At 40.1% G+C, this 122609-nt stretch overlaps 11 protein-coding genes across 11 annotated transcripts; 4 read left to right on the top strand and 7 right to left on the bottom strand.

Moving 5' to 3' along the window:
• Positions 1 to 1519: 1519 nt before the first annotated feature.
• Positions 1520 to 8314, top strand: LOC310928436 (interleukin-1 beta-like). Its single transcript, XM_083890977.1, has 6 exons — positions 1520 to 2154; positions 3917 to 3974; positions 4675 to 4861; positions 5206 to 5379; positions 6752 to 6876; positions 7940 to 8314. The coding sequence occupies exons 1-6, from the start codon at positions 2120 to 2122 to the stop codon at positions 8147 to 8149; spliced, it is 789 nt and encodes a 262-aa protein (XP_083747103.1). The 5' UTR covers positions 1520 to 2119; the 3' UTR covers positions 8150 to 8314.
• Positions 8315 to 30768: 22454 nt separating this feature from the next.
• purbb (purine-rich element binding protein Bb) lies at positions 30769 to 33478 on the bottom strand. Its single transcript, XM_083887169.1, has one exon. The coding sequence runs from the start codon at positions 33277 to 33279 to the stop codon at positions 32326 to 32328; it is 954 nt and encodes a 317-aa protein (XP_083743295.1). The 5' UTR covers positions 33280 to 33478; the 3' UTR covers positions 30769 to 32325.
• Positions 33479 to 36044: 2566 nt separating this feature from the next.
• ved (ventrally expressed dharma/bozozok antagonist) lies at positions 36045 to 38563 on the bottom strand (the record flags this gene model as incomplete). Its single annotated transcript, XM_083900757.1, has 3 exons — positions 36045 to 36407; positions 37073 to 37329; positions 38338 to 38563. The coding sequence occupies 3 exons, from the start codon at positions 38561 to 38563 to the stop codon at positions 36045 to 36047; spliced, it is 846 nt and encodes a 281-aa protein (XP_083756883.1).
• Positions 38564 to 49265: 10702 nt separating this feature from the next.
• gnsb (glucosamine (N-acetyl)-6-sulfatase (Sanfilippo disease IIID), b) lies at positions 49266 to 58494 on the bottom strand (the record flags this gene model as incomplete). Its single annotated transcript, XM_083907321.1, has 13 exons — positions 49266 to 51531; positions 51914 to 52024; positions 52328 to 52438; positions 52716 to 52817; positions 52908 to 53011; positions 53117 to 53235; positions 53897 to 53979; positions 54058 to 54225; positions 55383 to 55481; positions 55591 to 55656; positions 55837 to 56040; positions 56586 to 56645; positions 58264 to 58494. 13 exons carry the CDS (start codon positions 58492 to 58494, stop codon positions 51382 to 51384), a joined length of 1608 nt encoding a protein of 535 aa, XP_083763447.1. The 3' UTR covers positions 49266 to 51381.
• A 1244-nt stretch (positions 58495 to 59738) lies between these two features.
• On the top strand, positions 59739 to 63386 carry polm (polymerase (DNA directed), mu; the record flags this gene model as incomplete). The annotated part of the gene is made up of 11 exons (XM_083893645.1): positions 59739 to 59926; positions 60259 to 60439; positions 60533 to 60631; positions 60709 to 60879; positions 60976 to 61047; positions 61758 to 61878; positions 61975 to 62107; positions 62406 to 62508; positions 62598 to 62921; positions 63076 to 63159; positions 63300 to 63386. 11 exons carry the CDS (start codon positions 59739 to 59741, stop codon positions 63384 to 63386), a joined length of 1563 nt encoding a protein of 520 aa, XP_083749771.1.
• A 1136-nt stretch (positions 63387 to 64522) lies between these two features.
• ddx55 (DEAD (Asp-Glu-Ala-Asp) box polypeptide 55) lies at positions 64523 to 69141 on the top strand (the record flags this gene model as incomplete). The annotated part of the gene is made up of 14 exons (XM_083892746.1): positions 64523 to 64734; positions 64840 to 64890; positions 65232 to 65318; positions 65436 to 65527; positions 65639 to 65701; positions 66186 to 66335; positions 66425 to 66614; positions 66695 to 66777; positions 67377 to 67508; positions 67596 to 67688; positions 68013 to 68127; positions 68257 to 68425; positions 68514 to 68800; positions 68971 to 69141. The coding sequence occupies exons 1-14, from the start codon at positions 64627 to 64629 to the stop codon at positions 69139 to 69141; spliced, it is 1791 nt and encodes a 596-aa protein (XP_083748872.1). The 5' UTR covers positions 64523 to 64626.
• On the bottom strand, positions 69110 to 74376 carry eif2b1 (eukaryotic translation initiation factor 2B, subunit 1 alpha). The gene is made up of 9 exons (XM_083892757.1): positions 74160 to 74376; positions 72875 to 72976; positions 71466 to 71602; positions 70726 to 70842; positions 70275 to 70387; positions 70115 to 70183; positions 69966 to 70041; positions 69590 to 69715; positions 69110 to 69411 (listed from the first exon to the last, which is right to left on the bottom strand). The coding sequence occupies exons 1-9, from the start codon at positions 74170 to 74172 to the stop codon at positions 69256 to 69258; spliced, it is 909 nt and encodes a 302-aa protein (XP_083748883.1). The 5' UTR covers positions 74173 to 74376; the 3' UTR covers positions 69110 to 69255.
• Positions 74377 to 76461: 2085 nt separating this feature from the next.
• On the top strand, positions 76462 to 82583 carry bcl7a (BAF chromatin remodeling complex subunit BCL7A; the record flags this gene model as incomplete). The annotated part of the gene is made up of 6 exons (XM_083888342.1): positions 76462 to 76600; positions 78320 to 78401; positions 78912 to 79008; positions 80178 to 80330; positions 81222 to 81325; positions 82509 to 82583. Exons 1-6 carry the CDS (start codon positions 76509 to 76511, stop codon positions 82581 to 82583), a joined length of 603 nt encoding a protein of 200 aa, XP_083744468.1. The 5' UTR covers positions 76462 to 76508.
• A 5686-nt stretch (positions 82584 to 88269) lies between these two features.
• On the bottom strand, positions 88270 to 110531 carry clip1b (CAP-GLY domain containing linker protein 1b). The gene is made up of 23 exons (XM_083888402.1): positions 110441 to 110531; positions 107246 to 107445; positions 106582 to 106947; positions 106273 to 106406; positions 105445 to 105569; positions 105151 to 105355; positions 104816 to 105013; positions 104532 to 104635; positions 104094 to 104154; positions 103180 to 103284; positions 102022 to 102183; positions 101807 to 101902; positions 100525 to 100582; positions 100334 to 100431; positions 99568 to 99642; positions 94024 to 94130; positions 92034 to 92079; positions 91256 to 91299; positions 90809 to 90914; positions 90544 to 90709; positions 90407 to 90459; positions 90176 to 90288; positions 88270 to 88954 (listed from the first exon to the last, which is right to left on the bottom strand). Exons 2-23 carry the CDS (start codon positions 107352 to 107354, stop codon positions 88720 to 88722), a joined length of 2766 nt encoding a protein of 921 aa, XP_083744528.1. The 5' UTR covers positions 107355 to 107445; positions 110441 to 110531; the 3' UTR covers positions 88270 to 88719.
• Positions 110532 to 112241: 1710 nt separating this feature from the next.
• On the bottom strand, positions 112242 to 113228 carry LOC310941947 (hydroxycarboxylic acid receptor 2-like; the record flags this gene model as incomplete). The annotated part of the gene is made up of 1 exon (XM_083907206.1): positions 112242 to 113228. One exon carries the CDS (start codon positions 113226 to 113228, stop codon positions 112242 to 112244), a length of 987 nt encoding a protein of 328 aa, XP_083763332.1.
• A 404-nt stretch (positions 113229 to 113632) lies between these two features.
• denr (density-regulated protein) lies at positions 113633 to 118910 on the bottom strand. The gene is made up of 8 exons (XM_083900563.1): positions 118746 to 118910; positions 117597 to 117709; positions 117476 to 117495; positions 117294 to 117377; positions 116357 to 116444; positions 116049 to 116165; positions 115813 to 115952; positions 113633 to 113952 (listed from the first exon to the last, which is right to left on the bottom strand). The coding sequence occupies exons 2-8, from the start codon at positions 117697 to 117699 to the stop codon at positions 113908 to 113910; spliced, it is 597 nt and encodes a 198-aa protein (XP_083756689.1). The 5' UTR covers positions 117700 to 117709; positions 118746 to 118910; the 3' UTR covers positions 113633 to 113907.
• Positions 118911 to 122609: the final 3699 nt, after the last annotated feature.

Here is a 122609-nt window from a genome sequence, read left to right as displayed (position 1 = left end):
AATTAATGAAAAAACAAAAAAAAATGTAAAAAGTGTCTCTGAAAACCACCAGACATACCACCAGACATAGAACCCTCCCTGACATATGTGTCATGTGTCATATGTCATATGTGTTAACAGATTAGTCATTATAGTATGATATCGTACAATCAATTCAATATATATATATATATATATATATTTTTTTTTTTTTATTATCATCGACTGATCTAAACACCGTTTAAACTTTCTACACTGGTCAAAAAATGACAAACAGAAAAGTAAATCAAACACGAGGCTGTTTGTGATGACTTCCTGTCATGGAAACTACACTGTAGTTCCCCCACTCTGTGTGGTTGTGTGGGCAGCTTTATTTCATCACTTCCACACATATTTAATATACTCGCATTCACTCGTCTTCTACTGATAATGAATGACTCTTCAAATAAGTGGTGGAAAAGGGTGGATGAATAAAAAAGGAAAAGGCAGCAAGTTCTACGCAAACATAAAACTTACTTGCTCTCATTATTTGGTAAAAGCAATATATTGAAGAAAAAATATGATTATATTTGGGTTAAGAATCTGGGTGTCATCCTCGACAGCACACTATCATTCCAATCGCACGTCAACAATATTACCCAATCTGCATATTTTGACCCTGACTCGCACATCAGGGTCCTGTAGTATCTGACTTCACCACCGGGTGGTCGGTACAAGTCTGGAACCCCCCGGAATAGGATGCATTCCTACCAAAGAAGAAGAGAACAATGCTACAGCTCCTCCTCCCCCTCCTTCCTTCCTTCCTTCCTTCGCAGCAGATCCACCGCTGTTGCATTTACGCACAGGAGATGAAACACGCCATGTTGACTTCCGCGCTCATCGGGACGTCGCAATGCGCCGAATTCCTGGAATTGCTGTCGCGCGGAGCTCCGCTTTGTCAAGTAAAAACGTGCGAGAGTGCTGGCGAGGGCAACGGTATCTCGAAATCGGAAGTCTGCGAAAAGTTCTATTATTCTTGGCTCCACAGTGCAGCACAGAGTTCTACACAAACTTCCAGACAGAGTGGACGATTCCAGTCAAGACACACGCAAACATGCGAAACACGCGAGAGTTCTGGCGAGGGCAACGCTATCCGAAAACCCGGGAGTCCGCAAAAAGGTTCTATTCTTGTGCAGCACAGAGTTCTACACAAACTTCCAGCCACAGAGGATTTATCTGTCCAGTGGATACATGTTATATATGACGGCAATGTGCCTGCTAGAGCCTGCAAATGATCACTTTTCCAAATGCTAACTGCTGTTAGCTCTCCGTAGCCTCTGTGGCTGATGTCATTTCCTTTCCCTGAAGTTTTGTTTTACTTTTATTTTAAGGTGGACCTTTAAGGTGGACCTAAAGAGATACTACTAAACAGAGCGTTCTGAACAGGGCTGTTTTTGCAGGGTGACTGAACTGCTGTGGTGCTTCATCCTTATGGTGTTTTTACCAAAGCATGTCACAGACATGTTCATTAGGACACCAGGGAACTAGGTTAACTTGGAGAAATATGGGTATAATATGACCCCTTTAATACTACTTATGTCCTTATAGTGTACATTTGTCAAAATCAGTGACTGAATAAGGAACAGGACTGGAGCACAATGTTTATTTTGGCCTGACCTGTATCACTGAATAATCATCCAGAATCAATATCAGCAACAATAACCACCAAACCAGATTTTAAAATGTCAAAAAGCAACAAAAATTTAACAGCGGCACACAATAACTCTACATTCACATTCTCCTAATCTTTTCAATAATAATTAACCTTTAATTGTTTTTGCCCGTTTAAGGCTTTTCTGAAACGTAACAGAGTGCTACACAATTTGAACTCGTATCTGAACACGTATCTGGAAATTTAAAGACTTCAAACAAAAAAAACCGTCTGTGGAAACGTGTCAGGTGTGAAAGTGTGGTTTCTCTGCTGTGTGTGTGTGTGTCTCTCTGATGTCATCGGGTGTGAAGTGAGAGCGTATAGGAAGCTGCCGATAAAAGGGGAAGTCTGAGACCTCGGGCGCTCGGTGTGAATGACCGGAGAGAGTGAAGAAGTGAGGCGACAGAGTTGACACCGAGCTGACCCGTCTCGATCTATCACATCGAGACAATGAGCGACTTTGATTTGGCTCAAGCTCTGGAGAGGTAAGTTTGAGATCATCTAAAGAAATACTCATTGATACGCTTTAGAAAAAAAAAAAAAAAAACGCCTTAAAGCTGCTTTTAACATCACAGCAGTAATGCTGTTTTAACGGATTAAAAACATTAATACGTGCTATTTCATTTAATGGAGCTTAAACAGTGTGTGTTATAATTTTTTTTTTCCATCCAGCTGTTGAAACAAGCTGATTTAAAAGTTCCTGAATGTAATGAGTTCACACAACGACATCATGAGTTACGGGCTCCAAAAAGGAAATAGCCAGTCTGTGGTTAGTCTGGCACTGAATTACACTTATTGGTAACGCTTTCTTTTACAGTCCCGTAATTACCATGTATTTACCTGGTAAATTCATGGTAACACAAAAGTGTTACTAGGTAATTACCAATGGTAATAAGAAAGAAAATACAGTGAAACTGTTGCCAAAATACTGGGCATTTACCTGGTAACTATATAGTAAATTATAGTGTGTTATTGTGTAACTACTGCTGTTAATAAGAAGGTATGTACAGCGAAACTATGGCCTAAATGCTGGTATCTATATGGTAAATTTTAGTGTATTATTGGGTTATAAACTGGTAATAAGCAAGTACCTACAGTCCCCTAATTATTAGCTATTTACCTTGGGGGTAACCTAACCCTAACCCAAACTAATTACATGGTAATTACATGGAAACAAGCTTGACTTTCTTTTACAGTACAGTTTTACTTTACTTACCGAGTACATTACCGTGCATTACCCAGTATTTTGGCTACGGTTTCACTGTATTTACTTTCTTATTACCATTGGTAATTACCTAGTAACACTTTTGTGTTACTATGAATTTACCAGGTAAGTACCTGGTAATTAGGGGACTGTAAAAGAAAGCGTTACCCACTTATTTTATCAGATTAAAAAAAATTAAACGCACACAAGTTGGACAGAATTAGCCAAAGCCAGTGTGTATCTTTATATGGACATTGTAGACTTATCAGGAATATAACTGTGGAGTAAAGGGTCATTAAAGATTGGTCCATGTAGTGTATGGTCTTCAGTGTTGTAAAGGTGCAATTTAGAACAGCTTATAACAACAACTAAAAACTGCCCCACAGCAGAGGATTTTCAAACCTGACTTGATTTGAGCACAGAGTGGACGATCCAGTCGAGAGACACACGCAAACATGCAAAACACGCGAGAGTTCTGGCGAGGGCAACGCTATCCGAAAAACCCGGAAGTCCGCAAAAAAAAGTTCTATTCTTGTGCAGCACAGAGTTCTACACAAACTTCCAGCCTCAGAGGATTTATATTGTCCAGTGGATACATGTTATATATGACGGCAATGTGCCTGCTAGAGCCTGAAAATGATCGCTTTTCCAAAATGCTAACTGCTGTTAGCTCCCAGTAGCCTCTGTGGGCTGATGTCATTTCCTGTCCCTTAAGTTTCGTTTTACTTTTTTTTTAAGGTGGACCTTTAAGGTGGACCTAAAGAGATACTACTAAACAGTGTTCTGAACAGGGCTGTTTTGTCAGGGTGATTGAACTGCTGTGGTGCTTCATCCTTATGGTATTTTTGACCAAAGCATGTCACAGACATGTTCGTTAGGACACCAGGGAACTAGGTTAACTTGGAGAAATAGGATATAATATGTCCCCTTTTAAAATTGTGTCTGTTGACAGGATCATTTGGCCAGATAATCTGTGACAGAATTGTATCTGGCTAATTATCCTTGTGGCAGGCAAATGATAATTATTTTTGTATGTGTTTCAGCCCACTTGACTGGACTGCAGAGAAAACGGGGGGTGAACCCTGCTGCACTGACGTGCAGGTAAGATGAATTATTGTTCATACATTTCTAAATAATCATAATAATAAAGTCCATATTGTTACCGTGCACACTTTGAGATCATTTACCGATGTGGAATTGCCTTATAAATAAAATGTATTATCATTATTGCATTATCAGCCAATCGGAGGCACAGTCTTAGAAATAAAGGTGCTAAGTAGAACCAGATAAGGTTCTTCGGCTTGTCCTCATAGGAGAACCCTTTTGGAGGGTTCCACCAAGAACCCTTTTTAAAACCCTTTATTCAGGAAAGGGGTTTTAAAGGGTTCTGTGGATCAAAATGGTTCTTACTGGAACCATTAGTGTTACCAAGAACCCTTGAAAAACCCTTTTTTTCTGGGAAATGGTTCCAGGTAGAATCTCAGCCCTTGTAGAAGGACACTTTTGGAACCCTTATTTCTTAGAGTGTAACTAGGGTGGGTGCTTGGCTGAATTCCTAGTGATAAAATCTTTAAGAAATACATATCCAATTATAAAAGGGAGGTAAATACAGAGATAAATTGGGTTTTAAAAACATTCAGAGGGAAGAAAAAGTCAAGGCTAAAACTGTAATAACACTTTAAGGTGCATTAAATAGCTAATCCTGTGTGACACATATCAGAAGCAGCAGCGACCACAGAACGATATAATGCGTGGTGTTGTTTCCCCCCCCCCCCCCCCCCCCCTTCCTTCTGCTCTGTAGTGTGGCGCAGATGAGATTTTCAATCTCGACTTGGACCTCGGGCTGGTGGTTTCCCAAAACCCAGTCCCCGTGCACCGCGTGGTTACCCTGCTGCTCACAGCAAAGAAGATGAAGAAGTATCTCAAGGGTAAAGGTCGTGGCCTCAGTGACGACCAGGTCTGCAGGATCATCATGGACAGCATAGAGGGTAGGTGGTGACGACAACAACAACAACAACAAAAAACATGTATATCTTGTAGATATCGTGTACTGTATGTATATCTTCATACCTCCAGTGTATAAAGAGGTTTTGGGGTTTTTTCACTTTCACGATACACAAAAGTGAATGTCAGGAAATCACGTCGAAAACCTCCAGTGACAGAAAGCGAGAGACTGTTTTGAGTCAACAAAGCCACACTGAAAACCTAAACAAACAAACATAACGTCATTTGTTTTGTGACATTGATTATTATACCATACATATAATATATATACATACGTATATGTATATACATTACACGTAACCGCCGTTTTCTCTTCTCTTCTCCTCAGAGACAGTCGTGGAGAGGGTGTGCGCGTCCTCGGAGAGAATCCCCTTGAGCCGCCTCAGAAGTTGGGAGTGCGATCTGACCGACTGCGAGAAGAAAGACATCATCTGCACGTCCACGTCCGCAGACATGGAGCTGTGCGCTGCGACCCTGAAAGGAGGGAACCTCAATCACAAAGGTACAAGCGATCACATGTCAGAATGTCAGAATTCTGAGAAAAGTCAGAATTACTTTTACTCAGAAATCGGACTTTTTGAATTCTGACTTTTACACTTAGCGGCGCTGGATCTGTGCCGCAGGTGCTGTGGGAGTGATACACAACTCCTTATATGGACATCCTGTGGGTGTGTGTTTATAGGTCATATATTCACGCTTTAAAAAGTGTTTTTTTTCCCCTCTTCTTATTCGTTATTGAGGTAAAGTTATGATTATTTTTATATCACATTTTTAGTGGTGATATAAAGTAGCAATAATTGTGCAGAAGTCACAAAAATAGACGAGCCTCATAAAAACAAGCAAAGTGAACTTTGGACTGTGACGTATTTCCACATTTCAAAAAATTCTACTTTTTGCTCAGGTGTGTTTATATAGTTGGTGAAAATTCCATTATTTATTTCATCAGATTAATTTTCGATGAGCATTAGCGTTAGCTAGGTGGTTTCTGCACAGTGTTTGTATTATGTTAGCCCTATGCTAATGCTAATCGTAGCTTTTTTGGAAACAGGTTCGTTAAATTAGCCCAGCCTCTTCACTCCCACCTCCCTATTCTAGACAGCGCAGCTGCTGCTGATGAGCCGCTGCTTGCCTGGTAACAACAACTAGCTATGCCAATGCTAATCAAAAATAAAACATTTGCGTTGTGCCTAATGAAGTTGCACGGTGTTTGTATTATGTTAGCACCATGCTAATGCTAATCCTAGCCTTGCTAGCTTACTTTTTGAAACAAAGAAGTAGCATTCTAATGCAAAAATAAATATGTGCTTGCGTATTGGTGAATGGACACCGACTTCGTCGTTTCAGTATAACACCATGTTCTGCGGTGAACCGTGTGAAAATGTCTCACCCACAGTGAGGACAGCCTCTTCACTCCCACCTCCCCGCTCCAGACAGCACAGCGGCTGCTGATGAGCCGCTGCCTGCCTGGTGTAGCGTGATAAATCAGCGAAAAATACTCAAAAAAAATGAAAATCAAGGATGCACACCATCGGGCCATGCTCACCCCACATCTAAAATCTTAGGGCGATCTGACTAACGATCAGCGAGATATGCCCGTCACAGACAGACACAGCTTGCTTTATAGATAGATGTGATGCATTATGAGTACGGTTGCCACCCACATGAAACAGCGACACCAGCGCTGCCACAGATGACACCATGGTAAACCATGATAAACAGATTTTTTTTACCACGTAACCAAAGGGAAGAGGATCAGGGCCACGTGCGGAAAAGTTTTAGAAACTAAAAAAAGACAAATCAGTCAGAATTCTGAGATCTCTAACGAAGCATCATATGGTTGTTGTTTTTCTGTGTGTGTGTGTCCCGTACATTAGTGAAGTTTAAAATGGCGTCGTACAGCCCCTCTGGAACTGAGATGACTGTGGCTCTGTCACTCATGCAACACAAACGGTACATTTCCTGCACCATGAAGGATGAAAAAGCTGTGCTGCGTCTGGAGGTACAACACACACACACACACAGCAAATTTCACTTCCATTTTTGTTTGTTATTGTTCACTTTTTATCTCATATCCCGCTTTGTATCTCACTTCCTTAACGTTATGTCTTACAATATAGCATCCGTTAAGAAATTATTATTTTTTAAACACAATAGTGTTTTTAAACCCCTTAATTTCGAAATAGCATCTATTTTATAAATTACCTTTTTTTTTTTACCTTCATTTTTATTTTTTTAATGTATGTTGTCATGTTGTTATTTACATAAAATAAGACCAATTGATAAAATTCAAAAGTTACTTTAAAGTTTTAAATTTATTTCTTTTCTTCTTTATTTAAATAGAAAAATAAATACTTCATACCTAAAATCGACACACGGTTGCTATATTTTCAAACTGAAACCTATATAATGCCATATTATAATAGTTATATAATTAATAATTAACCCATAACTGCTTTATTGTCAAATTCTAAATGTTAAAGGGGACATATTGTGCAAAATCTACTTTTCTTAATAATTGAAATCCTTATATTTGGGACTCTGGAGGCAAAAAGTTCTATTCTTGTCTCCACAGTGCAGCACAGAGTTCTACACAAACTTCCAGCCTCAGAGGATTTATCTGTCCAGTGGATACATGTTATATATGACGGCAATGTGCCTGCTAGAGCCTGCAAATGATCAATTTCCAAATGCTAACTGCTGTTAGGTCCCAGTAGCCTCTGTGGCTGATGTCACTTCCTGTCCCTTAAGTTTCGTTTGACTTCTTTTTTTTAAGGTGGACCTAAAGAGATACTACTAAACAGAGTGTTCTGAACAGGGCTGTTTTGGCAGAGTGATTGAACTGCTGTGGTGCTTCATCCTTATGGTATTTTGACCAAAGCATGTCACAGACATGTTCATTAGGACACCAGGGAACTAGTTTAACTTGGAGAAACAGGGTATAATATGACCCCTTTGAAAAAGTTTTGACCTAGATGTGATCACTGTATTTTTTTTTTGCTTTATTTGTTGCCTGATTTGGAAATTAATTCCCGTCTTATTGTCTTTATCCTGTGGGAATGCAGACATGTGAAAAGAAGGATTTAATGGCCATCGGCTATGAGAGTGACATGGAGCGTTTCCTCTTCTACGTCGGGGGGGTCAGCGGCACCAGGTTCGAGTCGGTGAAGTGCCGCGGTTGGTTCATCAGCACGTCCTACGACGAGGAACTCCGGCCACTGGAGATGTGTAAGGTGGACGCCGTCAACCGCGAAACCACCTTCAGAATGAAGTGAAGACACAGCATGTGTGCTGAACCATTTCCTCTACTTGACCATTAGGTGGAGCTGCTCCTAACAGTTTGATGATGCTCTGTGAGGTTGTGTTTCAATGTAACTCACTAACAAATCTAATATTGTTTTCTTGCTGTGAGAGATGTATCTTCTATGCCGGAGTGTTGTAACGGGATATTCCTTTGTTTATTGTTGTTTTCTTTTAACTGTGTGTATGTAAATGATAAGTAAAACTTATCTTTTATCTTTTTTTTACTTCATTTAACCATAAAAGGACCAGAGAATGTCCTGTTACTCAGTGTTTTTTTTCCAGAATAACTTTCAATATCTGGCAGGTAATTACAATTTACTGTTAAAATGCTGTTTTAACGATTTAAAATGACTGATGATTTTGGAAAAGACTGCAATTGTACACGAGCAACAGATTTTGCAAGAACAAAATGTATAAAATGTATTTACAATAACATTTTTCTCACTCTCTCACTCTGTCAGTGCACAAAAACGCACGAAAAAAGACGCAGATTCTCCGGCTTCCTGAAACAGCCCGAGTGAAATTACACGTAATAATCCCACGCCGGTTTTGACGTGCACGACTTCGCAGCTTTCAGAAACCGGCAGAATTTTTCTGACAGCACAAAACCCGTCGCGTAACTACGGCAATGCAAAGTGCGCTTGTGCAAACGTGTCGTCAACGATACGATCGGTGTTCAGCGGTAGACAAACCGTCATTGTTGACGTTACAATATATTTACACCTCAATGTGGGCGGAGTCATCACTGCACGACTGCATGAAACTGCCGTTCGTTTCACACGTGACACACAAACTAGTGACTAGTGACTGGAAGCTGCCCCACTTTGCACACTGGTTATATGTAAGTTTTTTATGGTCTAATACTTTAGCATAATAGTTGAAATGCATTACTATGGTTTAAAGGGGCCATATTATACTATTACTATTTGGCTGGAAGTTTGTGTAGAACTCTGTGCTGCACTGTGGAGCCAAGAATAGAACTTTTAGCCTGCAGAGTCCCAAATATAAGGATTTAAATGATTAAAAAGTTGATTTTGCATAATATGTTCCCTTTAATGTAGGCCTAATGTCAGAATTGTTTACATTTTGGGCGACAAATGTATTTATTTTAATTTTAACTTGCATTTTAAGCTTCATTTAAAGCAGGGACTCGACTTGACTTGAGAGTTAAAGGTTCCATATTATACCTTATTTCTAGTTAAGCTAGTTCCCTGGTGTCCTAATAAACATGTCTGTGACATGCTTTGGTCAAAATACCATAAGGATGAAGCACCACAGTAGTTCAATCACCCTGTTAAAACAGCCCTGTTCAGAACGCTCTGTTTAGTAGTATCTATTTAAGTCCACCTTAAAGGTCCACCTTAAGAAAAAGTAAAATGAAACTTAAGGGACAGGAAATGACATCAGCCACAGAGGCTACTGGGAGCTAACAGCCGTTAGCATTTGGAAAAGTGATAATTAGCAGGCTCTAGCAGGCACATTGCCGTCATATATAACATGTATCCACTGGACAGATAAATCCTCTGAGGCTGGAAGTTTGTGTAGAACTCTGTGCTGCACTGTGGAGCCGGTTTTCAGATACCGTTGCCCTCGCTAGCACTCTCACATGTTTTACGGACAAAGCGGAGCTCCGTGAGACAACAATTCCGGGAATTTAGCCTCTTGTGATGTCCCAATGAGCGCGGAAGTCAACATCGCGTGTTTCATCTCCTGTACTTAGACTGAGGAGGACCACGAAAACATGAGTGAGTCATCTTTTTTCACACTTTGCCGCCTGATGGGGCCAAATATAAGGATTTAAATGATTAAAAAGTTGATTTTGCAAAATATGGGACTTGCTTTTGACAGCATACACATAATGTCACCTTGTTTCTGCTCATGAAGACCAAACAGAGGCAAAATAACATCCGCCACACAAGTCACATACTGCAGCTTTACATTTAGCTGTGTCTCAGCCATTTTGCTGGTCGACAATCAGCTATCATACGAATTCTGAATATGTTAAATAAATGTGCACACACGCACACCGACAGAGCAGTCCACGCTCCCGAGTTTCTCAGCACTAATCAGATTATACTCGGCCAATAAGAGACGAGTCAGAGGAAGAGGACGTCTCCTCATTGGTGCAGCCGGCTCAGGTTTACATGGTGACACCTTGGGTGACAACACGGCAGTGATGTCGAGCTCTGCTCTGCAGCGCTGAGGTGCAGATAACAGTGACTTGTGTGCATGTGCATATGCATAATGTCGTCGTCGATGCCTCAAACATACATAACAGTATTCTTTCAGGATCCCTTTTCAGCCAGTTTTGTAGGAAATATTTCAGTTTTAGGGTCGCTGGAGACAATCCCAGCTGGACACAGTACACCCTGGACAGGTCACCAGGTCTAACACACAGAGAACAACCACCGTTCTCTTTAACATTCACACCTGCGATCAGTTTCGAGAGTCCAGTTTAACTATTCTGCATGTTTTTGAACAGAAACACGCAAACTCCAACACAGAGAAACAACAACATCGCTAGCCACGAATCTCGCTATGTGGCTCCAAATCAGTGTATTTCTACTTAAAATGGGACTTTGCAAGTCCGGTTGCTTTTTCCACCTTTTTACTTTACATCGCTCCCCAGGATTTTTCACCCTAATGTAACAGCTTCGGAGTCACTGTGAGGGTTAAATGTCTCCACTGCCCCCTACTGTCTGTTAGCGGGAAAAAAAACAGCTTTGCGTGATCAGGGCTGGTGCCGACCTTGAGTCCTCAAAGTCAGAGGGTCTTTCGAAGTCTCGGGTCTCAAGAGAAATATAAATTGCTTCACGCGTCCCAGACTTGTACCGCCACCTGATGGTGAAGTCGGGTACTACAGGGCGTGCAGTGAAGCGCGTGCGGCCTGTGCGCGGAAGTTTACCAGGGTCTTTTACGAAGTTACACTTTAAATAATTTTGGTTTAGAAACGTGAAAGCTACAAATCCAACATATGATATAATTTTTCTATCTATATTTTCTATATTTTTCTATGTAGATCAATACAAAAAATGTTTTTTATGACACATCTTGCAATACCATTCACCCAGTCACTCATTGATATGATCCTGGATAGTTGTGTTTGCACATGAATACAAGCAAGCATTACGTACAACAGCTGATATGTAAAGAGGAAAGTAAGAAATGAATGGAATGCAGATGATGTCATGTCAGGAAATTAGACAAAAAAAACAAAACAAAACATCAATCAATGAGTCATTAATCTGCAAACACACTCACACGAGCAGGGCTGCGTTACCACTACTGAACCTATTGTATAGGGGGTATGTGATTGAGTGTGTGTGTGTGTGTGTGTGTGTCTCCCTCTGCCATGCACATTCCCCGCACATGGCAACAGAAGCTAAATATAGCCGCGGCAGCCCAGCTTCACGGGGATCATGCTTCCTCTATTGTAGAAGCGCTCTGTGCTGCTGATGCACTCTCCACTCTCAACCTCCCTTCCTTCCTTCAGCTTTTTCTCTGCTTTATTTTGTCACTTTTATCTGCCGCCATCCCCCCTACACCCCAACCCCCCCCCCCCCCCCCGATTAAAAAAACCTCTTACAGACCATGTTTGTTAATGCATTACATTTGAATTACACAATCAGATTTCAAAAAGAAAAACCGTAAAAAGCCTTTCTGCATGTAGTTTCCATGTTCTCCCCGTGTGTGTGCGTGGGTTTTCCCCGGGTTCTCCAGTTTCCTCCCTCAGTCCAAAAACATGCAATATGGGGATTAGGTCAATTGGACACTCTGAATTGACCTGCCAATCAGCTGAGATTGGCGCAGCATCCTCCATGACCCTCATGTGGTGGATAAAGTGGTAGAAGATGGATGGATGAATAAGCCCAAGCTTACGTATATGAATGTGCTGTTAAGTCATAGCTACAAGACAATGATTGCATGTATTCAACACTGATTTGTCGCTATTCATGTGGGTCAACTGTTAAGGCTGCTGCTATTGCTTAAGTCACTAATATCTGAAGTATATGTTAGCCACTTAAAGGTCCCATATTATGCAAAATCAACTTTTTATTTGGGACTCTGGAGGCCCTATCAGTCGGCAAAGTGTGAAAAAAGCTCATGTTTTTGTGGTCCTCCTCAGTCTAAGTACAGGAGAGGAAACACGCGATGTTGACTTCCGCGCTCACTGGGACGTCACAATGCGTCAAATTCCCGGAATCGTTGTCTCGCGGAGCTCCGCTTTGTCCGTAAAACACGCGAGAGAGTGCTGGCGAGGCCAACGGTATCTGAAAACCGTAAGTCCGTGAAAAGTTCTGTTCTTGGCTCCACGGTGCAGCACAGAGTTCTACACAAACTTCCAGCCTCAGAGGATTTATCTGTCCAGTGGATACATGTTATATATGACGGCAATGTGCCTGCTAGAGCCTGCAGATGATCACTTTTCCAAATGCTAACTGCTGTTAGCGCCCAGTAGCCTCTGTGGCTGATGTCATTTCCTGTTCCTTAAGTTTAGTTTTTACTTCTTTTTTTTTAAGGTGGACCTAAAGAGATACTACTAAACAGAGCGTTCTAAACAGGGCTGTTTTGTCAGGGTGATTGAACTGCTGTGGTGCTTCATCCTTATGGTATTTTGACCAAAGCATGTCACAGACATGTTTATTAGGACACCAGGGTTAACTAGGTTAACTTGGAGAAACAGGGTATAATATGGGATCTTTAAGTTTGCCATCAGCCTTTTCTGGCTGGGAACATAAGCTGGTGAAACACTCACTCGTGACGCGCGTGTGTTGATGAGCGCGTACCATTTGTTGTGGGTGCGTGTGCCATTTGCGGTGGGGGGGGGGGGGTTTCTCCGTATATGGGCATTGCAGTGGGGGTTCATGAAGGGTTTATCATGGGAGCCTTATTCTAACATTCTTAGCAAGTATATTTTGTATGCGAGAATAGGATGTAAGTTAATTAAAGGCGTCAAAACCCCTGCTCTGTAACAAAGGCAAGCGTTAAAGAGCTTAGGATGTATTCTCTTCAACACCTCACTGTCTCAGGGCAAGGTATGGGAGCCGTATTCTGTTATTGGTGGAAGTGGCAGACACAGACGGGGGGGGTTGATCGTGTATGACATCCTATGGCATGGAAGTGTTATATAAGGAAGGGGGTGGGTTTTGGTGAGGGGGTGATAAAAAGACTCAGGAGACTTTAAGGATTGTAAATTAAAACATCAATTGCATCTGGCTCTGAGGATTTTGTTTATTTTATTGACTTTATTGGACTCACTTCCCCACTAACTTCTTCTTGTTTATTTATTTTTTTTCTCATTTTACACAGTCGCACTGTTGTAGTGAAGGACACGCAAGAGCCTCCTGCTGGCTGCTGCGCTCATGTGACTACTATATAACTGAGATGCACAGTCAGAACAGCAGAAAGTGACATCTGATGCAACACTGCAATCGGTTTGCAGAGCCGAACTGGCAGACACACGCTAAAATGTTTCTTGCGTGCGCGTAGAAAAGGCAGATTTACATAATTTGTGAATAAAAATGCAAATGTGGAACAACCCACCAGCCTCGCTAATCTGCATATCACACATTTAGCAGAATTGGGCTACTACTCATGTTGCTGTGGGTGATATTTGAGAGGGGGAGTAAACCTGATTTCAACATACAGTATGACAAAGGCCGAGGCAGTGATAGATTTCAACATCAACATCAAGCCTCCCTCTTCACAGGTTCAGCTTACCTGTCGTGAATGGCACGGAAACAGCATTTTCACTGTAGCGTTTCAGCTCCCTGACTTCCATTCATTTGTTCTCGGCAAGGTTTCATTGTGAGCATCATTTGACTTTAGTCTCAAAAACAAAAAGTATCTCGGAATGACTTGAAATTTACCATCATAATAGTCGACATTGCCCTGAACAAGGCTCCGTTGAAAATATTTGCAAATCTCTTAAGGAATAATTTTCATGATTTTTTGAAATTCAGGAAATGATCCATTTGCCCTGATGCACTTTGACAGTGAACTGACTTAAGTCTGAAAATCAAAAAGTATCTCGGAATGACTTGAAATTTGCCATCATAATAGTCGGCATCGCCCTGAACAAGGTTCCGTTGAAAATATTTGCAAATCTCTTAAGGAATAATTTTCATGATTTTTTGAAATTCAGGAAATGATCCATTTGCCCTGATGCACTTTGACAGTGAGCTGACTTTCTTCAAAAAAACTAAAAGTATCTCGGAATGACTTGAAATTTACCATCATAATAGTCGGCATCGCCCCGAACAAGGATCTGTTGAAAATATTTACAAACCTCTTAAGGAATAATTTTCATGATTTTTTGAAATTCAGGAAATGATCCATTTGCCCTGATGCACTTTGACAGTGAACTGACTTAAGTCTGAAAATCAAAAAGTATCTCGGAATGACTTGAAATTTGCCATCATAATAGTCGGCATCGCCCTGAACAAGGTTCCGTTGAAAATATTTGCAAATCTCTTAAGGAATCATTTTAAGTAACTTTTGAAATTCAGTAAAAGATCCATTTGCTCTGATGCACTTTCACAGTGAGCTGACTTTCTTCCAAAAAAACAAAAAGTATCTTGGAATGGCTTGAAATTTACCATCATAATAGTCGGCATCGCCCTGAACAAGGATCCGTTGAAAATATTTGCAAACCTCTTAAGGAATAATTTTAATGATTTTTTGAAATTCAGGAAATGATCCATTTGCCCTGATGCACTTTGACAGTAAGCTGACTTTCTTCAAAACAGTAGTGTTTGTATTATGTTGTAATACGTGTATGTTATATGTATTATTTTTGTCAAATTTTGGACGACATACTAACTAATTACTTTTTTGTAAAATTTTTGACGACATACTTAAGTATGACTTTATTGTCAAATTTTGGACGACATACTGACTCATTACTTTTTTGTCAAATTTTGGACGACATACTAAAGTATGACTTTTTGACTCTGATCTTGCAAGGATGGTTTTTCGCTAACAAAAAGTAGGGGAAGTGGAGACCGCTCCCCAATCTCCTCACACCAAGACATTTAACCATCATAATGACACTCTGAAGCTGTTCAGTTAGTGTAAATAGCCTGCATAGTTCTGCTTCAATCTCTGCTGAAACATTTTTAGTCATTTTATAACTCAACACAACATGTTTTGTGTTGTGTATAAAATTGAAATTAGTGACTTGAACCTTAACAAAACCTGACCAGTCATCACAGTTTGCTCACTACTAGTACCTGCATGTGCATAACTGTGTGAGTTTTTCTGTAGGACGCTTTGCTGTGAGCCACATGTGAGCAGATCTCAGCACAATCGAGCCGTTGTGTGCGACCATGTGTGTCCCCAGGCAATGAGGTTCTAATGGCACAGCTGACTCCTGGACCAGGAATGTCAAGTCTGTCGAGGCCTCCCACATTAAAATAGCCAATGTGCCCTGTCAGCAGGCCCTTTACGGCGGATGCTGCTGAACAGCTGCCAAACTCAGAGCTGCTTAGTCGGTGGGGGTTTTGTAGGAGAAGAACAAGAAGAAGAAAAAGGAGAAGAAGGGTTCTGTGCAAAGTCAAGGAGGCTCCAACAACAGAAGAACAGATCAGCATGCGAAGGGGGAAGATGAGGGAATTGAATTACCCTTGAGTCTCATTCCCTCACATTAGAGACTGAAAAGTTCAGTTGTGTATTTCGGCACAATACGTCCATCTGATGAAGCCGTTACAGAGAGCAGACGGCTCCGTGACTGAAACAACATGTCATTTTGATTTTGCACGACTGTGGATTAAAGCAAGCTCTTCTTGTGCGGAGCCATTTCCTTCAAAGTCTTTATTAACTTTAGGGACAGCTGCTGTGTCACAACTCTCTATATCTCTCTGTCAGGACAGCAACTGTAAAGCAAATGCTCCAAGCATCTGATACTCAAGTACGACCCCGGCTGTAACTAACTAATCATCTTCATTATTGCTTCATTTACAGATACCTTTGAGCAAATCCTGTCATTAAATATTGAAAAATGTCTACTATCATTTCCCATGGATAAACAAGAAGAAGATGAATGAGAATTAAGAAAAGGGAGAAGAATCAATAAGGAAGCATTCATTCATTCATTCATTCATTCATTCATTTATTCATTGGGCTGCTGGAGCCAATCCAATCACATTTTGGACAAAAGCATTTTTCCCATTTAGGCAACACACTACAGGTAGACACAGGAGGGATTTGAACACATGAACTTCCACTTGGCAAGCCAGTGCCTTAACCATTAGGCCACTGTGGCTCCTTTTATTTAATACACGTGGTGGAGATGTGACATTGTGGACTCCATGTCACAGTATGTCGTTTTTGTCAAATTTTGGACCAATTTTTTTTTTCAAAAAATGGTCACATGATGGACGACATAGTATTGTAGGACGTACTACATAGTATAATATGACGTTTTTGTCATGTTTTGGACCAAAAAAACGTTTTTCAAAAAATTGTCAGATTTTGGACGACATAGTATAGTATGTCACTTTTGTCAAATTTTGGACCAATTTATTTTTTTCAAAAAATGGTCACATTATGGACGATATAGTATAGTAGGACTTACTTCATAGTATAGTATGACGTTTTTGTCAAGTTTTGAACCAAAAAAATGTTTTCAAAAAAATGGGTAGATTTCGGACGACATAGTATGTCCTTTGTGTCAAATTTTGGACCAAATTTTTTTTTTCAAAAAATGGTCACATTATGGACAACATAGTATTGTAGGATGTACTACATAGTATAATATGACGTTTTTGTCATGTTTTGGACCAAAGAAACGTTTTTCAAAAAAATGTTCAGATTTTGGACGACATAGTATAGTATGTTGTTTTTGGCAAATTTTGGACCTAAAACTTTTTTTTCAAAACATGTTGGACAACGTTGTATAGTATGTCGTTTTTTGTAAAGTTTTGGACAACATAGTATGTCGTTTTTGGAAGATATCATATGCTGTTTTGGTCAGAATTTAGACAATACAAAGCTTTGACAATGAGGGGTCTTGAACCCATAACCTTCAGCTTGGAAAACCAGTATCTTAACCATTAAGCCACTATGGCACCCCACTTGTTGACATTAGTGTATTAGTTACACTGTGGACAACATAGTATAGTAAGACATTTTTGTCAAGTTTTGGACCAAAGAAACGTTTTTCAAAAAAAAATTCAGATTTTGGACGACATAGTATATAGTATGTCGTTTTTGTCAAATTTTGAACCAATTTTTTTTTTCAAAAAATGGTCACATTATGGACAACATAGTATTGTAGGACGTACTACATAGTATAGTATGACGTTTTTGTCAAGTTTTGGACCAAAAAAAGTTTTTCAAAAAAATGGTCAGATTTTGGATGACAGTATATAGTATGTCGTTTTTGTCAAATTTTGGACCAATTTTTTTTTTCCAAAAATGGTTACATTATGGACGACATAGTATAGTAGGACTTACTTCATAGTATAGTATGACGTTTTTGTCAAGTTTTGGACCAAAGAAACGTTTTTCAAAAAAAGGTCAGATTTTGGACGACATAGTATAGTATGTCGTTTTTGTCAAATTTTGGACCAAATTTTTTTTTTCAAAAAATGGTCACATTATGGACAACATAGTATTGTAGGACATACTACATAGTATAGTATGACGTTTTTGTCATGTTTGGGACCAAAAAAAGTTTTTCAAAAAAATGGTCAGATTTTGGATGACATAGTATATAGTATGTCGTTTTTGTCAAATTTTGGACCAATTTTTTTATTTAAAAATGGTCACATTATGGACAACATAGTATAGTAGGACGTACTACATAGTATAATATGACGTTTTTGTCATGTTTTGGACCAAAAAAACGTTTTTCAAAAAATTGTCAGATTTTGGACGACATAGTATAGTATGTCGTTTTTGTCAAATTTTGGACCAATTTCTTTTTTTCAAAAAATGGTCACATTATGGACGATATAGTATAGTAGGACCTACTACATAGTATAATATGACGTTTTTGTCATGTTTTGGACCAAAAAAAAGTTTTTCAAAAAAAATGTCAGATTTTGGACGACATAGTATAGTATGTCGTTTTTGTCAAATTTTGGACCAATTTTTTTTTTTTTTTAATGGTCACATTATGGACGACGTATTATAGTAGGACGTACTACATAGTATAATATGACGTTTTTGTCATGTTTTGGACCAAAAAAAGTTTTTCAAAAAATTGTCAGATTTTGGACGACATAGTATATAGTATGTTGTTTTTGTCAAATTTTGGATCAATTTCTTTTTTCAAAAAATGGTCACATTATGGACGATATAGTATAGTAGGACCTACTACATAGTATAATATGACGTTTTTGTCATGTTTTGGACCAAAAAAAACGTTTTTCAAAAAAAATGTCAGATTTTGGACGACATAGTATAGTATGTCGTTTTTGTCAAATTTTGGACCAATTTTTTTTTTTTTTAAATGGTCACATTATGGACGACATAGTATTGTAGGACGTGCTACATAGTATAATATGACGTTTTTGTCCAAGTTTTGGACCAAAAAAACGTTTTTCAAAAAAATGGTCAGATTTTGGATGACATAGTATATATAGTATGTCGTTTTTGGCAAATTTTGGACCAATTTCTTTTTTTCAAAAAATGGTCACATTATGGACGATATAGTATAGTAGGACCTACTACATAGTATAATATGACGTTTTTGTCATGTTTTGGACCAAAACAAACGTTTTTCAAAAAAAGGTCCGATTTTGGACGACATAGTATATATAGTATGTCGTTTTTGTCAAATTTTGGACCGAATTTTTTTTTTCAAAAAATGGTCACATTATGGACAACATAGTATTATAGGACGTACTACATAGTATAGTATGACGTTTTTGTCATGTTTTGGACCAAAAAAAGTTTTTCAAAAAAATGGTCAGATTTTGGATGACATAGTATAGTATGTCGTTTTTGTCAAATTTTGGACCAATTTTTTTATTTAAAAATGGTCACACAATGGACAACATAGTATAGTAGGACGTACTACATAGTATAATATGACGTTTTTGTCATGTTTTGGACCAAAAAAAACGTTTTTCAAAAAAAATGTCAGATTTTGGACGACATAGTATAGTATGTTGTTTTTGTCAAATTTTGGACCAATTTCTTTTTTTTTTAAATGGTCACATTATGGACAACATAGTATAGTAGGACGTACTACATAGTATAATATGACGTTTTTGTCATGTTTTGGACCAAAAAAAACGTTTTTCAAAAAAAGGTCAGATTTTGGACGACATAGTATATAGTATGTCGTTTTTGTCAAATTTTGGACCAAATTTTTTTTTTTTCAAAAAATGGTCACATTATGGACAACATAGTATTGTAGGACGTACTACATACTATAGTATGACGTTTTTGTCATGTTTTGGACCAAAAAAAGTTTTTCAAAAAATTGTCAGATTTTGGACGACATAGTATAGTATGTTGTTTTTGTCAAATTTTGGACCAATTTCTTTTTTTCAAAAAATGGTCACATTATGGACGATATAGTATAGTAGGACCTACTACATAGTATAATATGACTTTTTTGTCATGTTTTGGACCAAAAAAAACGTTTTTCAAAAAAAATGTCAGATTTTGGACGACATAGTATAGTATGTCGTTTTTCTCAAATTTTGGACCAATTTCTTTTTTTCAAAAAATGGTTACATTATGGACGACATAGTATAGTAGTACGTACTACATAGTATAATATGACGTTTTGTCAAGTTTTGGACCAAAAAAACGTTTTTCAAAAAAATGGTCAGATTTTGGATGACATAGTATAGTATGTCGTTTTTGTCAAATTTTGGACCAATTTTTTTTTAAAAAAATGGTCACATTATGGACAACATAGTATAGTAGGACGTACTACATAGTATAATATGATGTTTTTGTCATGTTTTGGACCAAAAAAACGTTTATCAAAAAAATGGTCAGATTTTGGATGACATAGTATAGTATGTTGTTTTTGGCAAATTTTGGACCTAAAACTTTTTTTTCAAAACATGTTGGACAACGTAGTATAGTATGTCGCTTTTTGTAAAGTTTTGGACAACATAGTATGTCGTTTTTGGAAGATATCGTATGTTGTTTTGGTCAGAATTTAGACAATACAAAGCTTTGACAATGAGGGGTCTTGAACCCATACCCTTCAGCTTGGAAAACCAGTATCTTAACCACTAAGCCACTATGGCACCCCATTTGTTGACACTAGTGTATTAGTTACACTGTGGACAACATAGTATAGTAAGACGTTTTTGTCAAGTTTTGGACCAAAGAAACGTTTTTCAAAAAAAAGGTCAGATTTTGGACGACATAGTATAGTGTGTCGTTTTTGTCAAATTTTGGACCAATTTATTTTTTTCAAAAAATGGTCACATTATGGACGATATAGTATAGTAGGACTTACTTCATAGTATAGTATGTCGTTTTTGTCAAATTTTGGAACAATTTTTTTTTTTCCAAAAATGGTTACATTATGGACGACATAGTATAGTAGGACGTACTACTTAGTACAGTATGACGTTTTTGTCCAAGTTTTGGACCAAAAAAAGTTTTTCAAAAAAATTTCAGATTTTCAGATTTTGGACAACATAGTATAGTATGTCGTCAAATTTTGGACCAATTTTTTTTTTTCAAAAAATGGTCACATTATGGACGATATAGTATAGTAGGACCTACTACATAGTATAATATGACTTTTTTGTCATGTTTTGGACCAAAAAAAACGTTTTTCAAAAAAAATGTCAGATTTTAGACGACATAGTATAGTAAGACGTTTTTGTCAAGTTTTGGACCAAAGAAACGTTTTTCAAAAAAATTGACAGATTTTGGATGACATAGTATAGTATGTCGTTTTTGTCAAATTTTGGACCAATTTCTTTTTTTCAAAAAATGGTTACATTATGGACGATATAGTATAGTAGGACCTACTACATAGTATATTATGACGTTTTTGTCATGTTTTGAACCAAAAAAAACGTCTTTCAAAAAAAATGTCAGATTTTAGACGACATAGTATAGTAAGACGTTTTTGTCAAGTTTTGGACCAAAGAAACGTTTTTCAAAAAAATTGACAGATTTTGGATGACATAGTATAGTATGACGTTTTTGTCAAGTTTTGGACCAAAAAAACGTTTTTCAAAAAAATGGTCAGATTTTGGATGACATAGTATATATAGTATGTCGTTTTTGTCAAATTTTGGACCAATTTCTTTTTTTCAAAAAATGGTTACATTATGGACGATATAGTATAGTAGGACCTACTACATAGTATATTATGACGTTTTTGTCATGTTTTGAACCAAAAAAAACGTCTTTCAAAAAAAATGTCAGATTTTAGACGACATAGTATAGTAAGACGTTTTTGTCAAGTTTTGGACCAAAGAAACGTTTTTCAAAAAAATTGACAGATTTTGGACGACATAGTATATCGTATGTCGTTTTTGTCAAATTTTGGACCAATTTTTTTTTTCAAAAAATGGTCACATTATGGACAACATAGTATTGTAGGACGTACTACATAATATAGTATGACGTTTTTGTCAAGTTTTGGACCAAAAAAACGTTTTTCAAAAAAATGGTCAGATTTTGGATGACAGTATATATAGTATGTCATTTTTGTCAAATTTTGGACCAATTTTATTTTTTTCCAAAAATGGTTACATTATGGACGACATAGTATAGTAGAACGTACTACATAGTATAGTATGACGTTTTTGTCCAAGTTTTGGACCAAAAGAACGTTTTTCAAAAAAAATTCAGATTTTCAGATTTTGGACAACATAGTATAGTATGTCGTCAAATTTTGGACCAATTATTTTTTTCCAAAAATGGTTACATTATGGACGACATAGTATAGTAGGACGTACTACATAGTATAGAATGACGTTTTTGTCCAAGTTTTGGACCAAAAGAACGTTTTTCAAAAAAAATTCAGATTTTCAGATTTTGGACAACATAGTATAGTATGTCGTCAAATTTTGGACCAATTATTTTTTTCAAAAAATGGTCACATGATGGACGACATAGTATTGTAGGGCGTACTACATAGTATAATATGACGTTTTTGTCATGTTCTGGACCAAAAAACGTTTTTCAAAAAAAAGGTCAGATTTTGGACGACATAGTATAGTGTGTCGTTTTTGTCAAATTTTGGACCAATTTATTTTTTTCAAAAAATGGTCACATTATGGACGATATAGTACAGTAGGACTTACTTCATAGTATAGTATGTCGTTTTTGTCAAATTTTGGACCAATTTTTTTTTTTCCAAAAATGGTTACATTATGGACGACATAGTATAGTAGGACGTACTACATAGTATAGTATGACGTTTTTGTCCAAGTTTTGGACCAAAAAAAGTTTTTCAAAAAAATTTCAGATTTTCAGATTTTGGACAACATAGTATAGTATGTCGTCAAATTTTGGACCAATTTATTTTTTTCAAAAAATGGTCACATTATGGACGATATAGTATAGTAGGACTTACTTCATAGTATAGTATGTCGTTTTAGTTAAATTTTGGACCAATTGTTTTTTTTCCAAAAATGGTCACATGATGGACGACATAGTATTGTAGGACGTACTACATAGTATAATATGACGTTTTTGTCATGTTCTGGACCAAAAAAACGTTTTTCAAAAAATTGTCAGATTTTGGACGACATAGTATAGTATGTCGTTTTTGTCAAATTTTGGACCAATTTTTTTTTTTTTAAATGGTCACATTATGGACAACATAGTAAAGTAGGACGTACTACATAGTATAATATGACGTTTTTGTCAAGTTTTGGACCAAAGAAACGTTTTTCAAAAAAATTGTCAGATTTTGGACGACATAGTATAGTATGTCGTTTTTGTCAAATTTTGGACCAATTTCTTTTTTTCAAAAAATGGTCACATTATGGACAACATAGTATTGTAGGACGTACTACATAGTATAGTATGACGTTTTTGTCATGTTTTGGACCAAAAAAACGTTTTTCAAAAAAATGGTCAGATTTTGGATGACATGTCGTTTTTGTCAAATTTTGGACCAATTTATTTTTTTCAAAAAATGGTCACATTATGGACGATATAGTATAGTAGGACTTACTACATAGTATAATATGACGTTTTTGTCAAGTTTTGGACCAAAGAAACGTTTCTCAAAAAAATTGTCAGATTTTGGACGACATAGTGTCGTTTTTGTCAAATTTTGGACCAATTTTCTTTTTTTTTAAATGGTCACATTATGGACAACATGGTAAAGTAGGACGTACTACATAGTATAATATGACGTTTTTGTCATGTTCTGGACCAAAAAAACGTTTTTCAAAAAAATGGTCAGATTTTGGATGACATAGTATAGTATGTCGTTTTTGTCAAATTTTGGACCAATTTTTTTTTTTTTAAATGGTCACATTATGGACAACATAGTATAGTAGGACGTACTACATAGTATAATATGACGTTTTTGTCATGTTTTGGACCAAAAAAACGTTTATCAAAAAAATGGTCAGATTTTGGATGACATAGTATAGTATGTTGTTTTTGGCAAATTTTGGACCTAAAACTTTTTTTTCAAAACATGTTGGACAACGTAGTATAGTATGTCGCTTTTTGTAAAGTTTTGGACAACATAGTATTTCGTTTTTGGAAGATATCATATGTTGTTTTGGTCAGAATTTAGACAATACAAAGCTTTGACAATGAGGGGTCTTGAACCCATACCCTTCAGCTTGGAAAACCAGTATCTTAACCACTAAGCCACTATGGCACCCCATTTGTTGACACCAGTGTATTACTTACACTGTGGACAACATAGTATAGTAAGACGTTTTTGTCAAGTTTTGGACCAAAGAAACGTTTTTCAAAAAAAAGGTCAGATTTTGGACGACATAGTATAGTGTGTCGTTTTTGTCAAATTTTGGACCAATTTATTTTTTCAAAAAATGGTCACATTATGGACGATATAGTATAGTAGGACTTACTTCATAGTATAGTATGTCGTTTTTGTCAAATTTTGGACCAATTTTTTTTTTTCCAAAAATGGTTACATTATGGACGACATAGTATAGTAGGACGTACTACATAGTATAGTATGACGTTTTTGTCCAAGTTTTGGACCAAAAAAAGTTTTTCAAAAAAATTTCAGATTTTCAGATTTTGGACAACATAGTATAGTATGTCGTCAAATTTTGGACCAATTTTTTTTTTCAAAAAATGGTCACATGATGGACGACATAGTATTGTAGGACGTACTACATAGTATAATATGACGTTTTTGTCATGTTCTGGACCAAAAAAACGTTTTTCAAAAAATTGTCAGATTTTGGACGACATAGTATAGTATGTCGTTTTTGTCAAATTTTGGACCAATTTTTTTTTTTTAAAATGGTCACATTATGGACAACATGGTATAGTAGGACGTACTACATAGTATAATATGACGTTTTTGTCATGTTTTGGACCAAAAAAAACGTTTTTCAAAAAAAATGTCAGATTTTGGACGACATAGTATAGTATGTTGTTTTTGTCAAATTTTGGACCAATTTCTTCTTTTTTTAAAATGGTCACATTATGGACAACATAGTATAGTAGGACGTACTACATAGTATAATATGACGTTTTTGTCATGTTTTGGACCAAAAAAACGTTTATCAAAAAAATGGTCAGATTTTGGATGACATAGTATAGTATGTTGTTTTTGTCAAATTTTGGACCAATTTCTTTTTTTCAAAAAATGGTCACATTATGGACGATATAGTATAGTAGGACCTACTACATTGTATAATATGACGTTTTTGTCATGTTCTGGACCAAAAAAAACGTTTTTCAAAAAAAGGTCAGATTTTGGACGACATAGTATATATAGTATGTCGTTTTTGTCAAATTTTGGACCAAATTTTTTTTTTTTCAAAAAATGGTCACATTATGGACAACATAGTATTGTAGGACGTACTACATAGTATAGTATGACGTTTTTGTCATGTTTTGGACCAAAAAAAGTTTTTCAAAAAAATGGTCAGATTTTGGACGATATAGTATAGTAGGACCTACTACATAGTATAATATGACGTTTTTGTCATGTTCTGGACCAAAAAAAACGTTTTTCAAAAAAAGGTCAGATTTTGGACGACATAGTATATAGTATGTCGTTTTTGTCAAATTTTGGACCAAATTTTTTTTTTTTCAAAAAATGGTCACATTATGGACAACATAGTATTGTAGGACGTACTACATAGTATAGTATGACGTTTTTGTCATGTTTTGGACCAAAAAAAGTTTTTCAAAAAAATGGTCAGATTTTGGATGACATAGTATATATAGTATGTCGTTTTTGTCAAATTTTGGACCAATTTTTTTTTTAAAAATGGTCACATTATGGACAACATAGTATAGTAGGACGTACTACATAGTAAAATATGACGTTTTTGTCATGTTTTGGACCAAAAAAACGTTTTTCAAAAAATTGTCAGATTTTGGACGACAAAGTATAGTATGTCGTTTTTGTCAAATTTTGGACCAATTTCTTTTTTTCAAAAAATGGTCACATTATGGACGATATAGTATAGTAGGACCTACTACATAGTATAATATGACGTTTTTGTCATGTTTTGGACCAAAAAAAACGTTTTTCAAAAAAAATGTCAGATTTTGGACGACATAGTATGTCGTTTTTGTCAAATTTTGGACCAATTTATTTTTTTTTTTAAATGGTCACATTATGGACGACATAGTATAGTAGGACGTACTACATAGTATAATATGACGTTTTTGTCATGTTTTGGACCAAAAAAACGTTTTTCAAAAAATTGTCAGATTTTGGACGACAAAGTATAGTATGTCGTTTTTGTCAAATTTTGGACCAATTTCTTTTTTTCAAAAAATGGTCACATTATGGACGATATAGTATAGTAGGACCTACTACATAGTATAATATGACGTTTTTGTCATGTTTTGGACCAAAAAAAACGTTTTTCAAAAAAAATGTCAGATTTTGGACGACATAGTATGTCGTTTTTGTCAAATTTTGGACCAATTTTTTTTTTTTTTAAATGGTCACATTATGGACGACATAGTATAGTAGGACGTACTACATAGTATAATATGACGTTTTTGTCATGTTTTGGACCAAAAAAACGTTTTTCAAAAAATTGTCAGATTTTGGACGACATAGTATAGTATGTCGTTTTTGTCAAATTTTGGACCAATTTCTTTTTTTCAAAAAATGGTCACATTATGGACGATATAGTATAGTAGGACCTACTACATAGTATAATATGACGTTTTTGTCATGTTTTAGTATGTCGTTTTTGTCAAATTTTGGACCAATTTTTTTTTTTTTTGAATGGTCACATTATGGACGACATAGTATTGTAGGACGTACTACATAGTATAATATGACGTTTTGTCAAGTTTTGGACCAAAAAAACGTTTTTCAAAAAAATGGTCAGATTTTGGATGACATAGTATAGTATGTTGTTTTTGTCAAATTTTGGACCAATTTCTTTTTTTCAAAAAATGGTCACATTATGGACGATATAGTATAGTAGGACCTACTACATAGTATAATATGACGTTTTTGTCATGTTTTGGACCAAAAAAAAAGTTTTTCAAAAAAAATGTCCGATTTTGGACGACATAGTATAGTATGTCGTTTTTGTCAAATTTTGGACCAATTTTTTTTTTTTTTTTTAAATGGTCACAATATGGACGACATAGTATTGTAGGACGTACTACATAGTATAATATGACGTTTTGTCAAGTTTTGGACCAAAAAAACGTTTTTCAAAAAAATGGTCAGATTTTGGATGACATAGTATATAGTTTGTCGTCAAATTTTGGACCAATTATTTTTTTCAAAAAATGGTCACATGATGGACGACATAGTATTGTAGGGCGTACTACATAGTATAATATGACGTTTTTGTCATGTTCTGGACCAAAAAACGTTTTTCAAAAAAATTGTCAGATTTTGGACGACATAGTATAGTATGTCGTTTTTGTCAAATTTTGGACCAATTTATTTTTTTCAAAAAATGGTCACATTATGGACGATATAGTATAGTAGGACTTACTTCATAGTATAGTATGTCGTTTTTGTCAAATTTTGGACCAATTTTTTTTTTTCCAAAAATGGTTACATTATGGACGACATAGTATAGTAGGACGTACTACATAGTATAGTATGACGTTTTTGTCCAAGTTTTGGACCAAAAAAAGTTTTTCAAAAAAATTTCAGATTTTCAGATTTTGGACAACATAGTATAGTATGTCGTCAAATTTTGGACCAATTTATTTTTTTCAAAAAATGGTCACATTATGGACGATATAGTATAGTAGGACTTACTTCATAGTATAGTATGTCGTTTTAGTTAAATTTTGGACCAATTGTTTTTTTTCCAAAAATGGTCACATGATGGACGACATAGTATTGTAGGACGTACTACATAGTATAATATGACGTTTTTGTCATGTTCTGGACCAAAAAAACGTTTTTCAAAAAATTGTCAGATTTTGGACGACATAGTATAGTATGTCGTTTTTGTCAAATTTTGGACCAATTTTTTTTTTTTAAAATGGTCACATTATGGACAACATAGTAAAGTAGGACGTACTACATAGTATAATATGACGTTTTTGTCAAGTTTTGGACCAAAGAAACGTTTTTCAAAAAAATTGTCAGATTTTGGACGACATAGTATAGTATGTCGTTTTTGTCAAATTTTGGACCAATTTCTTTTTTTCAAAAAATGGTCACATTATGGACAACATAGTATTGTAGGACGTACTACATAGTATAGTATGACGTTTTTGTCATGTTTTGGACCAAAAAAACGTTTTTCAAAAAAATGGTCAGATTTTGGATGACATGTCGTTTTTGTCAAATTTTGGACCAATTTATTTTTTTCAAAAAATGGTCACATTATGGACGATATAGTATAGTAGGACTTACTACATAGTATAATATGACGTTTTTGTCAAGTTTTGGACCAAAGAAACGTTTTTCAAAAAAATGGTCAGATTTTGGATGACATGTCGTTTTTGTCAAATTTTGGACCAATTTATTTTTTTCAAAAAATGGTCACATTATGGACGATATAGTATAGTATGACGTACTACATAGTATAGTATGACGTTTTTGTCAATTTTTGGACCAAAAAAATGTTTTTCAAAAAAATTGTCAGTTGTGGACGATATAGTATAGTATGCTGTTTTTTGTCAAATGTTGGACCAAATTTCTTTTTTCGAAAAAATATTCAGACAGTGTAGTATGACATTTTGGTCGACGACATAGTATAGTATGACGTTTTGGTCACATTTTGGACGAAAAAAATTGTCATCAAGGTCAAAAGGTCATCTTAATTTATATTTTTAAGAAATCTATTCAAAAAGTAAACCGTGAACTGCCTGGCCAAAAGTCACCACCAAACAAAAAAGGGTCACACACTCTAATATTCTGTTGTTGCGTTCATTTTTCACAAAGATCTTGTATCGACGATGGGAGAGTGGTACCACTGAGCAAAGTCTGGACTCTGTGGTGGCCACTCCATGTGTGAAAATGATGTCTCATGCTCCCTGATCCACTCGTTCACATTTTGAGCCCGATGAATCCTGGCATTGTCGTCTTAGAAATACGCCCTGTGGCATCAGGGAAGAAAAAAAATCCATTGATGGAATAATCTGGTCATTCCGTGTATTCAGGTTATATTCAGATTCTTTGGGCACATAATGTTGGTGAACCCTAGACCTGATCAACTGCAGCAACCCCAGATCATAGCACTCTCCCCCACAGGCTTGTACAGTAGGCACTAGGCATGATGGGTGCATCACTTCATCTGTTAAATCCTGATGGCGACTTGTTTTTGACCAGGCAGTGTATAATTAGCATCTCCAAATCTGTTTTGCATAATAACCGAGTGTCAAATGAAATAACTTTCATTTTACACACCAAATGGTTGATGGAAAAGGGAACTTTAGCCCCGTTCAGTTTGTAGCTGAAGCATTTACTACAGCATCTTTTTAATCCCTTTTGCTGACCTCTTAAATGAAAGCACAATAATCCTGATCTGGATTTGACTTTGCAGAGTCTCTCAGAAAAGGGTTTCTGTACTCTGTGCATCACGCAACTTTGGAAAAACCAGTCGTCACACAAACACAGGACAACTGATTTGATTAGGAACCACTAATCTCTCTGCCTTGGGGCCAGCTCTGAGTATCAGATATCGACAAAGTCCAATATCATGCATCCCTAGTTTATGAGGCAATCTTTTTTCCTTTTCTCCTCGCTGACTGTTTTCACCGAGCACATGAGATTAAATATGTAAATACCTCATACAACAACACTTCAGAAAACCCTGAACCATCCCTTAAAAGGATGATAGATTGTGGTTTTATGGTTAACGATTGCACTCATAATCAATTAATCTGTCAATTAAAATTAAAATGTCAGATATGTTGATCAGTTTACCAAACCTGGAATTGATGATGTTCTCAAATGCCTCTCAAACAAAAATGAATCAGTTTGAATGAATTCTTTGTTATAACGAGCAGGGAAAATATTTAAGATGCTAAGACATCAGGAAGCTCTTTCCATTGTATAAATAAACTAGTGCTGGGCGTGTTAACGCCTGACCGGGAAAAGACGCGTGACGTCATTTATTAAAATGAGTCTCTAAAGTAACACTAAACTTTAAAAACAGAGGCACATAGTATGAGGTTTTTGTAAAATTTTGGACATAAATTTTTTTTCCCAAAAAATTGTCAAATTTTGGACGACATAGTATAGTATGACATTTTCGTAAAATTTTGGACCACTATTTTTTTTCAAAAAAAATGTCAAATTTTGGAAGACATAGTATAGTAGGACGTTTTTGTCAAATTTTGGGCCAAATTTTTTTTTCAAAAAATTGTCAAATTTTGGACGACATAGTATAGTAGGACGTTTTTGTCAAATTTTGGGCCAAAATTTTTTTTTCAAAAAAAAAAAAGTCAACATTTGGATGACATAGTATAGTATGCGTTGTTGCCAAATTTTGGACCAAATTTTTTAATATTTTTTTTAAATGTCAAATTTTGACTTCAATCTTAGACAACTAATTTTATTTATATTTTTAATTGTCAAATTTTGGAAGACATAGTATCGCATGACGTTTTTGTCAAATTTTGGATACGCAGTACACAGATACGCTGGTTATTCGTAGCGCTGCTCTTTTCTTTTAATAAACAGACCGCTCCAGTTCGACTGTAGGCGCGCTAACCGGCGCTAAAGGAGCTAATGTGGTAAACGGTGCCTGGACTCCAGTGTCGCGGCACGTAAAGCATGACGTCACTCGCGTCACGTTTTTCGGTCAGTCGTCATGGAAACGCGCCGTGCGTTTACCTAGTGCCCAGCACTAAAATAAACTCAAAACCGATGAATCTATTGTCAAAATAGTTTTCGGATTAAGTAATTGATTAATTATTGCAGCATTTTACACATAACTAAACAATAGAATCAATTCATTGGCTGATTCCTATTCTATTGACATCACAGCAGTAAAACAGCTTTGAACATAAAAGCATGAAATCACAACATGGATTATTGCAATTAAAGTCATTTTAATTAAGGAAGTGTTATATTTTCAACTCTTGGCAAAAAACAAAAATGAAAAATAGCCCGGAGGTTTGAGTCACAACTTTGTTTCTAAGAAATTAACATTTTTCTTTTATTTATTCTCGAAATTAACTTTAGACAATATGTTTTTCCTTATAAGTATTTCAAAATATCTTTTGCTGGTTTGTTCGGTTATACCTTTCCTATAAGTAGAATCTCATTTCAATATAGTTCTCTTTTGAAAAGAAACACACACACGCACGCGCGCACACAGAGAAACAAACAAAAAAGGAAACATCCATGGATGCGTTTCTGTCCAGGGTGTCTGAATATGTTGGTGTTACAGATTAGGACAGACGTCCTTGTCCGGCGTCGCAGAGCCTGATGGTGGAGCCCGTCGACATCGGATGAAGCTCCGATCGCGTCTTTATCGCTCCTGGTCCAACAGTGTCACGTGGGAGCAAAAATCGTTAGAAGTCCCTTCAATGAACACATAAGACATTCCCCCCTTCTCCTGCTGCTGGCTCTCCAAAAGCCACTGTTTTTCCTGCCCAAACGCCAGGGATGCTCTGGTGTCGGGGGGTTGAAAGAGGTCAACTTTCTCTCTGCGTGTGAATTCCTACTTTTAAAAACAACAAATTTGAACAAGTTTGCTGTGAAAACAAAAACACACCCCCTTGAGATTGTATGTATAACATAAAACCCAGCTGATCTGCACTGTAATTGACTACTGGAGTCAAAAGCTTTAAAAAATTGACGTCCCTCCGCGATTGGTCTATCTAAGATAATTCTCTCAGTAACATCCTCTACATCTGGCTATTTTTTTTAGTTATCTTTTCAATTAGCGGCCTGCTGCTGCTGCCGTCTGACAGCTCTGTAAATTTAATGCACAACAGCCGCCGAGTCTTTCTTTACGTTTTTCCTCTGACTGACTTGCAAGAACCCTACAATCTGAGGAGAGAGAGAAAGAGGAGGAGAGAGCAGGTCTGGTACAGGATTATAAAGGATGCTCGAAAACTCTCCTGACAGAGTGAGCAAGGGGGAAACATCTGACACAACGTTGACACCTCACTCTTTAAATATCTACCGACTGCATTGTTGCACATAGGAAAGCCTTATTTCTAGTTCTACAAACCAATTTGCTGGGTTTTTTTTTTAGTAATGTCTCTCTCTCGTTTTGTTTTATAACAATAAATCACTCTTCTTCTTTTTTTTTTCTTTTTTTGTGCCACCCAGCCAATGAGACTCATCTCTCACTACTTCCTCCGCCTTTTTATTCACTTTTCAGAGATTCAAACAACCAACCCTACAAAAAACCTTAGCAGAATACACCAATAATTCCCTGCACGGATACTTTTTTATACGCCACGATACTTTAGTATGCTATAACAGCACGATTTGTCATGCACTTTATCTCATTTTTTCTTTTTTATGCATTTTTTTTCTTCTTTTTTTGCAAAACTTATCTTATCAATAATGCAGCTCTGCCATGTAACTGGACTAACAGCTGTTTTTTTTCTCCTCCACTGGACTTTTCTTTTCTCAGTCGTCGTCCACGTCGTCTCCCTCGGACTCGTCCCTCCTCTCGTACATCTTATCCCGCTGCCTCTCCTGGATCTCCTTCATCTCCTCGGCGTATCTGCTGAACGCTCCGCCGAATTTACTCCAGGCTTTGAACGGGATGGTGATAGAGTTCCTGTAGCTGGGCTTCACCTCGCTCACACGCAGGAACACGCCGTATTTGTTGGACCCGACGTCGAAGAAGAACCGCTTGGAGTCCACCATGATGGTGGTGCCCTCGGGGAGCTCACCGTAGCCCCCGGCGGCGGGGCCCCCGCTCAGCTCCTCGTCGTCTCCGCCGTAATCATCTATGAGCTTAGCAAGGGCGTCTCTAAACTCTATTAACCCCTGCGCCGGAAGGGCTATGGTCTGACCGGCCAGCATGCCGCCCGAAGGGCCCCCGACTCCAAAGCCAGGTCCACGGTTTACGGTCTGCCGGATGCGCAGAAACCGTCCCCGTTGGTTCTCCTTCAAGTCCAGGTAGTACTTGCGGTTCTCCCGAACGAGGAACTCACTCTTGAGTGCCCGCCTGGGCCCACCGTCCTCGCCGACAGCAGCCTGTGCTATCTGCTCCGGACTACTAGGCCCCAGCTGGGCGTAGTGCTCGATGAAATCCCCGAGGTAGTCACGGAACTCGGCCGCCACCGAAAGAGAGAGGGTCAAGCGACTTTTGGAGCCCCCGGCCCCAACCTCGGCGATTTTAATGAACCTGCCCTTGCTGTTCTGCTTGACATCCAGGTAGAAGCGCTTGTTCTGGATGTCGAGGCGCTTGGACGCCAGCTCCTGGGTCTCCTGGTCCCGCTGGAAGTGCTGGAAGCCGCTACCGCTACCACCACCACCGCCGCCGCCGCCGCTGCCGCCGCCGCCTCCTCCTCCCCCGCTGCTACCACCTCGCTCACTCCCGCTGTCGCCATCCGCCATCTTCAGCTCCACCATTCGGCTCCTGCCCCTCTCTCCTGCGTAGCTGCTCTCTCTGCGCGTTCCCTGTCAGAGCGCGCGCCCGCGTTACGTTGGCCATGCGTGCGTCCCTCGAGGGAGAGTTGTGATTGGTCCAAACACTTGCCACTTTCACACGGTCACGCAGTTACGGGGCGTTCATTGGTCGGTCTTATTTCGTGAGCCCAGCCAACATGTCACATCTCCCGTCAGCCATTGGTTGAGCTCGGGGTTCCGTTTGCGTACTTGTTGTGTAACTTTTTGTCCATAAAATGATGAAAATGAGACTAAATGTTGATATTTAAAGGCTTCATTTGGTCATTTTGGTAACATTTTTGTAGTAAGTAGTAAACTGGCCCCCAATAATTCAAAATGAAGCATCTCACAATACAACATTTTACCAGAAAAATATTGTCACAGTCCAAATGGCTTTGAAATTGAAAGCAGCATAATAACATGTAAACAACAAGAACACTGTTCTGTTTTTACTTTGTTTTACATTCTAAATAATAATAGATATTATTTTTATTAGTAGTAGTATTAATAAAACATATTATGAAAAACCTGAAAATGTACTAAACACTTAGCAACAGGTATCTGGAACTAAAAATGGTAGTATTTCACATTATGATTAAAACATGTGAAGATCTAGAAATTATTAAACTGCACATCTATGTACATCACATATTCCTGAAACTAAAGAGGGAGCTAATAAAAATGCATGCGACCATGAAGGACAACTTACTGAAGTAAAACATGCCAATGAATTGCGTCCATTGTTGTATTACCAGCTTCTGTCTACAGAGGGCAGTATGGTTCTATTGGTTTGCTTTGTTTCAGTTCACAGGTGAAAACTGTATTTTCAGATTTTACTTTACAAAGAAATGTGTACAAAATTGTATAAATTTAGATGAAATTATTTTTCATTTGAAAAAGGGAAAGCTCCGCAACTCCACCCTGGGAATTACTCTCAGAGACAAGGCACACAGGTTTGTGGTTACTCAGAGGGCATGAGACATGGTTCCAAGTTAAAATCGACTTTAATTTTATTAAACATTAATTGGTTCTAAAATATAATTTAAACTCATTCATACAAACAAAAAAGAAAAAAAGAAAACACTAATCAGGGCTGAGGCCAAAGTGGATGGATGAAGGCTAATGCAGGGGAGGGGATCCACCAAAGGAAAACAACAAAATCACTGGGCACACATGTCAGACACTCAGTGAAGAAAACCCACACCCAGCAACACAAGACGGGAGGATGCCGGTCACCAGCATCACTGGCCTACGGCAACTGAAAAGGGAGGAGAACAACAAATTAGAGGGGTTGCACACACTTAAAAAAAAAAAGCTATAAGAATGGGCAGGTCACAGGCTTAAACAACCAATATGTCAATGAATAACAACTGTCTAATATAAGATGAAGTTAAACAAAATTACCTCATGTACAAAACAAATCCCCGTATTAACAAAATACAAACACAAGACAAATACAGGTTCAACCCGGACAAAACAGCAGCGGCCCAATGAGGTGGTTACAGTAACAGCTAATCAATAAAAACAACATTAGCGTCGGCTAAGTTCACTAAAATTACAATTAATTTACAAAATACCTACATAGCTTTATAGCAGCAATTCATTCTCACGAGGGGAGGAAGGGAAAACAGCAGGACTCCAGGCGGCCGGAAGCATTTACCTGTGCCCACGCTAGCATTAGCCACCTAGCCTAGTAGCACCAACCATAACGCAGAGCGATGACACACCACCGCTAAAACAACCGCAGCAGAACACACGGAGGAACACACAACCAGTCGCCGTACAAAAAAACAACACACCACAACGCAAAATACCCTGTGCATAATAATGACCAAACGAAAGGACCGGACGAAAGTACCTCACCTGTCGGGAAGGCGCCCTCTGACCCGGAAGTGACGTAGGGAGCAAAGAGGAAGAACCGGAAACCATAAAAAACCAATGTAAACAAAAAGAGCGAGGGGGGAAATGAGACAAAACGCTCATACTGCCACAATCACATAAGGTTAGATAACCTGATGACACACACAGCACAACAATAGTGAATGATTAATTAAGACCTAGATTAATTGTTTATTAATACAAATCCAAGATATATATTAACTAATGTGTTAATTAATGCCGAGTAATACATACATAATGATAATTACAATGTTAAACTTTTGTGAGTGCTTAATAATTTAACTAACTTTGAGTAGTAAACATTAACCGCTTATTAATGCATTAACGAATATGTTTACTGTAAATACATATACATATATATACTATAAATATATATATATATATATACATACATACATGTTTTAAGTAATACATAACAGTGAATGTTAATAATATATTATTAAACAGTTAACTAATGCTTAATAATGTACTAACTAACGTTAATTTAGGATTACCGATTAAAGGTATGAAAACACATGATGACCTGTTAAATTTTTAAAAAACAACAACTTTTATTTCAACAACGTGATCCCACAATGACATATGAACAAAAGAGAAATTAAAACACTCCATAGATTAAAATTTAAATATACACCACTTTATATCAGGTACAAGTAGAAACATTCACGTAAAATCTCAATATTGCACACTACCCTGTTTGATTCACTATTAAGATTTAATCAGTGTTTGTGCCATACTTTTATCAATCATATTAGGTTAAGGCCAGAAAACAAATACTCTTATTTTGTTTGACAAAATATCACAGGATGGACGGCAGCAGCTTCACTGTGTTAGTAATACTGGGGATAAGTCGGGTAGGAGCCCATGAGTTGAGAGGTGGCAGACGACAGCATGACGCCTGGGAGGCTGCCGTACTGGTACGAGTCCAGGGGTAGTGAGGGGACACTGGGCAGACGGGAGCTGTACTGCAGGCTGTGTGGATGAACATAAGAGGCAGCAGCCGGTGTCTCCGGCACTGCTGCTGTTGCTGCCGCTGCAGCTGAGTGGTACCTGGGGTAAGGTCCTGGCCTGTATGCCTGCAGCTCAGGGTAATGCATGAACTGAGAGGCAATGTTTGCCTGGCAGGCGTGAGCCAGGGCGTCCTGCACGGTTCTCTTCAGCTTCATCCGTCTGTTTTGGAACCAGTTTCGGATCTGAGACAGAAGACAGAGCAAAAGTATTAAAAACGTGCTAAACATTGCTATAAATATTGAAGAGCATGTATTATTAAAGTGACATCTTCTTTAAGCTTAGCATTCCCCTGCTGCCTCATGAACATGTTTGGTGGCGGTAACAGGATAGACTTTTCCATGATACAGTTCTAGTACTACTTGACCTCGTTTTTTTATGCTTTTCCATCTGGTGCTTTTTTGGTACCTGCCCTGACAAGGTTCCAAGCAAGCTGAGCCGTTATTAAAACATCGACAGACTGCTCGGCCAATGATGCAGGAAGCACTGAACGATTCTGTGAGCAAGTCTTTTTAATGATCTGATTCTAATGATTCAGTTACACCGATAAACAACTGCTTTGCCTGTCACTAGTTTGTGTGTGTGTTTGTGTGTTTGCCGCAGCCGTGTTATGACAACCCCGTCCATGTTTAGGAGGTACTGTGAAGTAATGAAAAACAATGTGACTTGTGTAGAGTCGAGTCGAGTAAAGTCAAGTAGTGCTGGAACCGTATAATGGAAAAGCGCCATTATTCCCTTACAAACAGTGTAACAAGATTCTCCTAGATTTACTGTCAGAGCCTGAGACTGAGAGACACCCTACGGCGCTAAGCAAACAGTCTTATACCAGTGACACACTGAGGATCCTCACCTGTTTGTCAGACAGGTTGAGCTTCTTACAAAGCTCAGCCTTGTCTTGCGTTCCCAGGTATGCGTTCCTCTTGAAGGCCCTCTCCAGGCTGCTGATCTGCTCTGCCGTGAACGCCGTGCGAGGCCTCCTGCCCGACGGCGGGGACTGAGGAGGAGGCGAGGAGGAGGAGGAGGCGCTGTCGTGGAGGGAGCGACCGCCCTCGCTCTCATACCCGGAGGTCTCTTCCTCTGTACCGCTGCTGAAGCTAGCCTCCGTTACTGGGGAAAAAAAAAAAGATTTACGCGTTAATATTAAACTCCTTGACAATGTCCATTCCAGTTGCCTCAAACATTCACCAATTGGGTAATGTTACAACTGATTATATTTCATATATGAACGGCATAAAAATGACAGGTCCAAAGACACCAGTTGGACAGTCCAAAGACACCAGTTGGACAGTCCAAAGTCGGAAAGTCCTGTGTGTACTACATTTATTAAATTAGAGCCCCGACAATAGCTTTCACTCTCATGATGCATGGAGCGGCCATCTTGAATTCTGAATTTAGGGCATGAGGAGCCTGGAGCAGTTCATGACTTCAGAGAGTGTTTCACTCACAATGACTTACTTCTAACAACTTTTGACTACAACAGGAACTCACTATTAGTTACATTTCACTCTTTGTGCTTAATTAGAAATATACTAGCCACTCTTAAGTCCCATAATTAAATGTATTAAGTATATTAACTACAGCCCTCAAGTATGTTATCTACACTTCTAACTTACACAAGTTGTTCATTAGATTTCAGAGCTTAAAAACACTTTAAAGGTCCAGTATGTGAAATTTGGGTGGAACCATTTTCATTTAGCAGCAGTTGAAGATGCTTTTCATGACCCAAAATTAGACTTTTATATTTATTCAAGGCGCCAGGTCAGCTCTGCAAAGGTAGGCAGCCATTATGTACCACCGTGTTTTTACACGCATGGTTTTGATGCTAATTGAAAGCTAAATAGTTTCTCCGACAGACTTGAAAGAGAAGGGCGAGGTGAAGGATCTTCAGATGCAACTTTACCAGTAAATGTGCCTCTAATGCCGTAGGATATCAAATAACTTAAATACAAGTGATGTGAAAGTGAACTATATGATCCTACATAATGCAGAAATAAGTAAATAGTGAAGCCACTGCCAGGGAATATCTGTTATCAAGCCATCAGTTCCACTCAGGATGAAAATAAGGACACATTAATATGAGAGACAGAACTTTTTACACCAGAGGAGTGGACTTACCTTGATTATTGTGAGTGGTTTGGTGCTGTGCTGTGTAATCATCCAGGCCTTGCCTCCTGCTTTGCTCCTGCTGTACAGGTACATTTTCAGGCTTCTGTCTGCAGTAAAAACCCGGCAGACTCTCAGAGTGTGTCCCACAGGCCGTGGGCCCCGAGTCTGAGGCGATCTGCGTCCGGGCCGGCTGGCTGCTCTGGGCCATCCACTCGATGGAGAAATGTCCTCTCATGACGGAGATGTTTAATTGTTATTATTTTGTTTTTTTTAGTTTTTTTTTTTAAAATGCGTATATCCTTCGATTTGGAGGGCAAAACAAGAGATGAAAGATTCTTGTCCAAAGAGCAAGTCAAGGTTCAGCTGCAAAGGTCCTGGTGGAGGGAGCGCTCAGATTGGTATCTGGCCCTGAAGTGGCAGCCTGTCTGTATTTATAGGGTTCATCCCACCTCATCCTCAAACTCCCTCAGCCCCGAAGATCAAAGCCTGCGTCCTGGCTTCCCTCCCGCCCTCCCCTCCTTTAGTTTTCACAACTGGAGTAATTAAGACGTCTCATTCAGTCTCAATGAGGCTGTTACAGCATGGCTCCAGCAAGTCTGGGAACAACCCCCCCCCCCATCACCACCACCACCACCACCCCCCCCCACATACCCATCAAACACACACACTTTCCTGCCTCAAAAAAAAAAAAAAAAATAGATAATAGACACACCTCAGCCCCAAACTGTCTGCATCTTCTCCAATACTCACTCCAGTACTGAGGCTCAACTTATAATACAATGCAAAGAAGTACTTTATTGATCCCTGAGGGGGGAAATTACTTTTGTTAGAGAAAATAACACAGATTCACAGCCTATGATATACTAAGAAAAATATAATATGATATAAATTATACTGTATAATAATATAATATAACAGATTAAAGGCTTAAGGCTTATTATAAGGCTTGTTATAATATAATAAGCCTTAATAGCAGCACTTCAATTTAACCTCAAGTTTTCTTTTGAGATTTATTGCATTTTGCAGATTTATTCAATGATGTAATAAATCATCAAGAGTCACATGATTAAACATGTCGTGTTTTTTTTTTCATGAATGCAGAATGAGCCTGTTTTCAGCTCTACAGGCACTTTTACAGGAGCCCACAGTGGACAAACTAAACGTGTTTTGAGTGTTTGACGCTAAGTGGAGGTTATTGGCGGATATTCAGCTGCAAAATGCGCTGCAGTTTTACACACACTGTGCCTTTAATTTTATACTTTGGTTATACTAAGTTAGATGAACAGGAAATGAATCGTGATTTCATAGGACGAGGGGCTTGAATATTCAGGTTTTTAAAGTAACTTTCTAAAATATCACTGTTCATTCTTACTGTGTCATACTGTAACTTACATTTTCCTAAAACAAGGATCTGTGTGTGGGGAAATGACGATGAGGATTAATCTGCATTTTCCTGTAGATTTGTGAGTAAGTAAACACTCGTTGGTTGCAGCCATGGATCGACTTCATTTCCAGAGAGCCGTTAATCAAATATCAGATAAAGTCAAGGCTTCGTTTAAAAGAGAGACAGTCATCAGCATAACGAGCAGTGAGTGGTTTAATAATAATCCAGGATGATCCTTTTAGATTAAAGACAATCCATCAGCTGAGCTCTTAACAATGACGCCGCGCTCTCAATCAATCCGACGATGATCCTCGGATCGATAACTTTGACATATATGAAGTCGTTAAGACGTGATAAACATCTGTTTCCCAAAAGACGAGGCTATAAATGAATGGATGATCACTTTAAAATAATCATATATATTTCATGCTCTTTTTCTATTATCAAGACTTTTTTTCCCCCTCCTTTGTTAAGATCCACACAGTGCCCTTCAAAATAAAGTTTAAGGTTGTTTTACAATCAAATAAAAGCAAATATGAAATCATAAAATACAACAGAATAAAAGTTCTTTATAAAATAATACAACTTTGTAATGTAGAGTCAGAATGACACAATAAATTAAATTGTTGACTTCTAATTTGCAGTACCCTACTTCTGGAATGACAATATTGGTACTGTGATTACATTTACAGTAATTATTTATAAATTCTACTACCAGCGAGTAAGTACAGTATATATCTATACATTTCATCTTTCTCTAACTAACCTTATATGTTCTACCAACATCTATACGTCAATAAACACAAACGGCGTATATAATAATGAAGAGTAAAAGTACTTTTAAGTGTGTACTGTGGGTATGTACTGCGTGTACCTCCGCAGTTACTCACTCTCACACATCATCCTGTTGTTAAAGACGGTGAAACTGAAGAGGATTAAAGGATTAGCTTTGAAAGAGGCTGATAATGAGCTGATGATGATGATCCAAAGCACACGTCAAAGGTCTCACTGCTGCTGACACTCACACCTGCCTGTTTGTCTGTCTGTCTGTCTGTCTGTTTGCCTAAAAGTGTATTTTACTCGTTTATTAAATGTAATAAATATGAAAACCTCTTAAACAGAGGTTTCAAACCTGTTGCCCCGCGTAACAACAGGTTATTACCAGTTATTTCCCTCCCATTTTTGTTACATAAAGTTTCTTCTCACATAATAAATGTGTTTGTTTCATCATAACAAACACTTTCATTTTGAAATCCTGTGAACTATCCTCATGAAGACCTGACCTGACCAGACAAGATGCCCTGTGACCCCCAGGTCATGTATGAGTTTGAGCCCCTGGTTTACACATGAAACCTTGAAGTGTGGTTAGGTTAGGATTCTATGGAGAATAGCTGTGTGTGTGTGTGTGTGTGTGTGTGTGTGTGTGTGTGTGTGTGTGTGTGTGTGTGTGTGTGTGTGTGTGTGTGTGTGTGTGTGTGTGTGTGTGTGTGTGTGTGTGTGTGCGCGCGCAGAGGAGAGTCACTGCGCTCTAACAGCTCATTATGGAAACATGACCACTTCAAAGAAAGCCTTCGCTTTGATAAGCATAACACTGTAAGTGAGAGAGAGGAGAGAGGCTGCTGCTGTTACTGTAACTTTAACTGTTACTGTAACTGTAACTGTAACTGTTACTGTTACTCTTACTGCAACTGTAACTGTAACTGTTACTGTTACTGTTACTGTTACTGTTACTGTAACTGTTACTGTAACTGTTACTGTAACTGTAACTTACTTTAACTGTTACTGTAACTGTTACTGTTACTGTTACTGTTACTGTTACTGTTACTGTTACTGTAACTGTTACTGTAACTGTAACTTACTTTAACTGTTACTGTTACTGTTGCTGCTACTGTAACTGTAACTGTGACTGTGACTGTAACTGTAACTGTAACTGTTACTGTAACTGTTACTGTAACTGTAACTGTAACTGTTACTGTTACTGCAACTGCAACTGTAACTGTAACCGTGACTGTTACTGTATCCGTTACTGTATCCGTCACTGTTACTGTACCTGTTACTGCTACTGTTAGTGTAGCTGTTACTTTTACTGTTACTGTAGCTGTTACCGTAGCTGTAGCTATAACTGTAACTGTTACTGTAACTGTTACTGTTATTGTAACTGTTACTGTTACTGTAACGGTTACTGTAACTGTGACTGTTACTGTAACTGTTACTGTAACTGTAACTGTTACTGTTACTGTAACTGTAACTGTTACTGTAACTCTTACTGTTACTCTTACTGTTACTGCAACTGTAACTGTTACTGCAACCGCAACTGTAACTGTAACTGTAACTGTTACTGTAACCGTGACTGTATCCGTCACTGTTACTGCTACTGTTAGTGTAGCTGTTACTTTTACTGTTACTGTAGCTGTTACCGTAGCTATAGCTATAACTGTAACTGTTACTGTAAATCTCATTATTAAATGAATGTGTGTGTATTTCACCCTTGTTTATGTGTCCATATTATTATGGCTGTTTTTTGTTTTTTTTTGTTTTTGCCCTGCACACGAATCCTTGCTTAAACACAGTACTTAAGTGTATTAATGGGTATTAGCAGTAGAAATGTACTCGAGAAGCGAATACTTCCCTTCGCACCACATGTGCTTTTACTTTGAAAGGGTAAGAGTTTAACCATGTTGGATTATAAAATATTCGAGGCACACACACACACAGAGAGAGTTGACATGTCTCTGCAGTCCTCGTCCTCCTGTCTCCTGACCGCTCGTCTCCTCCCCCCGAAAACAAAACCTTGTCTTCACATCAAAGAGCTGCAGTCCTGTGCTGCTGCTGCTGCTGCTGCTGCTGCTGCTGCTGCTGCGTCTCAGATTAAGACGATGAAGACGAGGTGGAGCAGGCTCTGACACTGACTGAGACGCTGATACTCATCCAGCTCATTAAACAGACACAGAGACAGAGACGAGAGGTGAAAACAAAGTGATCAGGACCTCTTTGAACTGGGCCAATCAACTCTGCGTCTTTCCTCTGATCAATCCTCCTCGTCGGGAAAGGTTTTATCCGCCGTTTGAAGTGAAATGATTGTCTGGCCTTTTCAAATTACGGTCATTCCTTGTACAAGTACACACAACAGTGTAGAAATACCAAATCAACTGCATGGGGCCCCGCCACTTAATATCAACATATAATGAGTTTAGAGCTTTATTAATTGTCAACCATTTTGATAATCAATAATCGGTTTGAAGCTTTTTTTTCATGATTAAAACAACATTTCTTATTGCTTTAACTTCTTAAATGTGAATATTTTCTTTATTTTCTTTGCTCCACGTAACAAAGTAATCATTAAAACTCAATCATTTGGGTTTGTGGACAAAAACGAGACATTGGAGAACATCGTCATATCCAGGTTTGACAGTTAATCGATGGGGAAAATAATCGTTAGTTGCAGCTCTAAATTAGTTATTTCTGTATGTTTTTTATCACTATATTAAATTTGCATCATAAATACATTTATATAGTAAACTTTTTTTCATTCCATATCAAAACAATCACTTTTAATGTGAAATGATGTGAAATATCATCATTTTTCTCCAAAAATTGGCCTTTTTTGACACAACAAACAAGCATTTTCAGCAAGAAAATGAAATAATCAGCCACTGATCGGTCAGAGAGTGACGTCACTGGACGACAACAACGCCGAATTGTAAAATGACTTAAAAACCTTTTTTAAAAAAAGACTTTATATATCCTTGAAACATGCATTAATCTCCACCATTTAGCAAAGGAAATGTCTAAAAGGTCAATATTTAACAGAGCCGGCAATTTCGAGTTTAAATCACAAACCTGTGCTGTTGATTCCTTGAAAAAGTACTTTTTAATCGAGCGGTTTTTGTGCGGCCGTTGCTACGGCGACCTCCGTGTTGAGGAGGAACTATGAAGTCGTGGAAAAAAGTGTACGAGACAAAACCGAACGTATAGTCGAGCAGCGCTTAGAATTCCATCCATCCACATATTATCTACCACTTTATCCTCTACCGGAAGTTCGTCGGGGGGTAACTGTGCGTATCTCAGCTGATATAGGGTGATAGGCGGGGGGGATACACCCTGGACGGACAGTTCGCCAGTCCATCACAGGGCCACGTGTACAGAGGACAAACAACCATTCACTGTCACTCTCACACCTACGGTCAATTTAGAGTGAGTCAATTCACCAAATCCCCAAATCTGCATGTTTTTGGACTGTGGGAGGCAGCCGGAGAACATGGGGAGAACATGCAAACTCCTTGCAGAAAGGCCCTTGTTCCAGAATTAGAATTATATAATGGAAAAGTGGCACGAGTGTCCTCACTAAAACAGCTGTACATGAATGTGTGTGTGTGTGTGATTGTGTGTGTGTAAACACTCCTTATCCATGACCAGAGGAGTGGGTAGGTGGGAGGTGGTGGTGGTGGTGGTGGTGGTGTAGTGGGGGGTTTGATGTTGCTCCTCCTCGGCTCCCAGTCCTCAGCCGCTGCTGTCTGTGGGGTAATGGTCTCCCGCTGGCTTCATCTTTGATTGGCTCCATTCAGACTCTTTCATCTCTAATGGGCCTGTTTGCTGCTCTGTTATGGACACAAACACACCTCACTCTGCCCACAATACTACACCACCACCACCACCACCCACACTCCTCCAGGCACTGACATCAGACCACAGGGAAAGACACGTGTCCCAACAGAATGGACCTGTCCTGGTTGTCAGATCTCACCGAGAAGACAAAATAATGCACCGTTTCATTTTTAAAGTAGAGTTTTGTATTATTTCCAGGTTTCGTCGCTGCAGTTTTTAATATAACAAACTGGGATAGTGCATTTATCGGAGACCAGGGGTGTCAAACACATCTTAGTTCAGCAGCCACAGACGGTGGCCCTGAAGGTGCAAAAAACGCAAATCACGAAACACGAAAGCAAAACCACAAACGCAAATCGAGAAACACGAAAGCAGATCAAGAAACCCAAAATCCAAATCAAGAAACACAAACGCAAAACACAAATGCAAATCAAGAAACACGAATGCAAATCAAGAAACACAAACGCAAATCATGACACAAAACGCAAATCAAGAAACACAAAACGCAAATCAAGAAACACAAAACGCAAATCAAGAAACACGAAAGCAAATCAAGAAACACAAACGCAAAACAAGAAACACAAACGCAAATCAAGAAACACGAAAGCAAATCAAGAAACACAAACGCAAAACAAGAAACACAAACGCAAATCAAGAAACACAAACGCAAATCAAGAAACACAAAACGCAAATCAAGAAACAAACGCAAAACAAGAAACACAAAACGCAAATCAAGAAACACAAAACGCAAATCAAGAAACACAAACGCAAATCAAGAAACACAAACGCAAATCAAGAAACACAAAACGCAAATCAAGAAACACAAACGCAAAACAAGAAACACAAAACGCAAAACACAAACGCAAATCAAGAAACACAAACGCAAAACAAGAAACACAAAACGCAAAACACAAACGCAAATCAAGAAACACAAACGCAAATCAAGAAACACAAAACGCAAATCAAGAAACACGAAAGCAAATCAAGAAACACAAAACGCAAAACACAAACGCAAATCAAGAAACACAAACGCAAATCAAGAAACACAAAACGCAAAACACAAACGCAAATCAAGAAACACAAACGCAAATCAAGAAACACAAATGCAAATCAAGAAACACAAAACGCAAATCAAGAAACACGAAAGCAAATCAAGAAACACAAAACGCAAAACACAAACGCAAATCAAGAAACACGAATGCAAAACAAACACAAATCAAGAAACACAATCGCAAAACGCAAATCAAGAAAGGCAACCGCAAAAAACACCAATGCAAATCACAAAACGCGAATCAAGAAACACGATTGCAAATGAAGATACACAAAAACATTAACTCAATATTGAAGAGGTTTATCTTCTCGTTTTGAGTTCATGTGTTTGTGTTTTCTACTTTTGCGTTCGTGTCTTGTGATTTGCGTTCGTGTTTTGCACCTCACCGTTTCCCTTTTGTTTTAAATTAAGTGAAGAATCTTGTCAACAAACAAAACATAAGATGAAGAACAACTTGACATTTCTTGAGAAAAACGGGTGCAATTTCAACAATATTGCGCCTAAGCTAACGCAAAAAACACTTAGCCACAGGTATCTGGAAGTGAAAAATATAACATTTCACATTAAAACAGATTACAAATTCACCCTGGGGGCAGGATTGGGCTCACGTGTGACACATTTTATTTTCCAAAACTGGAGAGAATCACTTGCATTCCTGGATGTCATAGTTAGCATGCAGGCCTATGTGTGTGTGTGTGTGTGTGGGGTTGGGGAGGTGGGGGGGGGGGCAATAAACAACAACATCAGGCATCAACTGTGACTCTTTCTAAAGCTGAATGGATTCCTCAATGCAGATCAAGGTGGTGATGACGCCCAATAATCATTAATCTCCTTTGCCGGCAGTCTCCAGCAGTTGCCCGCCCCGTCTGTAACACAGTCAGTTAAGGCCTCTTCCCCTGTTCCATTGATCCCTATCAAGCTCATCAAAGGCTGCCTGGGCTTTGATGGGGCCAGCGGGACTGGTCCTGGTGGTGGACGAGCAGGCGCAGCGACTCCCCTCAACAAATGGGGTGGAGTGGGGGGGGAGAAGGGGGAGAAGGGGGGGGTCAGTGGGACGTCGTAGGCGAAGAATGTTTTGTAGATTGTGAAAATGAAGTTCTCTACACACTCCCAAGAACCCGAGGCCGAATGTCACCCGAGAGACGCCAAGGACTTGAATTCTGACTTTAATCCCAGAATTCTGAGATTAAAGAAAAATTCTGACTTTTTTCTCAGAATAAATTTTTTTCTTTCTTTCTTCGTTTTTTTTGGTCACCTATACAATTTTTGTTGTGTTTTTCCATTAAAAGTCACACTTTTATTCATCAAAAGAGTTGCAAAATGAATAGAAAATATTGTCAAGACATTGACAACATTAGAAAATAATGATTTTTATTCCAAATTATCATTTTGCCCTTTCGTCAAAGAACCAGCAAAACTGTTTTCAGCTGCGCTAACATCATTGCACAAGGGTTTTCAACGTGATTAGCAAACACAATGTACCATTAAAACACTGGAAAATGGGCCTCTATACACCTATGTACATATTCCATTAAAAAAACAGACGTTTACCACATTAACAATGTAAATTTTGATGAATTTAATGATATATTCATTGAAAAAAGTGCTTTTCCCTGCATCCCTGAAGACGTTTATTGTTCAACTAGACAAAACGACCATGTTTTTTTGTGCAGGAACTCCAGCGTCAAGACAGAAGGAATTAGTCGAGACTTATCTCACATTCGCAGTCGTTCTGGTTTCAATCTTATCAGAGTGAATCATTGTTTTAAAATGAAAAAAAAACAACTCCTCGCCCTCTCAGTAAAAGGCTCGCAGGTAGGAAACATGGTTGTTTCTATTGTTCTCTCACACAACTGTTGTCTTAAAGATGAGATGCCGAAAGGTAGAAGAAGAAGATTGAGCTGTAAATCAATATTCACAGATAGCTCAATAGCTCATTTTGGATGGTGATTGAAATGATGTCGTCTACGATGTTTATGCAGCCGATTCTTGAAAAACCATAAACAGAAGTCCCTGTAATAAATCCTGCACCAGCAGTGAAACAACAATTTACATTTCCACAAACAGCTCCATCCTCTTTGTTCTCAACAAAGAGGCCCAGACTCTCAGTCTCCTCGTCGGTGCAGGACCAGGACGTCGTCGACTCTCGTGTCTCCGAAAGAGACTTTTGTGCTTCACACATTCGGCGTCAAAGGCAGAGACGTGTCGATGGTGATTTGCAGACAAAAATCCATGCGACCCGCGTATTTCTTCAAACTGCAGACACGAGTTTGACAGAGTTTTTTCCGATTTGAAATATCGTATATATTTGCGCCTTTTGAAAGACGTATCACGTCGGCGTGTCGTACGAAGCGTGCGCACGCGTCACGGCGAGGACGTGACAGAAGGACGGAGACACAGGTGTGAGAGCCGACGCGGCCTTTGATCCAGAACTGGTATTTAGAGGTTAATGAGGCTGTTAGGAAGAGGTGAGGGAAACGCCTGTGCATTCACACACAGAGGAAATGTATCGACAGCTTATGACAGGCCTCGAAGCTAAATGAGAAGCTCAGTCATTTAAATTAGAAGAAAGGCAAACACTTATCATCGGAATTATTTTAAAGGGATAGTTCAGGGATTTAAAAACATTTTTAAAAACAGATTAGAATTATATATACTAGTGCAGAGCCCGTAGGAAGTATGTATTCCTATAGTGGGAGCTGAAGAAGATTTTCAGTTATGGTAATGCATGATAAAAATCGTAGCTGACACGTGTGGCTGACAGTCACAACAGCTAGCTACGATAATGCTAATCGAAAATTTAAAAAATTTGCGTTGCGCCCAAATGAGATTGCACAGTTGCATTATGTTAGCCCTACGCTAATGCTATTCGTAGCCTCGCCAGGCTAGCAAAATAGTAGCATGCTAATGCTAAAACAAATATGTGCTCGCTTATTGGTGAATGGACACCTTTGCGTTTTCTTTTCAAACCGTCATCACGTACAGTGAACGTAGCCTAACGTCACGACCATTAAGGCCACATTATACTTCTCCGACTGCGTAATGCGTTATCCGACTGCGTCACCACGTAGACCACTCGAGCCTTTATACTTCTGCGTCGTGGTGACGGATAGGCGCTGCAATTTCCCGCCCGATCAGTAGGGGTCGCTGCGCAAGGTTGTTGTGCTTTTGGCTACAGTGAGCAATGGCGTCCGAGGGAGAAAGACCGTTGTTGTTGAAACAGTGGCCGTTTGTCACTTTTCTGTGTCCCGGAACGCAGTTTTAAGATAATTTGAGGCGAGAAAATTGGCCATTTAGAGTCTAAACATGTGCTGTGTGTGTTAAGATATGACGTATTTATAGTTCGGCAGCGACGAAGTCGGCGGGGATCAGCTCCGCCCTCTGTGGACGCTCGGTGCGCACTGAGAGCCGGCACAGAGCAGCTTCGCTCAGCCTGTCCTGAGGACCAATCGCAGCTCTTGCCGTCTCCGTTGTCCCTTGACGGAGTGACGGTCTCTTAAAATATATTCCGTGCAGCCGGAGACGACGCAGAGGCTCTACAACAGGGACTGTTGAGGCCTACGCAGAGCACTTTACGTAGGAGTATAAATTGGGCTTAACACTGCGTCATGTCCGTGTCCAGCAGACCGCTTTCACACCCTGAGCTCTACGACGCTATTTACAGAGACCGTTTCCAGATAAGAAAAAGCTTGAAATACAGTCTACTATATCGCCACTATAGCAAGACATGAATGTACACGAACAAAGCACATACATTTATCTTGTGGCACAATTTTAGCGCGAATGACAAAATGTGAAAATTCGCATTCGACGTCCGGCCATCTAATACACAATAAGATGCATATACTCATGAATGAGTGCAATGAAATGCTTTAATTTGAATCTTTTTCATCACAGTGCAAAATACATTCACATTTAAGGCACGTGCTGTTTCGTCAGTGCAAACAAGAAAAGGCACATGAGACCGTACGGAATTTCCCTTTATGAATTCTTCACAAAACACTTCCTTTTTCCGTTCATCTTCCGCGAGACACAAATTCTCACAGTAAATTGTCCAGAAACAAAATGAACGAATAGTTTTTGAAAGGTTTTTTTAAAAGCGTTGTTCCTTGTAAAAAAAAAAAAAAAAAAATCAGAGGCACAAACGTAAAGAAATACCTGGACACAAAGAGGTCAAAATTCACTTCCTTCAATGAAAGGGCTGCTGAGATACAATGAAGAGCACGACTACACCACCATTATTTAAAAAGCAATTTAAAAAAAACTATGTTAGGAATAGTTTGTCATGAAGGGAAATCTGTCCCAAAAGTTAGATTAGAAACTCCCTTCATCGGTGCAGCTGCTAGTTAGCTTAGCATAAGACTTCAGAAACTCCAGCACAAGAACCTGGAGGTTTCAGTCACCATCAGCTAAAAAGCAATGAATTTAAAACATGGATTCATTATTAAATGACAAGTTGTGTGACCGTACGCACACTCAAAGACCTCACGTCCTCTGATTTATAAGGGTATTTTTGGTCCAGTTTTGGAGAGTACATACACACACACACACACACACACACACACTTAGAAATCACATACAACTTTACTAATACGGCCTGATTCAATTAAATGTCCACTGTGTAACATTTAGGAGGGTTTATTGAATATACTGCACATAATTGTGTGTGCGTGTAAGTGCATAACTGCTGTAAAATAAATACAATTAGGCTTTAATGTTTTCTGAGGCAGAAGTATGCTACACGAAAAAAAAAAACTATTGCTAGGCACTAGGTTAATGCACGCCAACGCATGACGCGTTTCCATGACGACTGACCGGAAAAAGACGCGCGAAACGTCATGTTTATGTGGAGTCCAGGCACAGTTTACCAGTTAGCTCCATTAGCTCCTTTAGCGCCGTTAGCACGCCTACAGTCGAACTGGAGTGGTCCGTTTATTAAACGAAAAGAGCAGCGCTACAAATAACCAGCGTACCTGTGTACTGCGTATGTGTGCCTCTGTTTTTAAAGTTTAGCGTTACTTTAGCGACTCAGTTTAACAATCAGGTGTCACGTAAACATGGCGTCACACGTCTTTTTTCGGCCAGTCCTCATGGAAACGCGTCGTGCGTTAACGCGTTTGGGTTTTTTTTCCACAGAGGACCTTTGAATTAAATTAAATCGATGAGTATTAGCGACATCGACTGGTGGATTTAGCTCACTTTGCACGTTCTACACCAACAGTTTTCCATCCATTTAGGCCGATCAGGCCATCATGAGGTTGTCAATCTTCTAATCAGACGCTCCACAAGAAAACAAATGAGCTAATTTCTTAAGATGTTAAACTATTCTCGTAAAAACTTGATTACGCTAAAGTGCAGCGACGCACCTTTGGTTGAGTGAGGCTAACGCTGCGGTCACACCATTTTTTCGACGTCCGACTTTGCAGAAAACTTCGAATGACACAAAAAAAACAATCCTCATTAAGATTCTCTGACTAACGTCACCTCCACGACATGACAGCCAGTAAGCTAGCCAGACTGATTCATGATGGAGGAAAAACATATCTGTGTGTGTGTGTGTGTTCACATCCAGAGCTCAAAATACTCGACGATGAAGTCGGTTTTATCGCCACAAATGCTCACGAAAACCAGGCTTCCAATGAATAACCTGCAAACGATATCAGCGACTGGTTGTAAAACGGAGAATGACGAAGGCAACGGTGAAAGATCAGAAGTTGAAAAACAAAGAAAAAAAAAGACAAGACTAGGCTACAGCAGCACAGGTAAATCGTCATGATACGCTGTCTTCTCTGTGTGAAGCTCCCCCCACTAATAATGATTAACGATTCTGCTTATAAGTGGTGGAAACACAGTTTGGTTCATAGGGACCACACCGACCATCCAAACCTTCCTGGATAGAGCTGCTGGGAAAAAGGTGGTGTGGATTGGGTAGGTGGTGGTACATATTTTTTGGCAGCTTCCCGGGAGTAAACAGTATGTGAACGCTCTGTGGGGCCGTCCCCCAGCCCACCTGTTACTTGATGGCACGGCAGCTGTCGCCTACGCAGGACTGGAGCAGGATGAGCCGCTGGTTCATGGTCTGCAGGACGGCCGGATCCACCTTCTTCACGATGTTCTCCAGCTGGTGGGGGTCTGACGACAGGTTGTACACTTCTACGAACGACTGAGGACACAAAGCGGTGCAGACGGTGAGCTTCACGAACGTTATCAACACTTGTAGATGGTTGGTTCCGAACCACCTAAGCGCTTTTCTTCATAGAACCAGAAGCCACTATGCCACACCCTCTCCACAGAACATCCAACCTCACCTCCACCCTCCCAGTCTATGTTGTCCAGCTCCCTCTGCTGGCCACACCTGGCAGAGTTTCTCCACATACAACATATCTCAGGCCACCTTCACTTCCCACCATGGACAGAATAAAAATCTATTTCGGATCCCCCCTGAAAATTCCCCCGTCTTCCGCCAGCAACTCCCCATCTTCCCCACTACTTTTAATATCTTGGACTAATGTGGGGTGAAGTGTGGATTAGGAGTCGGGCTCTACCTCGTTGTCCGCGAACTCGCAGTACTGCAGGTCGTGTTCACCGTCGATGGTCCTGACGCAGGCGTACGTATTGTTGAAGGCGTCCTCGCACACACAGTCTGGGAAACATTGCTGAGGAAAGGAAGGGAAACTTACACGAGTTAGAATCATTACGGTTTAATTTTGTATTATTGCTTCATCATCTTTTTTTTTCTTGAAAATGCCAATGACAGAGACTCTGAGGCTCTGCTCAGACGTGGTATTAGTATTCAACATCAGGAGTGTGCGGCTCTAAGTTTAGGTTAAAAACATACACAAATGTGTCTTGATCACTGCACAACATTGGAAAAGTGGTCACTTGTGATCAGATCTACCAGGTTAGTCGTTTCCAGTTCTGAACAGAGCCTCGGGCCTGGACAATCTCACTCTACTTACAGATAGACCAGGGCCTAATTTGGGACAATCGGGATCTGTTGTTTCATGTCCCTCTCCAGTGTATTCGATAAGGAAAAAGGGCCGTGTACTGCTATTACGCAGTGAAGGAGCCTGAACAGGGGAAAAACTCAGTTAACACTTAAAACAAACATGACAGAATGACAGACGCCAGGAAAGAAAATATAGATCTGCTGTCAGTGAAAGTCTAGATAAAATCCTTTAGCCAAATTACAATGTTGTTGACTGCTGTTGTACAGTATTTGTTCCACTATAGAGAAGTAGATGACAATGATAATAGATAGATGTAGGGAGAAGGGAGTGGAATACTAGCCAAAAGACAACATTACTGACAGCAGCTTTGCAACAGTTAGAAGAAAAAGCAGCTGACCATCTGCCCAAGGAAAGACTGTCCATCCATATTCACAGAAGACAAGTTGAGCCCAGATATGTCCAGTATGGTCGGAGCCAGGTCAATATTCAAAACTGAAGCCTGAAAGAGTCACACAAACAGGATTTAAAAAAAACTTTTTAAAATCAAACCAAAGATGAAAAAGTGGCAAACAGCGAAGTGTCCTGTCACCTTCAGGGTCTGGTTCGGTTTGATGCCAGGTCCGCGTACCAAAAGCGGAATCTTGACGTCAAATTCATACAGCTGCCGCTTATCGATAGGCAGTGAGAACTGACCTGGAATAGGGAGAACGTGGGGGTTTAAACTGGTACCTCATACAATCACGCTTCAAAAAAACTTGAACTATCCCTTTAAAGACATTAACTGGCGCTTGCTCAGACCTGTGTGGTAGCCGTTGTCCGAGGTATAAAACACGTAGGTGTTGTCCAGTTCCTTTAAACTGTCAAGTTTCTTCACCAGCTTCTCTACCATGTCGTCCACAGATAACAGGGTCTGCCACCTGCAGACGAGAGGATCAAGGTTCACTGTTCCACCACCGATAAGGTTTTGTTTCACCGTAATAGAAACTTTTATTTGAAGAATTTAAAGGATTTTTTGGCCATATTCTGATGGAAGATTTACAACAGTCTCTTTGTGAAGTGAATATGCTGAATAGATGCTCTAAAACAGTCAGAGACAGGCTAACAAGAGAGCATTTTATCCCATCCCCAAAGATCCAGAAAGATAAAAATCAATGCTATGAAACCTGCAGTGGGGACAGATTTGGAGGTTAGCTTTCAGTAAATCACGGACTCAGACTAGCTTTACCAAGGGCTAGTCTGCACAGCAACATTAACACAATCATGAATTAAATCACACTGCCCTTTGCTAAGGCTAATGTGATGCTACATCATGCTAACGTGACACTTATCCTTGCCGAGTTGAATGTTTGTCACAAAGCTATTTGTTTCCCACAAGGCTTTTGTAAACATTCAGTGACTGTCTGGGCTAACATGAAGGGAAGTTAATCAGGAAGTTGAATACTGCAGGTCTGGACCATAATACATTTATTTTGACTCAAATGCAGACAGTTGTTAATAGAGATCAAGCAGAGGTGGCAGACACATTCACACAACAAGCTTCTAGAATGGCTATAAAAGAGGACTGAATATGAACTATACCTTTTCCTGTATGCATTATCCAGGAAAGTCAGTGAGGAATTTGGCATGGGGTTGACGGGTTGACGCAGCAGCCAGTGTTTGTCCTGGAAACACAGTAAAACGGTGATTAAATTGGAAAAGTTTACACCCGACCGTTTGCTGTTAATCATTCCCCATCATACCTTTCCTGGTTTGTCAAAGCTCCCATCTCGAGGAGCTTGAACATCGCTAAACTTTTTCTGGTACTGAGGTGCTGCCGTCCACGGGGAGTGAGGAGCTGGAGGAGACAACATCAAGAAGAAGGGATGCTGGGGGCTCCTGTCGTCTAGAAATTTAAGGGAGCGGTTCACCTGCGAAGCAAAGCAAAACGGTAGCGAATGAACCCCTGCTGAGCAGAAACGTATGCTGCGTTTCTATCATGGTATGATTCGGTCTGTCTAACTCCACTCTGACCCGAGGGAAGGGTACCAAAGAATGGTTGGGGCTGGTTATTTTGGTACCATTCCTAATTCCAAAAAAATACTGTACTGTGCCAAAACGAACAATTCCACTTGGTGGAAACATGGCTATAGCATAAAACAACATCTTCGAGAGCCAATCTTTGTTTCACGACCAAACACATACAAAACTTAGACATTCAAATCAACATCAGGTGTACTTTGCGCTAATATTAGCATACTAACGTGCAAAACCAACACATATCAACATTATATCTGCTTAAAAAGACATGGCGAGTGAAACTGGCAGTGACTGTTTACTTCAGAGTGTCTTAATTTATTAATTAAAATATATATTATTGACAACGATATATATAAACAAATCAATATATTGACCCACCCCACCTCCATTACAACCCATTTCATTGGCCGTTTCATCAAAGCTCCGCCCCTAAGACACAGGAAGTCCTTATTTGTAGTAGAACTGTCAATTTTGGCTGCTCTCTCTCTTCCATGATACTCTTGCTAACTGCTTGCTATCGTCTCACCTCCTTCTTTTATTTATTAATTATTATTGTTAGAAGGGCAGTGAATGGATTTTAACAAATAACAAAAAGTTAATAAGTGACAGCCCTAAGATTCTCTGTTAGTTAGCATTTAGCTGAGTCTAAAGACATGTATTTAATGGATTTATTAATAGACCGAATAAGTCCGTCTAAGTTTTGTTTCCAGTCTTTGCTGCAGAGAGCAGTGACATTACTGCAGCTCATCGGTCAGCAGTGCGAGTGACAAACACCCATGTGTCAGCTGATGAGGATGATGAGCAGTCATCACATGACGTGCACAAAGTCCTCGCTCACAACCTCTACAATCTGAAAAATCAAACTGCACAAAAACTGAACACCCTACAACATATTTCCCTAACTCATCATGCTGTTGACTAAGCTGACTCGTGAGACTTTGGACGATTTATACCCATACATTGTTATAACATGTGTTCCCATGCTCACAAGCTCAGTAAATGCACAGGTCATTGCACGCAACGCCGAGTGTGTGACATTGCAACTCACGATGAGGTCAGTGAGATAGTCCGTCTCGTAGCTGTCGCCGTGCTTTTCTTCTTTGCCGTTGACAGACAGGGTGTAGTTGTAATACTGCGAGTTTCCCACCTGTGAATCAGACGGCATGTGATCATTCAAGTACCAGGAAAAAGAACATTTATGTGTGTGTGTGTGTGTGTGTGTGTGTGTGTGTGTGTGTGTGTTTAGTGAGACTTACCAATGCATGCCATTGGTCCCAGCCAGGCGGAATATGGACAACATCTCCTGCCTCTTTCTGACCATACTGGCAGAAAAGGAGATATGTAAAGCATTTAGTCAGCATATAGATATAATACCGATATATTACCCAGCCCTAGTTCAACTGTTATTGATGATTAAATATTGTCCGGTCACATAACAGAGTGTCACGAACCACAGAGCTCTGTTTACAAAAGGTTTAAGTCGTGTTTATACGTGTTCCAACCTGGTTGAGATATTTCCCCGCGAAGAAAGTCTGGTATTTCTGTTTGCTCAGGTAAACAGGGAGGGCCTCCGACTCGGGACCTTTCTGCCACAGAGAGCTGGAGCAGTTCCCGGACAGGGAGTTGTTCCTCACCTCGTGGTTGTGGGGGTACCGACCCGTCAAAATGCTGCTCCTGCTGGGGCAGCACAGCGGCGTGACTGTGAACTACGAAAGGAGAGGGGAAACGAGAGCAGCAAGAGGAAGAAAGAAAGGTCATCGTAGTGTTAAAAAAAGACAAAAATATAAAAGTACAGTTGCCACCGTTTCAAATGTTACTACTGACACTGCTAATCGGTGTCGGCAGGACCACCATGTTTTTACAATGAACAAACCTCACGATCCCTCACATTCAGCTGCAACATGCAACTTAAGTTTTACACACGGTACCTTTAAATCGCATTTATTTTGGTATTGCCGCGGCCAATTGCGACACGGCATCACATGGTTGTTTTTTCTTTTTCTTTTTAAAGAAGTGAAATTTCGTGTTTGGACAATTTTACCACTTTGTTCCTCGTTATTTCCAGGGAAACGCGTGACAAGTTCAAGGGAAAGAACCTGAAGTGAGACAGCGATAGATTTTCCGGTACGAGGTCACAAGCTCAACGCATTGTGAAATCCCCAGTGAGATAGCTTAGCATCACATGAGATGAAATTAGTAAGCATGTACAGTTGTACTTAAATAAATACACATCTTCGGTACATGTACTCACAGCATTGACAAATGTTGCTCCTGCTTCTCCGAGTAAGGTTTTCGTTTTGGTCATAGGAGTCTGCAGAACACAAGAGAGAGAGATTACAGTGACTATCAGAATATTTGGTTTATTTGTAGTAGGGCTGATTTTGCAGTGTAGCCAGGAGCTAAAAAGGCTGATTTTCACGATATACTTTGGTGTGGACGAGTGAGCAGTTTACTAACTTCTGTTAACAGAAGGAAAAGGTGATCTACTGGCAAGATAAAATGGCATTGCAGCCATATTTGTAAGATAGCATCATCACCTGTTGGCTCACCTGTGCACAACTTGGGCAATACTGACGAAACATCATTCAAACATTTGTCAAAAAACCCGATCCATCGCTTCCGTCTCTGGTTTGTCACACACTCTCGTCTATCGCACCACTTACTCCCGACCTCCTTCCCAGTTAGTCATGGCCTGACCAAGCCTGGCACCATAGCTGCAACTCATGTACCTCTTACATAAAAAGCTCTTGTCCTGGGACAGTTAATCAGCACAGCCCAAATTCCACAATCTGTCAATGGGCCTAATGTCATATTCACACCAGCCTTTCCAATTCGAATCCTGGTTCGTTTGTTCGGAAAGTCCGGTTCCTTTCGGGAGGGTTGAATGAGCAACGGAACTCCGATCCGCACCAAAGAAGCGAACTCTAGTCCGCCTAAAACATAGGTCTTGGTTTGCTTCAAGAGAACCAAATGCAGGAAGTGGACTGCAACGCAGGGCATTGTGGGTAAACACAACCAGAACATACCCGTATACGCGGCTGAATGTCGCAAGCCCCAATCGTACCGAGTCTAGTGGACCATTAGGTGTGAATACAACTTAAAAAACAGAATATGATTGTTGTTTGCTAGGGCTGTCGAGATAATAGCTACAAGGAAATACAGCAGCCGGTATCGATCGCAGAGGAAGACACGATCACGCTAATCGCACAATGACATCACCTCATATAAAGACTGGTTTAGACAAAAACAACGGCTAGCGCACAGGTTTGTCCCTTGAAGAGCACGGAAGCAGAACAAAACGTAAACAATATTTTTCGTTAGCATGGCATAATTTCAGGAAACGTCACAAACCCCCCCACAAAAAAAACTAAGACTAAGGAAAGTAAACAAAAGTTAACATGAAGCTACTAACCACCATGAGATTTCGGCTTATGACATCATCGTTTACCTAAAGTATTAACTGAAAAACACAAAAATACAAGGAGTGCCGTTTTAAAAAAACACCTTTAAAGATCTCCCAAAACACAAGTTCTGATGCGGATAAAAAGGTTTATTTGAGTGTAACTTCTGAAGCAAACTATAGTTCAGTTTTGCTAGTTAGCCATCTATTTTTTTGTTTGTTCATTCTCTTGTATGTATTTATCACAAATGTATCACAAATACGTGTTTGCGGCACGATTGAGAGACCCCTAAGAAATAACGTATTGTGTATTTAACAGGGCTACAACACCTTTTCTCTGTACCTGTTCACATCAAAACAATGAAAACTATCTACTGTATGTGTACAAAGTGAATGTAGAAACTGTCCAGACACACTTTAATAACAAAAACAAAAAAACTGAACTATCCCTTTAAACTTTTCAGCACACAAATTGTGTCACAGCAGAGACGTGTTAGCATGACCGCGGGTTAAAGTCTGTTACACTCACCATTCCCCCCAGGTGAACGTCCTGGTCGTCGGCGAGGATCAGCACGACGTTGCTGGGTTTGACGCTGTCCACACACCTGACGCAGCAGGTGAACAGCGCCGTCAGCAGCGCGAGGACAGTGAGGGCTACGGGGTTTCCCCCGGGCCGGCGTACAGTCGCTCGGTATCCGCTTCTCCTCACGCCTGTCTCGGTCAAGAGAAGGCCGCAGTGCCGGGCCTGATCAGCCTCCATGTTCGTATAACTACCGGAGAAGTAGAGTCCTCACTTGTGTAGAATGTCCACAGTTTCGTTTCCTCCTCCTCCTCCTCCTCCTTCTCCCGCTGAGGCTGTTGCTCTTCTGGGGGAGGGTCTGTGTTCCACTGCACGTTGGGCTTCGGTGTTTAAGGAAGTGGAGTCCAGATCATATGATCAGTGGGAGGAGAGGCGACAGAGAACATAGTGTACAACACGCACATGACACAACTTTCACACAACTTTACTGGAAATAATCAACGTGAAAAATATAAGGGGAAGGGTACCCTAAAGGTTTGTCTCACTGTCACGTGATTTCACGTCATGATTTTTAATTTATTAAAAATGCCAATAAATAGCATGAATAACACAAATGTCACAAATCTAATTTAATGATTACAGTATCACAACCTTCACTATTAAAGCCTTTTACACCCCTTAAAAAGCATCCTAGCTGTTATTAACGCTTACACTCATCGGTCACTTTATTAGGTACACCTGTAAACTGATATAAAAATGTAAGCATTGTTATTATTATTGTTTTGTTGTTACTACCACTACTACTACTACATTTCACAGTTTTCAAAGTTGTAAACAAGTATGAAAGCATTTAAAAACAAGTGCTGCAAAAAAACTCATTTAAATACCTGTTAAATAATGCCATTGTTTAATCTCTCTGTAAAGCACTTTGATCAGATGTATTCATTTATTTGTATTGTATAATTAAAAAATCATTAGTAAAATTATTTGACTTTTAATCAGAGCTAATATTTACATTTTTCAACGGCCAAAAACAAAAAAAACTCGGGTCACAATGCGTTGTTTCCAGACGGACTTATTTTGGTGATGGACTGGAATATTTAACCAATCGTCACTCTTCATCCCGAAACCTCAACCAATCACAGAACACGGAGGGCGGGAGTAAAAGTTGTCGGCTGTTTGGCTAAGTTAGCACAGTCACACGCAGCTGCATCCGGTTTCGCTCTTGCAATGAATTTTGCTGCATTTTCCCCCTCACTAACCTACTTTAAAAAACGAGGCCAGTATTTAGACACCCTTTTTTATGCTAACAGACGTTATGATATCAGCTAGCAACACAGACGTCCAGGATATATGAGGAGTGACTCAGGCTAATTAGCCAAAATAATCTTTAAGTCTGTATAAAACATGGATTTGACAGGATTGTAGCTAGGCTTCAACAGAAGGCCGTTATTTTTGCCTGTTTTACTGCAGAATAAGGTGTCATGGTGCCATTAAAGCGAAGAAAAGTAGCAGGGAATAACAGTGTGGCTGAGCAGAGTGGAGCTAAAACACCACCCAAGTTCCCTGAAGTGTTTTTATTCCTGCTGGAAAGAAAAATGGGAGCCAGTCGAAGAGCTTTCCTCTCACAGCTCGGACGAAAGAAAGGATTTCAGGTGGAGGAGTTATTCAGGTAAGATGATCATCAACATCTACAACTGCAAAAAAAAAAAAGTATTTAGTGTATTTACAGTCTGATTTTTTGGAGGCGGAAACAAATCGCATTATTTAATGTCTTGAAATGTCTGAGGAATGTTGTAAAACTCAAATATGTTAAAATAACTAATTATATTAAGGGAAACTGCAGTTTCTCATGGCAGAGAGCAGGAGATGCTTGTTGTTAAATTAAATAATAATTGGTATTATTATGTTCTAACCTTTGAGTAATTATTCTACACGTCCCAGCTACAGTTCCAGTTATGTTTGTGGGAATCACGTGTTACGGTCTGTGTTTTCCCCTCACAGCCAAAGTGTCACACACATCATTTCTGAGAACAACTCCGGCGATGACGTCACGGCATGGCTGGAGTCACAGGACAGGAATCGCAGATGTCCGGCACTGCTTCACCTTCTGGACATCAGCTGGTTTACAGAGAGCATGAGTGCAGGTCACCCCGTCCAGATCCTGGACAGACATAAAGTACAGGTTTGTTTTGGTCAACAACTAACGATTCAAATCATAATTATCTCTACTCTAGTAGATTGATAAATGCAGATATAATCCCTGTGTGTCTTCCAGGTGCAGCAGGCCGATGAAGTAGATGTTGCCGTGTTCTCAGTGCCCAGCTACGCCTGTCAGAGAAGAACCGGTGTGGACAACTGCAACGCCGTCCTCACTGTACGTCCTCAATCACAAACAGATCACACAGATTACACCACAGTGTTGAGAAATGCTCGGGTATTCTACGTTCTCAGGATGCCTTATCGCTCCTGGCTGAAAACGCAGAGCTCAGTGACCAGGATGGGCGCGGTGTCGCGTTTCGCCGCGCTGCCGCCGTGTTGAAGGCTCTCCCGGAACCGGTGTCCAGCGAGACGCAGCTCAGAGGGTTGCCGTGTCTCGGAGAGCATTCGCTGAGAGTCATCAGAGTGAGCGAAACCTTCTTTTGGCTTCTTTTGGCTTCTTTATCAAAAACGAAAGGAAGAGCTTATGAGCCAACTTTTTCCATTCTGGGTTCCTTGTAGGATGTCTTGGAGAACGGAGCGTCACGTGAAGTGGAATCTATGGAGCAGTCCGAGCAGTTTAAAGCACTAAAGGTTTGGCCATTTTGACCTTCAACATCTATCTATCTATCTATAAAGCAAGTTGCGTCCATCTGTCTGTCTGTGACGGGCATATCTCACTGACCGTTAGTCAGATCACCCTAAGACTTTGGATATGGGTTGAGCATGGCCCAATGGTGTGCATCCTTGATTTTCACATTTTTTGGAGGAATTTAAATTTTCGCCGATTTATTACGCTACACCAGGCAGGCAGCAGCTCATCAGAAGCAGCTGCGCTGTCTGGTTCAGGGAGGTGGGAGTGAAGAGGCTGTCCTCTGGGTGAGACATTTTCACATGGTTCAATGCATTGTGTTTTATTGAAACGACAAAGTTGGTGTCCATTCACCAATACGCAAGCACATATTAATTTAGCATTAGCATGCTACTACTTTGTGGCTAACTTGGCGAACCTGTTTCCAAAGGTAAGTGAGTGAGGCTATACGATTAGCATTAGCATGTAGCATAACATAATACAAACCCTGTGCAACCTCATTAGGCACAACGCAAATGTTTTCATTTTCGATTATTTATTAAAAAGGAAAGACAAACAGCCTTGTGTCTTTAACGACCTGGCTTAATGCCATGACGAACAAAGGAGGAAAACACACTTTCAAGTAGTTGCCGATTCATTTAGTAATCTTGGTTTCCATGTAATCAAAACAGGAGACATCTCCATCTGTAAACCTGAAAAATCTGAATTCTAGGTATTGACGGGGGTGTTTGGAGTTGGATCAAAAACAGCGGCCCGTTGGATCAGAGAGGGGATACACACTCTTCACCAGTTACGCAATTCAGGACACGCGCTCAATCGAGCTCAACAAGCCGGTGTGTGTGTCCTGGCACTTGCTGTATGTTTACACTGGCGCTGTATCGTGTGTTTGTTTCCGTGTGAATGCAAACACCTGATTTGTTGTCTTTCAGGTTTGGAGCACTACGACGACCTCAACCAGCAGGTGTCTAAGGCAGAGGCCGAAGCTATACAACAGATCGTGGAAGAAGCGGTTGCCTCCGTGTTACCGGGAGCAACGGTTACTCTGACGGGAGGATTCAGGAGGTGAGAGAGAGCAAACCCTGGGACACGGTGTGTCATCAAATCAAATTATTTATAGAGCCCACAGTTTACAAAACACAGTTTGTCTCACGGGACTTCACAGGGTTGGTAACATCCTCTGTCCTTAGACCCTCGACCAGGATAAGGGGAAAAACTACCAGGGGAAAAAAACCTTATCACAGAGAACATGCAAACTCCATACAGAAAGGCCCTTGGTTGCAAATCCTGGTCTTTGCTGTCAGGCAACAGCACTAGCTTCTCTGCTGTATGGTCCCTAACCTTAACATATCCTTTTTTGTAGAGGAAAGCTGATGGGTCATGATGTTGACTTCCTCATCACACACCCAGAGGAAGGCAGAGAGGTAGGGCTGATGTCTAAAGTGGTGTCCTGGTTGGAGTCACAGGTAAGTTCACTCAGACGATCCATTCGTTTAGTTCAGTTTCTGGAAGGACCTCAAGAGTTTTTCAACATAAATCTTCCTGTTCTCTCCAGGGTTTTCTATTGTACCAGAAAACTACACGAAACTCTTACCTGGAGTCTGAAGATGGCCCCGCCCGCCCTCCGTCCAACATGGACCGCTTCGAGAGGTGTTTGTCCATCTTTAAACTGGCCCAGGACCAGACGCACAGAGAGAAACAGCCGGCGGCGCTACATCTAGATACAGCTGAGCAGACGGATCGAGATTCAGGTTTAGAGAGGATTCAGACGGTGGGAGGGCAGGAGGAGACAAAGCCATGGAGAGCTGTGAGAGTGGACCTGGTGGTTTCTCCCATCAGCCAGTTTGCTTTTGCTCTCCTGGGCTGGACAGGATCCAAGGTGAGGGAATGGTATCAGCTGCTTTGTTGCTGATTCAAAATGTTAATACTGCATGTAAATAGCGTATATATGGACTCTTGATGTCCTTTTATCTGTGTTTATTGTGTGCTTCTATTTCTTTACTTTGTATTATTGTTAACTTTTTTCTTTTCAGTTGTTTGAGAGAGAGCTGCGACGCTGGGCCGGACAGGAGAAAGCCATGTCTCTGAGCAGCCATGCTCTCTATGACAATAATCAGGTATATTTTTCACAATCCTACAGTTAATCACAGTTCATAGCTGACCCGTAGTATACTTTTTTAAAGTGAAATTAATGGAATCATTTCATCTGATGAACAATAACAATCGCATTGTTGGGTTTTCCCTTTTTTCCTCATAGAGGAAATATCTTGGAGCCACATCAGAGGAGGATATATTTGCACATCTTGATCTGGAGTTCATCCCGCCGTCACAGAGAAACGCCTGAAGAACAAACATCTGCTTCAAACATTGAGTGGCAGAGTTTTTTTTAATCAGATTATTCCAAAACACTGGAGAAGCTCGATTTTCCAGCAGTAACTCTGTCATCGGTTATCGCGGTCTGTCTCGGAAGAGAGACGCGTTTCTGCTTCTGTTGACCTATATGACCTGATGTTTTTTAGTTTTAAACTTTAATCTCTTATTTATATGTAAATATATATTTTATTTTATTTTAACTGTGTTAAATTAATATCTAACTGTATTATAGACATTAAGTCATGGATTACGGAAAATATTTTACAGCTCAACCAGGACAACCAAGTGAAAAATGTAGTCTTTCATTCAGTCAAGTTCCTCCACACCAAACTCGAAATCAAATATTTATAGTAGGTCTGGAGGCAGCTTTTATGGAGCAAAGTTTCTCCCTTATTTCACTATAAAAGGTTTTTCCTCACTCAGTGTGAGGGTCTAAGGACAAAGGGTGTCACTTGCTGTGTACAGACTGTAAATCCCTTCAAGGCAAATAGTATTTGTAATGTTGGGCTATAAATAAAAATGAATTGAATTGATTCCCCTCTTGCTATGATACAAAGGACTCGGGACAACTTCAGTGGACTGTAGTGCTCCCTCTGGTGGTTATCTGAAGCACAGCAGAGCAGTGCAAAAACACCACAGGACACTTCAGTGACATGAATACTCAGTTCAGGTCTAGTCAGGTTCAATTCTGGCATGGTATGCAGCTAATACTAATAACTCATAACTCAGTGGTCAATTAACAGATTGACCACTGAGTAGATTAACAGACAAATCAGCAGTTTTAAACATAAGGAGCAGGGAGGTATGTGGAACCATAGCGCTGAGCTTCAATTGCTACCCGGACTGTAAACATCGACGCGCTCGGGACAAGGCGCAGCGTGGAGACTGAACTGAAGCGTCACGTAGTGTTTACTGAATGATAATAGTAATAAGAATTGGAAAACTAGTGAGTATTGTCACTGGTTTGTTGGTTTGTGTGCAAAATGGACAACACAATTATACTAATAAGGAGGGAGGTACGTGGAACGATAGCTCTGACCTTCCGTTGCTACCCGGACTGTAAACATCGACGCGCCCGGAACAAGGAGCAGCGTGGAGACTGAGCTGAAGCGTCACGTAGCGTTTACTGAATGATAGTATAGTATATAGAATAGTCATAAGATTAGAAAAACTAGTGAGTATTATCACTGGTTTGGTATTTTGTGTCCAGTATGGACAACACGACAGAAGGGACGTGGGACAGTTTACCTGTAAAGCTCAACGAAGGGGTTTTTCAGACACTGGAGGAGCTGAAGTTCACACATATGACTCCTGTACAGGTAAACAGCAATACTGGTGCAAACACGTCTTTACGACAACAACAACAACAACAACAATAATAATAACAACAACACATTTACTTCTCATCATTCTTTTCCGTCTAGTCCGCGTGTATCCCGCTGTTTTTGAGCAACAAAGATGTGGCTGCTGAGGCGGTGAGTGTGCACTTCACGGTCACGTAGCTTTCACTACCCACACAGCTCACATTCATACAACACATGAGTATTAAAGGAGATATGATGCAACTTTTCAATCATTTAAATCCTTATTTGGGACTCTATCAGTCGACAAAGTGTGAAAAAAGATGACTCACTCATGTTTTTGTGGTCCTCCTCAGTCTTAGTACAGGAGATGAAACACGGGATGTTGACTTCCGCACTCATCGGGACGTCACAATGCCTAAATTCCTGGAATTGTTGTCTTGCGGAGCTCCGCACTTTTCTTACAGTTTTATACTACGCTTTCTCTGCAACTTACCAGTGTCATGTGACTGTAGGTAACGGGCAGTGGAAAGACGCTCGCGTTCGTCATCCCTATTATTGAACTGCTCCTGAAGAGAGAAGAAAAGCTGAGGAAGATGCAGGTACAGTGAGAGCAGTGGCAAACGTTAACATTGATTGTGGAGTTTTCATGTCGCGTGAAACAGTGGACGTTGAACATTCAGGGAGAGACGCTGAGCTCTGAAATGTATTTTCTGCAGGTCGGGGCCCTGGTGATCACTCCCACAAGAGAATTGGCCCTTCAGATCAGTGAAGTGATGGGGCAGTTCATTCAGAAGTTTCCACAGTTTACGTGAGTAGGGAGTCACAGAGTTTGTGCATCATCACACTGTGGAGATATGACCTTGGTTTGTCATCAAAGAACGCATCATCAAGTATTACATGCGTGTATTTTGTTTTCCAGGCAGATTTTACTGATTGGTGGCTCTAACCCAATAGAGGATGTGGAGAAGTTCAAGAGTCAAGGGTAGGTGATACTTGGAGAGACATTTCATAAAATCTTGGATCAGGTCCATTCAGAATCTGAATTATTATTATTATTATTATTACAACACTTTCACTTCAGTTAGGCCTTGTTCAGACTCTAGATCTGATACAAACAGCATCTCATACTCTTCCTTAAGATCACAGCAACCTCAACAGATAGGACCATCCTAGGAAACAGGCCCAGGGGCCGTCACATGACACAACGTCAAACCAGGAAGTGCTGCATCATTATGCATGCATAACTAATGTATGGAAAATATCTAGATACATACACCAGTCAGATGTGAAACAGAATTCTGATTATACTAAATGATACCAAATACTTTTTTCACTGAAACAGGACGTTGTGATGACCCATGCAAAAACTCTACAGGCGCGTTTTTTAGTATTTTATGTCTTCAATCATCTCCATCCAAAGAGCACCTCAAACTAATTGTGTTCCGTCATGTCAACACGTGTATCAGAGCAAACATTTTGATTGCGACGCCTGGCCGCCTGGAGGACATGTTCAGGAGGAAGTCAGATGGTTTGGACTTGGGCAGCTTAGTCAGGAGTCTGGACGTGCTGGTGCTCGATGAGGCAGACAGGCTGCTGGAAATGGGCTTTGAGGCCAGGTATGAGATCAAGTGAATATTTGAAAGAAAGAGTTGATACAGGCTGAAGTTACAGGTGTTAACTTGAAGGTATTATTTTGTGTGTCCAGCCTGAACACCATCCTGGGCCACCTGCCCAAACAGAGGCGGACCGGCCTGTTCTCAGCCACTCAAACACAGGAGCTGGAGAAGCTGGTGAGGGCCGGCCTGAGGAACCCCGTACGGATTACCGTCAAAGAAAAAGGCGTGGCTGCCACCGCCACCCAGAAGACCCCATCGCGGCTCTCCAACTACTACACTGTAAGTCTACTGTCGTGGCACCAGTCAGAACCGAAAAAAGTCAAATATTCAGTCAGACGCAGACGTTCTCGTCTTTTCAGATGTGTAGATCCGAGGACAAGTTCAACAACCTGGTGGCATTTCTGAGGCAGCACAAGCACGAGAAGCAGCTGGTCTTCTTCAGGTACGTTAACCCTTGCTAACATTGCACATTTAAGTGAACCATGACTCATGAATGCATAGTTATTATTTCATTAAATTAATTTGCATTACAGGATTAGGATTAATGGATTAGCATAACCAATTCAGAGCTGTAAATAAGGAGATATGGACAATATGGTTCAATAAGCCGATATATAGAGAGCGATTGGGCCGATAAATGATACCGATATAAACGTTATCCCTGCATTTAACTACATAGGTCATTAAGTCTCTTCTGTAAGATTAACATGTTTTTCATGTCACAGCAGATAATGTAGATAATAAAGATAACTAGAAAAGCACTCGGAGAGCGCAGACCTCCGCCGAGGCAGCTCAGTGCCAACAAAATGGCGGTAAAAATAGTGATAGCGTCTACGGATCACGCCCATAATTCAAAATAATCACTTGTTCCTGGTCCCACTGTGGACATTTCCTGAAAATTTCATCCAAATCAATACTTGACTTTTCGAGTTATGTTGCTAACTAACCAACTCCGGCAAAATCATATACCTCCTTGGCGGAGGTCAACAAATTGACTGAAATGGGTAAGTGACATGAATCTGGTTTGTATGTCGTCACCAGCACGTGTGCGTGTGTGGAGTACTACGGCCGAGCTCTGGAGACGCTGATCAAGAAGGTGACCGTCTGCCTCATCCACGGCAAGATGAAAAACAAACGCAACAAGATCTTCGCTGACTTCCGGAACCTGAAAAGGTGAAACGTGAGCTCACGTTCAAACGGCCTAGTGATTCTGGCTTCTGCGCGCGCTTCATTTGACTGTGACGTCTCTGTTTTTTCCAGTGGGATCCTCGTGTGCACGGACGTCATGGCCAGGGGCATCGACATCCCCGACGTTAACTGGGTGTTGCAGTATGATCCTCCCAGCAGTGCCAGGTCAGTCTGAAACCAGCTCCCTACCTGACTTTGGCCCCTTATCCATAAGCGTGGCACGACTCACCTCAGCACCGCATGGTTATTTTGTGTTTCCATTGCTGATAGTACCTGGTACTTTTTTTTAGTGCCGAACTGTAGATCAGTTAAAAAGACTTAACAATCCTAAAAACGTGGGTTAATCTCCGACAATTACCAGGGCAATATCTAAGATCTGAATTAGAATCTATATTGTAATGGCAACACCACGGTCTAGGTAACCCTAAATGACTAATGTAAACACTTTCAGCATTGATTTAGGTTTCTTTTCTTTTTTCCCCCCTCCAGAGCTTTTGTCCATCGTTGTGGTCGTACAGCACGTATTGGTAATCAGGGAAACGCCCTCGTCTTCCTGCTGCCAATGGAGGAGACGTATGTCAATTTCTTGTCCATCAACCAGAAAGTGAGTCGTATTTTTTCTCGTCAGCAAGCACTGAAATCATATCCTCTTCTTCTATAGTTGTTAACTTGATGAAAATGGACACGTAACTGTGGATTATTTTCACCTTTAACCATTCTTAAAACTCTCCAGTGCCCTCTCAAGAAGATGCCCCCTGTCGCTGACGTTGTGGATGTGCTGCCCAAAGTGAAGGCCATGTCTCTAGCAGACCGCGCCATGTTTGACCGAAGCATGAGGGCCTTCGTCTCGTATGTCCAGGCGTATGCCAAACACGAATGTAGTCTCATCTTCAGAATCAAAGGTAGGGGGGGGAAAAGATCCAGATCCAGTGTGTTAACGGGCGTTCTGTGTACTACGTATAACATTCTTATGCTCCTTTCTCTGTCTAGATCTGGATTTTGCCTCTTTAGCCCGTGGCTTTGCCCTCCTACGCCTGCCCAAGATGCCCGAACTGAGAAGGAAAACGTTCCCCGATTTCATCCCGACGACAGTGGACACGGAAACCATCCGCTACAAGGACAAGCACCGAGAGAAACAGAGACAGAAGATGCTGAAAGAGAGAGAGGAGGAGGAGCCTCAACCCAGGAGGAACTTCATCAAGAATAAGTCCTGGTCCAAACAGAAGACTAGGATGGAACGTAAGAAGAAGAGGTCAACCAAGAGGAAACACAAAGAGGTATTTCTATTTACTGATCACTAGAACTGCTAGGATTAGGTCGGGTTAGGCTGTTTTTTTAGGCTCGATCTTTCTGTTTTCTTCCCATTATAGTAGTAGTTGACTATCAAAATAAGCCCTAATGAATCAGAGTTGTTGATGTTTGAAATAACCATGTGTTCTGACTGCAGGACTCTGGCACGGACGATGAAGACATGACGGAGCTTTTAAATGACACTCGTCTCCTCAAGAAACTGAAGAAAGGCCAAATCACTGCAGAGGACTTTGACAAACAGATCGTGAAGTCGGAACAGAAAAGAGAGGGACCGTCACTCGACTGCGCAGACCAAGAGGATGCTTGACGGACCCGCTGAAATCGACTCGTGTCGGAGTACAAAAAAAATAATCCAGTGCAACATTGCTGACATTTGTTTACCTTAGGAAAAGGGTTTTTATTGGAGAATTCTTGGGCGCAGTCATAAATAAAGCTTAATGAGTTCGTCGCTCACGGCAGACGGGGTGAGGACTCCCAGGTCAGTGAAGAGGAGGGTGATGAGGGAAGGAGGCGTGTAATCAATGATGGGATGCTCCTCTGACAGGTTCTGCACCGTCTTCAGAGTATCTGCTTTGTACTGTGGAGGACAAGACGATACGTGTAAGGAAATTGAAAATGTGATTTTGTTAAAGGAGTTTTTTTTTCTTCATCTGTGTTCAATCATATTTCTTTCGGATCACACCATGAATGTCCTATACACACCTGTACATCTACACCCAGAGCGATTATATATACATATATATGTGATGCGATACCTTAAATTTGTCAGGCACATCCTGTTGGTTGAGTGGATACAGGCGGACAAATTTAAAACTTTCTGCCACCACGTAGAAGGGCTTGTTGTGAGCTTTGGAGCACAGCGCCAGCTGGTAAGTGCCGATCTGCAGGACAAACGTTTGGAGAGGGTAAGGTTCTGCATTTGTTACCACGTTAACATGAAGTGTATCCGACGCGTGGCCTTTGTCACAAGATTAGATCAGAGGGATCGGTAGTCGTCTTTAAACACAACCAATTCTAATGAAGCATCATGGTGTCAGAAAATTTGACTTGAGAGAAGCTAGTCAACCGGGTGAGTCCGCTTGCAAACAAACATGAGTGGTTTGATTGAGTCAATCCTTCCCCATCATTCACCTTGTTAATGATTCCTCCACTCTCCACAACTCCCTCTGCGCCAACTATCACTAGATCAACCTTCTCCAGGACATATCTGTGGAAAAATGACAGAAATACATTAAAATAATGTAAGATTATGTAGTTCATGTTGACAAATTTGTATTTACCCCACGGCTGCATCCAGGACAACTGTTACTGGAACATTGAGTTTCCTCAGGGCTTCTGCCATCTGTCGCCTGAACAGGGACCAGAAAAATGTTTCATATTCAGACTGAATACGTGTGTGTCTATGTGTCACAGATGACCGAAACTGTTGTGTTCACTTACCCAGCCGAGTCAGGCTGCGATTCAGTCACATACACCGAGAAGCGTTTCTTCTCGGCCGCAGCTTTCTCCAGCACTCTGAGGACGACTCTGGAGTAAGAGTGAGTCAGGATTTTCTGGAAAAGAGACATTTAAAGACAAGGAGGGGGGAGAGACATTAGCATACTGGCTAAATAGTAAAAGTCGCGTTAGACCTGCTCAGAGTACAACAACTGTGCTTCCAACACAACGCCATGGTACAAAAGGAAAAACACTTTCAAATAGTGGTCTAGCAGAACACCTCGTTCCTCAGCTTTTATCAGAAAATTTATTGATTTCCTACTTCCCTTAAAACCCTTCCTTGACCAAACGCATAATGTAAATATAAATTCATACAATACAGCATTACAATCCTACACATTTGCTCAAAAAGAGGCAAATAAAGCTTGTTTCTTCTATAGCAGGAGTTACTTACAGCACCATCTTTGATAAAGGTGTGACAAAGCTTGGCAACTTTGGACCTGGACATTGAGATCTTCTCCAGAAATAGTTCTCCTCTCTCCTCCATCATCTTCTTACAACGCGATAGATCCTCAAAGAAAAAGTGGCAAATGTTAGTATCTATACTGTCTATACTGCCTATCTATGAAATACAGCAGAAGGGTTTGAGATGGCAACGTCACGCAAATCATGTTTTGGCATGTGGCGCCACCTACCACCGTCTACAAATCATTGCAGTCAGTAGAGTCTCAGCTACCGAGCAACCACGGGTTGCCAGTTACGTCTGAGCTACAATGGCGGAGAAAACGAAACCTAAAAGACCTCTGTATTTTGAATTTAAGTGTAGTAACCGTTTTTGGCCACATTCTTACATATGGTGCCTTTTGGTGACTTTAACTTAGTTGTTTTATGTCATCTTGAAGACAGAAACTCCTACTGTGATGCAACAATTATGTGTGTCATTCAAGCAAACAGGTCCCAAAGCAATTCCTCCATAAAACAGCCACGATAAACCTGACAGCGTGTATTATCACAGCATAACAGTGATAAATTGCACTTGCCTGATGCAATTAGTCGTTAAATGAAACGGTTAAAATTAAGTGAGAACCGTTTTCAGACAAATATGAAAAGATAGAAAACCTCCCCATTCGCCTCTCCACAGTCTTGATCTAAATGAAGGCATGAATGCTATTTAGTGTTTTAGGTGTTTGTTACCTGATGCTCCAGCGATGTGAGGGTTATGAAGCGCAGGAAGAGCTCCCCTCCTGAGGACACAGCCACAGAAGAGTCCACTCCGGTCAAACAGTCCGTGGCCCATGTCAAACTCTCCCTCAGGCCCAGGATGGTCTCACCTGAAGGGGTCATGAAGAGCTTGTTGAACTAAGCCAGTATGTAACGCGAGTTGCATTCACTGCGTTCAGGCGTGCATTTAAGTCTGCATATTCTCTGAAGAAGGTTGGAGACGCTGTACATGAAGACAAAAATGTCCAGAGAAGTCGCTCCTTCTGAGAATCTCGTCCTCCTGAGATTCTCCTGCATATCTGAATGAGTTCATGTGACAATGCAGCAGGAGAAACTACAGCATGTCAAACTCACAGTAAGCACTTTCTGCCACTAGGTGTCTCTCAATCAACAACAATAACCAAAAGAGCTAAGTTCAATGAAAACACAGCAGAGTGGAATCATGGGAATTGTTGTCTCATTCAGTTTCTTTTGAGTGAAGTTATAGTAGAGACAGTAAAGCTGATGACCAATGTGAAATGGTCCAAACTAATTTCTATGGATTTAATTAGAGTTTTACAGACATTTATCTCAAATATTTATTTGTATATTATATTTGACATAATAAACAACATTATTTTCGTAATTGTTACATATTTTAATGCAGAAATGTCAAATTATATCATGTAATAGATAATAGGAAATCCACTGTGGCCACCCCTAAAGGAAGAAGGGACTCACTCTGGGACGCCACAATGGGCTAAATTCCTGGAATTGTTGTCTTGCGGAGCTCCGCTTTGTCCGTAAAACACGCGAGAGTGCTGGCGAGGACAAATGCCTCCGAAAACCATTCTGTGAAAACTTCTATTCTTTGGTCCACAGTGCAGCACAGAGTTCTACACAAACTTCCAGCCTCAGAGGATTTATCTGTCCAGTGGATACATGTTATATATGACGGCAATGTGCCTGCTAGAGCCTGCAAATGATCACTTTTCCAAATGCTAACTGCTGTTAGCTCTAATTAGCCTCTGTGGCTGATGTCATTTCCTGTCCCTTAAGTTTCGTTTGACTTTTTTTTTTAAGGTTGACCTAAAGAGATACTACTAAACGGAGCGTTCTGAACAGGGCTGTTTTGGCAGGGTGATTGAACTGCTGTGGCGCTTCATCCTTATGGTATTTTGACCAAAACATGTCACAGACATGTTCATTAGTACACCAGGGAACTAGTAGAAATAGGGTATAATATGACCCCTATAATTCAGCTGTAAACTCACCCCAACAATAATCCACAACCTTGATTATATGTGAACTGTTAAATGTCCTGTCCCAAATATCTAGGAATATCCCTGAGCACAATTAGAGGTCACAGGTGTGAGAAAGCTGGCGCTGCCAACTGAACGTACCTTTGTCTCTCTTGAGGAATTCAAGCAGAGTGCGAATGGCGGCCACAGCTGAAGCGATGTCTGGGTCTTCCCTCAACTGAGCTCTGAAGTACTCCACCAGCTCTAAACCAGGGAACAGAGAGATACACACACATACATTAAAGAACAGACTCAATGAAGGGTGCTACGTGATGGTAGACTGTTACTACTGGTGCTTTAATACTGTCCATTATGTTCAAAGCTGCTGCTGCAGGTGAAATCCTTTTTTTCGTAATCTGCTCTATATTCTGACATAATGTTGGAGTGTTATGGAAAACACAAAGAAGAACCCACGAAAAGTTTCAGAAGTGAATTCTACTGTTCAAAAAAACAGTTCAGTCATTTGAGGGTATGAACCAGTGGTTCTTAAACTTTTTATACCACCTGAGAAAATATTGAAGTCTTGAAGTATATATATATATATATATATATATATACTCCTCTTCTTCACATATACTACACAAACACACTGGTATAGTGACATTAGATTAAGATGGAGCGAAAGATAAGGTGAGTAATTATTATTATTTAATTTATTATATTTCTTTATTATTTATTCGTTTCATTTTCTACGCACTACAGTCACAATTCCTCAGTCCCACTCCGCTCACATACCCTGGTGTATACAGTGAAATAGTATTTCTGATTTTACAACCTAGAGGAAGCTCCACAGTTTGAGAATAATGTGTATAAACGATTCTTGCTACTGTAGACCCACAAACAATGATGATAGTATTGCTTGACAGAGCCCATTTTCAGATGGACTTACAACATATTAAATTAAGTTGCATTGTTTCTGTTCATGAAGGCCAAACAGAGACATAGTATAAGAACAGAAAAAGTTGCACACTGAAGCTTTAACCTAGATAAACATTGAATGAAAAACCCTGTATGTAATGATGAAGCATGTATTGAATTAACCTATTTCACAGTTTAAAACAGTCAGGGTTGTCATGTCAGGGTATGACACATTAAAGAAGCTGTTACTGTAAATGTGTCATTTTAAAACTGCATATATGTTTCCGGAATTTAATGGACATGTTCCAAAAAAGTGGTTGAGAAATAATATTGCTGCATGGTCATGTTAGCATTGGTAAAACAACAAAACTATGGTGGCCGAAAGGCTTTTGAACCTTTGATGTGAAGAACGGTTCTGCCGAAGGGCTTTAAACTCTCTTTTAAGGGGCCTCGGTTCCCACATTGATAAGATAACGTTTACAGTTAATATTCTTTTTTTACAACCGAGTGTAAGTAAGAAATAACTCACCTCCCTCCATCATGCAAAAAGTCGCAGAGTTCACCAGGAGTAGCTTTCACGGTGGAAACACACCACTGTCAACCACACGCGTTGCCTTTCTCGCTATTTTCACTTAATGTCACCCTTCTGTAACACAAACCGTTATCAAACCGTGTCCGCAACGGTTTTCAAACGGTCGAAATCGGTAAAAAACACGTTTTTTTACTCTGACCAGGCAGTTTCTTGTTGAGCTGCACGAGCTGTTGTCGTTGTTGAGTCGCGCGGCGTCACTTGACGTGTCGCGGAGAGATGACGTAGTATGGCACACACGCTGGATAGAGCACCAATTTGGTCATGGTGGCCACTCTGGGTACTGCAACAAAACATACTCATGCGGCCCAAAAAGCAATTATTATAATATTATAGTAAAAGAGACGCCTGTAAAAGTGTCCAGTGTTAGACTTTTTTATTTATATTTAACCTTTCTGTACAAAACAAACTTGTTTTTATAAATAATGTACAAACAACAAAACTTACTTTTTTGTTTATATTTCAAAAGAATAAGAGAACATTTGCATGAGAAAATAAAGAAAAACCATGCAATAAATAAAATGAAATCAAATAAAAGAAAAAGTTAGCTAGGGCTTTTGTCTTCGATCCTACTTTTCAGATAAACTAAAATGTTTTATTGCATTTTTTACCTTTCATTGTGTTAAGGGATTTGGTGACGGAAAGAAACTTGTTATGAAAGACAATAAATCTAGGTTTCACCCTTATATATTTACATTTGTGTTTGTAAAATTTTCTAAGAGAAGTTGGCCTTTTTTTTACCGGCCCCCTTACTGACCAAACTAGGCACTCAGTGGCCCCCAGGTCATTCGTATTTGAGACCCCCGCTGTAGGCTGTTCATTATGCAGACAAGTACACAACACCTGTATGTATGCAGCACAACATCTATGAAAGTTTCACCTCAGACACACTATCTAAACTTTGGCGGGCTGTGTGGTACCATTATTCCAGAGGACCTGCAGCGCCTCGCCCTCTCTCTTTGTTCTCACACACACACGTCTGTCCCACATTGTGAGGACCACGTTGGGGGTGGTCCACACAAGCATAGAAATACAAGAGCACCCACACACACACCTATATGTCTGTACCACATTGTGGGGACCGGGCATAATGTCACCACAAAAAAGTTTTTTGCCAGGGGGTGGTCCACACAAGCATAGAAATACAAGAGCACACACGCACACCTATATGTCTGTACCACATTGTGGGGACCGGACTTAATGTCCCCACAATGAAAAATGTCCCCACAAAAAATATGTTTTGCCACTGGTTGGTCCACACAAGCATAGAAATACAAGAGTACCCTTGTACGCATACACACACACCTATGTCTGTACCACATTGTGGGGACCGGGCATAATGTCCCACAAGGAAAAATGTTCCCACAAAATGGGTGTTTTGCCAGGGGCTGGTCCACACAAGCATAGAAATACAAGAGCGCACACACACACACACACACACACACGCCTGTACCACATTGTGGGGACCGGACATAATGTCCCCACAATGAAAAATGTCCCCACAAAAAAGATGTTTTGACACTGGTTGGTCCACACAAGCATAGAAATACAAGAGTAGACGCATACACACACACCTATGTCTGTACCTCATTGTGGGGACCGGGCATAATGTCCCCACAAGGAAAAATGTTCCCACAAAATGGGTGTTTTGCCAGGGGCTGGTCCACACAAGCATAGAAATACAAGAGCACACACACATCTATATGCCTGTACCACAATGTGGGGACCGGACATAATGTCCCCACAAGGAAAATGTCCCCACAAAAAAAGTGTTTTGCCACTGGATGGTCCACACAAGCATAGAAATACAAGAGCACACACACACACACGCCTGTACCACATTGTGGGGACCGGACATAATGTCCCCACAATGAAAAATTTCCCCACAAAAAAGATGTTTTGCCACTGGTTGGTCCACACAAGCATAGAAATACAAGAGTATACGCATACACACACAACTATGTCTGTACCAAATTGTGGGGACCGGGCATAATGTCCCCACAAGGAAAAATGTCCCCACAAAAAAAGGTATTATGGCAGGGGTGGTCCACACAGGCATAGAAATACAAGAGCACACACACACACACACACACACACACACACACACACACACACACACACACACACACACACAGTGCAAGCTAGAACAGCATGCCCCCCCCCTCCTTCTCCTCCCGTCTCTGTGCCGAATCAATCCGCGCATGCGCAGTGGCTCCTCTGTGCGCTCTACTGTTTGCATTGTGTCTGAGCCGCCGGTGAGCTTTAAAAAATATTATAACCACCGCGGCAATGTCGGGCAGGTCGGTCCGCGCTGAGACCCGGAGCAGGGCGAAGGATGACATCAAGCGGGTCATGGCCGCCATTGAGAAAGTACGAAAATGGTAAGAAGACAAAGAAGAAGAAAAAGAGGCTCGGTTATCTAACACGAGAAAAGGCTCGCTTGTTGGGGGAGGAGAGGGAAAGCAGCGAGACGGAGTGAGTGAGGGATGGAAGTGAAAGAAATGAAAGGACGGGTTTGTTGAACGGCAGATGTACTTGCGGCTCAGGTACACTGGGGCGCACCAGTGCGGAGCTCAGCGCCGCCCGCCCGGCGTCTCATTCATGTCCCCGTTTGTGTCTCCGAGCTCTCGCAGATTTTAACGGCGAGGGTTGAACCCAGAAGCCATTTCGGTGCAGTCACATGAAGCCATTGCTGCCCCGCTCAGCGGCAAACGGCTTCGGCGCCGACGCGTCCGAATAAAAGTGTCGAGTGTGGGAAACAATTGGACGACGACGGCGCTGTGGAGCCGGACTACTTTAGTCCGTGTGGAGTTTTAAATGAAGCGCTTTGAGTCGCCCTTTAGCTCTGATAGAGGAGAGGACGCGGTGGTGGGGGTTGGGAGAGGGAAGTAGGTTAGTGTAGTGTAGTGCATGGCTGCTGCTGCTGCTGTGAACACGGACAGTCTAAACTGATCGTTTAACACAAGAACAAAGGCATTGTAATATAGTCATTCACTCTCAACCGCTCACTTGTATCACACACTTGATTTTGTGTGTTTAAAAAGCGTGAAACTCCTCCCCGCGGCGGCATTTATGAGTTTGTTGTTTTTTTTAAAAAACCAGGTGGTAAAATCGAGCGTCCTCTACACTAGTCTGTAGAAGTTAGTTTTGGACTTACATTTGAGCTTTTTACGAATGAAACGTAAACATACTTTGGGATAACTTTAATCTAGTATTCGCTTTTATTGTGTTTATTTATTTTTCTGAGTTACTTTAAACCAGGGGTCTCAAATTGGAATGACCTGCGGGCCACTGAGTGTCTAGTTTGGTCAGTAAGGGGACCGGCGAGGTCAAAAAAGGCCACATTTTTGAGGAAATAGTAATATTTATGATGATATTTCACATTAAAAGCGATTGTTTTTGATATGGAACGGGAAAAAAGTTGACAATATAAACGTATCTATGATGCAAATGTAACACGGTAATAAAAAACATACACAAATAACTCCTTTAGAGCTGCAATACATGATTATTTGTGTCATTGATTAATCTGTTGATTCTTTTCTTGAATGTTAAATAAAATTTAAATATGTTTTTGTCCAAAATTATTCTTATTATTTCTTTGTTATGTCAGAAAAATATTCACACTTAAGAAGCTGAAACAATCAGAAATGTTGTTTTAATCATGAAAAAAAGCTTCAAAACGATTATCGATTATCAAAATAGTTGACCATTTATTTAGTAATCGTTTAATAATTAATCACAAAATAGCCATACTTGCTGTTTTTCCTTTTCTGGTCATAATAAGCTCATTATTGTTATTTTAGAAATTTGACTGGTTTAAACTAAGTATCCACATTTACACCTTTTTGCTTTCTGAAATGGTTAAATATGCTTTATGGCAAATATATATATTTATTATAACTTGCTTTTTATTAGTATTTTTATATTTATTATATATTCAAAAACAGGTCTGTTATTGTAATTTGTAATTCCATGCAAGAAGCTGCATTCAGGTTTTGAGTTGGATAATTGACAAAGCATCTTAATTTGAAAGTCGTGTATTAAAAAATACACATATGTATGTATATATATGTATAATTTATTTATCTCATACACAGGGAGAAGAAATGGGTGACAGTTGGAGACACTTCCCTTCGTATCTACAAGTGGGTTCCAGTGACTGAGCCCAAATCAGACGACGTGAGTTCAGCCTCGTCTCTGACATTAACACACACACACACACACACACACACACACACACACATTTAACCACATACTGTCTGTCCAATCAGGTTCTTTTGTTGCTACACCTATAATAGACTGCCAGTGTGCTCACATAAGCTCCTTGGGAAAAATAGAAAACTAAGATGACAAAGCTACATCGAATAGAACTGAACAAAAGAACCGATTAACCAAATTAACTGAACTTTAAAATCAAAGATAAGCACATTCTTAATCTATAACAGCACAAACTGTTGCTCTAAACTGTAATCGGTGATTAAAAACAAACAGTGCAAGGATTAGTTGCAGCACATGAGACACTGGAATGATTATAATAATAATATTTGCACATTTGCATTACAAACAGTTTTGTAATTAATACTCTCTTCGAGCTCAGCATTCATCATCCGTCTTACACAACGTGTTAAATGGAATTGTTTGTTTGTTTGTAAACTGTGTTTAAACGTCATGCTTTTCCTCTCTGGGTAGAAAAACAAGAATAAAAAGAAGGGCAAAGATGAGAAATATGGCTCAGAGTTGACAACTCCAGAGAACAGCTCCTCTCCAGGCATGATGGACATGCACGGTACGTACTGAACACTTTAAATGATAAAGAGTTGTTTTTGTTTTTTTGATAAAAATCCCCTTGTGTTTGTCTGTCTCGGTTGTTTTTAACGCGTCTGTGCTGCCTGTGGTTTTCAGACTCAAACCCATTAGTTTCTACTGAAGAACTGTAAAAAACTACACTTTACAAATAGTTTAATTAAAAGAAAGCTTAGTTCTATTTGCAGTGCAGACTGGAGCAAATGTTTTAACAGGAATAAATGGTGCATGTTATCAGGGCTATTCTCAGCAGTGGATTCATTCATATTTTGCACCTTTTAAGAGGCTCAAATAATACAGTCAGACAACACAGACAATACCAGATCAGTTAATTACTGGCTTTAGATTCTTTAAGTGATGGAGAAACACAGGCTTGTAGGTTTTCTATATACTTTGTCTTTTCTTTTTCCTCCAAATGCATCTGGATATTTTTGTCTGAAGTATTACAGTTTACTGGCGGATTATTCAAAATGGCTGCAACGATTTAAAGGTCCCATATTATGCTAAATCAACTTTTCAATCATTTAAATCCTTATATTTGGGACTCTGGAGGCCCTATCGGTCAGCAAAGTGTGTAAAAAAAGATGACTCACTCATGTTTTTGTGGTCCTCCTCAGTCTAAGTACAGGAGATGAAACACGCGATGTTGACTTCCGCACTCATTGGGACGTCGCAATGCGCTAAATTCCTGGAATTGTTGTCTCTCGGAGCTCCGCTTTGTCCGTAAAACTGTAAAAACGGTATCTGAAAACCGAAAAAAAGTTATATTCTTGGCTCCACAGTGCAGCACAGAGTTCTACACAAACTTCCAGCCTCAGAGGATTTATCTGTCCAGTGGATACATGTTATATATGACGGCAATGTGCCTGCTAGAGCCTGCAAATGATCACTTTTCCAAAGGCTAACTGCTGTTAGCTAAAGGTGGACCTAAAGAGATACTACTACTAAATAGAGCGTTCTGAACAGGGCTGTTTTGGCAGGGTGATTGAACTGCTGTGGTGCTTCATCCTTACGGTATATTGACCAAAGCATGTCACAGACATGTTCATTAGGACACCAGGGAACTAACTAACTCCGTTTAATTCACAGGCTAATTTAAGTGTCAAAGAAGAATGTTGAAATAACAACAATCGATCTTTCTGTCTTTGCCAGACGACAACAGCAACCAGAGCTCCATCGCCGACTCGTCCCCAGTGAAACAGGAAAACAGTTGTAGCACCAGCCCTGCACCAGAACCCGCCGCGCTGTCCCACCGCGAGACCAGCGAGGCCAAGACGACAGACCAGAGCCCAGACAGCAAGAGGGGTAAGACAATCACACACATGAAAACACCAACACCAACTCTTAATGAATGAATTGAACATTTTGTAGCGCCAAAAAACATCATAACCCAAGACATCAAAATGGAAAACACATAAAAGGGACACAAGAGAGTGTGTCTGTGAGGACACAGGTATTGTCATACCTGGTGTTTGTGTACCAGGAAACCAGGACACTGATGCAACCTTAGCAGATGTTTGAAGTCTCCAGGGCAACAGTGTGTCCTCACAGACTGTTGGACAGTTATTACCGGTATTGGAAAAAATGAATGCGGACACAATCACACCTCTCAATTGTGTCGGTAAGACTGATGCAGGTTGTTCGGACATTGCACTGACTTAGAGCCTAATGCCACCAAGGCAGCTCAGCCCCCCACAGAATAGCGATAAAATAGTATATAATAGCGTCTACGGACCAAAATTGTTCCTGGTCCCATTGCAGACATTTCCTGAAAATTTCATCCAAATCTGTCCGTGACTTTTCGAGCTATGTCGCTAACAGACAGACAAACAAACAAACTTTATGCTCTATGCATTACAAATGTGTTCTGTTGACTGAATGAATCTGTCAATGAGTTTGTCTTCAGTGTAATGTGCAGTAACCACGCTTGACCACACGGTGTCATCAAAGTGTGAGAGACTCACAGCAGATCACCGACAGTGTTTATTGCTGTAAGACGCATAAATCACAAAGTTAGTCCCTTAAATCTTAATGTAGGAAGAAAAATTTTTCTCAATTTTATTTTCTGTTTTTTAAGTATACAGTTTTGTGCACATGCTCCATGTCTATGAGTTTTTGTGGATTAAGGCCTTGGTGTGAAAGAGAGGGGAGATTTTTTCTGCTGCTGTGCTGATGTGGTGTTGTTCTAATCTCTAGGTAAGAGCATCCCTTCATCAGAGACCTCAGAGAGAGCACAAAGTGCCAAGAGAGACAGTTCATCCTCAGGGGAGAAGGACTCTTCAGACAGCAAAGCCACTCAGGTAGAAACGCTACCGCCTTCTGTGTTTGCTGCACCTCCAATGTTTGCCGCTACAACGACCGCTAATGTGTATGCGATGCCCCCGAGGCGCCAGTGAATGTTGTACGGATATATCCATATATATATAGATATATATATCTATATATATATAGAGTCACAGACGTAGTCGAGCTGTAACTACAACAGGACTGATGGTAATAGCCAGCTGTCCTTGAAGACCACATGTCACAATGTACTGTACGAGTGCAGTGCCCGTGTATTCCTATAGTGAAGATTTTTCAGTTATGGTAATGCATGATAAGGAACGTAAAGGCTAGCACAGTCACAAAACAGCTAGCTACGCTAATGCTAATCGAAAATATAAAAAAATTGCGTTGTGCCTACTGAGGTTGCACAGTGTTTGTATTATGCTAGCCCTTCGCTAATGCTAATTGTCAATTAATCTATCGATTGTTTTTTCGATGAGTCGATTATCTTCGTTAGCACCTATTTTGGACTTCTGTTTAACCTACATACAGTGGACTTGCGCGTTAATAACACGACACTTATCGCAGTTAAATACCTGAAACAAATGATCACAGATCACTTACAGCTTAAATATCGAATTAATATGCTCCAAATCACGCAGTTGATAAGTGAAAGAGGTTTACAAGTCATTGTGAACGCTAGCGTCGACGGGTCAAAGCAGCTTCGCCTGTAATTCACAGATTACTGTCGTAAATTACGCATTAACGCAAGTGAACTAGCATTTGCTAAGCTAGCTTACCACGTTGCATCACAGGCCGATGGTTAATCAATAAATGAGCATGTGATTTAAAAAACAATCTATATACGCCGTAAAATAACGGCACACTTTGTGGGTTCTTCTTCTCTGCTTCTTTGCGGGATGTTGCTAGCTAGCAATACTGCCCTCAGTACTTCCTGTAGCTAGTTCTGGATAGCTCGAGTGTGTGTTTGGTCACGTTTGTTTACACTGTAGTGACAGATTAGCATGAATCGGCCGGCGACGCTTACGAATGTCTGTAGTTGGCGTAATCGATTACGTAATTACACAATAATTACGTAAAACTGCAATAATTACGCGCTAATTATGTAAAACTGAATCGTTTTCATTTTTGACGAGTGAAGTGTGTGTGTGTGTTATTCCCAGCGTCGCCACATTATTTGTGTTTTTTTGTTTTTAGGACCTAGAGGAGGAGGCTCCGCCCACCAAGAAGAGCAAACAGGAGTCCTCATCTCAGGACTTTGAGGAGAGTTAAACGTGTGCGGCTGAGTCATTTCTCTCCTTCACCCTCCTCCTTACTTCCTTCCTTCCCTCCTTCTGTATCTCCTCCCTCCATTAAGTCTAGATAATTTAGGGCTAATGGACACACACTGGCTCTCCCCCCCCCCACTCCTCTTCCTCTCCCCACCTTCAAAACCACAGGGAGAATGGACGTCTCTCTTTCCCCCTCTCTCTTCCCTCCACCTTGACGCCTCCTCCTCCTCCTCCTCCTCCTCCTCTTGCAATTTGCCACCTTTGCCGTAACACTCCTCTGCCACAGAGGGCGAAACGGATATTACCTCTCTTCACTGGTCCCTCCGTGCTTCCTTCCACTTCTCCACACTTTTTTCACTAATGCCAAGAGAAGCTCTGAAACCCAGGCCGCAATCCCCCTCTGTGACCAGAGGCGGCGCTGTTGGCCCAGTCCAGCCACCGCCAGGCCAGACCACAAACCCTGACCTGCATCTGTGACTAGAAGAGTTTATAAACCATGGGGATCTGAGGTCAGGATGAGGTCGATCCCAGACGGCTGCTGCTCTGAGACCCGTTTTGTTTTGTTTTTTTGGCTAATGGTTTAGCTCAGGTTAACTGATGAGGCTAACCAGGTCTCAGATCAGCAGCCAGAGAGGAGACCACATGGCCTCAGTCCTCCTGATTTCGCCTCCTGTTAGACTAATGTTCTATATTTGTTTAGGAAATGTTTAGGGTTTTTGTTCTCAGGAGGGTCAATGCACTGTTATGGTATGTCACAATCGATCACAGATAGATTTGCTGCTGTAGTGGACGTCTGTTTTTTCCTCTATCCATGAAAACTCCTCCATTCTCGTTTGTTTTGGGTTTTCTTTAGTTTGGTTTGTAGCAGAGAAAGATGACGGTACTGGTCACATTACAAACTCTTGGATAAGAAGCGTAGACGGGCATATCGTTAGCGTCGCTCCTGAAGTTGTGCCTTGAGTTGCTGCGTTTGAATATGATTTAGGTCAAACTGGTTTTGAATTTAGTGCCATATTTGTTCTTTTTTTTTTCGCCTTAAGATCGTCACTAATCGGTTTTGTCCAATATTTACATTCACCTGCAACAGTTTGGTTTAAGTTAAAGGAATGGTTCAGCATTTTGGCAAGTATTTTGTTTTCTTACCGAGGTTGAAAATGTCACTGTGACGACTGCCTGTGTCTGTTTGCTAAAGCTACTGCTTAGCATGAACTGCGCTGGAATCAAGCTAACGACGACCTTGAGTCCAACAGAAAAAAAACAGAACATTACATAAAAATGCATGAAATGAGTTTTCTTCCATGAAAAAGGCTTCGTATGACGAAAACATTTTTTTAACAGAAAGATTTTAATGAGCTCCTGAAGCGTTGCTATCCGTTTCCCTGTGTCCAGTGTTGATGCTAAGCTAACGGCCTTATCTCGCAGACACGAGTGGTATCCGGCTTATTTCAATCGCGTTTGTTTCCAACCGTTTGAGACAGGAACTTGAACACTACCCACAGATTTATGTCGTTTTGTCTTCTGAGCATCGTATAACCTGATATGTCAGAATTCCCCGGTCACTGGTCTGTGTTTACCTTCAGGTGGCATATGTCGTCCTTAGTGTTTTTTCCCCCGCTTTCAAGTAGAAAAAGACCAGTTGCTTATGCGTGTGGTGCCTTCAAATGGGAATGAGGGAGTTATGGGTGGGAATTGTTGACCAATTTACGGAAGTTTTGGAGTTTAATGGGATAAACGCTTCTTGTTTTCACCCGGCCCTGCGCTGCCACTGTATACACACAAACGCATCCTCTTTCAGGTGTGATAGTTTTGCTTGACAGAGCCAGTTTTCAGATGAAGGATGTAGCATTACAGATAATGTAACATAACGTCTGCTCAAAGACGAACCCAAGGCAAAAACATAAAACAAAATCACCCCCAAAAAAGGTCACGCACTGCAGGTTTAACAGCTTGAACTTTCAGAAACTTTCCACTTAAAGGGGACATATTATGCAAAAGCAACTTTTTAATCATTTATATCCTTATATTTAAAACTCTTGTGGCCCTATCAGTCGGCAAAGTGTGGATAAAGATGACTCACTCGTTTTTGTGGTCCTCCTCAGTCCTCAGGCAACAGTATCCGAAAACCAGAAGTCCGCGAAAAGTTCTATTCTTGGCTCCACAGTGCAGCACAGAGTCCTACACAAACTTCCAGCCTCAGAGGATTTATCTGTCCAGTGGATACATGTTATATATGACGGTAATGTGCCTGCTAGAGCCGGCAAATGATCACTTTTCCAAATGCTAACTGCTGTTAGCTCCCAGTAGCCTCTGTGGCTGATGTCATTTCTGGCCCCTAAGTTTCGTTTGTTTTTGAGGTGGACCTTTAAGGTGGACCTAAACGGAGCCTTCTGAACAGGGCTGTTTTGGCAGGGTGATTGAACTGCTGTGGTGCTTCATCCTTATGGGATTTTTCACCAAATTAGGACACCGGGGAACTAGGTTAACTTGGAGAAATAGGGTATAATATGTCCCCTTTAAGATGAAGTGACTGGGACGCGACATTTGAAGGCACCACGACTTCAGCGCCACTACTTGGCCTCTCGGCTCTGTACATGCCAGGTGTGTCACGACTCTCTGACGCTCAGACGTCCGTCTCGGGTGTTTTGGCTCAAACGTCAGCTCCTGTCCTCCTCCCAAGGTGCTGTCCGTGGGCTGAATCCAAAAAACACGCGTGGCGTCAAGCCCTTAGTTTTGCGCGGACTCGATCTGAAAAACCGTACGGATTCAGACCCACGACCTCTCAATGTACGACCTCACCCGAATTCATCTTTTGGTTCGTTTTTTTGTCACATGTCACAACAACAGGGGGCTACAGGAGAAGTTCACCACGACACCAGAGTTACTTGATCTGATTTCAGCAAATCAACATTCACATGGATGGAGAGAATTTTTTTGTTTGTTTTTTCTTTTTTTTTTTAGAAAGAAAAATGAAAATGACAACTGTCTCAGTTTAGAGGATGGATTAGCATATACCTCATTCCCAGTCCAGCAGCGCTGGAACTTAAAAATGCTATTGTATTGACATTAACAGTTCTAAACAGCATTATGTACACGCTCAGTTTAAGACAAAGAAATCTCATTCTCACCTGATCGAGCTGATCGATTATAGTTTGCTCATAACTGTGTGTAAGGAAAAAAAAAAAAAAGCTGTGAGATAAAAAATCTTGTATGTTTTTTTTTTTTTTCCATGGGACCATTTTTGTTTCACTTTAGATCTTGTACAGATTTATGGTTTGGTTTGACTTATTTATTCCATCAGTAGTGCTTGGTTTTTATCATGTCCAATGGTTTTGTTTTCTTAATAAAATTTACAAAACTTGGTGTTTTCCAGACTGTTGAACTCATTTTAGTGTCATTGGTGGCCACTTTATTAGGTACACCAGCTGTGAGGGTAACTATTGTAGGTAGAAGATGAACGTATGGATGAAAATTCAAGAACCCTCATATGATCGTTTCCTCCCGTAGGGAACAAACACAAGCAAAGAGAATTGTTGTTCTTGGTAGTATTTCTATTGGACTGTTCAGGAGTACACAGTACATAGAAAACAGTGACAATTTGACACATCACATCAACATTTTTCAAAAAACGGTCTGGACATTTGGAAACCATTTTTTTGGATTTTTGATGGAGCCTGAAACTGTTACATATATAAAACATTACACTTATAATTAGACATATCACTTATAAAGTACACCATGTTTTTGAAGTCTATACAAACTGGCTCTGTATTTATCCCTCTCTGTTTTAGAAGAACAGGGCAGAAAAATAAAAACGTAGTTCACGTATAAGCTTTGTTATTGTTGTTCCACGGTTCTGTGGACACTCGGTGTATTTATTTACAAAGACTCATGTCAATGGTTAGTCATGGATTATATACACAGTTACACTGGGAGATTCAATATGATCCAAAATTGTGCTTCAGAACAAGATAAGTCAAAATATATGGTTTTCTGTACAGAGCTGATTTAAAGGAATGGTTTGGTATTTTTTGGGGGAAATCTGGCTGCCGAGTTCACTGCTGAGGTTATTTAAATATGATTAAAACTGCTGCCCGTGTTAGGCACAATGCAACTTGACAAGCAGCTAGCTAGTAGCAGCTAATGTAGCCTGGAGCTTAGAAGCAGCTAGCAAACGTACAGGAGTCTTCTTGCACATTTCAAATGCCAATCTACACTTTTTATAAATTTAACGTTTTAAACTTCAAACCTTAATCATATTCATAAAATTTTACACACTTTCTTCCAAATTTTAAAGACTCAATGCAGCTTTTATTCCTCACCATATCCCATAAACACAGCAGTAATATGCTAAAAGTCCAGTATGTAACACTGGCAGAAATTGCATATAGGCTGACACTTTGTCGCTCCATGTTTCTACGGCAGCCTGAATGGACAAAACAGCCAGGGCTTTTTGAATCAGTTCCCTGAAGCTCTTCGGAAAAAGGATTACGCTGTAGGAGTTTTTCCATTTGTTACAGTCTACAGTCTCACCAGTAGATGTCACTAATTCTTACACACTGGACCTTTAAAATAAGGGTTTGTACTTGTACTAAAGTGGACAGTGCAAATCAAAGCGAGTCAAGGGCTTCTGTAGTTTGGTCTGATGAAGCTGTTGCTTTAAGAAAAGCCCACGTACACTAACTAACTACAGTAGTCCCAGTATACATACTGTGCAGGCTATTTTTTTGTATTAGTGCTAGCTTATTTTCCGCACGGAATATCACTGGTTAGTGGCAGATTAGACAATAAATAACAGGATGAATTTACTCCATCAATAACGACAAAGAATCCTCTAAAAGACGTTAACGTACATGTCGACTTGTGCAAAGGTTAATGGGGAAAAAAAACAGATCGTTCGCATATGACCTCGGAAACGGTAGCAGAGAAAACTAGAAAAGCACTCGGAGAGCGCAGACCGCAGCTCAGTGCCTACAAAATAGCGATAACGGATCACGTCCAAAATGCAATCGCTTGTTCCTGGTCCCATTGCGAAGCTAAAAAAAAGGAACTTCTTCAACAAAACCACACAAATCTTACGGAAGATTGCGCGATAGGACCGAAAGCTCCACAAAGTCACTGTGGTCACATGATAAAAGAAACATAAGGATGGCTGAACTGTTTCTGGGTTCACCACGGTCAATATAGAACTTCCTAAAATGGAATAACATGGAGGCAGAGGGCGGAATATTAGAGCCACTAAATATTTCTGAACAGCTTAAGAGTCAGGTTAAAATATTTAAAGATTTCAGTCACATGTTTTTAAGAATACAATTATATTTCAATAAAATAAAAGTCATTTTATGTGAGGTTGCTTCAAGAAAAATATGCGTCATTATGTGTGGAGAATGCTTTCTAACAGTCGGAATATGTCGGAATGTTTATCGTTCTTCAGGTGAAAATATAGGAAATTCATATTTTAAGAATAAAGCAAATAAAAAGTTGTTGTTGTGTTTTGAGCATAATATACAGTATGGATGTCCCATAACTCCCCACTTCAAATATTCCAAATTGCTGGTTTCAAATATTACAATTTTGACTTTGTCCCATCATTTCTTTTCTTCTAAGTACTCTGCAGGCAGTGGATCTACGCTGTATAAATATACAGAGAATAAAACATGAATTAAATGTTTGAGGTGGCAGTGTCACTCTGATTGCTTTACAGCCGTACAGACTGAGAACAGCGATGTAAAGTCAAATTTCCTTCAGTTAAAACTGTGCTCTTTTGCTCATATTTGCTTATAAAGCCTAAAAAGACATTTAAAAAAAATCACGTTTTCCTTCTTTTTGAAAACAACTTCAAATGTCAAACAGGACGAGTGCAGAAGACCAACGTCTTTCGTTAAAAACATCAAACAATATTGCACAAAAGCAGCGTATTTTTGACGAGCGATCTGCGTCGCAGAAGAGTTTATCCTCTCTCTGTGAAAAGCGCTGTGGAGTAAAGACCAGTGGGTTACTAGTGCTGTGCATAAATACAAGTATAAAAATACACTATGGAAAACTCTGCAGCCATGTTGGGCTGGACTGTGGGAGAGAAATGCTGGAGTGTAGGATGAAGAGGTTAGAAAGCAGTGGGAGAAAGACAGATTCTGCTGCCTCTAGAAGGTCTGGTCGTCGTTGCAGGACTCCGTGGCGTGACCGAAGGCCTCGCAGATGTCACAGTAGGGCCTCTTGTCCGACGGCTTGCCGTGGTAAGTGCTGTGGGGAACAGAGTCGGGGCTCTGGGCCTGAGTGGGACAGTCCTCGGTGTCGTGGAGGTCGAAGCAGTCGCAGATGTCGCAGAAGAGGCGGGGCGCCGCCTTCTTCTCCCGCTTTGACACGCCTTCATCGAAACTGAGCAACAAAGAGACGAGATATTTTGGATTTTTGTTGAAACTGAAAACTGCTCAACCAGGATTGAATGCTGCGTTCGAAGATGAAGCTTGCATGGCAAGCAGTTTTAACATTTAATAGCTAGACTGGATATGTATTACAGGTATCTGTAATTCAATTCTTCCTATCCACAATGACATTCTTCCTAGAACAAATGACGTCACTTTTGCCATTCATGCGTATAGGGCTTTCAATTTCAGATATCCACAATGACATTCTTCCTATCCACAATGACATTCTTCCTATGCACAATGTCATGCTACCTATCCACAATGACATGCTTCCTATTCACAATGTCATTCTTCCTATCCACAATATCATTCTTCCTATCCACATTGTCATGCTTCCTATCCACAATGACATGCTACCTATCCACAATGACATTCTACCTATCCACAATGACATTCTTCCTATCCACAATGTCATGCTACCTATCCACAATGGCATGCTACCTATCCACAATGTCATTCTTCCTATCCACAATATAATTCTTCCTATCCACAATGACTTTCTTCCTATCCACAATGACATTCTTCCTATCCACATTGACATGCTACCTATCCACAATGACATTCTTCCTATTCACAATGACATGCTACCTATCCACAATGACATGCTACCTATCTACAATGACATGCTACCTATCCCCAATGACATGCTACCTATCCAAAATTTCATGCTACCTATCCAAAATGTCATGCTACCTATCCACAATTACATGCTACCTATCCACAATGACATGCTACCTATCCAGAATGTCATGCTACCTTTCCAAAATGTCATGCTACCTATCCACAATTACATGCTACCTATCCACAATGACATTCTTCCTATCCACAATTACATTCTTCATAGCACAAATTACATCACTTCAGTGCGGTTTCATTACAATTACCATAAATGTTATTATGACTACCTGATATCTGAAATGGGAGTTTCTCCTAATAAGAATTCTATTGCAGATATCCCGAATGTAATTGTGGATATCTGAAATTGAAAGCCCAATACACATGAATGGCAAAAGTGACGTCATTTGTCCTTGGAAGAATGTCACCCTGGATATCTGAAATGTTCTTTTTGACTAGGAAGAACTGAACCACAAACTTGACACAATCTTGAACTATCTTATAAGTAAAGTGCACGTTGTATATCCGTGTTATGAATACTGTATATATCGTTTACCCATCCGGCCCATCGTTGCCGTTGAACTCAGCCAGAGCGAGCTTCTTCAGTTTGATCTTCAGCTCCTCGTTCTTGCGCTGCAGGTCCACGATCACACTGTTCAGGAAGTTGATCTGCAGAGACAGTTTAAGACACAGGTCACCCTGGCGTGGGCACAGAGGAGAAACTGAGAGGCACGATCGTGAAGTGGTTTGACAGCAGCATTAATTATGTATCCAGAGACGGTCATACCTGTCCCTCAGCAAACTCCTTCTCTTCCCTCAGCTGCTCCAGAGCTGCGTGTCCTGCACAAACATGCCACAAATCACTAAACGGGTCCAAAACGAGAAGCCAGAGCAGCGTCAGTGTTCCAAATGTTGTCCTCTCACCTGACAGTGGAGCTCCCCTGTCTTCCTCCTCTGATGCCTGCGTTCCCTTGAGCCTTTGCTCCAGACTGTGAACGCGGCTCTGCAGCTGAGCTTTGTCTCTTTCCAGAGCCTCCATGGCCGACTGCAGGGTCTTGGCCATGGCGTTTTCTCCTCGTAGAACTGCGATCTGCAGCCAACAGAGTAAATAATAATAATAATGATGATAGTAATAATAATTGTAGTTCAACAGAGAAATTAAAACACAGAAAACGTCAGGAGTGAGCACCTCATTCCTCAGAGTTTCCAGTTCCCGATCTTTGTCTGAGATTAAGGCTCCAGTGGATTTCTGGGAATGTATCTCCTCCTGTGTTTCCTGGTTAGAAGTGGTTTCTCTGTGGAGGAATCAAACATTTGCACTATGACCGTTTTACCCGTGTCAACAAATCTTTGCCTCTAATTTCAGGAGTTAATCTGGAGTTAATCTGGATTAATGTGTGTTGATCCTGATGGGAGTGTGTTCTCTGCTGCACTGTATATAAAGCTGAAACACAACACTGGATAAAAACAAATGTAATAATAATACTCAGAATCATAGTAAGCCACGACTATTATAGTTACACCATACATTAAATAATATATTCAAAAGGCACCAATGCTCCATACTGAGAGAACTTGAGTCATAGAGAGTTGTGACCAACAAAGGAAGGATACATTCAAAATGCTCATCTCTTACCTGGTGGCCATGTCTGGCTGTTGATTGTTGTGATCCTCATAATGCTGAGAGGCAAAACAACAAATATAGAGTTTTTTAAAATAAATAGAGGCTCATTCAAATGAAGCATTACATTTTTGAAAAAAGAATTGACAAAAGTTGAAACATTAATTCTTTTGAAAAACAATTGACAAAAGTTGAAACATTGCATTTTGAAAACATTTTTTTGTTTAAAAAGTTGAAACATTACATTTTTAGATTTTGTTTTTACAAAAGTTGAAACATAATTTTTTTTGAAAAAAATGACAAAAATTGAAATATAAATTTTTTTGAAAAAAAATGACAGAAGTTGGAAAAAAAATTTAAAGACAAAAGTTGAAAGATTATTTTTTGGGAAAAAAATGACAAAAGTTAAAACATTTTTTTTTTTTTTACAACCTTTTTTTTCAAACATGTTTTAACAAAAGCTGAAACATAAAAAAAAATCAACTTTAGTCAATTTTCTTTCCAAAAAATTTATATTTCAACTTTTGTTAAATATTAACAATTAAAAAAACACATCTGGATCAGGTGTTTTTGGAGCAGGGCAACATAACACGGCTGGGCAGTGTTCCCTGAGGACCAGGGTGGGAAACACTGCTCTATGGGTCGCACAAACCGGAAATAAACCCATAGCTCCATAGAAACGAATGGAGCCAAAGGGGCAGAGCTCTATCCAGTTCTTATAATACATCCATGGCTATAAGAGAATGAGGGAAACTATTTACGCTATTATGTGAAAAATGGGAAGGGTCATTACCTCCCCGAGATGCTGCGTCTTCTGAGAGGCCAGCTTCAGCTCCTCACTGGGAGGTAGAAGAGAAGAGAAGAGAGGAGAGGTAGAGGTGACCCACTTTTCAAAATAATAAGGTTCCTGTTAGTATGAAGCTTAAATCCAAGTGAGCTACAGTGTAGTATACTGTACTATGATCTGAACAATTTACCATGCAAAACCAATAATCATCGACTCCATACACACCCCCAGCACATACATAATGATTAAATTCAGACAGTGTTGTCTGAGAATGCATAATGCATAACTGCAGGCTGGAACAAAAGCATTTAGCTGGAGAAATTAAGTTCAGCCCCACGTGGGTAATTCCTCAGATTTGTGCCCAATAAAGATCTCTGAAGCGACGTGTGACTAATAGTCCAGTCTGGGCACCATCTGGGTGAAATATTAAGCCGCCGGATTCATAATTACATTTTCAGTGCCGCTGAAGCATCGCTGCACGCTACGGCTACACACACGCACACACAGAAGCAGGAGATGAACGGCATTGGAAATGTCAGGCAGACTCCTATCACTGTTACCACTGAGCATCAACCTCATCACAAGTTATCTGCTCCAAAAAAATCTCAGAATTCATATATATATATATATATATATATACACACACATGGAAGAGTATACGTGTATATATATATATATACACGCATATATATAAATATACATATATATGCAGTATACATGTGTATATGTATACATATATATATATACACACATATACGTAAATATATACATATAAGTATAAATGTATATATATACATATATATATATACATATACACATATATATATATTCACATACATACACATATATATATACATACATACACATATATATATATACACATATATACATAAATATACATATAAACATATATATACATACATATACATATATATATATACACACAATACATATACATATACATATATATATACATATACATATACATATACATATACATATATACATAAATATTTAATTTTGTTTGTTTTGGTTTGAGTACTGGTCCTCACAAGGTCAGTGTTTATGCCAGAAAAGGTCCTAAAGAGGGACCAAATACAAGTATTCACACACTCATGCATGCACGCGCGCGCACACACACACACACACACACAAACAAACACAGAGGCCATGTTGGAGCCAGGCGGCTCCAGGAGGAGACACAGAGCCATTATATTACATAACAGCAGCTGAGTGAGGAAGGACATGGCCCCGGGACGGATGGAAGAAACACACTGTTGGTCAACACAGGATAGAGGAGGAGGAGGAGGGTCAGAAAATGTGACTGAGCCATAGCGGTTATTTAAATGACGCGTCCATGTTCACACATATCATATGTTTGTTATCATTTATAAGTATGTGCTCCTAAACGTGGATAAATCTGGCTTTGCTGACGTCTCTGTCTCTCAGTGCTGCTCCTCCTGCAGGAAGCTCTAAATATATAAAAACCTACAATTACACTGGTGAATCCAGCTGGAGCTCTGATGATGTCACAGAGCGGAGCGCCGATGACTCAGGGGAGCTGTGGTAGCAGTGATGTGACGAATCAAAGCGCACAGCATACTTCCACTTATAAACAAACACACACACACACACACACACAGGCACAACTGAAACACACACATAAACAACACAAGGTCTGTAAATAGACACAGAATCAGGCTGGAGCTCCAACACAAACAGCTGCCTGAGTGTTTTTTCAGCCATCAGCCTTTTATATTCCATGAATAAATGATTTCTGTGAGTGTTCAAGGGCTCAATTGCAAGTGCCAGTGAATCTAAAAATATGTTTTTGTGATGTCTGTGTAGTTATGACACAGAGAATGTGGATGAATATTAATGCTCATGCTGGATAAAGAAGTACAAATGGTGATTGTATATCATTATGAGGTGTTCTACAAAATACTTTAATTCAAGGGGGTTTATTGGGGGAAAAAAAAATACCGTGACCACTTACATTTCCTTGCAGAGGATTCCAATGCGCTGGTTTTCCGAGCTGCTCCGCTCCTTCGACAGACTGAGTTCCTCCTGGTATTTGGAGTTGTGTTGTTTTAAAGCCTCGAGCTGCGGGGAAACAAACAAATGGATAAAAAGTGGAAGATGAGTAATTTACACACCAGGTTAACAAAACAAAAGTTTTTATGTTTTTTAATTTTTCAGATTAAATTGTGCCAGACTTGTGCCTCATTTGGATAGAGTTCATTGTTCTGATTGAGATGGAGTTGATGTGCTTATTACTTTTTACCCCTCTTCATAATAATTACAGGCATAAAAACTTTATTCTTTATGCAAGTTAAAGGTGCATTATGTAATAAATCTAAAGCAACTGGCCATAAAATCCTCCCAATATGTCACAGAGACTCAGGAATAATGTTCATATAACAAACTGAACTCACCAACAACAACAGTACAGACAAAATATTCACATTGAAAAAAATCTTTATGTTTTGAACTCATGTTTTGGCATGTGGCGCCACCTACCGCCGTCTACCAATCATTGTAGTCAGTAGAGCCTCACCTGCCGAGCAACCACGGGTTGCCAGTTACGTCTGAGCAACAATGGCGGAGAAAACGAAACCTAAAAGACCTCGGTGTTTTGAATTTGAGCGTAGTAACCGTTTTTGGCCACATTCTTACATTCTTACGCCTTTAAAATGTCAGAAAATGTTGAAAAAAAACCTTGATCATTGCTTGTCAAAGCTGGAAATGACGATGTTCTCGAATCCCTTGTTTTGTACACAAACCAAAATGATTCAGTTTGAATGATTTCTTTGTTTATGGAGCAAAGAAACAAAGAAAATATTCACAATTAAGGAGCTAAAACAATCAGAAATCTTGTTTTAATCATGAAAAAAGCTTCAAACTGATGAATCGATTATCAAAATAGTTGGCGATTAATTTAGTAATCGATTAATCGTTTCAGCTCTAGCCTTTAAATTACGCACACAAAAAGAATGATATGGTTGCAGCTGATTTGCTAATTGCATACTCCAAGTTGTTTTTATTTCATTTAGGTGTGAAAGTATTCATTCTTCATGTATTATTATACATCACAATAGATGCTGACTCATAAACTTAGTTCCCAGTTTGAGTTTGGTGTGGGACCAACATACTATACTCCAAAAAAACTTGCATTGCACTTGCATCTGAGGAAAAGCAGCTGTTAAACAAGATACATGCTGCCCTTATTAACACAAATAAAAGGTAATTCTTCAAAAAAACACTGATTCGTCAGCAGAATTTGTTATATTTATGTACAGCAAAACACAGACTGTGCAGACTGTGTGCAGCGCGCGGTGACAGCAGCAGCTTTGACATACCAGCCGTCAATAATTCATGAACACGCATGACTTTGAAACCCATGCTTTTGATGCAAGTCGCCTCAAAACCTCACGTGCAACGACTCAGCGACGCCGTGTGTTTCTTTAACGCGTTGCTGCGCGTGTCATCAGCTGCGTTTTCGAAGGTTTCGCGTGTGACACATGCTTCCGAAACACAGTCGTGACGAGTGTCAGCGTTCATTCGTCCACACTTTCAAAGTGAGGAGGAGACGCACGCGAGCATCCTGCAAGTGAATACACACCAGCGTACAGCACCACACACACACACACACACACAGGTCAGCTGCTGCATTGTGGGCAAAATAATCACAATATGCAGAGTGCACACATGCATGAACGTCAACACCAAAGAAAACAGCAATTATTCAACGCCACAGACAGTTCAGTTTGAATGCTGTAGCCTACCTGGTAGTGAGGTGAGTAGAGGTTAGTGGAGTAACCCTGACACAGAGCAGCTACGTCCATACCTACACACAGCTCAACACTGCCAGATTTCAAACGGACGTCCACTTGCTCAACGCCTTCACTCTCCCTCTCTTCACAGTGTAACAAGCGCAGACTAACACAAGCATCAATAAACCATCAGCTCTCATCCCCACTGTGCACTCAGAGGCAAATGGAGAGCACACTGCCTCTCTCTCTCTCTCTCTCCCCCTCTCAGTGGGGTAAAAGAGGACCCGAGCACAGCCATTATGTAAGTCTGAATAAGCCCCTCCCATCTCAATTTCCTCACTCGCTGACACCATATGTGCACAGGCAGACGCCTCTGAAGGCTTCACCCTTCATTCATGGTCAAATCACTGTCTCTCTAATAGAATCAAGCTCAATTCGACGGCTGTGCTTTCAGATGAAAACGATGCAAGCAGCCAATCATACTCTCAGTTCTCTCTGACGCTATTTCTGAGATTGTAGCAGTTGTACACGAATAACTGGACCTCAGGTCAGTTTCACAACAGTCAGGTCAATAAAATTTATGAATGACCTAATATTAATTGCAATGTCCTTTAACCCTTAGAACACAGATCATTTTGGCTGCTTTTTTCCCATTACTATGGTTAAACATATATAATATGTACAGAGGCCAAATATATATATACACATACATATATACATACAAATATATACATATATACACACACACACACACATATATATATACTTACATATATATGCAAACATATATACATATATTCGCATATATATACATATATATAATTATATTATATTATTATTATATATTATAAAAGTAGTATATGTGTATACCTTGTTAAATAAATAAAACCAGGGAAATGTTGTATTGTGACTACAGTACACTACACTTTTCCATATGTTTTTATATTGTAAATTACTAGACATGAATAAAATGCACCTTTGTTATATATTACCTTTGCTAGGATTGTCTTGCTGCTGTAGCAAATTAAATTTGCAAATGAATATGCATGATGATGGTGCAGTGGCAAAAAAAGATAGACGTTTTTGATCGTATGAGAGCATTTCGCAAAATAAAAGTTAAATGCTTCTCTTCACACTCGTGTTCCTTATGAATATTACACTTCCAGTTGCATCTCTGAAACAGAGCAGTCAAAGCGAAAAGAAAAAAAACTCCACATCAAAGGATCTTTAGAGTGTGTCGAAATGAACAGGTTAAACTAAAACATCTTTCTCTTGACCGACAAAAATATGTGAATCAGTGAAGTTCTTCATACAACAGAAGCCTGAAGGCCAATGTCAAGCCAACTAAAAAAGCAATGTTCTGTCCAACCAGGCGACATCATCATCATCGTCATCGTCACACACACACACACACTGACACGTGCAGGATTACATCACAGGCTCCAACATTATGTTAAGTGGCGAAAAGATGCAGATGTTAAAAGCACTTTAGTGGATAATCACGTTCCTCCTGACTTTATGCATGTGCAATATACTATATATACACATTTGCTCTGTTTGTTCTGACCTTTGAATAATAATGCTGATGTTATTTTTAGTCTTCTATAAAGAGACTTTTAATATTCCAGTTTATAATACGACACCTTTAATAATTAGTTCCACATGCAACTAGACAGAGAGTTATTTTTGTTGACGAATGTTCAACCATAAGCATAATGGGTATAACTCCTGTTGACTGTTCATCTTTTGTTTTGCCTTTGGAGAGTTTTATTTATGTATATAATTAAGCTTTTGCCGCTTTTAGGTTTCCCAGCTGCATGATTTCCCCGAGAAAGAACTCTCCCTTTATTCAGCTATATAAATTACCTTCAGGAGTATTAATAGCTTTTGATAAATAACACCAGAATGTCCATAGATTTGTTATAATGCCATTGAAAGCTTTTATACTGTCACAAAGGGGCAGTTTACGTTGTTGATTTTTCTATTTTAAAATGCTCTTGGGAGGTAGTAAACTGTTATATGCCTCTCTTAAATTTAAAAAAGATAGACTCAATTATGACTTAAAAGAGTGTAGCTGCAGGGCGGAAACACAGTGCATTTAATGGTTTCATGCCACGCAATAAGGAATATAAACACACTACCATGTACAATCCTGAGCTTCAGCTCTAATCTTCAACCCATCATGAGGCAAACCATCTGGAGCACACAAGCAGCAAGATTCAGCTTGGGGGTTGGGGGGGGGAGGGGTTAGCTGAATTTACAGCCGAAGAGCAGGAGGGCACCAGAGAGCCACAGACTGTGGGATCCTGATAAGAATGTACAGCAAAAACCCTGCAGGCAACAGCTGCTAAACTTGTCTATGTGCACATCTATGTAAACCCTTTCACTGATCTGGGGGCACACATGCATGAGTTCAACGAGCTTTCTCTGCATGCCACAACACTTCACATGTCGTCAGAGCTTCAGTTTTTAGAAGGGATAGACGCAAAACCAGCCTCTTTTTTTCCTGAAGGCTTCATTTATGTATTTATTTATTTACTTATAATAAAATTGTGCCAATTTAAGTCTACGTAAATTAATAAATTACAGTGCTGGGCACTAGGTTATCGCATGGCGCATTTCCATGATGGCGCCCATCGCTAATAAATTCACAAAAAGGTCTGTGCAGTCAGACTAACCTGTGACCTTTGATGACCAAAATACAATCAGCTTGTCCTTTATTGCAAGTGAATGATTGTGCTAAATTTGAAAGAATTCCCTTGTTGATGTTTCTGAAATATGCAGACAATTTTAAAAATGTAAAAGCTTGTCTGGCCAAGGCTGTTGCCTGTGCAGAGATATGAATGAAAAATGCTCCAGTCACATATAAGACAGTGTCAGTGTGGAAGCTGCTTCTTCTCAAGTTGTTACCTAATATAATACCTATTTTCCTAAAGGCACCAGTCAGTGTTCAACTGAAAAGCTTTTTTTCTGTTAGAGCATTAAAAATAGAAAGCACAATTCAACCTCTGACTTGCTCATCTGAGGATGTACGGCGAGCTGAGCAGCAGATGGTGTGCTAAAATGACACCGAGAGCCAAAGTCGAAACTCATCTTAGTCGGCTGTTCTTTTATTTTGTCCACATTGAGAGATTTGTTGTTTTAGGAGGACAATTGATTGACAAAAGTCAGCAATCTTTGCATGAAATGCTCATATTCTATGCTCCAGCGCATTAAAGCTAGTGAAAGCAGTGAGGGGTTCACAGCATGTTGAGCTAAGAGGAGCAGCTAACGAGGTGCATTCAAAGACCCCGGTAAATGTCATGTCTTTTGCGGGGTATACAGCATGTTGAGCTTAGAGGAGCAGCTAACAAGGTGCATTCAAAGACCCCGGTAAAAGTCATGTCTTTTGCGGGGTATAGCGCATGTTGAGCTTAGAGGAGCAGCAAACGAGGTGCATTCAAAGACCCCGGTAAATGTCATGTCTTTTGCGGGGTATAGCGCATGTTGTGCTTAGAGGAGCAGCTAACGAGGTGCATTCAATAAATCAAATCAACTCTCTCTGCCCTGCCTGAGGTCATTTGTTCTGCAAAATCGGTTCACTAAACTGAACCTTAACAGTTGAAGATTATCGCCACTTTCCACAAGGAGGTGGTTCTCGCTTAAGAAATGCATTCAGGATTTGACATTGTGAGGAGAAAGGGTAAAGCTAGTGGCAGCAGCTGACAGAAGGTTAGCCAAAAGCAGGACGTTGCTGACGGCAGCTTCATCACTAACACTCTACTCACCTCTGTACCCAGCTTCTTATTCTCACTGGACAGCTGCTCCAGTGACAGTGCTGTCCTCTCCAACTTATCAGTGACCTGGAAAAGAGGGAATACATAAATACATTTCACCTTTTAGTAGTATGGTGTTCAGTGTAACAGTCATTCACACAAACGTAATAATGGGGACTTACAAATGACCCACGAGAGATCTAGTTTAAAAATGTTCAACTTTTGTCTTAAAAAACTAAAAATAATAATAATAATATTTTATTTTTCAAAAAAAATATGTTTCAACTTTTGTAAAAAAAAATAAAAAATCATGTTTCATCTGAATCAGGTGTGTTGGAGCAGGGTAACATCTAAAACATGGCAGGGCAGTGTTCCCTGAGGACCTAGGTAACCATATTAACTATGTCTTGAACACAACCCTCATTTATGTGTGTTTATCTACACGTACAGTTGAATTATGCCTACAAACTCACTAATGTGTTTCACCTGTGTCTGATTATTCCTGCCTCCCTTGTTTCAGGTCACTTTGATTTAGTTTTAGTGTGTTGCAGTAGTTTTTCCCATGAGATTCCCCAAATTGTTACTTGTGTTTTGACTCCGGTTTTCTGTTTGACTTTTTTTGCCTTTCTGTTAGCCTGTTCTATTAAAGACGTGTTTTGTTAACTTTTGTCTCCAATCACATCATTATAATCGAAACGTAAATGATCACAGGATTTAACAGACATGAAAACGACCCTAACATTCTGTATCGTCAGAGGAGTAAAATCCAAGCACATACCTTTGTTAGCTGAGTCTTCAGCTCCTTCTCTTTGCACAGACTCTCCTCTTTCAAGGTCTGATGGTCTTTCTTAGACTGCTCCACATTCTGCTCCAGCTCTAACAGACAACAGGTCACGATAATTTCAATAATTATAACTATTACCGACGAGCATAAAGACAACAGAGCTACGGTGTATCTGATGTGATTACTTTGCATGGTTGTTGCCGTCTTCCCGTTCTCCTCCTCGGCCGTCTCCAGCTTTTGTCTCTGCGAGGGAGAAACATCGGCCTGACTACAAGATAATCACTTACATAGGAACATTCTTGTACCTTGAGCTAACTGGGAAATAATGAGGGGGTTTAGAAAACATGCAAAGTTTGAGGATAAAATTCTTCTCGACTTCTCCTAATGAGGCCACTTTCACAATGCCCACGATGCAAAACACCTCTCAGGGAAAAAAGAAAGCTCCAGTTATAGACAACAGCCTCACAGATATACACTTACTTTGTGAAAATGTGTTGGCAATGTTACACAAACGTATACTTTATGAAAATTAATATTTCTATTTTTTAATGTCATGTCTTGTGGTATGCAAGGAAATGTCTTACTGTTACATTTGGGAGAAGATCCCATTAAGAGGGTGGCTACTTTTTATTTGCTTTAAAGGGGACATATTATACCCTATTTCTCCAAGTTAACCTAGTTCCCTGGTGTCCTAATGAACATGTCTGTGACATGCTTTGGTCAAAATACCATAAGGATGAAGCACCACAGCAGTTCAATCACTCTGCCAAAACAGCCCTGTTCAGAACGCTCTGTTTAGTAATATCTTTTTAGGTCCACCTTAAAAAAAAATAAAACGAAACTTAAGGGACAGGAAATGACATCAGCCACAGAGGCTACTGGGAGCTAACAGCAGTTAGCATTTGGAAAAGTGATCATTTTCCAGGCTCTAGCAGGCACATTGCCGTCATATATAGCATGTATCCACTGGACAGATAAATCCTGGAAGTTTGTGTAGAACTCTGAGCTGCACTGTGGAGCCAAGAATATAACTTTTCACGGATTCCGGTTTTCGGATACCGTTGCCCTTGACAGCACTCTAGGGTGTTTTATGGACAAAGCGGAGCTCCGCGAGACAACAATTCCAGGAATTTAGCGCATTGTGACGTCCCAATGAGTGCGGAAGTCAACATTGCGTGTTTTATCTCCTGTACTTAGACTGAGGAGGACCACAAAAACATGAGTGAGTCATCTTTTTCACACTTAGCCGACCTCCCGAGTCCCAAATATGAGGATTTAAATGATTAAAAAGTTGATATTGCATAATATGTCCCCTTTATCATTGTGAGATGTTCACCAATTTTTAAAATAATGCAGATACCTGTACTACTTCGTGTGGATCTGTATTTTGATCCGAGTTTTAGTGTAAGTGCAGTTTTATGTGCTCTCTGAGCTCTTTTCAGTTTGTATCATATGTTCCTCTCTTACCAGGCTGTTCATCTGTTGTTCCAGAGAACTCTTATCTTGCTCTAGTGACTGAAGCTCCTTCTGTTTGCTCTCCAGGTCGACGCTCAGCTCACTGACCTGTTGGTGACGCACACAGTCAGCACATGTAGAGCCATAAATGATGCATCATCACAAGAGCTTAAAAATGCACCCATAACAAGGACAAATGTCTTTATTTCCTGGTGTTTCCCACAAACCTTTTTCTCTTGAGACTGCGCCTGGGCCTTGAGGCTGTTAATCTGTTGCTGGGACAGAGACACAGCGTCCTCCTTCTGCTGGGACGCCCGGAGCCTGAGCTGCAGATCTGCCACCTCCCTCTCCAGCTCCATGATCCTGGAGCGCTCGGACACAGTGGCCACCTGCGGTGGAGATCGCAGAGAGGAGGCATGAGGGCAAACAAGGGTAGAGAAAAAGACCTGAATGTAGCAAATATGAGAAAGTGTAGCCCAAAAAAACCGAATAGTTATAATAATAGTTTTTAGCCACAGCGATTACTTTAGTTCACAAAGTACAATAAACAAACGATAAATAGTATATAATAGACTTTTTTACGGCAGATATTTCTTTAAATTAAATAGTAGGACAAAAGGATTTACCAGTAACAGTTATTAAGGTTCCACTCTAGTATTAACAGAGCTGTGTTATTGTTCAAGTGTAAGGGTAGATCACACTAGGATGGTTTTTTGGGGGGGGTTTTTACAACAAAAACTGCATACATATTTTCAGGATGTGTTCCAGTAAAGTAAAATATTATTTATGATCCTCTATTGTGGTTATAGCATTGCTAAAACAACAAATCTAATGGTGGTATAAGACTTCTGCACAGGACTGTATATACAAATATACTTGTTTATTTAGTTGTATATTCAATGAGGTGTTTTCAAAGTTTTCCATCTTTAGGAATAAGTGATTTGTGCAACAGGTGGGGCAGTGACGTCAAAGCATTGAAAGAAAAAAGTCAAACATTGTTGGTCTTTTTTATGGTGTTTGCTGAATAAGAAGAATGCAGCATGATGCCAGCCTTATCCTTTCAGACCAACAATGTAATAAAAAAAGCAGAGGCGTTTTCCAAAATCCGTTCTTTAAAAGAACTTTCATGCACACATGCATCGCTTATTAAAGATTGAGGAGTTACTGAACTGAAAAGGTCGACAAGAGTCAAACATCTCCGTGCCAGAGCTAGTTGGCAAACTAGAATACATGGGAAGTAGCTTGTGATAAATAAGAAAACGTTCGTAAAGTTCTGCACTCTGTGGCTCCCTCGACACATTCTGTATGTCATTATTTATAAACCAACTGGGGGGGGGGGAGCACATCACGCAGTCGTGCAGTGGGACTGGGACTGGCAGCATTACCCTAGTGTCCTCTAAGTCCCTCTGGAGTTTGTCAGCTTTGGTCTTTTCAAAGAGCAGGTTCTGCTCAAGCTCCTTTATGTGGGCATGCTCCAGCCTGGTCTGCGTCTGTTAGTAAGAGAGAGCAGGAAGAGGAGAACACACCAATGCAACACTGACATGCCAGCTTTGTGCCACACACAGCAAGGAGACGGAGGCTTTAAAGAGACGAGCTGTGAGTCGGAATGAAAGTGCTGACGGTTCTCTCGGCTTTTTCGACCACATCAGCTTCTTAAATGTATTTCTTCTGTGAGGAATATCAGGAATTAATTACGTTTGATAACCTCAAGTTCAGAAACCAGTACGTTGAGATGTTTACTTATGAAGGAGAGTGAAGAGGATTAATTTAGGCAGTATTTCCTCTCAAGCGTGTAAAAAGCAGGAGGATTGGAGCATGTAGGAAGACTGAAGGCAAGGCATGAAAAGATGATGAGACTGGGATGGTAAAATAAGTGCTGCACATGGGTCGGGAAAACAGAGATGGAGGGAAGCTGAATTAAGCATGAACGAACAAGCATAAAAGAAATAGGAAGACAAGTGTGTCCTAACAAGATAGCAAATGAAACATTCAAAGAGTGCAGTAAGGGGGAAAAACCTCGATCAAAAGCCCCAAGCGGTCCTGTAAATTAGTGCACCCTAGTTCTAAAGGTTCTAAAGAAAAACTGTACAAAGCAAAAGACTCAAAACTTGTGAAACTTGTGGTGTAAAGTAGGGTTTGTTTTATAGGAACTGGAGCAATAATGTCGTGTAAAATATTCAGTCAATGATCAAAAATGGAAACGTATTTGTTTTAATGCACACGGTTTGAAAAGGGTCAAGAAAAATTCGTGAAAAATCGATAGATAAAGACAGACACACAGATACAAACATATAGGTACCTCAAGATCTCCTTTGGTGATGCAAACCTCTTCCATGCGAAACTGCAAATCCTCCGCTTTTCTGTCAAACAGCGGAAATAATAAAACCAAAAGTAGCACACCAGACTGCCATTTATTGATTTAAGAAATGATAGAAAGGAAACATTAACTTGCAGCAGTCGCTCAAATAACCGCCAAAAACCAATCTCTGAAAGCACAACACATTGAACCTTGCAGAAGACAAAGGTGTCACATGTACCTAATTAAGTGGCTGATAAGCCTACATTTTGGGCAATTGTGGGGGGGGGAAATGCTTTTATTGTGAGGTATGTGAATAAAAGTGATCTGAATTAAGCTTTTGTCTTCCAGTGAAGTGAAAACTGCCACCTTCAGCAGTCTTTGTCTGCCAGAACGCCCATTCCGTTCATTCAGTATACAAGGAAAAGTGGGACATCTAACCTTTTCTCCTCCTCCAGCTGGTTAAGAAGCTCCACTTTGTCTCGATCCGCTGCTTCCACCAGCGAACGCAGCTGATCGAGCTTGGCTTCCATGTCCACGGCATACTAACAAACGCACAACGCAGTGTCAAAACTTCACTCATGATACTATTACAATATGAAAGATTTTCTCCACACATTTCTCCAAAAAATGATGTGTGTTTATATAGTTGGTGAAAATGAGGAAAAGGCCACCTGTGTTCCCGTTTAACCTGAAGGAAACATACCCGGATCCATGATTCTCACCTGATCCTGTCCTTTCCTCAGCAGAGTCAGCTCCTGCTGCACCTCTCCTGCGTGGCTGGTTGCCTTGGCGACCTCGCATCTCTCCAGGTCTCTCTCCGCCAACAGCTGTTCAATGTGTTGCTGCTTCTCCTTCAGAGCCTCCTGCAGCGCTGTGGTGCCCGAGATCTTACGAGCGTATCGAGCAGACGTCTCTGTCAGCTGGGGAATCACAGCACAGGTTCATGACTCACTTCATGGACTGTATTTAATATTAATAGATTAATCGACTAATAATTGGCCAATAAATAACCAGAAATGTTCCAGCAATGGTGGCAAAAACATGGTGTGGATCTTACCAGTCCTGCACGACTGGGTTTTCCACTTATCGATGAGGTGGCAGAGCTGAGCGAGCTGATGGAGGAAGCACTGGGGCTCCTCTTGAGGAGGGCGGACCTCCTGTGCGAGCTCTTCGCCTTCGTAGGTGTCGTAGAGGGGAAGCCAATGCGTGTCACCTTATGGACCGGAGCGAACAGGCCAAACCTCGGCATGCACTGGAAATACCTGAGAGGGAAACGGAGTCAGAAACCAAAAACACAATTGTGTAATTACATTCAAAACTATATAACAAGTCACTTGTCATTGCGCTTTACCTGGCTCCTGCTACAGCGCCATCATTCTTGCCAAGTGGTTCATCGAGTTCCACTCCACACCAGTCTCCCTTAGCAAACTCAGTCTCTCCCAGAAATCGCACGACTCCTGCCTTGGTACCGCCCACCTTCATATATCAAAAATTTACAAATATATATACACACACATATATATATTTATGTATATGCATGTATATGTATATATACATACATGAATATACATACATACATATATAAACATATATATATACACATACATACATACATACAGTATATACAAACATATATATATATACATATATGTATGTATACATATATAGAAATGTAGAAATAAATTATTATTATATATAAATAAAATTATTACGTCAGGTCTGGTCCTCCATATATATATACATATATATATATATACATATACATACATACGTGTGTGAGAGTGTGTATATATATATATATACACACATATATATACTATATATATATATATATATATATATATATATATATATATATATAGTTTTTCTTGTCTTGATGATCCCTTTCAAAACCTGTTCTCTTATCACTTTAAAACGTACATTACACCCACGTGAAAATTATTGATTTCTACACTTTCTTTACATTGTGACTTGCAAAACAAGACACTTGTTTCTAGTGGACATTAATATGCTCTGTGAAATACAACTATTGCACATCACCGTTTCCTAAAATGCAGCCCAGAGTAGCATAATTCCACCATTAGAAATTAACCACTCCAATATGGTGCTGCACTGATGACCTTGCCATTTATAACACGAGAACATGCTTGTGCAGAGATGAGTGATGTGACGTATTTACCAGCACGCGGTCTCCCAGCCTCAGCTCCCTTCTGTTCTTCTTCACGGAGTCTGGGTCTGAGAGGTTTGACACCGACTCACCGGGCATGAGCATGCAGCTCAGAACGCCTGTTGTCTTGATGACGGAGCCCGGAGCTAAACAAAGGAAACAGATACCAGTATGTGACATAAAAAGAAACCCAAAGTAGTATTATTACTGTGTTTGTATGCCTATACCAACTAGTGTAATGTCAGTAATGTTTGTGCCAAATCTTAAAACCTTTCTAAAGCAGTAAAAAATGTCCGTATTAATAAATCAGTGAGGTGTTACCTGGTGAGGCAGTGACAGCAGGTGCAGGCTCGCTCGTCGCAGTGGCTTCTTGACCCCCGTTTGCCTCCTTTTCTGGCAGTGCAGTCCTGGAGAGTTTTGATGGCCGCGTGAATATCCCCTTCCCGTCCTCGCACTGGAAGTACCGCACACCTGCAACCGACCCGTCGTTCTTTCCGATCGGCTCGTCGAGCACGATGCCCGCCCACTGGCCCGGAGCGAACTGCGTGCTCCCGATGAACTGCACATAGCCGGGCTTGTTGCCGTTGACCCAGACCTTCTCCCCGATCTGAAAGTCAACGCTTCCATCCTGGGCTGGGGCGGTCACGCAGCCAGGGGGCTTCTCGGGAGGAACTGGCTTTGCAGTACCTATGATCGGTCGTACAGATGCAAACTTAACAACCGACATAAACAACACCTCAGCTTGAATGGGCCCTTTGCAAAACAGCAATTTTGGCAGGAAACTCATAAAACCACAGGTGGAGATAATCAGCTTCATTATGCCTGAGTTACATTTAGCTCGCTAAGGCCCCGTTTACACGGTTTTAACATAGTAATGGGGAAAAAAGCAGCCAAAATGCTCTGTGCTCTAAGGGTCATTAGTTGGAGCCCTGATTGACAGCCATTATTATAAAATTAAATGCTTCAAAATCTGCATGTTTCCTACCAGAGGATGGCGATGTCCTTGACGGCACAACTGACGGACGGACTATTTTACTCGGCGGTTTGAGGCCGCTGACCTTGCCCAGCGCACTCACGGCACCTTGTTTCTCCATGGGTTAGGGTTGGGGGAGGCGTGTGGGGTGTCTGGCCTGATCAAGGTGGCGGACTTGGCCTTCCCCACCACCCCAATCTGTCACAATATAGCTGGGGAGAAAAAATAGTCCACTTTACTGCATGAGTTGCCACTGTCTGTCTTCACTATAACTATCCATACAAAAGCAAAAATATACTTTAAAATGTAAGACTATAGAGCAAATTCCACTTTTAATGTTCTAAAGCTCAGTGTGACATCTAGAGATGACTTGTTTTTGTCCAACCAACAATCCAAAAAACAAAAAGATGGTGAGATGGTGTAAAAAATTGCTCAGGTCTCCATATTTAATGTCGTGTGGATAAACCAAAAACAAAACATATTCATTTAAAGTAGTGTTGGAGCTCATTTTCTGGAACAATTGGTAACGTAGTGCTTAAAATCAAGTGAATAAGTGAATCACTGACTACATGTCTAATTATTAGGCAAATGGATGTACTGGCAATGAATAAATCAATCCCTGTTGCAGGGTATAATGCGTTTTGTCTTACGTGTGCATTACACAGGAGAGATCTATTGTCTCTTAGCCATTAAAGGCTTATTGATTCAGTATTGCCAATAAAACATAAAAACCTCACAGGGAGGGGCCTACTTTTTTTCTTTTTTTTTTACTGTATCTGTCCTTCAACACCATAAAAACCTGCCAGTGTCAGTGCGGCATGGCCTCAAAACACCGAGCACTTCTTGGAACTCCCTCAACACGGACCGCAATTCACATTCCAATGTTTATTCCAATCCCTAGACATCAATTATCAGCCATGCAGTCCATGTGATGTGCAGCTGACATCACTCCTCAGAACATTTCCTTCTCTGAAAAAGAGACAGAACCTGCACGCTTGCCATTGCCACAAAAAACTAATGTGCATCCTCTCAGGCATGACTGATTTTACATGCATAATAACCATCAGGGTGCAGTTGATCGCCCAGAAATAAGGAACAATTATTCAATACTTTTACAAACATATGTATGCCAGTAAAAGTTTAGCAAAAATATACGAAACAAGAGTACATTTCCATATACCAGGCAACATTAATATGACATCAAAAGTCAAAGTCTTCAGGGTAAAAACTGTGGAAAATCTCTATTTATAGCGAAAGGACATCACCTCATCTCCTCAAGACAAATATAGTTTTCTGTAGCACTGGTGGAAGTGTGCAGGCTCCGGCATTAATCATAAATTCCCTTTTCTTACATAATTCTAATGACTAAGGTCAGATTTAATTTCCTGCATGTCTGGAGGTGGTGGACAGCCGCCTCCCCAACAAGGCTGACTCAGTCGAACTGCAACGAGGTCGACGTCAACTTTATGCATCACACTGTTTTTTGAGCAGTAGAATTCACTTTTTGTGGGCTCTTTCGTCGCGTTTTCAGTCACACAACTGAACAACAACCTGCTTGCGGTCGTCTTTCTTTACTAGGTCAGTGTTGCTACTGTCTGTGCCTGTTTAAATATAACATGATGACTCACTTCCTGTGTCTCAGCACGTGATTGTGGAGCACAGAGAGTGTTGTGTGGAGCTGGAGCAACACATTTGACAATGGCTAAAATGTACCATATAGCATTTGCAGAGCCGGACAATAACACAGAGTACATTTACTTGAGTACAGTACTTAAGTACAATTTTGAGGGGTCTGTACTTTACTCGAGTATCATTTTTAGGGAGTACTCATGACTTTACTCAAGTACGCAAATATTGTACTCTTTACTCCACTACATTTCTATCCATAACTGTGAGTACTCCTTACTTCTTCTTCTTAAAAAAAAATACAACTCCATGGTCCATCCCGGGAGTGTGCCAACCCGTGGCCCCACCTCGCCAGAATATTTCAATTTTCTGAACAAGTTAATGATAGTGTACTGAATTTTCTTTTCTGATATTACACATTAATGTGAGCTGAGCATTTGTTTTGATGTTCTTGAGTATATGCTGCGTGTTTAACACAGTCAGGTTCAATTGTGGATGCAAAAAAATCCATTCAAACTCTAGCAGAGGTTTATTCAGAACGTTGCCATTGTGCTATTGCCTTGTGGGCAAGTGAGAAATGTTAAATAAAGCAACATAGAAGGTAAAAAGATGAAAATGACTTGATTTTACTTTCAATTCCTTTTACATTCTTCAAGTTATTAACATTAACATTTTTCCATCCATGTAGGACGTTTCTATACGTAAATGTAAGCACTGTGGCAGTAGTAATGCAATATTTAGAAAATGTACTCTTGTACTTTTAAAAACAAGTACTTCAGTTCTTCTACTTAAGTAGACACCTGACTGTAGTAATTTTAATTGTACTTGAGTAAAAGTTGGAAGTTATTTGAAAGTTATACACTACAGTTAGAACCTAGCTAAATTGTTTAGATAAAAACTGAGTATTGGACTGATATCAGATTCAGTAGATAATGCAATTTGTGATAAGATATTGACAGGTTTTTGGATCGAAACCATCCTAGTTTGTGGTGTAACCTGAACGCACCGCGCCCAGCCACAACAACAACAGCAGCAGCACGCTCACCTGGAGCTGTCAAACCTGGGATTGTCGAACCTCCATCCTGAGGCTTCTGTGAGGCGTCTATAATTCTACCACTGTTATGTCTGTAACCATGAATAAAAGACACACGAGCTGCTACCTACCGCTACCGCCAGTTCAGCAGCTGGTTCTCACTGGATGAGAGCGGGCCGTGCCGTTGTTTGTGTCTGGGCTGGGCTCTTTTCTCTTTCCACCTACTGCCTCCATCCCTAGATATGTACCAATAACTTAGGGGCTAACACTAACAACACAACACTACACATATTTTAAAACACAATATGAGCTAACAGGGACCAGGTGCGGTGCCAGGCAGCTTCTTCCAGACCTTTGTGGCGGGATAAACTTTGCTCCTTGTCACATTCTGTGTCCCTGCTGAAATGCCAGAAGCTAGCTAGCTACAGATTTAACGAAGAGGGGCATAAACTAAGGAGGCGGTGTTAACGTCGTGTTGACTGAGGTGGTGATATTACAGCAGAGAAAAAGCGGGTACACTGGTTGGAAAAGTTTCTGTGGACGCTTACCCGACGCTTTTTCGGCGAGAAGACTCTCAGTCCGAGATGTTGTGGCTCGGCGCAGCGCACGTCTCTGCCCGCTCCATGTTTCCCAGCCCCGACTGCATGACGTCACCCTGGGAACTAAATGATGCCTTCGCGGACCGGAACAGGAGCTCGTACATCCCAGTTCCAGCATTGCAGCTGTGAACTGATTTGGCAGGTCAGTCTTAATATGGATGACCAGACCTGACATATTAATTAATAAATAAATAAATAAATAAATAAATAAATACAAGAAGAAATACATAAATACAGGAATAAGTAAATAAATACATAACTAAATAAATAAATGTAGGTGAACAGAAATAAAGAAATGTAGGTGAACAGAAATGTAGAAATAAATGTATATATTTATTTATGCATTTATTTATTCCTGTATTTATTTAGTTATTTATTTATTGTATATGTCAGGTCTGGTCCTCCATATTCCCTGACCTGTTTTGATAGATTCTATTTTGAACCATCACTGAAAACTCGTGAAACTACTCTTCGTGGCAGTTTTCTACCACTTTCTTGTCATTTGATTGATTCAGTAATAAATCTATACTGGATAATTACAGGATCAAACCCAGATTTTTATTTTTTTTTGCAGTGTCAGTGTAGAAGAAAATCCAAAAGCATACATGTCAGGAAGGCGTGGGAGTGGAGGTCACGGAAGAGCAGTGGGAAAATGCACACAAACAAGTTCACTGTTCTTCAGCACTTCCAAGTAATCTATGCAAACAGAGCCAACTTACATTTAAAAGCCCTCTAAACGTTGGATGATTTACACATGATTTAACTAAACTATTATTAGATGTCACATGTCAACGGTTTGTCCCAGCAGTCCAGGACAAATCTCATAAAGAAAATCTATGTAAATCTATGTAAATGTGCATTTTCGGTTCAATTTGGATGACATGAAATATAAACGGTACATTTGGAAAATGTTTCCTCCAAGAAATCCCTCTAAAAAATGTTTTTTTTACATTTTATTGTTGATTCAAAGGGCTATTTATTTTTTATTTACATTGCAAAACTTCAATACAAACGGATACATTTTCTGGACACAGAACGGCATCATTTATGGAACTACTAAATACACGACGTACGGCTATGTAGTGCAATATACGATCTCGACTCTTCTATATTCACAAAAAACATTATTTGACAGTGATTTGTAGTGTGAATATTATTTTCCAGCCATTTTATGACACTGAAAACAAGAACTTCCTTATGTGGTCCTTACATATAATCTGCAAGTCTCTCCTCTGACAGATGAGATTAAATAGTTGTAAATATTTGACATAAGTAACCATTAAAAAAAATATTACTTATGCAATTAGCGTGTCATTTGCAACTTATACACAACCACAATCAAAGTTTAACGTTGTATACACACAAAAAACATTAAGCTGCTATTTATTTTTGATCATAACCACGGAAAAAAACTAATTATATTATAAATTTAATATGTATAATATTCTTAGCTTAGTTTATTTGGATCCCCATTAGCTGCAGCAAATTACAGAGTACATAAAAATGCATCATTATAACTGAATGAATTAAAAACAAACAAAAACCATTGTATAGCTAAACACACTGTACAGACACTACAGTTATTCTCACAATTAAACTTATATAAAAGGCCCTTCCTTTGTGATAAAAAAAAAAAAAGTATCTCATCTGTATTTAAATTGTAGCCGCACCATATTAATATTACTATCAAGAGAGAGTTGTTATAGAAATGGAGAAATCTTACCATGCTGCACTACAACATCACCCGTTTTCATAGCCTCACACCCTCAACAGTGGAAATATCATTCTCCGTTGAATCCGTCTGATCATCTCTTCGTCTCAGCAGCTTATTCACCACCTTCTTGAAGGTGCCACTGAACGCAGGGGTGGAGAAGTAATACACCAGAGGGTTGAGGACGCTGTTGAAGTAGGTGAAACACACGGACGTGTAGAACGCCAGGTTGGCCGTCTCAAAGTGCTCGCACTCATCGTACCACACCTTCAGGACCCACACTGCGACGCGGGACACGGTGCTGGGAAAGAAACAGATGATGAAGATCAGCGCCACGGCCATCACGAACTGAACGGCCCGTTTGATTTTGCCCCGTTTGTCCACGGTCCTGGTTTTCAGCTGCCAGGTGATCCGGACGGTGCAGAAGGCGACGATGGCGGTGGGCAGGGAAAACTGGATGACGTAGAAAGCGTTGTGCCAGGTGGAGAGGGCGCTGAAGCCCATGCAGATGTTGAAACTCTCGCACTGCGTGTAGTTGTTGCTGTAGAAGAAGTGCTCTTCGAAAAGAAGGAAGCCAGTCGCGAGGAAAATCAGAGCCCAGAGGCCGAGGGAGACCAAGAGGGCATAGCCCAAGCCCAGGCGGTTGATTCGGTTGAGCGGATGGACTATCTTGAAGTACCGATCGACAGCCACGGCAGTGAGAAAGAAGATCCCCGCCGCACGGTTGGCTGCCAGGAGAAAGAGCAGGATACGACAAAAGGCATCACCGTAGAGCCAGTTCTTGCCACGCCTGTAGTAGTCGGCTCTGAACGGCAGGCAGAACAGCACGACGGAATCTGCAACGGCCAGGTGGGTCAGGTACACAGAGTTGGGTTTCCATTCGGTCATGTAAAAGGCAAACATCGACAGGGCAATGAAGTTCCCGGTCAGTCCGAACATGAACTCCAGGATCAGCACCGGAGGTAAAAGCTGGTCCAGGATGGGAGACGCGAAGGCACAGCACTCGCCCGAGATAGTGACATTCATCGCTGTCGACGCGCAGACGAAACGCAACGACCGACCTGCCTCTCTTTGCACTGTCAACACAGATATGGCGCACAAAGTGATTTTTTTCTGGTAGGGAATCGTGTTTGCGAACATGCAAATGATTCTCAGACAAACATTTTAATTCCACAGTGGAACAAACATCTGTGTGTTATCTACGGGGGGAAGTGGTATTGACCCAGAGGAGCACGGCAGCAACTGTAAATGTTATCCACCTGGGGAGTGTGTCTTCATTATAACACTATTATGCAGAGGAATAGGTGGACTCCTGGGTATCAAGAAGGACAAATGAAAAACAAGTGACCCATGACTCAGGTTAACCAAGGAAAATAATAATGATTATAAAAGCAGTGAAAAAAGTTGAACAAATCAGACTTGAGAGTATAGGTGAGGGAGACTGAAATTTATTAGCCTACAGTTGCTTGAGTGAAGAACATTTTGGGGAGGGGGAAAAAAAAATAATAATCACACCATACCACACCTTTGGCAAAACAAGAGTGTGTGAACTAAAACAAAAAAAAATGCCAAGTGAGTGGCCAAGTCCGCAGCTTTTTTTTGTATGTACAGTAAATAAAATAAGTATAAAATGACTTAATGTGTACATTTGGCCAGGTTGTTGCTGTTACGGGTCAGATCCATTTTCAAAGTGCATATTTGGTCTTCACTTCTTCACTTCACCCAGATCATCGATGCTGTCGTCATCCACCTGTAAACAGAGAGAGTGCAAAAAAAATTGAGACTCTGAGAGGGGTCATTTTGGGCTTCCATAGAAACATGTTGTACCTCAAATATAAAAAGGGATTTTATTTATGTATTTTTCCAGTAATTATACTCCAATGAAAACATCATGTATATTGCATTTATGAAAATGCATCCCCTAAAAATAGGTATTTCATGATTTGAGATTTTTTTCACTATCCGGTAGGGGATTCTCCACCTGAGCTTTAAAAAAAAAATATATATATATATATATATATATATACATATATACACATGCATATATAAAAAGACTCTCACTGACAACTGTTGTCATCCTCTCCTCAATAAAAAGCACACATGCCTGAGAGCAAACACGGCACTATTGTTATAGCCTCAATATAATCATAAACCATGGGAGAGTAGCATCACATGGTCTCTCAACAACTTGGAGCCAGCTTTAAAACAAGGCAACAAGGTAACCGTTAGCTTTAAACTTCATTTTTACAATATTAATGAATGGCTCTGGTGGTTCCAATACAGCTGCATAGTTTGCCAGGAAATCTAGTGCAAACATTAATGTTCTCCTCGGGATTAAATGTAATAACGGTGTTGATCTACAGAACGCTTATTGAGTGCCAATTTATACAATAGTTGTTTTTACAGAGTGAATAATTGACACCAGCCAACTGTGACCCGAGTGAACCTGACTGAATTGTGCAGGGTTCAGAAATTGCATTCAGGTTAAGTCATATATAGATTTATTTTCACACCTATGCAGTCATTCACACTGCATATGCCTGTAAATAGGACAAGTAACCATGGTAAAAGCTGTGCATTAGTGCTAGGATAACGAACTGTTTACATTAATAATATCAGGCTCCAGTCGGCTTTGGACACAAATACCCAATTCCCCACTTATTTAAAATAAATATTAACCAGTGGGTTATTGAATGCGTTAAATAGATTTTATGCACAGTCTCCTCCTGGTTTTCAATAATCCAGGCAGAATATTTCCCATAACCTATCAGCCAAAGACACTCCATATAACAAAGAAATCATTACCTGTTCCAATAAAAAAAAAAAAAAAAAAAAAAGGTACAGCATTTTCCATTATCATTTCCATCCATCTAAATCATTTAAATATGTTGCCATTCCCAGAAAACATTTGACATTTCCTAAAACATTTGATTTGCAAATCTACTGTAGTGGTTCAGTGATGGTGTACAGCAGTCATGCACTACACCGAGCACAAAAAGTAAGGAAATTTGTGTTTGGTTGATTATGTCTTTGTTGTAACAATGCTTCTCTGCAATACATTTTATACCGTTGGAAAGTCTGTTTATTTCCCTTTAAATGCCATAAATACTCTTGGCAACCTGTGCAGGCACAGCCACCTGTAGGGTATCTCTGGCATCATCTTTGGCTGACAGATTACCAGAAACAATAGGACTGGTTTACCGATGTTTATGTGGTTTGTAACGATTAAACAGAGCCATGCTGTTGGTGGAGCAAGAAAACCTGGGTTCGCAACCCGATCAGAACAAGGGTCTTTCTGGATGGATTTTGCATGTTCTCCCTGTGTCTGTGTGTGTGCGTGTGCATGCGTGCATTGGTATTCTCTGGGTTCTCCCACAGGCCAAACATATGCAGATGTGTGGATTAAGCAGGTGTGAGTGTGAAAACGGATGGTTGTTTGTCTCTAAATGTGGCCCTGTGATGGCCTGTCCCGTGAGTACCATGGGATTGACCCTCGTGTGGAGGATAAAGTGGTAGAAGATGAGTGAACTATTACATATAAACCAATGTCTACTACAATCAAACCATTACAATTTTGTTTTTTTTACGTTAAACAAATAACACAACTCACCTCAGGCCACTTCTCTTGAATGACATCAATGATGTCATCTGTAAAATCTCCCTGAATGATTATTTCATCCTCTGCTGTAACGGAGGCACCACAAGAGAATTTCTGGGCAAAGAATCGCTGAGCCTCTTTTAGCTCGATGTCTGTAACGGTCAACAAAACGTTTGTATTACAACACAACGTCGACGGAAAGGGAACCCAGACGACACATCGAGAATAACACAACCAGAGACACTCACCAAACGTTGCCAGGCCACAGACCCGCGTGACATATTTCTTCTTGGCTCTTGGGATTTTTGCTATCGTAACTTTCTGAGGCACAGTCTTCTTTTTCTGTTTAATCTGGCCTTTTCCACCTTGGGAGGGTAAAATAAGAGTAAAAAAAATATTAAAAAAGAAAGTACATCATCTTCACTTGAAGCTTTAAGTTACCACACATGACACCATGTTTTGCGATAGTAGTCTATGTCTGTATTTAAATGAAGAAATACGTAATAATACAGTTGCTACAGGTTTATTTCCCTTCCAATAATTGATTTGGACATACCTCGCTTCTGTTTCTTTTTCTCCTCCTCGCCTGCAGGGGGAGCCTCTCCAGTGCCGGCTTCCTGTTTGGGTGCTTTCACTGCAGGACCAGTAGGACAAAAGTACAATAGGAAGATATTAAAACCGATCCTGCAACAACTACATCCTTTTGAACATTCTTGTTTAGAATGTAAAATTGTTTAATGCCATTAAAATTCCAAGAAGCTGTTTAGAATTTTAATGATAAACTGTTTTTTTTGCTCATTAATTAAAAATAAAAATCTCAGAATTGAGAAATTTAACCTGGAGATTTTTCCATTTAATTTGTAGAGAACATAAAAATATTACTATATAATGCACCTATACTTCGATTAAGTTCACTGTGTGTGTGAATAACTATATATATGTATAGACATATCTATATAGATAGATAAAAACTTCCATAAAGAATGGCATAGAAAAATGCTGAGTACCATTTAAATCAGACTTGGAAGTCAGAACTGTGGGTGACGCCACCCCAAGTTCACTGAGATCTGTTTATCTTGGGCTTGCCATTATTAGCTACTGTTAGCAATAGCAGTCAACAACATTGCCTTGTATTGTATTTGGTCCATGGTTAAAAATTAACAATACTACGTGTAAAGCTGATATACTGTGATGGAAATCCGAGTTCAGGGAGCATTCCATGACATCAGAAATTCTGATTGCAAATGAGACGCACTATAAAAAGCTTATATGATAACCGTCTTGCCACTCAACTGTGGCCACATGAGCTGTAACACAGTGTCACTGTGTTTATTATGATATGGGGTGGACATGTTTATTGATGGTAGTTTCATAAAAAGGACATCATCTGCTTTTCCACAAGAACATTTCTGAATTATAAAAAAAACTATACCCTCCATACACAACCTAAGGCTTTGGGGAAAATTAAGAATAACTCGTAGATGACACTCACCTAGAGTCATCCTGGCAAATACATCTGGAAAGTTCTTCTCAAGCCACTGCCTACATTTGGCTGGCTCAGGCATGTACTCGCAGTACTGTGGACACAACAGTGAACATTCAATTAGAACACAAACGCCAGTATTTGCGCGAGCTCTTCAACAGCACATCTAGATTTTATGATAATTAACCTTACCTCTGAAGGCAGAGAGCACACTGCAGACAAACAAAGAAAGAAACAGTCATAGTCTGAAAAGGCACCACACTTTATTAATTTTGTAAAAATAAAATACTCAGTCAAAAGCTCCACACTGTACCTCCACAATAAGTAACTTTGAATGGGTATTTTGAGTCAGCATCTCCACTCCCGTGTTCTGATCTGCATTCTGAAGAACCTGATTCCATCTCAGTAGTCGCCATCACAAATGATCTGAATTAAAGACAGATGGACAGACACATTCAGGACACAGGCGTCAGACTCTGGTGGTCACGTGACAATACGTGACATATTTTCACACATTCTTTCAACTGGGATTTCGTCTTTACAGAGTACAGTTAATCTAAAAGTAATATACTGGCAACGTGTTATATTCCCATATAAAACACACATGGAATCAGAATTTAAATTAGATTGATAACACTTGAATGATGGCCAACTTTTAGCAATTGTAATGTTTTGTTTCCTCCAATGATAAATCACGTTTTCATCTTTTTATTGTCAGAAAACTTTGGAAAAATTAGCATCACAGTTTCTAAAATAATGTCTGAAAAAAAATCTAAAAATATATATTACACTGATTTAGAATCATATTATTGTTTACTTCAATACTTCCAAATCTTGTCTGGTAAATATTTGGTGTAAAATGAACGTGCCCACACTAATACTCGTAAGATAATTCGCATCAAACAAATAAAATCCACATCAACATTGATGTAACGTCTCCTATTTAATTGATAAGAGACTCCATTGGTGCCATTATCAGGCTTCTGCAATTATGTCATCATACAAGCATACTCACAGATACGTGAGCGGCAGCTAGCTTACGACATAACACAAAACGCTTTGACAACGAAACACTTCAGAAGACGATTTTAATGTCATTAATTTCACCCACAACTGCAGCAAGACCGTTACATAGCCGGTTAGACAACATCAACTCAACTAGCTCCACCTGGCTAACGCATGCGGCTGTTTTAACAGACCGTTTAACCTAAAATGTTCACACAGTTTCCAATATTACAGACTCTGTCGCCGTTGTGGCGAATTAATATAAACATTGCTCGAAAAAACCAAGTCCGCGCATTAAGTTTCGGTGGTTTCATTCATCAGGTTACAGCGAGTCGCCCAGCTGTCACCATTAGTAAGCATTAGCTTAGCATGCTAACTGAGCTAACGCACCGCTACTAGAAAAGGCTCGGCTGACCAGTTAACTGGCCAAAGATACAATAAATGTCGAGGTACATACCCTGCAAAGATACTTTAAAATTGCTTTCTGACCAGTGAACCCGTTTGCATCGTTAATCCTGGGGTGACTTTTAGAAAATCATTGTCATTGATTCAGGTTTAGTTGGCGTACTTCGAGCACGCCTTGATGCGCTTCTTGTTTCAGTAGTTAGAGAAGCGATCGACACGCCGCTCTGATGCGCAACAGCGCCCTCCGGTGCTCAGGAGAGTCATTTCACGCCTCTTCTTTGCGGTGTTTGCGGGTGGCAGACAATGATTTGTTGCACTGCCGCCACCGTCTGGTATGGAGTGTGGATCAAAACAATACTAGTATTTCTATATCTTCTAGAATTTTGTTGTGTAAAAATATGTCTTTTAGATCAAGCTTTATTTTAATGTCTTTCAACTTCTGGATCACAATTATTGTAAGTTAGTGTAGTGGTTATTAAGTGGTAACAGCAATCTAATTCTTTATTTTTGAGTACATTTCTATTATGTATTCATTTGGTTTTAGTTTTATATTACCTTCCCAAAAGTATGATAATTAAACATAAAAACAAAAGTGTACTGTGTTGATCCAGCTTTTATTTTGGAAATCTGCCGCTTACATTCTTTTGGCGCTTTTCCACTCGGCTCGGCTCGAGATTGTTATGGTTTTCCATTACTTTAGTACCTCCTCAACATCATCATAGTACGGCTGCATGAAACTGCTATGTTGTTGTTGTTTTACACGCGACACAAACAAACAAACTAGTGACTTGTAAAGCAGATTTTTTTCATTTTTTTTTCATGACAGTAGCACAGTCATCGGACTGAAAAAAGTACCAGGTACTATCGCTAATGGAAAAGCAAAAAAAACAAACATTGGTTGCCTTTGATCTTTAACAACCGCGCATACATAAAAGGCAACAAATCCTGACAAGCGCTGATATTAAAAGAAAACAACAAATCTCATCATTTTTAACTAATAATTTCCCACAGTGCTCATTTTCTACTTCATACCTGTTCAGATCAAAGTTGTGCAAAGAAACACCAACAACACAAGTTTCACATACTCCCCAGTTAGCTAGCTAGCCAACAAGCTAGGTGGCTACCGCTAACTCGCAACAGTTAGCTTCAAACATTCAGAAATGCTAAAGAGGGAGTTTGGAAGGAGGTAAAAGGTAAAAAAAAATAGCAAAGAGAAAATAATCACACCTGGCAAGAATTTCCAGACCATGGAAGAACCCAAAGCTGAACGTGAGAGGAGGAAAAACAAAACCACCAAACATCCGCCCCGGAAGACGAGTGAGTTTTACTCCAACAATGACCAATCCTCAGTCAGGAGTCATTGGAGGTCGCACTCGTCGAGTCACGAGACTCCGCCAAAGTCGCAGCCCATTTCACGACCAGTCGAGCTCAACAGGATCCGCCTGTCGAGGCACAAGCTGGAGCACTTGTGCCACATGCCCTTCTTTGCCAAGACGGTGACTGGCTGCTTCGTGAGGATAGGGATCGGCAAATGCGACACTAAGCCGGTTTACAGGGTCACGGAAATCATAGAAGTGGTGGAGACGGCCAAGGTTTACCAGCTCGGTTCAACGCGAACGAACAAGGGACTCAAATTGAGGCACGGAAGCGAGACGCGCGTTTTCAGGCTGGAATTTATATCCAATCAGGAGTTCACGGACAGCGAGTTCCTGAAATGGAGAGAGGCGATGATGGCCGCGAGGATGCAAGTGCCAACTCATGGCCAAGTGGCCAAAAAAGTGCAGTCCATCAAGGACGCGCTGAACTACAAGCTCAGCGACAACGACATCGAGGTCATCGTCAAGGAGAAGGCCCGATTCCGCCAAGCGCCGCTGAATTACGCCATGAAGAAGACCCAGTTGCTCAAAGACAAGGCGGTGGCAGAGGAGAACAGGGACGACGACAGAGTGCGAGCGCTCCTGGACGAGCTGAGCGAGCTCGAGGAAAGGGCGGAAGCCCTCAGCAGACAGAGGACCAAGAACTTTTCCGACGTGCACGACATAAACCAGAGGAAGAGGCGCTGGAACATGTGCGAGTCGCAGAGCGCGCTCGCGGACGACGGACACGGCGCCAAAAGACAACAACAAATGGACCCTTGCGTTCGCAAACGCTGCAAACCCATAATGGTGTCGAACGTCCGGAATTCGTCGGTCCACGCGGCCATTCTCGCTCATCTCGACCAGAAGTACGGCTCCGGGTCGACGCCGGAGAAAAACAAACGGGGACAACGGCACTCTAAAGATAAGCGTGTCGCCAAACCAACCACCCCTGACCTCTCGGGGGACTTGTTTCAAGTCCATGATTTTGACATTAGCAGTGACCTCCAGGTTCTCCACACAGAGGAAAAGCCTCTGACGGTGAAGCTCAACGTGTTACCGGTGAGGGACGACGTCCGCCACAGGTCGCTCAACCTGGACGAGTACAAGAGGAGGAGGGGAATGAGCTAACGTGCTCGGTCCGTTATGGACTCTATAGATCTGAGCTTTGTGTTTTCTTGTTGTGTGTCTGCTTCTTCTCTTATTGAAACAATAATAATAATAATAAGCCAAGCATAGACGAAATAAAGAGGCACAGTTTTTTATTTGTTATTAAAAATGAAGATGGAAATAAAGGTGTTGGGACAAAAGTGAGAAATTGACAAGGCAAGTGTCGACTTTCAGTTTACGTGCCTGAGCAAAAACAATCAATAAAAAAAACTGAAAAAGTGCAGCCAATCCACAAATTTCCAAAATTCTCATACCAAAATTCCTACCAAAAATTTTACCAAAATGGTCAAATTTCCCAATATCTAATTAAAAATGAAGTAAAACATAATGCAGATCTTACAATTTCATTAATTTGCTTTAAAACTTTTATTTAAAAAAATATCACAATTTTTGTTTATTTTTATTTTAATATTTTGTTATATTTCAACTTTTGTCAATTTTCAAAAATGTGATGTTTAAACTTTTGTCTTTTTAAAATAAATAAATAATAATAATGATAACAATAATATATTTTTTATCCTCCAAAATTTTTTTTTTTTTTTTTTTTTTTAAATAAATACATAAATAAATAAATAAATAAATAAATAAATACATAAATAAATAAATGAACGCCTTAGAATTATTTATTTATTCCTGCATTTATTTATTTATTTATGCATTTATTTATTTATTTATTTATTGATATGTAAGGTCTCGTCCTCCATAACCAAGGTTGGGGAACATTTTCAACATTCTCCTGTTGAGGGCAGCATTGCTCCGCTCCGGGTGTTCAGCCTGCCGGAAATTATTTTCAGAAGAAGAATCAGGTTAAACTTCGAGTTGTTTTTAAACTGTCCCTGCTGCTAATTGTGTTCGTATTTTATTTGCAGCACACATTATTTAAACCACACACTATTAGTATTATGATACTATTATTCAGGTTGCACTGCAACAATCCAGGTTTGTTATTGTGACGATGTGATGGACGGAGGGAGAAGACTATCCTCAGATGGAAGAGCTCATGGAAAAGCTTTCGCCTGCACTCCCACCGGTTCTTCACAAGGTAAACACCGGTCTTGTATAAAGTACCTCAAATGGATACTTGAGAGTAAAAGTACAAATATGTTACCATAATGTTTTTTTTTAAATATAATATTACTTCAGTAAAAGTCTTAAAGTATATGACATTTACTGTATCAAAGTAATTGACTGATATAAAATGTGAGGAGTTGGTATTGAGCCATGTTAGCTCTGTGCTAGGTCGAGTTGTCGTTTAACTGGAAGGTTGTGGGTTAAATTTCTGCCTCTGCTACTATATATGTGCCCTTGAGCAAGATACTTAACCCCATGTTGAAGGGTTAGTTTTATTTTATGTGGTAGTAATGACTAACAAAGATAGTTAGTTAGGGGAA

Source organism: Microchirus variegatus, assembly GCF_963457635.1.
Source record: "Microchirus variegatus genome assembly, chromosome: 1".
Classification (NCBI taxonomy): Eukaryota; Metazoa; Chordata; class Actinopteri; order Pleuronectiformes; family Soleidae; genus Microchirus; species Microchirus variegatus.
The sequence above is the reverse complement of the archived record's forward strand: the minus strand, read 5'-3'. Positions and strand labels throughout refer to the sequence as shown.

What these genes read in the sequence shown, in the direction of transcription:
- LOC310928436 (XM_083890977.1), top strand. Translation starts at nt 2,120, where the DNA reads ATGAGCGACTTTGATTTGGCTCAAGCTCTGGAGAG. An exon ending in CATCATGGACAGCATAGAGG is followed by an intron (nt 4,862 to 5,205) that starts GTAGGTGGTGAC and finishes TCTTCTCCTCAG; the next exon opens with AGACAGTCGTGGAGAGGGTG. An exon ending in AGGGAACCTCAATCACAAAG is followed by an intron (nt 5,380 to 6,751) that starts GTACAAGCGATC and finishes CCCGTACATTAG; the next exon opens with TGAAGTTTAAAATGGCGTCG.
- purbb (XM_083887169.1), bottom strand. Translation starts at nt 33,279, where the DNA reads ATGGTGGAGCTGAAGATGGCGGATGGCGACAGCGGGAGTGAGCGAGGT.
- eif2b1 (XM_083892757.1), bottom strand. An exon ending in GTGGAGGAATCATTAACAAG is followed by an intron (nt 69,716 to 69,965) that starts GTGAATGATGGG and finishes TTTGTCCTGCAG; the next exon opens with ATCGGCACTTACCAGCTGGC. An exon ending in ATGTGCCTGACAAATTTAAG is followed by an intron (nt 69,412 to 69,589) that starts GTATCGCATCAC and finishes TGTCCTCCACAG; the next exon opens with TACAAAGCAGATACTCTGAA.
- clip1b (XM_083888402.1), bottom strand. Translation starts at nt 107,354, where the DNA reads ATGGAGAAACAAGGTGCCGTGAGTGCGCTGGGCAAGGTCAGCGGCCTC. An exon ending in GGCTGGGAGACCGCGTGCTG is followed by an intron (nt 105,570 to 106,272) that starts GTAAATACGTCA and finishes TGATATATGAAG; the next exon opens with GTGGGCGGTACCAAGGCAGG. An exon ending in CAGCTGGAGGAGGAGAAAAG is followed by an intron (nt 104,155 to 104,531) that starts GTTAGATGTCCC and finishes GCTGTTTGACAG; the next exon opens with AAAAGCGGAGGATTTGCAGT.
- denr (XM_083900563.1), bottom strand. Translation starts at nt 117,699, where the DNA reads ATGGCGACTACTGAGATGGAATCAGGTTCTTCAGAATGCAGATCAGAA. An exon ending in CAAAGTTACTTATTGTGGAG is followed by an intron (nt 117,496 to 117,596) that starts GTACAGTGTGGA and finishes GTTTGTCTGCAG; the next exon opens with TGTGCTCTCTGCCTTCAGAG. An exon ending in TGTGCTCTCTGCCTTCAGAG is followed by an intron (nt 117,378 to 117,475) that starts GTAAGGTTAATT and finishes TTGTGTCCACAG; the next exon opens with TACTGCGAGTACATGCCTGA.